Here is a 134276-nt window from a genome sequence, read left to right as displayed (position 1 = left end):
TGCCTCTTCCTCTCTGTCCCCAGAAAATCCTAATTATCCTCCCTCCCCAGCTATTGGCCATTCACCCTTTAATTACACCAATCACAGTAATATATCTTCACACAGTGTACAAAAATCCCACAGCAACCTAGCAGGAAGAATCTGGTAGAACCTTGGACCTTGGAAGTCAGGTTATATATATCTGAATGGTCCAAATCCAGGCAGCAAATTTACTATTCAAAAGAAACCTGTGCCAGGAGAGATTCAGTCCATTGGCCTAGACCAACCCATCTTGTTACCCCTGGAATACAAGCATTCTAGGGTGGCAAGTTTCCCAAACTCCAATATCCCCAGGATTTCCTTCGGTAACCTAGAAGATAAAGGTCCAGGAAACAGAAGACTGCCCCTCAGTGTTCAGGATACTTAGAAAGAATATATTGGCTCTGAAACCTTTCTCAACTGGACATAGGTCAGGACTGCTGACTGTGCCTAGACCCCAAGACCCCATATTATTTATTTATTTTGGTTTTTTCGAGACAGGGTTTCTCTGTGGCTTTGGAGGCTGTCCTGGAACTCGCTTGGTAGTCCAGGCTGGTCTCGAACTCACAGAGATCCGCCTGCCTCTGCCTCCCGAGTGCTGGGACTAAAGGCGTGGGCCACCATCGCCTGGCCACTTCTGTATATCTTACTTTCACTCTTACTCCCTGGCTGGCTGTGTGGCTAGGTGGCTGGCTCCTTCTTTTTTGATTCTTGCTCTCCCCTCCCAGATTTCTCCTATTTCCTCTCTGCCTGCCTGCCAGCCCCACCTATTCTTTCCCCTGCCTTGCTATTGGCTGTTCACCTCTTTATTAGACCAATTAGGTGTTTTAGACAGGCAAAGTAACACAGTTTCACAGAGTTAACCAAATGCAACTGCAACATAAAGGAATGTAACACATCTTTTTTTAAAAATATTTTATTTATTTATTGTGTACACAGTCTTCTGCCTGCCAGGAGAGGGCACCAGATCTCATTCAAGGTGGTTGTGAGCCACCATGTGATTGCCGGGAATTGAACTCAGAACCTCTGGAAGAGCAGTCAGTGCTCTTAACTGATGAGCCATCTCTCCAGCCCCAATGTAACACATCTTTGCATCATTAAACAGATGTTCCACAGCATAAACAAATGTAGCACATCTTAAAAAAATATTCTATAACATGGTGGTACAAGCCTTTAATCACAACACTCTGACATACTCCTGCCCATGTCAAGTGTTGGGATTATAGGTGTTGGCCATCAAGCTTGGCTAATAGCAATTTCTTTTATCATGAGTAAGTTCCTTCCTTCCTTCTTTCCTTCCTTCTTCCCTTCCTCCCTTCCTTCCTTCCTTCCTTCTTACTGTGTAGCCCTAACTAGCGTGGAACTTGTTTTGTAGATCAGGTTGGCCTCCAATCCTTAGGCATCTGCTTGGCTCAATTACAGCCCTGAACACATGTGCTTATTAGGATGTAGTATAATAATCACAGTTACTGTTGATATTGATAACATGCACACTATAAATTTTCATAATATTAATTCATATTTAATCATCAGAATCTCCATGACAATACAGATTCTATTAGTTACTATTGTTATTATTGTTAGCCACAGGAAACAGGCAGAGAGATAACTTGTCTAAAGTCACAAATGTAGTAAATAGAATTAGGGCATGCGTATTCATTATACCACTATTCTATGTTGTTTTTCTTCTGGCAGAGTGAAGACTATCAGCTTTAAAGATGAGTATAATAGGGGCTGAAGAGATGGCTCAGTGGTTAAGAGCATATGTGGCTCTTGCAGAGGACATGGGTTCAATTCCAAGCACCTCCATGGGGCTTCACAACCACATGAAAACTCCAGTTCCTTGGTATCTGATGCTGCTTCTGACTGCTGAGGGTACCAAGCCAAGCATGCACATACTGCATGTAAGCACATGCAGGCAAAACACATAAAATAAAATGAGTCCATCTGATTAAAATAAAGCCCAATTTATGCTTTTTAAAAAAGGATGGACAGATCAAAATTTGTACAAGACAGGATTCTCTAGAGGAACTGAAATGAGTATATATATATAGATCAGGTTGACCTCAAACTCTTGGGCATCTGCTTGGCTCAATTACAGCCCTGAACTCATGTGCTTATTAGGATATATATATATATATATATATATATATATATACTCACACATATATATATATATCCTAATTTGGGGGGGTTGTTCGATTGGCTTACAAGATTCAATCAGCTAATTCAGAAATGGGAAGCTGAATAGCTGAATGTCATGACAATCCCAATCTGGCAATATGGCCTGGAGGATTCCTGCAGACCTTCTAGTCTTCAGTACATATTGGAATCGTCAAACAGTTCTATTTTTGAAGGAATGGTGCAACAATAGAATAGATGAATTTTATTTTTATTTTTGGTTTTACAGGTAGGATTCCTCTGTACCTTGGAAACTGTCCTGGAATTTGCTTTGTAAAGAAACCAGGCTGCCTCAAACTTACAGAGATCCCCCTGCCTCTGCCTCCTCCCAAGTGCTGGGATTAAAGGTGTGTGCTACCACCTCCCAGCCAGTATAGATGGAATTTATTGTCTGGGCTACAAAACAAGAACCTGTTTGTAGGGGCTGGAGAGATGGCTTAGTGGTGCAGAACACCCTAGTTCAGTTACCAACATCTACATGGTGGTTCACAACCATAAAAAACTCCAGTTTGAATCCCAGCACTCGAGGCAGAGACAGGCGGATCTCTGTGAGTTCGAGGCCAGGCTGGACCGACAGCCTCCAAAACAATACAGAGAAACCCTGTTTATTAAAACAAAAACAAAAAAAAAAACACACACACACACTCCAGTTTGAGGCAGACCTGTGGTGGTACACACCCTTACTCTTAGCACTCAGAAGGCAGAGCCCAGCCTATTCTACAGAGCTAGTTCCAGGATAGCTAGGGCTGTTAGAGAGAAACCCTGTCTTGAAAAACCAAAAAAGAATCACAAAGTCCAGTTTGAGAGGTTCTATTGCCCTATTGTGATTTCCCAGGGCAGCAGGCACATATATGGAACACATACAAAAATATGGGGAAAGCACTCTTCGGAAGGATGGGGTGGGGCATAGGCGACGTGAGAGTCAGCAGGGAGAGAAGGAGCAGATGGACACAGTTTGAGGGTGGTCAGGATGGCTACCCAGCAGCGTTTAATTGAAAAAAGACTAAACAATTTATAAACAACACTTGCATGTAGGATTAAACTGGAGACGAGGGGAATGTTAGCTGGGGTGTGGCTTGAGATCAGGAGTTGAGGAATCTAGTGAGAGTACCAGGGAGCCAGACCAGAGCTAGACCAGAGCCATGACTGTTTGATAGCCCCTGCGAAGGACCTGACCTTAGTTTCAGTTTACTGGAGGTGACTGGAGCTGAGCAAACAGTTTTTGAGGAAAACCACAAGTCAGGGATAACCAATCAACAGACGCCGCCTCAGTCTTCTGCTAACTCAGCAGATGGCCACAGCTTTCTGATAACTACGGATAGATTTCCCTACCCTAACCACCTAACCACCAGACCAGTCTCTCCTCTCTGAAATTCCCCTAAACAGGGTTAAAAAGGTGCCTTTGAGCCTCTTGGATAATTGTCATGTGCAACCCCAACATGTTGGAATATTAATAAAGTACTCTTGTTGATTGCATATGTGGCTGGTGGATATATTTAGTTTTTCAAGACAAGATTTCTCTGTATAACAGTCCTGGCTGTCCTGGAACTCACTGTGTAAACCAGGCTGGCCTTGAACTCACACAGACCTGCCTGTCTCTTTCTCCCAAGTGCCACCACTGCCCAGCTAGCAGGGAATTTTTTTCCCAAAGAATTATTTAGTTTAGAGATGATACCATTGCACACATTTTTAAAAGCCTAGCTGGGTGTTGGTGGGGGCACATCCTTAGTCCCAGCACTTGGGAAGCAGAGACAAGTGAGTTCAAGGCTAGCGTGGTCTACAGAATGAGTTCCAGGACAGCCTCCAAAACAATACAGAGAAACCCTGTCTCAAAAAACCAAAATAATAAAAAAATAAAATAAAAAGCCTGGAACAGTTTTTTAAAAATTATTTATTATAGTTACAGTGTCCTGCTTGCATGTATGCATGCCCCACCAGGAGAGGGCACCAGATCTCATCATGAATGATTGGGAGCTACCATGTGGTTGCTGGCAATTAAATCAGGACTTCTGGAAGAGCAGCCCCTGCTCTTCACCTCTGAGCCCCATTGTACACATTTCTATCCTTTACCAAAGTCCACACAAAATTTTCCAAAGGGAAACGCATTAATATTAATAATCATTAAAAATGAAAGTTAAAATTAAAATTAATAAAAGTTAAAAAACCTGGGCCCTAAATCTATACAGAGAAAGGAAACTTCTAATGGAAAAGGAAACTCTTTAAATCAGGAGTGCCATGGCTGGTGCCTGAGCCCTGCTCTCAGAGGAGGGAGGTAACATCCACCACTCCTGCTAACATTCCTTGCTAATTGTTGGCTATAAAGATCCCCTGCCAGCTGTAAAGATCCCTGGCCCAGGGCATAGCTGACAGATCCTGTGACCCTGTAATCCTGCAAGCCCATACCCTGTCTTATCTTACTCAAATGTATCATGCTTAAAATATATAGTTACTGCTTTGCTCTGTACTTTGTATGACCTTAAGTAACCATGGAAACTGAAATTTGTGGCCTTCATTCAGCCTTATGGTCTGCCCCTTCAAAAGCTTCTGTTTTTGGCTGGTGGGCATCTCATTTCCTCCACCATGGAGAGAGATCCGGCTGGCCAGCTGAACAATACATGGAACCTTTTGCTTTTGCATCAGAGTGTCGACTCCTTGGGTTAGTTGGGATTCCGCACACCTGGCACCACAAAGGTGCTAGAGAAGTGTGATCTGCAATGTTGAAATGCTAGAACTTTGTCAAGCAGCAATGGTCACCGTGTGATCCATGCCAACACTCATACACATAAAGTAAATGCATCTAAAAAAAATGAGCCTGGAGAGAACCTTGGGTTCAACTCCCAGCACTCACACGGCAGCTCACAACTGTCTGTAAATCCAGTTCTAGATGATATGGCATCTTCACACCGACATATATGAAGGCAAAAAAAAAAAATTAATGTACCTGTCAAGCCAGACAGTGGAGGCGCACACCTTCAATCCCAGCACTCAGGAGGCAGAGGCAGGCGGATCCCTGTGAGTTCGAGACCAGCCTGGTCTACAAGAGCTAGTTCCAGGACAGGCTCCAAAGCTACACAGAGAAACCTTGCCTAAAAAAAAGAAACCCAAAAAAGCAAAATAAAAAAAAATCCCTTTGGCAATAGGATGGAGAGTGGCTAGATGGCCTCCAGAGGTGTGAGTAGGTCCAAGAGTATGTATAATCCATGGCTCCTAATAAACACGGCTAGACAAGTTCACCACTGGGCTACATGCCCAGATTTCATAAGTTGTTTTGGGAAAGCGCATAGATGGGAGATTGGTTCTTTTGGGTTTTTTTTGTTTGTTTGTTTTTGTTTTTGTTTTTTTCGAGACAGGGTTTCTCTGTATTGTTTTGGAGGCTGTTCTGGAACTCGCTGGACCAGGCTGGCCTCGAACTCACATTGATTACATACATTAATTTATTCATTGTTTATCATGAATGCGTGTGTCTAGGTCAGAGGACAACTAACGGAAATCTTTTTTCTCCTGCCTCCACCACGTGGGTCCTGGGAATCGAACTAATATAACCAATGTTGGCGGCAGATGCTTTTACCCGGTGAGGCACCTCTCCGGCCCACTTTTCCGTTTCTGAAGCTCTGCACGCTGCGTCAGCGCTTTAGCGCTTCAGGGTGGGTGAGTCTCCGGGTCAACTTCGGTTGGCAGATGTCCCCGCCCACCAGGCCGAACTGTTGTGGCCCTCCCGGCACCCGTCCACCCCTCTCCCCCACGTGACCCAAACAGACGGGACACTTCCGCTTCCCCTCTGCTCGCCTCCGTCAGTGTCCCCCACCCCCGCCCCGGGTCCCCAACCCGGTGAGTTAGCGAGCGCCGGGAGGGCGGCGTCGCGGGCGGAGTCGCCCGGGCTGACCCTTGCCGCCTTCCTTCTGGTTCCCGCAGGTCCCCGCGGAAGCGGCGGCGGGCGCCATGGCGGAGCTGACGGCTCTGGAGAGCCTCATCGAGATGGGCTTTCCCAGGGGACGCGCGTAAGGGAGCCTCCCCCCAGCCCGTGGTGGGGGGCCGCGGGCCTGGCCCGGCCTGACTGTCACCATGGCTGGTGGGCGCTACTCTCCGTGTTTCTGCCCCCAGGGAGAAGGCTCTGGCCCTCACAGGGAACCAGGGCATCGAGGCTGCGATGGACTGGTGAGCGACCGGCCCGGGGGCGGAGGTTTGGGGGCTGCTGGGAAGCGCGGCCTCAAGGCTAACCCCTGCCGACTTTCCCTGCCCAGGCTTATGGAGCACGAAGACGACCCCGATGTGGACGAGCCTCTAGAGACTCCCCTCGGCCATATCCTGGGACGGGAACCCACGTCCTCAGAGCAAGTTGGCCCTGAAGGTCCTGACCGGGAGACATCTTGGGATTCTAGACCTCTTGTGAGGGCCTGAGGAAACAATGATTTTATTACAAGTAATAATACTGATTGCTTGTTTGTAGGATCTGGGTCTGCTGCTGAAGAAAGCAAACCCATTTTAACTGAGGAGGAAAGACAAGAACAGACTAAGAGGTAACCGGCAATTTAACTTTGTGTGTATGTTTTGTTTGGAGTCAGCCTCTCTTGCCCAGGCGGAACTGATTCATTGCTGGGATTAAAGGCTTTCACGCCCAGGCCCTGCATTGTTTTTTGAGATAGGGTCTAATAATGTACTTCAGGCTGGCCTGGAACCCATTATTTATCCCAGCCTATGTTCAAAGCCGCGTTCTTCTGAGTGCTGGAGTGCAGGCATGGGCCATCATATCTAGCCCATAGACTCCCTTCCAAAGGGTCGTGGGGCCCCTTCCTTTCCAATGCAAACACAAATCTGGTCAGACAACCCCACCTTCCCAGTTTCGGGAAAGCAAAACAGAACAAACCAAAAACAGCCACCAGGAAACATAAACAGTCTGATGTAGCTCAGGCTGGGCTCAAACTCCCTGTGACTTCAGATTACCTTGAAACCCTGAGTGTCTTGCCTCTGCCTTGAAGTGCTGGGATTATAGGTGTGGGGACTATGTCTAGCTCTTGTCTCCCCCTTCCTTTTTAACTACAAGGCACCGTATGTGCTTTACCATTGAGCTAAACTCCTAGTACCCTCTTTTTATTACTATTTTTGTTTTGTTTCCTTTCATCTGTCTTGAGACACACGTTCCCTTTTATTCACATTTCTTCGATTTAAACTCAACTTCCCACTCCATGTCCAACTTGAGCTCTTTCTTCTCTGTAAAACAGAATGTTGGAGCTTGTGGCCCAGAAGCAACGGGAACGTGAAGAAAGGGAGGAGCGAGAAGCTTTGGAACGAGAAAAGCAGCGGAGGAGACAAGGGCAAGAGCTGTCAGCCGCAAGACAGAAACTCCAGGAAGACGAAATGCGCCGTGCTGCTGAGGAGCGCAGGAGAGAAAAGGCTGAAGAATTAGCTGCCAGGTCTGCATGATGGTCGTTGTTGCTAGTTGAGAAGGAAATCTTTGTTTCCCTTGTCTGTCTCTGACCTCGTTTCTTCCTGTCTGCTTTTTAGACAAAGGGTCCGAGAAAAAATTGAAAGGGACAAAGCAGAAAGAGCCAAGAAGGTGGGTGACTAGAAAGCCTGTGTGTGTAATGGAGTAGGCAAGTTCATTTCCTCTTCCATTCTCAAGAGAAAGCATGTGCTTACATGATTTGTGTGTTTGATTGGTCTCAGCCTTGTGGTTGTTTTCCTGCCTCAGCCTTCCAAGTGCTAGAATTAAAAGGTGTGAGCTACCGAACCTGGGTGGGTTTGTTTTGTTTTGTCTGTGTGCTGAAGGTTGAATCTATATATGCCAGATTAGTTTACTTCCACTGAGCTAGTGTTTTGTCTTCCAGTATGGTGGTAGTGTGGGTTCTCAGTCATCCCCACCAGCAACAGATCCAGGTCCTGTTCCTTCTTCTCCCAGCCAGGAGCCCCCTACCAAGCGGGAGTATGACCAGTGTCGCATACAGGTATGTTTTCTGGGGACTGTCTTCCTCCTGGAACCTAGTGTTGGCCTCTACGATGCCCAGTCCCATTTGCCAAATCTCTCCCTTCTTTGTACATGACTTTTGAAATCCTATCTCCTCTACTCTTAGGAGTGATCGAATTTCACCTGCCTGTCTTATTTAAATCCATACGTCATTCTTACTCAGCAGTTACCCTTTACTTTATAATGTTTTCGTTAGACTCATTACACAGCTGTTTTCATGTTACGGCACTTACTCTGGTTTTTTAAAATAATGCCATCTTTTCTGAGTGTGAGGCTGCTGGGAATCCTTTTCATCATCTATTGAAGCAGAGCATAAGTGGTTGTTCTTCAGGCCCCTTAGATAGTATTTGTGCTGGTTCAGACACAGGCCCGCCAAGGAGAGCAGGGCCAGCTTTAGTCCTACCTTCCCTTTCTTGGTTACTTCAGTTTGTTTCTTTTGAGACAGGATCTCCATATGTAGATGAGGCTGGTCTTGAACTTTGAGATCCCTGCTTCTGCCTGAGTGCTGGAATTACTGGCATATGCCACCATTCCAGACTTTCTTTTATTTTTGGGACTGAGTCTTGCTATACAGCCCTACTGACCTGGAGTTCACTATGAAGATGAAGCTGACCTCAAACTTAATGGAGGTCCTCCTTCCAATTTCTTCTGTGTGCTATAGGTATTGCCATTACTTGGCCTCACCCTATTTATTTATTTAGTTTTTTTGGAGAAAGGTTTTTTTAAAAAAATATTTTATTTATTATGTATACAGTCTTCTGCCTGCATGCCAGCAGAGGGCATCAGAGCTCATTCAAGGTGGTTATGAGCCACCATGTGGTTGCTGGGAATTGAACTCAGGACCTTTGAAAGAACACTCAGTGCTCTTAACCGCTGAGCCATTCCAGCCCTGAGAAAGGTTTTTCTTTTGTTGTTGTTGTTTTTGTTTTTTGAGACAGGGTTTCTCTTTATTGGTTTGGAGGCTATCCTGGAACTCGCTCTGTAGACCAGGCTGGCCTCGAACTCACAGAGATTTGCCTGCCGCCTGCCTCTGCCTCCCGAGTGCTGGGACTAAAGTCGTGTACCGCCACACCCTACTCTTTTTTTTTTTTTTTTTTTTTTTGAGACAGGGTTCTCTACCTGATGCTGGCCTTGAACTTCTTTCTACTTCCAGGCCTGGAACTTTATGTAAACCAGGCTGGTCTTGAAGGTTCAAGGATTTGTCTGCACCCCTATGTACTATAGGCATGAGCCACCCCAAACCTAGTCCGCACTCAGTTTCAGTGCTCATAGTGTTTTGCCTTCTAGGTTAGGCTGCCTGATGGGACTTCCCTGACTCAAACGTTCCGGGCCCGGGAACAATTGGCAGCTGTGAGGCTCTACGTGGAGCTTCACCGTGGGGAAGAACCTGGACAAGACCAGGACCCTGTGCAGTTGCTCAGTGGCTTCCCCAGAAGGGCTTTCTCAGAAGCTGACATGGAGCGGCCTCTGCAGGAACTGGGTATGTTATGTGAGACCAGGAAGCAGGACCTAAAGGAATGAGGGGTAGTAGGGATAGGTAATGAGAAGGTGCTTAGTGGACATGGTGTGTGTCCAGGAATTTTAAGCCTAAATGTAAGTGTCCTTGTAATTCAAACTCTTTCTTCCTTAGGACTCGTGCCTTCTGCTGTCCTCATTGTGGCCAAGAAGTGTCCCAGTTGAGGGTCCTCCATCCCACCATCCCTGTTTGACCTCTTCATCTTTGATAAAGCACTGACATTTCCTTCCTAATAAATAGACCTTTTGAGTTCTGTATATGCCTGGCTCCTTCCTGAATGCCTGGACAGGGCAATATGAGAAGATGAAGGGAGTGTTTGGAGTAGGACCTCTTTCTCATCCTCAGTTTGCAATACAGTTTTCTAGCACTGATTAGCTGCTTGGGGTGGGTGTGTTCGAGCATGACATGGCACCTTTTGTTCATGAGCATAAAGTGGTACACAAGGATTTTTTTGTTTGTTTTGAGACAGAGACTGTGTAGCCCTGGCTATCCCAGAACTATATAGACCTGGCTGGGCCTCCTGTCTCTGTTTCCCAAGTGCTGGAATTAAAGGTGTGTGACTGGATGTTGGGCTGAGGTTTAAATCCTTACTGAACCAGGCACTGGTAGTGCAATCCTAGTCTCAGCCCTTGGGGAGGAAGAGGCAGGCAGATCTCTGAGTTCGGGCCAGCCTGGTTTACAAATCAAGTTCCAGGACAGCCAAAGCTACACAGAGAAACCTTGTCTCGAAAAATAAAAAACAAACAAAAAGTGTCCATACTGTTATGTGCCTTAAGTTCTTGAAGCTACTCATTAATATGATAGGCTAATATTACCTATTTTCGCCGGTCGTTGGTGGCGCACGCCTTCAATCCCAGCACTCGGGAGGCAGAGGCAGGCGGATCTCTGTGAGTTCAAGACCAGCCTGGACTACCAAGCGAGTTCCAGGACAGCCTCCAAAGCCACAGAGAAACCCTGTCTCGAAAAACCAAAAAAAAAAAATATTACCTATTTTCTGTAATATGAGACACCTACATGTCTTAGAATAGTGTCTGGCATAGTAGATCCCCTGTAAGCACTGGCTGTATATAAAGTAATGGGTTTGCGGTGGTGGTTTTGGTTTGGGATGCTGTGAAATGACCTTACACTACCATAGAGGACATCTCCATTGTGGAGGGAAACTTTTTTTTTTTTTTTTTTTTTTTTGGTTTTTACGAGACAGGGTTTCTCTATATTGTTTCGGAGGCTATCGGTCCAGCCCCGCCTCGAACTCACAGAGATCCGCCTGCCTCTGCCTCCCAAGTGCTGGGATTAAAGGCGTGCGCCACCACCGCCCGGCAAAACTTTTCTTTTTAAACTTGTCCACAAACATTGAATGGAATTGTGTAATGACCTTCATAGAGAAACCCTGTCTCAAGCCCACAAAATGACCTTCACAGAAAATGGAATGATATGTGTTGCACTCTTAAGACCAATAATGGGCTGGAGGGATGGCTCAGTGGTTAAGTGCACTAGCTGCTCTCCCAGAGAAAAAAACTTAAAAAAAAAATACCAAATCATCACTGAGTGTAGTGATCTTAACACTTAGGGAACAGTAGGACTGAGGTAAATTCAGGCAAGCATAGGATGACATAGCAAGACTAAACAGTAAAAACTAAGTGATAGCCATGCCATGGTGCTTTCCTGACATTATTAAAATGTGTTGAATGCATGGTGTTGGAGAAGTAGCTGAATAGGATAAGAACATTTGCTACACTTGCACAGAACCAGAGTTTGGTTCCTAGCACTCACCTCAGGCAGCTCACAGTTGATCTCTCTTGTGGCCTCTGGGTACCAGGTACACCCATAGCGAACATAAATGAGCACTCACGCAGACTCGTAAGTGTTTTGAGGGACTAGAGAGATTGGCTCAGTGGTTAAGTGCACTTAAGTGATTGTTAAGTGATTGTTCTTGCAGAGGACCTCAGTTGTATTCTACCCTCTACCCACAGTGATGGCTCTTAACCATTTGTAACACTACTTCCAAGGGAGCTCACTGCCATGGGCACATGGTATACATACATTCATGCAGGCAAAACATTCAAACATACTTTTTCTTGGGGGGTCGGGGGTGGTTTCCAGACGCGGTTTCTCTGTGTAACACTCCTGGCTATCCTGAAACTCTGTAGACCAGGCTGGCCTTGAATTTACTGAGATCTGCCTGGCCTGTCTCTTAAGTGCTGGGATTAAAGGAGTGTACCACCACTGCCCAGCCAAATAAGTACATCTTTTTTGTTTGTTTGCTTTTCGAGACAGGGTTTCTCTGTATTGTTTTAGAGGCTGTCCTGAAACTCGCTCTGTAGACCAGGCTAGTCTCTAACTCAGAGATCTGCCTACCTCTGCCTCCCGAGTGCTTGGATTAAAGCGTGTGCCACCAATGCCCGGCATAAGTACATCTTCAAGAAAAAGGCTGTATTGAAAGCTAGGCAGTGGTGGCACACACCTTAAATCCCAGCACTCAGGAGACAGAAGCAAGTGGATCTCCAAGCTGAGCCCAGCCTGGTCTACAGAGTTCCAAGACAGCCAGGCAACGCAAACCCTGTGTCAAAACACATGAAGTGATTTGAGTGCCACATATAGACCACACTGTTTTCCTGTGTTGGGGAATGAGCCCAGGGCTTTATGCCTGTTGTCCAAACTGACTTTGATAGCAAATATATAATCCTGTACACCCACTTGGGAAGTCTAGTTTGAGGTAGTTTTGTTGAGAAAGGGCCTCTCTTTTCTAGCCCTACCTAGCTGTCTTAGAATTCAAATCTACCTGCCTCCTCTAGAGAGCTAGAATTAAAGGTGTGTCCATACCCTGCTTGGCTGGGGACTTCCTGAGCTACTTAACTCTTTGCCCTATTGTCTTGTCAAGTCCCTGCTGACTTGTTCCTCTTGTTCCTGGGCATAGAGAAGAGGCCACAATTCAGTCATAAGAATACTCATCATGTGGTATATTGGTGCACAACTTTAACCCTAACATACAAGAGACAGAGGCAGGTAGATCTCTGAGTTCCAGGACAACCAAAGTTACACAGAGACCCTGCCTTAAACACATCACAGAGTAAGTATGAGCGGACCACATTCAGCAGCTGGAACAAACATCAGTACTCACCTCTGGGCTTGCACTACATAAACTACCATAATAACTTTCTGAGACAAACTTAAGTATCCCAAACTGACTTTTGACCTGTTATGCAGCTATATACCATGTTGAACTTCTGATCTGTCTATTTATTGGTTCTTCAAGACAGAGTCTTAATGTGTAACCTTGGTTGTCCTGGAACTTCCTATGTAGACCAGGCACCTGCCTCCCAAATGCTAGGATTAAAGGTGTGTGGTGATGCTGGGCCCTACTTGTGTGGTGTTCTGCTACTACTTCCCCAGTGCTGAGATTACCAGCATACCATTTGTATGTTCTGGGGCATCAGACCTACAATTTTCTTCATGTTGAGCATTCAATCAAGTGAGTTTTATTTCTAGCTCCAAAACATTTTTTCAGTTGCAATTGTCTGAAAATAGAAAAATGAGGCTGGGGGCTGGAGAGATGGCTCAGAGGTTAAGAGCACTGGCTGCTCTTACACAGGTCCTGAGTTCAATTCCCAGCAACCACATGGTAGCTCACAACCATCTGTAATGAGATCTGGTGCCCTTTTCTAGTCTGCAAGGATACATGCAGACAGAACACTGTATACATAATAAATAAATAAATCTTTAAAGTATAACTTAAAAAAGAAAGAAAAAGAAAGCTGGGAGTAGTGACACAAGCCTGTAATCCTAGTATTTGAGAGGCTGAGATGCATGACAAGGTACCTCAAATTTAAAGTCAGTCTGGGTTATAAAGACACACACACACACACACACACACACACACAGTATTATAAACATAAATAGAGCCAGGCGTTGGTGGCACACACCTTTAATCCCAGCACTTAGGAGGCAGAGGCAGGTGGATCTCTGTGAGTTTGAAGCCAGTCTGGTTTACAGAGTGAGTTCCAGGACAGCCTCCAAGACCATACAGAGAAACCCTGTCTCGAAAAACAAACCAACAAACAAAAACCATACATGGACACACCTATACGTGTATATGTGTATGGGCTGGAGTGGAGCTCAGTGATAGGTAATGTTTATCATCATGTCCAGGGTGCTGGGGCTTAACCCTCAGTGCCACCAAAAAAGAATTGTGGTCAGGTTAATCTCTATAGTTCCAACCCCAGGGCTTTTTTGTTTGCTTGGGTTTTGTGTACCACCAGACCTGCTTCCATGACTCATGCTCTCAGTGACAAGAAACACTATAACTGGACTCAGAGACTGAAAGTACCATAGTGAAAACCTTGGGGGTGAAGACTCATCATACTTGTGTATGGGTGTGCCTGTGGAGGCACACATGCAGAGGCCATAAGAGACCAGGAGCTAGTTTTTTCCACTCACCATGAGACAAACTCTGTCTTTAACCAAAGGTAAATAGTAACTAGAGGAGAGCATGGGGCAGTCAAGGGACTCTTCAATTTTGCTGAAAGGACACGAGTTCTCTATGGTATTCACTGCAAAGCAGAAGATGCTCTGAGTTGAAGAATATGACTTGGAGCTGAGCATGGAGTCTCATCCTGCCATCAACACTTGGGAGTGGAATACATACCCGATTCCAGACTAGCCTAGGATATATGAGAATGTCTCAAAAAAAAGTCAGGGTGAAAACACTTGGCCAACAAGCCGGACACCATGTGGAAATAGAGAACTCTTTTTTCACTTTCATTTTTCAGGCACATAACAAGACACAAAAAAACAGACTTTAGGATGTCTTTTACAGCCAGTTTCCGAAGCCAACTTAGATCACGTGATCTGTTGTTCACACTCTTCGGGAAAACCTATTGGACTTAGAACTCTCCAGGGGGAGTGGCAGTCGGTTACTCCTGTCTTCTGCGCCCACCGTGCGGACCCGCACAACTCTCTAGGCCTTAGATATCCAGCTGCCGAGTCTACTTAACGTATGACGTGGATTTATTAGTTCCTTTGGTTCCACACGTCCGGCCGTCTCGGCCCTGTCACGCGATGCGCACGTTAAAAGCATTCGCCGACCGCCGCTCCCTGTGCCTGGTAGAGTCGTGTGTTATCCTGAATCCGGCGCGCAAACAGCCTCGCAGGTCCCGGCGTCCACCGGCAAGCCCTGATGTCACGCTGACCTGCTGCCTCCGCTAACTTCGGAAAACCAGTTCTTCCTCCAGGTCACGTTCTCCTCCGTGGACACCGCTTTCTTCAGAGTGGCCATCACTACTTCCTTGGTTCTGACAGCTTCGTCCCTGCGCCGCGGGTCCCGTTCCGGAATCTCCTAAGGGCAAGAAGGTTGTGTGCAGCCCGGGCCGGAAGACACGGCCTCTCCCCCAACGCACGCCCACCCCGGGAAACCCGGATGTTTCTACCTGCAGCATTGCCTGCTTCTGTACTTCTCCTGGGACCACAAGAGCAAACAGAGTGCAGCCCACGCCAGCACCAGCGCCTAAAACTGCAACCGCGACCAGTGCTTTATGAAGCGTACCCATGGCCGACTACCAGCGAGGCGCCCTCCGCGTCCTCCCGCAGCCTAGAAGAGAGCCACGACGTCTCACCGCTCCCTAGGCGGGCTAGAGCGACTTGGGTACGGGGCGGAGCCGAAAAGCCATAGAGCAATTGCCGGGCTAGAGAGGTTCTGGTTCCTAGAAACGTTTAGACGCCTCAAGTCTTGAGAGCATTGATTTTTAAAAAACAACGAAAGCCGGCAAGTGGTGGCGCAGGCCTTTAATCCCAGCACTCCGGAGGCAGAGACAGACCAGATCTTTTGAGTTTGAGACCTACCTTGTCTATAGAGTGAGATCCAGGACAGCCAGGGATGCACAGAGAATCCTTGTTTCGAGAAAGGAGGAGAAAAAAAAAAAAAAAAAAAAAACAACCCTGCACTCCTAGCCGACTAGGAACTTCCTGTGTAGAAACTCGTTATGTAGACCTCTGGCCTCGAACTTACAAGGAAGCTGCCTGCTGCTACCGCCTCACCCAACATGAGATCCTGGAGCTTAATAACTGACGAAGGGACTTTGAGCATGTTAAGAAATGCTAGAGCTGGATGGAGCGATGGCTCTGCCGACCTGGGTTCAATACCCCGCACTCTCATAGAGGCTCACAACTCCAGTTCCACGGGGGCATCTGACACCCTCTACTGACCCCCGTGGGCATCAGACAGGCACTGTGGTGCACAGACACATGCAGGCAAAACATTCATACACATAAAATAGTGAAGAAAAAAAAAGTTAGAACTAAAGTTCATTGAGTGCACTGCACAGTAGCTGTGGACTTTTCAATTGCCAGTTTTTGCTGGGTGGTGATAGCACAGGACTTTAATTCCAGGGTGGATCTCTGAGTGCGAGGCCAGTCTGGTTTAAACAAGGCAACCTTGTCTCAAAAACCAAAATAGATGATAGATAAAGTAAAAAAAATTAATTAAAATAAAAAACCATTGCCAGTTTTCAACCCCTGAAGTTTCTGATCAATAGAGGACCATTCTTAGCGTTCTTAGTTTTTTTTTTTTTTTTTTTTTTTTTTGGTTTTCGAGACAGGGTTTCTCTGTATTGTTTTAGAGGCTGTCTTGGAACTCACTCTGTAGACCAGGCTGACCTCGAACTCACAGAGATCTGCCTGCCTCTGCCTCCCGAGTGCTGGGATTAAAGGCGTGGGCCACCAACGCCCAGCCCCGGTCTTAGTATTTTAAGTATATAATATAATGGCTGACACCTGAAATCTTCTTAGTACTGAAGGAACGTGAATCTGGAAGAGTCTGAGTTGGGAGCCAGTCAAAGCTTCGTTGGAAGACCTTACTTCAAAACAAAGTACAAAGAGGTTAGGACAAACAAAAATTGGAAGCCTCCAGGTGGTAGTGTACACCTTTAATCCCAGAATTTGGGTGGCAGAGACAGGTAGATCTCTGTAAATTTGAGGCCAGCCTGCTCAACTGAGTGAGTTCCAGGACAACCAGTGTTGTCTTTTTTTTTTTTTTTTTTTTTTTTTTAAAGAAATGGCTTCTAGGACTGACAAGATGTCTTAGTGGTTAAGAACACTAACTGCACAGCGCCCGGATAGCTCAGTCGGTAGAGCATCAGACTTTTAATCTGAGGGTCCAGGGTTCAAGTCCCTGTTCGGGCAGCTGGAAATTTTGCATGACTAGTCACAATTAAATGCTTGAGCCGGGCGTTGGTGGCGCATGCCTTTAATCCCTTTAATCCCAGCACTCGGGAGGCAGAGGCAGGCCGATCTCTGTGAGTTCGAGGCCAGCCTGGTCTACAGAGCGAGTTCCAGGACAGCCTCCCAAACAATACAGAGAAAAACCCTGTCTTGAAAAACCAAAAAAACGCCGGGCGTTGGTGGCGCACGCCTTTAATCCCAGCACTCGGGAGGCAGAGGCAGGCGGATCTCTGTGAGTTCGAGGCCAGCCTGGTCTACAAAGTGAGTTGCAGAACAGCATCCAAAGCCACAGAGAAACCCTGTCTCGAAAAACCAAAAAAAAAAAAAAAAAAAAAAGAAAAACCAAAAAAACAAAAACAAACAAACAAACAAAAACACAAAACTGTCTCGAGAACAGACCAAAAAAAAAAGAACACTGACACTGACTGCGTTTCTATAGGATCCTGATTCAATTCCCAGTATCCATATGGCAGCTCCCAACTATACAGTTCCAGGGCATCCAACACCTTCATGCAGACATGAATCTGGACAAAACACAAATGCACATAAAAATTTTTAAAAAGGGCTTCTAGGATTTCACTTTCTAGTCCTGATTGGCCTGGAACTTGCTGTGTAGATCATTCTAGCCTTGAGGTTTTACCTGCCTGTGCTTCTTTTTTTTTTTTTTCTGGTTTTACGAGACAGGGTTTTCTGTATTGTTTTGGAGGCTGTCGGTCCAGCCTGGCCTCAAACTCACAGAGATCCGCCTGCCTCTGCCTCCCGAGTGCTGGGGTTAAAGGCATGCACCACCACTGCTCAGGGTTCTTGGCAAGTTAGGAGAGATGGCTCAGTAGTTTAGAGCACTGACTGTTTTGATTTGATCCCCAGCCCCCGCATGGTGCCCCACAACATTCTATAACTCCTGTCTCAAAAGAGATTCAATACTCTCTTCAGGCCTCCATAGCAGAAGACATTCCTGCAGGCAAAACAGCCATACCTATAAAATACATACATTTAAGGTAAATAAATAAAAGGGTTCCTGAGAAGTAGCAAAGACCACATAACATTCATTAAATAATATACAAATAAGCCCACTTGAGAAAAACAGGAAATCCACTATCACAGCTTTTTATTTATAGGGCTTTAATCCAGTTGCCCTTGTCTCCTACCTTAACTGCCATCCCCAGTGTCTCAGGGAATAAACAGAATAAAGCTCCTGTCTCTCCTCTTTGGCTTCTCCCCTCCCTTGGAAGGTCCATAATCTCCCAGCTTGTCAGCGTTCTTTCCCCAGCAGTGATTAAGGGGCCCTCTCCAAAGAAGATTAAAGCCTAGTCTGTGTGGGACACTGTGCAGGGTACTTGACCTGGAATTCAGCCACTCTGCACTCTTATAGTCCCTATCATGGCTCTTGTGCCAGGGAATAGCAAGGATGGACCTTGGTCTGGAGATAGCCCAGACTCTTCATGGCATCCAGAAAGTCCTGGTTTCATGAATCCTCTCTCAAAGAGCAGACAAGAGATTGGCAGAAGTGAAGGTCATCAGGATGCTCGAGTGAGTACGACTGGTGTTGGGCCTGGCTCATTCTCAAATTGGGCCCAACATCCCTGCTGTACTTACATTTATGCAGGTGTCTCAAAAGCCCCACCTGCCCTCTATTGCGGCAGAGGCCTCAGAGGGGAATGACGAAGACCAGGAGGATAACCAGTGGCCACATGAGGAGTTGTTGCTACTCACTGATGGTGAAGAAGAGGAAGCAGAAGCCTTCTTCCAGGACCAAAATGAAGAGCCAGGTGAGGGTGATGGCTTATTCATTCATTGCCATCTAGACATTCTAGACCTACAGTAGGTGTCCTGGAATGTTAGAAATAGGTGTGGTATGGTGCAGTTTAGGGCTAAAGTGCATAATAGCAGGCACAGGACTCTGGGTTGCATACACACACACACCATGGTGTGGATTTTGTTTTTTTGTTTGTTTTTGTTTTTCGAGACAGGGTTTCTCTGTATTGCTTTGGAGGCTGTCCTGGAACTCACTCTGTAGACCAGGCTGGCCTCGAACTCACAGAGATCCACCTGCCTCTGCCTCCCGAGTGCTGGGATTAAAGGCGTGCGCCACCAATGCCTGGCGGAGCTCCACCCTTTCTATTTGCTTGACTTTTGCTTTCTTTTGCTCATACTGTTGAGATAGAACCCAGGGCCTTAAAGCATCTTCTAAAAATGTGTGTGTGTAGCTGGGTGGCACATTTCTTTAATTCCACCACTTTAAATGCAAAGGCAGAGCCGGGCGTTGGTGGAGCACGCCTTTAATCCCAGCACTCGGGAGGCAGAGGCAGGCAGATCTCTGTGAGTTCGGGGCCAGCCTGGTCTACAAGAGCGAGTTCCAGGACAGCCTCCAAAGCCACAGAGAAACCCTGTCTCGAAAAACCGAAAAAAAAAAAAAAAAAAAAGGCAAAGGCAGGTAGATCTCTCAGGCCAGCCTCTTCCACAGAGTTCCAGAACAGTCAGAACTACATATTGAGACCCTGTCTCACCAGGTGGTGATTGTGCAAGCCTTTAATTCCAGCATCCAGGAAGCAGAGGCAGGCTGATCTCAGTGATTTTGAGACTAGTCTATAGAAACAGTTCCTGAACAGCCAGTCTACACCAAGAAACCCAGTCTCAAAAACAAAACAAAATAAATAAGTACAGTGAAGGTGTATTTCAGATAGGGCATGCATATGTTCCTTCCACACTTGTGGAGGGTACCAGACAACCATGTGGGTCTTAGAGATTAAACTGTCACACTTGGCCTGCTTAGCCTTTTGCAGGCTAAGCCATCTCACCAGATCTCAAAACCAAGGTCTTTGCATGTTAAATAATTGATCTATCACTGAGCTCCACCCACAGCCATAATTTGTACTTTGTTTTGTTCTTTTGCTTTCTGGAGACAGGATTCATTGTTCAACTTGTTTGGCATGGGTCTTGCTATATTGTCTATTGGTAATCTGGACTTTTAATATTTTAAGATACTTATATGGTTAATTACTGGGGAGGGGAAGATGATATGATTACCCCATATCAAGCTATCTAGAGGTAATGAACATTTTTCAGATGGATGGCTGTATATTGTTATAACATTTCAGATGCTTTGTTTTTTGAGCATTACCCACCAGTCAGTGAGCTAAATATTTTTACCTTATGATTTTTCAGAACAACTCAATAGGGAGATAACTTCACTTTGTAAATGAGGAAACTAGGCTGGAGAGTTGGCTCAGTGGGTGGAGAATGCTTGCTCTGCAGTCATGAGAACTTGAATTCAGATTCCCACTATTCGTACAAATGCCAGCTGGGTATAGCAGTCCATCTGTAATCACAGTGCACTCTGAGGCTGAGAGCTCTGGAGCAAGCTGACTAGGCAAACAGGAAAGGTACCCTGACAATAAGGTGAAGAGCAATTGAGGAAGGTAACTGATGTTCATCGCTGGCCTCCAAACCTGCATTCACTCTTGAATACAGATACAGACAGGCCTGGATCTAATAGAAATCTGACCACTTCCAAGGCCCCAGTACTGGGATTAAAGGTAAAGTTCTGATCTCATACACAGAAAAATCAAGCTGGAGAATTGGCTGGGCAGTTCTTTTAAGAACTCCCTACTTTTTAGCACCCATGTGGTAGTTCCCAACCATATATAACTCTAGTTCTAGGGGATTGGATTTCCTCTTCTGACCTCATGCATATGCAAAATATCCATACACCCTAGAATAACAAATCTTTTAAAATATTTATCAGAGCTGACAATGGTAGCCAGACTGACTTGTTACATAGTTCCAGGCCAGTCAGGTCTACATCTAGAGGCCTTGTCTCAAAATTAACTGTTCTTTGAAAATATCATAGGCTAACTCTTCTCCCAGGTTGGGCTTGGATCCCACAGGACCCCACATCTCCTTTAAAAACATTTAACCCTGGACCTGACTGGGGGAATGAACAAGAGGATGACTCCTGGATTCCTGAGGACACAGAGGGCCAAGAAATTCCCAACCCCAGTTCTCTTTGGGACCCAACAAGGTCCTGCATTTATAGAACCCGATTTGTGGAATATTCCCATTTCCCACCTCCCAGTACCTTTGGGGGTAAGTATTGTTTTTTTCTCCACTTTTTGTTGTCATTTTCAAAGCCCTTTTGCCTGCCATTGCCCGTAGGACACAATTATACAGAGAAACCTTGTCTAGACTCTCTCATTCCCCAACCCCTCCCCCCAGAAAAAGTGAAGGCAGGAGGCAGGATTTTTGGCCATGGCCTCCTTGATAAAGCTGTTCCTGTCAGTCCCAACACAGCAACCCTAGGGGAGGCTTGAGACCTAACTGCTCACACCCAATACCCTCAGTGTAGTCTGAAGTTGGCCCTGGATTTTCCCGCAGGGAAACAGAAGGTGGGATCACTGCCCATTCATTGCTGGGAGTGAAGTCGATTTCAGAGTGTTACCCCACCCCAGGTTAGCTTTAGGATGGGCCTTTTACCATTGGGTTAAATACAGGTTCAAGATTCCCATGCCCAGGCAGTAGTGGCTCACGCCTCTAATCCCATCACTCGGAAGGCAGATCTCTGTGAATTCGAGACCAGCCTGGTCTATAAGAGCAAGACATAGGGCAGCCTCAAAAGCCAAAGACAAACCCTGTCTTGAAAAACAACAAAAAACAAAGATTCCCACGTCTTCAGGATCGCACCTTCTATGTCGATAAAGGCTTGGTGCACGCCCTCCACCATTGAGTCGACGATGAGTCGACATCTTGAAAGGCTGCCACCCTATGTCCCCACAAGATGACTAGAGGATTTTTAGCGAACTGTCGCGCAGACCCCCAGCTTGCGCTTTAAGTTCCGTGTCGCGGAAAAAAGGAAGCACACATGCAGAGCTTACAGTTCAGTCGACTTTATTGATTAAACAACAAAAGGTTAAGGAAACCACGTTACCTAAGACTCCCGAGGCTTTGTCCGCATACCTGGAATGAAAATAAAAAAGTTTGAGTGACGCACAGAGGGGACTGGTGCATCTGGTACAACTCTGCGCGGAGAGCGGTGTCCCGGCGTTTGAGGATAGAACCGGCGAACGGAAGGCCGCAGGCACCGAAGACATGACGCCGAGTGGGCCGGAGCCCTTTCCTTCTGCCTCCGTACATAACGGGGAGCGGGACCGCACGCCCGGTCCCCGCCAAGAAAAGGAGGGTCTACAAAGTCAGGCCCCAAAACCCCAAAAGCAGGAAGACCCCCCGCAAAGACAAGGAAGACAATGCCAACTCACGTGAAAATCACCTTCGAAAGACCACTAGGAGCGCGGACCTCCTTTATATAGGCCTGGAGCCTGCCCCCGAGCTGCGATTGGTCCGCGGGTACAAGGGGGCGGAACCCTTTGCGCATGGCGGAACCTGCGAGTCGAGCGGAAGTGCGACTCCGTGTCTGAGCCTCTTTGTGCAGCTATGGCACCACCGGGAGGAAAGATCAATCGTCCCCGGACGGTGACTGTGGGAGCTGTGTCTTTGCTTCTCAGAGCGTTTCCCTCTCCATAGACAGGATCAGTGGTGTCTGGGGTAGCCGGCTGCAGGGATCCCGGGTGGGCGGGCACGACCTTACTCTGATGCGCGTCTTTTTCTTCCTCAGGAGCTGAAGAAGAAGTTGTTCAAGCGCCGGAGAGTGCTGAGCAGGGATCGGCGACGGAAGCGCCAGGTGGTCGGGGCCGTTATAGACGAAGGGCTGACGACGAAACACCACCTCAAGAAGCGGGCGTGAGTACGGTACTGGCTCCCTCCGAGTGGTCATTTCTATCTCCTTCCTCCCCAGCTTCAGAGCAGTCCGATCTTTTCCCATTTTCTTGTTCTCTCTTCTCTCATGGTTAAAGTTGTCAGTTATGTTAGTTCCCAAACCACCAGCCTCTCACAATACCGTTGCTCACAGGGTTTTTTAAGTTTGGATTCTACTAAGGTAGACTGTCTGTTCTTCCACCCTTCAAAGGTTTTATATATATATATATATATATATATACATATATATATATTTTTTTTTCCTGAGTGCTGGAACTAAAGGCGTGCGCCACCACCACCCGGCTAAAGGTTACCCATATTAACTTAGATTTTTTTAAAATAAAAGTGCACACATAAATGAGACAATTAGTCTGATTTTCTCCAAAGTACACGTAGAATTTTGGATACAAATTCGAGTTCTGTGATAACTTCTGTGGCTTGGGTTGGTTCAGAATAACGTGGATATCTTTCTTCCTCTCTGTTCCTTTAGATCCAGTGCACGTGCCAACATCACGCTATCCGGGAAGAAGCGCAGGAAACTCCTGCAGCAGATCCGCTTTGCCCAGAAAGAAAAAGCATCCATGGAAGGTTTGTCTGAGGTTCCACAAGAGGGAGTCTGGATTTTACCTGGGTTCTTATAATGCTCCCTCTTTTCTTTCCCTTTGTTAAGTGGAAGCCTCTTCCAAGCAAACCAGGACTAGTGAGTCACAGCCCAAACGACAAAAGAAGATAAAAGCTCCCCAGGACGTAGATATGGAGGATCTTGGAGATGAGAGCTAAAGTCCCTCCCTCTTAGAAGATTCTCAAGGGCAGCCAGAAGGACTTGGAGGACTTTGGAGAAAATGCAACCACATTTCACTGTCCCAGACACCCATGACCATTGACCTCCCCTGGAGTTCCATATTGGGAGGAAAGAGGACACAGAAAAGGACCGCGGCGGGCCCTCTCTAGCAGTCAGCTCTTTGTAATAAAGTCCTAGATCTCTGACTAACGTGTCTCTAAGTGCAAGAATGGGAATGGGTCATAGAAACAGCCATTGAGAGAAGAATGGGAATGGGTCATAGAAACAGCCATTGAGAGAGATCCCAGACGCAGGATGCACAGTTTGCTTGAGCAAAGCAGTAAGAAACTAGGTCGTGCAGGGCATGGTGGCCCAGTCTTTAATCCCAGCACTTTGGAGGCAGAGACGGGCGGATCTCTGTTCTAGGCCATCTTGGTCTACATATGAGTTCCAGGGTTGCACAGTAAAGCCCTATGTCAAAAAGAAACTGGGTGGCTTCTTCAGTGGTCTCCCTCTTTCTAGATAAGAACACAACTTTCCATTTCTGAAAGATGGTTATTGTGTGGTAGGTGGGGAGGTAAGGATCTTGATAGTAGGTCTGATTCTGTACCTGTGTGGTCTGGGATTATAGTGAGGAACAATTTTTCTTGTTTATTGCTGGTGACGGTAGTGGTTCTGGGAGTCCAGCTCAGGGCCTCATTCATTCTAGACAACCATTGTGCTGTGTACAACCTGAGTGCCTGTATTTCTCTATCCGCACTCATGCTATAGGGAGTCAGTTCTGAGGACTTGGGGTTTTAAAGACAGGTTCTTCCTTGTATGATCCAGGCTTGTTTTCTTGTTTTAAATATGTGATCCTTCTGCTTCTGCCTTCACAGTGTTGGAACTGTGAGTGTGAAACATGCCCAGCCCCAGTTCCTAACTTACTTTTACCATTGAAAACACTAAGTAGGAAGAGAGAGGCTGATGTTAAGAGTGCTTGATACTAAGCCCAACAACCCGAGTTCCATCCCTGTTACCCTAACAGTGGAAGGAGAGCCAACTCTCCAAAGTTGTTCTCTGGCTTCCATGTTTGTGCATCGTGGAATGTCTCCCCATACACACAGTAAATTAACAACAAAGCAAAACCAAAAACTTGAAGCATTCCTCTAATTTTCCATTCCTTCTCAACGAAATATCAGTAACAGATTTATGTGTTTGCATCTTCTGCTTGTATGAATGTGTGTATAGCATGTACACTGTGAGTGCCTGGTATCTGCAAAGGCCAGAGAGGCTGTTGGATCCACTAGAACTGGAGTTACAAAATAGTTGTGAGCTGCCACATAAGTGCTTGGAACTGAACCTGAGTTTCTGAAACAGCAAGTGTTTTTTTTTTTTTTTTTTGGTTTTTCGAGACAGGGTTTCTCTGTGGCTTTGGAGGCTGTCCTGGAACTCGCTCTGTAGACCAGGCTGGCCTCGAACTCACAGAGATCCGCCTGCCTCTGCCTCCCGAGTGCTGGGATTAAAGGAGTGCTGGGATTAAAGGAGTTTGCCACTATCGCCCGGCTCCGGCTCAAGCATTTAATTGTGACTAGTCATGCAAAATTTCTAGCCGCCCAAACAGGGACTTGAACCCTGGACCCTCAGATTAAAAGTCTGATGCTCTACCGACTGAGCTATCCGGGCGCTCTGCAGTCAGTGTTCTTAACCACTGAGACATCTTGTCAGTCCTAGAAGCCATTTCTTTAAAACAAAAAAAGAAAGAGCCGGGCGTTGGTGGCACATGCCTTTAATCCCAGCACTGGAGAGGCAGAGGCAGGCGGATCTCTGAGTTCGAGGCCAGCCTGGTCTACAAGAACTAGTTCCAGGACAGCCTCCAAAGCCACAGAGAAACCCTGTCTCGAAAAACAAACAAATAAATAAATAAAAAGAAAGAAAGGAATGGATATATGATGATACCAAGCTTGCCTGACACTCTGATTTCAACCCTCAAACCCTAAGAGAAATAAAAATAAATCTCTTCTCTCTCCTGTCTACTTGGCTTTGAATTGATTTTTGTTTTTGTTTTTTCAAGACACAGTTTCTCTGTGTAACAACACTGGTTGTCCTGGAACTCACTCAGTTGAGCAGGCTGGCCTCAAATTTACAGAGATCTACCTGTCTCTGCCACCCAAGTTCTGGGATTAAAGGTGTACACCACCACCTGGAGGCTTCCAATTTTTGTTTGTCCTAACCAGTTTGTACTTTGTTTTGAAGTAAGGTCTTCCAATGAAGCTTTGACTGGCTCCCAACTCAGACTCTTCCAGATTCACGTTCCTTCAGTACTAAGAAGACTTCAGGTGTCAGCCATTATATTATATACTTAAAATACTAAGAACGGGGCTGGGCGTTGGTGGCCCACGCCTTTAATCCCAGCACTCGGGAGGCAGAGGCAGGCAGACCTCTGTGAGTTCGAGGACAGCCTCTAAAACAATACAGAGAAACCCTGTCTCGGAAAAACCAATAATAATAATAATAATAATAATAATAATAAGATTTATTTCATGGGTATGAATATTTTGCCTGCATGGATGTATGTGCACCATGTGCCCAAGGAGGCCAGAAGTGGGCATAAACTCTGAAACTGGAATTACAATAGGGAAATGCCATGCTGGGAATTGAACCCTAGTTCTTAACCACTGAGCCAACTCTCTACTCCCAAACAACTTGGATGGTGGTGGCACAACATGCCTTTAATCCCTCTACTGGGGAGGCAGAGGCAGGCCAGGCTGTTCTACAGAGCTACACAGAAATCCTGCCCCTCATAAAAAAAGTGAATGAATGGATAGATAAATATGTGTCATGCATCTCCCAACCACCTGTAACTCCAACTTCAGGGTGTCTGATGCTATTGTTTTGTTTTCCAAAGACTGTATAACAGCCTTTGCTGTCCTGGAATTCATTTTTTAGACCAGGTTGGCCTGGAACTCACAGAGATCCTCCTGCCTCTGCCTTCCAAGTGCTGGGTTTAAAGGTGTGTGCCACCAATGCCTGGCTGATCATCTTGTTTTTGTTTTGTTTTTTTGGTTTTTTCGAGACAGGGTTTCTCTGTATTGTTTTGGAGGCTATCCTGGAACTCACTCTGTAGACCAGGCTGGCCTCGAACTCAGAGATCAGCCTGCCTCTGCCTCCCGAGTACTGGGATTAAAGGCGTGCGCCACCAACGCCCGGCTGACCATCTTATTTTTATTACTTTTAAATTATATGTAAATAGCCAGGTGGTGGTGGTGCATGTCTTTAATTCCAGCACTGGGAGGCAGAGGCAGGAGGATCTCTGAGTTTGAGGCCAGCCTGGTCTACAGAGTGAGTTCCAGGACAAGCTCCAAAACTACACAGAGGAACTGTCTCAAAAAAACAATAATAATGACTCCATGTAAGTCTGAAGTCCAGCTTGGTGAGTCAATGTACTTGTTTTTTGTCCTGACTAACGTGTGTCCCTCTCTTCACTATACCAGACAGGGTTTCTTTGTAGTCCTGGCTGTCCTGGAAATGTCTCTGTAGACCAGGCTGGCCTTGAAGTCACAGGGATCTGCCTGCTTCTGCCTCCGGAGTGTTGGAATTAAAGGTGTGCACCACCTCCATGCTGTATTTATTGTTTTTGTGTAACAGGAGTGTAACTCTTGGGCAGTTACATCGCTAAAAAGCTGCACCCTGGCACTAGTGGCAATTCAAGAAAGCTGCACCATTCCAGTTAACTCTAGTCAGCTTTCACCTACACATCCCAGAACATCTCAAGACTACATGTAGCTGGGACTGTTAGGGTTGGGGTGTAGTGGGAATGGTGTCCAGGCTCTCAGGTGAGGGGCTGATTATCAGCACACATCTCCTGCAGGGGAGTATTGATAGGCTCTCCTGTGGGAAACCGTTCTGACTCATGACAGCAATTATACCAGTTCCACCACAATGTACCTACGTGACATGTGAGGAAACAGATCTATGAAAACTTTTGTTTTTTGAGATAGGGTTTCTCTGTAGCTTTTTTGTTTTGTTTTTGTTTTTGTTTTTGAGACAGGGTTTCTCTGTAGCTTTGGAGGCTTTCCTGGAACTCACTTTGTAGACCAGGCTGGCCTGGAATTCACAGAGATCCGCCTGCCTCTGCCTCCCGAGTGCTGGCATTAGAGGCGTGCACCACCAATGCCTGGCTAGAAAAACTTTTTAAAAAATGTTTTTTCTGGCCCGGGCGTTGGTGGCGCACGCCTTTAATCCCAGCACTCGGGAGGCAGAGGCAGGCGGATCTCTATGAGTTCGAGACCATCCTGGACTACCAAGCGAGTTCCAGGACAGCCTCCAAAGCCACAGAGAAACCCTGTCTCAAAAAACCAAAAAAAAAAAATGTTTTTTCTTTTTTAATATGTATAGGTGTTTTGACTACATGTATATATGTGCACTACTTTTGTGCCTGATGCTTCAGAGGTCAGAAGAGGGCAACCTGTAAGGGTTCGAGGCCAGCCTGGTCTACAAGAGCTAGTTCCAGGACAGCCTCCAAAACAATACAGAAAAACCGTGTCTCAAACCTCCCCCCCAAAAAAGAACTGTCTATAACTCCAACATCTCACACCCTCACAAGACATACATGCAGGCAAAACACCAATGCACTTAAAAAAGAACGGAAGAAAAAGAAAGAAAGAAAGAAAAGGAGAGGAAAGACAGGGGCTGGAGAGATGGCTCATTGATTAAGAGCAGTGGCTGTTCTTCCAGAGGATCCAGGTTTAGCACTTCATGGCAGCTCACAACTGTCTGCACCCCCACTTCAAGGGGGATCTGACACCTTCACACCAATGCACATAAAATAAAGTTAAATAGATTAAAAAAAAAGCTGGGCTTTGGTGGCACACGCCTTCAATCCCAACACTGGGAAAGCAGAGGCAGGCTGATCTCTGTGAGTTGGCCAGCCTGGTCTACATTACGAGTTCCAGGACAGCCTCCAAAACAATAATACAGAGAAACCCTGTCTCAAAAAACCAAAAAAAAAAAAAAAGCATTTTAGTTTGTGTGTTGTGGCACCCAACCTTTTTTTTTTTTTTTTTGGTTTTTCTTTTTCTTTTTCTTTTTTTGCTTTTACAAGACAGGGTTTCTCTGTATTGTTTTGGAGGTTGTTGGTCCAGCCTCGCCTCGAACTCACAGAGATCCACCTGCCTCTGCCTCCCGAGTGCTGGGATTAAAGGTGTGTGCCACCGACGCTTGGGTGTGGCACCCATCCTTAATCCTAGCACTCAGAAGGCAGGTGGATCTGAGTTTGAGGTCAGCCTGATCTACAAAATGAATTCCCTGACAGCCAGGGTCACACAGGGAAACCCTGTCTTGCAAAACATGAAAAAAAAAAAAAAAAAAGAAACAACAAAACAACTTTCCATGTCATTTCAAGTGACTTTTCAAGTGACTTATCATACTATGTAAGGCAGAGAAGTCATGCTCGTACAGTTGAGCAAGGAGGCTCCAGGCAGCTGGGCCACTTGTTTAGGGTTATATTGCCAACAATGGCAGATAAATCCAAACCCAAATGGACTCCTTTAGATGGTAAAATCTTCAAGGGCGAGAAGACGCATAATAAGCTAGGGTAGTGGTAAGCGTCTAGTCTCATATACTTTAGAGGCCGAGGAAGAAAGAGCAAAAAATTACAGAGCAGACTGGGCAGTTTTGCTCTAAAACAAAAGCCAAAGCTAGGTGTGGTGTAATGCCTGTAATCCTAGCACCTGGGAGAAATAGGCAGGAGGATCCGGCGTTTAAGTTCATGAGATCCTATCTTTACAAACTAACAAAAACAAGCAGAAAACAAAAAGAGAAACATGCTATATTATTAAATTATTTTGAAAAAAAATCTGAGAGACTGTCCTATCATGTAGTCCTGGCTGGTTTAGGTCTTGATTTGTAGACCAGGTTGGCCTCCAGCGCAGGGATTGCAGGGATTGTGTCAGAACGGTTTTCTAAAAGTTCATGAGTTGCACGTCTGCACTATTGCTGTTAGGAAAAATAATAAGGTTGCGCTTGAATGAAAGGTCCCTGGTGGCTTTCACGTGTCGAAGAAGCCCTTCGGCGGTGGGGGTAGGGTGGGGGAGAGGGTTGCGAGCCTGTGACGATGTGAGGCGGAACCAAAGTACTAGGGCTTCGGTCTTGGCCGGACTGATTTTCCTGAGAGGCGGGGTCGCTGGTTTCTGTAGCGTTTCCAGTCAGCGCGCATGCGTCGCCTGTGCTTCGCCGCTCCCGCCTCAGGCTCCGGGTAGGGCTCCGGGATGTCCGCGTTGTGCGACCCTCCCGGGGCCCCAGGGCCACCCGGGCCTGCCCCCGCCACCCACGGTCCCGCGCCTCTCAGGTAGTCAGAGCCCCTGGTATACCCCCCTCGTCGCGCGACCCCGCGCCGATGCCCAGCCTTCTCCACAGAAAGCCGGATCCTACCTTGAGAACTCGCGTCAGGGTTCTCAGAGATTCTGGTCGCGTCCTCCCGGAACTCAGGGACCGCCTCACTAAAAACTCTGGGCTGCAGTGCCGGTCCTGGCTTGCCCTTCCCTTGATTCTGCCTCTCCCGAGACCTCGATGGCTTCTTGCGCCGGCCTTGCTCTGCCAGCACTTGGGGACATCAAGACTCTTGAGAATCCAGCCTCCCTGCCCCTTTCGCCCCGAGGCGGCTCAGACTACATGGAGAGTGTCTTGGGAATCAAGTCTCGGAGCCTCAGTATTCGTGCTAGCCTTTCCTTCGCACACGTCCCCCATTTTGAGGTGCCTTTTTGTTTTGGAACCGGAGGGATGGCACAGAACCCTATTAGCACAGGGAATGCTGTTGTCTTTGACAGAAGAGACAGTAAGGGGGAAGGGGTTTTGCTCCCTCCCTCAGCTTAGCTTTCTGAACCTCTAAGACAGAGCTTGTCTATGTGGGGAGGGAAAGGATGGAAAGGCTTGCTCATCGGTCCCCTGTGGCACCCCCCCTTGATTCTTGGCACATTGAAGGTGGTTAATTGTTTGTCCGTGGTTGCGACTCTCTCATTTTTTGAGACAGGGTCTCTCCATGGAGAGATCTAGTTGTCCTGGAACTCATTATGTAGACTAGGTTGGCCTTGAACTCACAGAGATTTGTGTACCACCAAGTCTGGCCTAATTCTTGTACACTATGAGAAGGCACACAACTGGGAGGGAGAGCTTTTAGTAAAGGGTTTACAGTTTTCTAGCCAAAAAGAGACTTCAGGGTGCTTGTGCTATGAAGGTGGCTGGAAGATGTTAAAGCAGATATAGGACTCCAGAATATGTTTACTTTAGTCATCAAATCTTCATTGAGCAACTTCTGTATACCAGCGCCTCGAGAGAACAGGATTCCGTGGGCTTCGTTTTTTCATTGTTTTATTTATTTGTTTGTTTGTTTATTTATTTTTGAGGCAAGGTCTCACTTTGTAGCTCTGGCTGGTCTGGAACTTACTATGTAGACCAGGCTGGCCTCGAACTCACTTAGACCCACCTGCTTCTGCCTCTCAAGTGCTAGGATTAAAGGCATTTGCTACTTCTCTGGCAGGAATTCTGTGTTTTAAGAGCATAGAAGTGGTTTCTGGCCCTTTGGAACATCCAACCTGATTTCTTCCATTTCTTTACCTGTAAAATGGGATCATAATAGTCTAACTATATTGTAACCATATTGGTAAAGTACTTAAGAGTGGGGCTGGGGGTGTAGCTCTAGCCTGGAATGCCTAAAGTCCTGGGTTTGATACCTAGCACTGAAAAAGAAAACAAATCTGAATATTTGAAGGGTAATGTGCTATTGATACAGTTGTTGTTGCTGAAAGAAAAATAGCATTTATAGAATGACTAAGGTGGACCAGGAGTGAGTATGCTTTATAAATTCATATGAGGTACGTATTGCCCTAATATACATAAGACAAACCAAAGTTCTTGGAATGTGACTTTCCTAACATTTCCCAATGTTCTGAGTCGATTCTTTTGCTTCCTTATAGTGCCCAGGAGCTGTCCCAAGAAATCAAGGCTTTTCTGACAGGTGTAGACCCCATTCTGGGACACCAGCTCTCAGCTCGTGAGCATGCTCGATGTGGTCTTCTCCTGCTCCGTTCTTTGCCACCTGCTCGGGCTGCTGTACTGGACCACTTGAGAGGTGTTTTCGATGAGAGTGTCCGGGCCCACCTCGCTGCCCTAGAGGAAAGTCCTGTGGCTGGTCCACCTCACCTCCGTCCACCTCCACCCTCCCATGTCCCTGCTGGTGGACCTGGCTTAGAGGACGTGGTGCATGAAGTACAGCAGGTGCTGTGTGAGTTTATCCGGGCCAACCCAAAGGCCTGGGCACCTGTGATTAGTGCGTGGTCCATTGACCTCATGGGACAACTGAGTAGTACGTATTCAGGTCAGCATCAGCGTGTTCCCCATGCCACTGGCTCTCTCAATGAACTGTTGCAGCTGTGGATGGGCTGTAGGGCCACCCGCACATTAATGGACATCTATGTGCAGTGCCTCTCAGCTCTCATTGGTAGCTGCCCAGATGCCTGTGTGGATGCCTTGCTGGATACTTCTGTCCAGCATTCTCCACACTTTGATTGGGTGGTGGCCCATATTGGCTCTTCTTTTCCTGGCACCATCATCTCCCGAGTCCTCTCCTGTGGCCTTAAGGACTTCTGTGTCCATAGTGGGGCTGGAGGAGGAGCTGGTGCTTGTGGTGGAGGCTCTTCTCAAACCCAGTCTACAGACCCCTTCCCTGGATCTCCTGTCATCCCTGGGGAAAAACGGGTACCCAAGATAGCCTCAGTTGTAGGCATCCTAGGGCATCTGGCCTCTCGCCACGGAGACAGCATCCGACGGGAACTCCTGCGTATGTTTCATGATAGCTTGGCAGGGAGTACTGGGAGCCGCAATGGGGAACCCTCCCTTCAGGCCACAGTTCCCTTCCTACTGCAGCTGGCAGTCATGTCACCAGCTTTGCTAGGCACAGTCTCTGGAGAACTTGTAGACTGCCTCAAGCCCCCAGCAGTGCTAAGCCAGCTGCAGCAGCACCTGCAGGGGTTCCCCAGGGAGGAGCTGGACAACATGCTAAACCTGGCTGTGCATCTGGTGAGCCAGGCCTCTGGGGCTGGTGCCTACCGCCTGCTGCAGTTCCTAGTGGACACAGCTATGCCTGCTTCCGTCATCACCACCCAGGGCCTGGCTGTGCCAGATACTGTCAGAGAGGCCTGTGATCGGCTAATCCAGCTGCTATTGCTACATCTACAAAAACTGGTTCATCATCGGGGAGGGTCTCCTGGAGAAGGACTGCTGGGCCCACCCCCACCTCCTCGTCCAGTGCCCTTTCTTGATGCGTTAAGAAACCATGTTGGAGAGTTGTGTGGAGAGACATTACGGCTGGAACGGAAGCGCTTCCTCTGGCAGCACCAGCTCCTGGGCTTACTGTCTGTCTATACTCGACCTAGCTGTGGACCTGAGGCATTAGGTCATCTTCTGAGCAGAGCTCGAAGCCCTGAAGAGTTGAGTTTGGCAACCCAGCTGTACGCAGGGCTAGTGGTTAGTCTGTCTGGCCTCCTCCCCCTGGCCTTCCGAAGCTGCCTGGCTCGAGTGCATGCAGGGACTTTGCAGCCTCCCTTCACAGCACGGTTTCTGCGCAATTTGGCCTTGCTAGTGGGGTGGGAACAGCAGGGTGGTGAGGGCCCTTCAGTCTTGGGGGCCAGGTTTGGGGAGTCAGCCTCAGCCCATCTGTCGGATCTGACTCCTCTTCTGCTACATCCAGAGGAGGAAGTAGCCGAAGCTGCTGCCTCCCTCCTGGCAATATGTCCTTTTCCTTCAGAATCCCTGTCCCCTTCCCAACTTTTGGGATTAGTGAGAGCTGGGGTACACCGCTTCTTTGCTTCTCTAAGGCTCCATGGCCCTCCTGGCGTGGCCTCAGCCTCCCAGCTTCTTACCCGCCTTTCTCAGACTTCCCCAGCTGGGCTCAAGGCTGTCCTGCAGCTGCTAGTTGAGGGAGCCTTACATCGGGGCAACACAGAACTGTTTGGAGGGGAAATGGATGGGGACAATGAGACTCTCTCAGCTGTCTCAACCCCCTTGGCTTCTGCCTCTTTGTTGGACATTAACCGGAGGCATACTGCAGCTGTGCCAGGTCCTGGAGGGATCTGGTCGGTTTTCCATGCTGGAGTCATCGGCCGTGGCTTAAAGCCACCTAAGCTTGTTCAATCTCGAAACCATCAGGAAGTGATCTACAACACCCAGAGCCTCCTTAGTCTTCTAGTGCACTGCTGCAGTGCACCTGGGGGCAGCGAGGGTGAGGGCTGCTGGGGGGCTCCCACCCTGAGCCCAGAGGCAGCCAAAGCAGTTGCAGTGACCTTAGTGGAGAGCGTGTGTCCTGACGCAGCTGGTGCTGAGCTGGCCTGGCCCCCTGAGGATCATGCACGGGCCACTGTGGAGCGGGATCTCCGCATTGGTCGGCGCTTCCGGGAACAGCCCCTTCTGTTTGAGCTTTTGAAGCTGGTAGCAGCTGCTCCCCCAGCACTGTGCTACTGCTCCGTGCTGCTGCGGGGTCTGCTGGCTGCCCTCTTGAGCCACTGGGAAGCCTCGCGACACCCTGATACAGCTCACTCCCCCTGGCACCTGGAGGCATCCTGCACCCTGGTGGCTGTCATGGCTGAGGGAAGCCTCTTGCCACCAGCCCTGGGTAATATGCACGAGGTATTTAGCCAACTGGCACCTTTTGAAGTGCGTCTGTTGCTGCTTAGTGTCTGGGGTTTTCTACGGGAGCATGGGCCCTTGCCCCAGAAGTTCATCTTCCAGTCTGAGCGTGGCCGCTTCTTCCGGGACTTTTCCAGGGAGGGTGGAGGTGAAGGAGGATCCCATTTGGCTGTGCTGCACAGTGTCCTCCATCGCAACATTGATCGCCTGGGGCTCTTCTCTGGGCGTTTTCAGGCACCTTCACCGTCCACTCTGCTTCAGCAGGGGACTTGACCTTTTTTTCTGCTCCAGAAACCGAGGGAGGTTGAACAGTGAAAGAAGAGACTAAGGTGCTGCAGAAGGGTGAAGGTTTCTTAGTCCGTACTTAATGAGCGGTGTCACTTTTTTCAAACCCCACCATTTTTTCTAAATAAAATTTGCCGAGTTGAGACAAACAGTACAGTGTTTCTATATGCCTCGGAAAGCTAAGAACGCAGAGACCGGGATGTCGAGCCACGCCCCATCCATAATTTAGAACGCGCTGGGCCAATGACATGGACATCCGGCCGCGCTCTGGCCGGGCCAATCAGAAGGCCGGAAGGGGCGGGGACTAAGATACGTGGCTCAACGTGCTCAGGGGCGGGTAGGTTCGGGTCAAGGAGCAAACCCGGTACAAGATGGCGGCGGTAGCGGCAGTGTCGGCGCGTAGGAGGCGGTGAGGAGCCCGGGATCCGGGGGCGCGCCCGGACGCCCTTCGATCCCCCGAGCCCCATTTGCTCTTTTCTCTATGCCTTTCAGTCACCCTGCTACTCCTGGCCTCACGGGGCCTCTTTGTCCCCGTGGTGGCAGCCTCAGACTTGAGCCTTCAGCGGCCGATTCGCAAGTCTCTGTGGCCCTTGTCTGTGGAGCTCCTGGATCTCGCCGGGTGACTTAGAAAGGCTGAAGTTGCCGGGCGATGGTGGCGCTCGCCTTTAATCTCACTCGGGAGGCAGAGGCAGGTGAATCTCTGTGAGTTCGATGCCAGCCTGGTCTACAGAGAGAGTTCCAGGACAGCCAGGACTACACAGAGAAACACTGTCTCGAAAATACCAAAAGAAAAGGAAAAAAAGTGCTCTCTTCTGGGTGCTCTCTAACGCCTTGGCCGCTCCCAGCCGCCCCCTCTCCTTTGGTGACTCGCGGTGGTCAATGCTTCCACCTCCCTGCAGGGCTCAGGGCCGTCGAGGCATGTACAGGGACGAAGTGCATCCCAGCCTGTGATAAAGCAGCCTCTTGCCACACTGCTCCTGTTAGGCTGGAAGCATTGTGGTGGCCAGATCGTCCTGTATTACCTTCTTGCCCTCCTCACCAGCCCTGACCAGTTTCGTTAATGCTGGTTTGGTGGGCATGGCTGGGGCAGGAATACGTTTACAGTCTGCATGGATAATGTTGCTCAAACACAACATGTAATCGAATGGTTTGGTCTGCTCTCTGGAGTTCTTTTAGAACCGAAAAAAAGGTTGGAAACATACCAGCGCGGCAAAGAACGGTACACCTCACGGGTATAATGGGTGGGGAAGAGACTTGTGCTGTCAGCAGCAATGTAAAAAGGGTGAATCAATCATAAACTTAGTTCTCCAATAAACAGGTGGACTTACCCTTAAGCTCATTCTTGACTTTTAGTTTGTGGAACACCTCTTGTTTGGGGTGCTTAAGGCGTCCCTGAGTTCCTAGAGTTAACAAGTCATAGCTGGAAATAACCTTTAGAAATCATATCCTTATGGACATCTTCCCTAACCTATTTTATAGACTTGAAGATAGGGCTCCAGGGAGTACTTAATTGCTAAACTGCTCACTACTGCTATTTGGGGCAGGTGGGCACAGGGACAGTCACCCAGTTTCCTGTAGCAGGCACTCCTCAGGACCAGGCCAGTATACATGCCTTGTGGTTAGGTTTTCAGTGGCATTTCTTCTGTTTGTCTTACTGGAACTTACTCCTGCTCAGCCTACTTCACCAGTTCCTAGTGTTCCCTCACTTTTCTGGCTGGCTTTTTTCACTACTGGCGGCTGCAACCAGCTTTCCAAAATGTCCTTGCTTCTAGAGAGCTTCTTTTGTTAACTGATCCTTTTCAAAATTTTATTTTGGTGGCTCTGGGGGGTCAAACAGAGCTTGGTGAACATTGGCCTCACTGTGGTACTTTTCTTCCAAGTAGATAGGAAGCTGGACAGCTGAGTATGATAAGCCCTGTGTTGGTTTCATGGCTTAGAAGAACTGTGTCTCCTCTGCTGCCCTGCCCCTACCTCCTTTTTATGCATTGACTTTTTGTATTGCCTGTCTACCCTTGGCTGGTCTGTAACTCACTGTGCAGACCAGGCTGGCCTTGAATTCAGAAGAGATTTGCCCGTCTCTGCCTTCCAAGTGCTGGGCTTAAAGATATGCACCACTATGCTTTGCTTTCCCCCTTTTTAAAATAAGTTGGTTTTTTTTTTACATTTATTTTGCCTGTGTGTGCTTGTGTACACGTATGTGCATTTACCTCTGCACATGTATGTAATGAGTTGGTTCTTTCCTTCCACCATGTGGGTCTTGGATAATCAAGCTTAGGTCATTACACTTGCCAGCAAGTGCCCTTATCTGCTAAGCCATCTTGTGAGTCCACTCTACCCTTCCCATAGAATACTTCTAAGTGTATTCCTGTGTTACTTACATCATAGTCACTGACAGAACTTGTTTGAAAGGCTGATGTTAGAGGCTGAATGTTTGCTGGCATGAGTGAGACCCTGGGTTCAATCTTTAACACTTAACAAAAAGTAAATAAATCTCTGGTCCAAGGTTTGGTAGTGTTTGTCTAATAAGCGTAGCAAATGTTTCTTGTCTTATTTTCAAGACAGGGTTTTGCATAGCCCCGTCTAGTCCTCAGACTTTCTATGTAACTGAGGGTGACTTTGAACTCATGTCTCCCTGCTTCTACCTACTGGGGTTACTGGCTTATATCACTATACTTAGCTAATTATTTTTGTTGTTTCTTAATTTTTTCAGGGAAAGGGTTTCTCTGTGTAACCCTGGCAATCCTGCAACTTGCTTTGAAGACCAGGCTGGCCTTGAGCGCAGAGATCCTCCTGCCTCAGTCTTTCAAGTGCTGGAATTAAAGGAATGCACCACCACTGCTTGACTTACATATTAACAGACACTAAAATCCGAGAGTCCTTATATAGGATTTACTTAGTTGGTGAATATTTTCTTCAAGCTAACTTAAATTTTATTACTGTTTTTGTGTGTTTTTTTTTTTTTTTTTTGCCTGTGCACATGTCTGTGCCCCAATGTGTGTGCCTGATGCCACAAGAGGGTATTGGGTCTCCTAAAATAAATTACCCCAGCTGTCATGTGAGTGCTGGGAATGAAACCCCGGTCCTTTAGAAGGGCAACTCGTGCTCTTAACCATTGAGCTGTCTCTCTAGTCCCAAGCTAACTTATTTAAACTAAGCTATTAGTCCAGAATCATTTCATTTGATAGCACATTTTGGGAGTGACAGCCTTGTTGTGAGGCTTTTCATTGTAGCAGGCCTGATCTGTTTGCTGATGATTAGTGTGCTGTTTGTCTTGTAGGAATCATGGCCTTAGAATCGTGTAGGACTGGGGCTGGAAAGATGGCTCAGCGGTTAAGAGCACTGATTGCTCTTCCAGAGGACCCGGGTTCAATTCCCAGCACCCACATGGCAGCTCACAACTGTCTGTAACCCCAAGATCTGACACCCTCACATGGACATACACACAGGCAAAACACCAGTGCAAATAAAATATAAACAAATAAATTAAAAAAAAAAAAGAATCGTGTAGGACTGAGCTCAAGCCCATTTTTACCCCTTAGTAGCTGTTCAAAGATCATAGATGATGGACCCTTGTATACCTTAATTTTCCTGTATGGAAAAAACAAACAAACCAAACCTAACATTGACTTAGAAAAACAGTGAAAGAAATGGGGAAAGTAAATGCATGTAAAGAAGTGGTTTTCCTCCCTCCCTCCCTCCCTCCCTCCCTCCCTCCCTCCCTCCCTCCCTCCCTCCCTCCCTCTCTTCCTTCCTTCTTTCTTTTTTCTTTTTCTTTTTGGCTTGTTTTTTTGAGACAGTGTTTCTCTGTGTAGCTTTGGAGCCTGTCTTGGGAACTCACTTTGTAGACCAAGCTGGCCTTGAACTCACTGAGATCCACCTGTCTCTGCTCTTGAGTGTTGATACTAAAGGCGTGTGCCACCGCCTAGCTAAAGTAGTTTTGAGCCCTGGTTACTCATTAGAGTTAGAGGATATTTATCTGTGCATGATGATTATGATGATTTTTTTTTTCAGTTTTTTGTTTTTTTTTTCGAGACAGGGTTTCTCTGTACCAGCTTTGGCTCTCCTGGAACTTGCTTTGTAGACCAGGCTGATCTTGAACTCACAGAAGTCAGCCTTTCTCTGTCTCCTAGTGCTGGGATTAAAGTATGTCATTATTGCCCATCAGATTAGGATTTTGAGATAGGTTCTCTGTTGCTCAGATTAGTCTTCTATGCGCAAATGATTCCTAACCCTGCCCTAGCCTCCCAGGGAGCTGTGGGCTACAAGCATACACCATGCCATAGAGAGCTTAAACAGACCCTGTTTTAGGCCGATTAAATCAGTCTCTGAAGGTGATACTGGGGTTTCAGTCATTTGAAAGCTAGGAATATGTCAGTTAGCGAGGCCCTTTGGGTTCATTAGGGCTTGGGAGTTTTCAAGCTGTTACTCTTTTAGCCTTAGGTAGTCATGGTTATTTGTTTTGAAGATGTAGACTTGTACATCAAAGGAGCTGGGTTCCTAGTGTCCCAGGGAAGCCAGGACCTGAGGAGTTGTGACCAGCAGAGGGGTATATAGCTCTTGATGTAGCCCTGGCTCTATCTGATGCCTTGCTTTTGAAAGATATAGTTTGCTTTGTTGTTCTGATGTACGCATATGGTGTGACCATTTCCTCTGGGATTGACTCTTACTGCTTCTTCCCTCTGAGAGGCTGATGTAACTGCCTCTGAAGGCCAGAGATGCTTTGTCTACTTTCTTTGCCTTTTGAAGGGATAGTGTGAATGAGCTATCCTTCAGGGCTATTCTTCCCTGCTCTCCCCTCCTCCTGCATCCCTCCCCCTCCCCCTCCCCTTCCCCTTCCCCTGCTTTCCCATCCCCCCTGCCCTTCCCCTCCACCCCTTTCTTTCCCTCCCTCCTTCCCTTCCTCCCTCCCTCCCTCCTTCCTTCCCACCTGCCTTCCTTCCTTAACCCCTTCCCCTCCTTCCATCCTTTCCTATCCCTCCCTCCCTCTCTCCCTTCCTCTCTCTTTTTTTTTCTTCTGTGTATCCCTGACTGTCCTGGAACTCCCTCTATAGATCAGGTTGCCTCGAACTCATAGATTCACCTGCTTCTGCCTCTTGAGTCCTAGAGTTAAAGGCATGTGCCACCATTGCCTGGTGACTTCTTTTTCTTAAAAAATTTTTATTTTTTTCTTCTGAGATAGGATCTCATTTTGTAGTCCTAGCTGGCTTGGGATTTGCTATGTAGACCATGCTGACCTTGAACTCAGAAATCTACACTCCTCTGCCTTCTGAGGGCTAGTATTAAAGACATGTGCCACCATGCTGGACTCAGGACTGACTTTGTCCTTTGTCTACTCTTGCTTTTTTCCCTATTTAGTGTGGTTTCCTTTCATGATCTATCTTTTAGGGTTATGGCAAAAAGGTGAGGCCCTTCCTGACTGAAGTGTTAACTGTTCTCTCCTTGTCCTTTTTTCCCATAGGTCTTGGTTAAGTTTGGTACTGGCATGTTTAGGGGTTTGTCTGGGGATTACCCTTGCTGTGGATAGAAGCAACTTTAAGACCTGTGATGAGAGTTCCTTTTGCAAGTACGTTTTTGGAAGAGGTGAATAAAAAGTGGGTATGTGGGAACTATGTGGCAGGTGGGTAGTGTAAGAAAGGAATGGTGAGTAGAGGCGCCTGAGGACATTGCGATGCCCTCTAATCTTACTTTCCAACTGTTGCACTTGGCAGACGGCAGCGAAGCATTCGGCCAGGCCTTTCTCCTTACCGCGCCTTGCTGGACACACTTGAGCTTGGTCCCGATGCTCTCACGGTCCATCTCATCCATGAAGTCACCAAGGTCAGGCAAGACAAGAAAGTGTGATAGGGATGGGGAAATGGGTGGGAACTTGGGAAAGAGTAATTTGTAACCAATGTCTTGTGTCAGGCTGATCTTGAGACTTTTTAATTTTTCTCTCTGTGTAAGTATTAGTGTTTTGCCTTCATGTATGTCTGTGTACAATGTGTGTGCAGTCCCCATGGAGGCCAGAAGAGTGTGTTGGATCCACAGGGACTGGAGTAATTGACCATTGTGTGCCTGCATGTGGGCACTGAGATCAAACCCAGGTCCTTTGGAAGAGCAGCTAGATCTCTTTAACAGTTGAGCCATATTTCTGGCCCCGAGATTTGAATTTGAAGAAATCTGATTTCAGATTCCTCAGGACCAAGGCTTCATAAACTTTTTCCATTTACAGGAAATTTTATAGTGGAGAGAGAAAGGAGAGGGAGGAGGAGTGTTGTAAGTGGTGTGTGTGCACAAGCCAAATATTTAAACCATAAATTCCCTCCCTCCCTCCCTCCCTCCCTCCCTTCTTTCCTTCCTCCCTCCCTCCCGTGCTAGTATGTGTGGGGGTGTTTCTAGATAGTGTTTGTCTGTGTAGCCATAGTTGACCTGGAACTCACTGTGTAGACCAGGCTGGCCTTAAACTCACAGAGATGTATCTGCCTCTGCCCCTGGAGTGCTGGGATTAACGCTGTGTACCACCACCTCCTGGCCAATTTTATAGTTTCTTAAAGAAGAAAGCAAAGTTGTATTCTAATGTGATGATGTGCTTACTTGTCTTTATATGAAGACTTAAATCTCATCTGAAATACGTGGTGCTGAGGTATTTAGAGCATCTTCAGCGCTTTTCAGAGCTGAGAATTTTACTTCATAAAAATACTACCTAGTACAAAGCGGAAGATGTATGGCTAGAGTCATACTTCAGAATTTGTTGGAATTGTCTTAATCCCAAGTCAAAATTCATTATTTTTTTTCCGAGATAGGGTTTCAATATGTAGCCCTGGGCTATCCTGGACATTACTTTTTCTTTTAATGATTTATTTATTTATTTTATGTATAAGAGTGCTCTGTCAACTTTATGCTAGAAGAGGGCATCAGATCCCACTATTGATGGTTATGAGCCACTATGTGGTTGCTGGGAATTGAACTCAGAACCTTTGGAACAGCAGCTAGTACTTTTCTTTTGGTTTTTGGAGACAGGATTTCTCTGTATTGTTTTGGAGGCTGTCCTGGAATTCGCTTTGTAGACCAGGCTGGCCTTGAACCCACAGAGATCCACCTGCTTCTGCCTCCGAAATGCTGGGATTAAAGGTGTCTGTCACCAATGCCAGAGCAGCCAGTACTTTTAGCCACTGAGCCATCTCTCCAGCCCCAGATATCACATTTTTTATGAAACTAAAAACTCAAACCAGCAATCCATATAGCAATCATTCATTTGTTTGTTTGTTTGTTCTGGGACAGGGTCTCATTAATAGAGCCCTAACTGGCCTTGAACTCAGGGTGATCTTGCTGCTTCTACCTCCCAAGTGTTGGAATTAAAGGATTGTGCCACCATGCCTGGTAATTTTTTTTTTTTTTTGGTTTTTCGAGACAGGGTTTCTCTGTGGCTTTGGAGGATGTCCTGGAACTCACATGGTAGTCCAGGCTGGTCTCGAACTCACAGAGATCCGCCTGCCTCTGCCTCCCGAGTGCTGGGATTAAAGGCGTGCGCCACCAACGCCCGGCCATGCCTGGTAATTTTTAAAATGTAAGCTGTCATATTTTTGTAAGAGCAGAAAGCTTTGTATGCATAGTAAAAATACCACAATTGGTAACACGCAATATCTTACATGTGAGCCAAAGTGTTTTAGGCAGTGTTCATTGACGTATTGTGCCATGATGGCATGAAAGTAAAAAGTGCGTGTTGTGTGTTGAGAACCAAGGCTTGCGTGTTGAAGTTAGGTGATGGAATGTGGGTAACCATGACTAGGAAAAAAACATTCATTATGAGTTTGGCTTTTTATTTATTTAGTTTTCTTTTCTTTTCTTTTTTTTTTTTTGAGACTGAGTTTCTCTGTATGACAGTCCTGGATGTCCTGGAACTCAGTCTGTAGACCAAGCTTGCCTTGAGCAGGAGTTGAAGGACAGCACCAATTTGTTGCATAGTAAGCGCTCAAAACCAGCATGAGTTACATGAGATCCTGCTTCAAAAAACCAAAAGCTAGCAGGCATGGTAGTGTACACTTAATCCCAAGAGGCAGAGGCATGAATTCCAGGACAACTTGGGCTGCATAGTGTGATCTGCTCTCAAAACCAAATAATGAGAACTGGAGTGAGGACTGAGCAGTTTAGAGCACCTGTTGCTTTTTATTTTATTTTATTTTTTCTTTTTTAAAAGATTTATTTGTTGGGGCTGGAGAGATGGCTCAGAGGTTAAGAGCACTGACTGCTCTTCCAGAGGTCCTGGGTTCAATTCCCAGCAACCACTTGGTGGCTCACAACCATCTGTAATGAGATCTGGCGCCCTCTTCTGGTATGTGCAGACATACATGGAGGCAGGATGTTGTATTCATAACAAATAAATAAATCTTTAAAAAAAAAGATTTATTTGTTTACTATGTATACAGTGTTGTGTCTGCATGTATTCCTGCAGGTCAGAAGAGGGCACCAGATCTCATTGTAGATGACTGTGAGCCACGATGTGGTTGCTGGGAATTGAACTCAGGAACTCTGCAAGAGCAGCCTGTGCTCTTAACCTCTGAGCCATCTCTCTAGTCCCCTGTTGCTTATTTTGTTTGTTTGGTTTTTGGGCCTGGGTTTCTCTGTGTAGCCCTGGCTGTCCTGAAACTCTGTAGACCATACTGGTCTCAAAGTCAAAGATCCTCCTGGCTCTGCCTCCCGAATACTAGGATTAAAAATGTGTGCCACTGCACTTGGGTTTCATCTGCTCCTCTTAAAAAGGACCCCAATTTGAATTTCAGCACCCAATTGGTGGCTCACAAAATATCTACAACTCCAGTTCCACGTATCATTGCCTTCTTCTGACCCATGGACACCAGGCACGCACATGGTATGCATACACTCAGGCAAAACACTCATACACATAAAAACAAAGAAACCTAAAAATATGTACTTTTTAGTTTTAAATCAGAGCAGTAGGCAAAAATCTGAGAAGAGACATCTCAGAGAGAAATGGGTCAGAGGGTTTTCGTGCCATGGTCTGTTTTGTTTCTCCAGAGTCAGTTTTCTATTTCTGCAGGTGTTACTTGTGCTGGAGCTCCAGGGCCTTCAGAAGAATATGACTCGGATCAGGATTGATGAGCTAGAGCCCAGGCGGCCCCGATACCGAGTGCAAGATATTTTGGTGACTGATCCCCCCACATCTCGGTAAATTTTTCCTGAGAAGGATGTGTGTCTGAGTGCCCCTTTGCCTTCCTAATGAGTCTTTGGTAACTTTCTTACATCAGAGAAATAGTTAACTAGTACCTGGCATCCTCTAGTCTTTCTAGCTTCTCTCCCTTCTGTTTCAGTTTCTTCCACTCAGCAAACACGTGGTGTTTTGTCTTCCTGTCAGACCTAGGTTTTAAAGGGAAATAAGCAGGCAAGCCATGGGTCACACATCTTCCCTTCCCTCTTTTTTCTCAGTTGTTTAGAATACAATTGCTCAAATATTTTATAATTATTCTTATGTTTAGATTGCATGTCTCTACTGCATCTGTCCTTCCCCCCTCCCGACACAGGATCTCATTCTGTGACTCAGGTTTACCTGGAATGCAGTATGTACATTACACTTGCCTTCCCTTAGTCCTGCTAGTGGCTTCAGTCCCTCGAGGACTGATACTCTAAGACATGAGCTCCCACACAATACCCTGCTCGTTCCCAGTTTATTAATGAGGTGGACATCCATGTACTTGTTTGCTTTTCTTTTATGTGCGTGTGTGTGCAAGTGGATAAATACAGGGGTGTGGGCTAGAGAAACCTCTGCAACAGGATTTCTCTCATTGGCCTGAAACGTAGAAATGACGCTAGGCTGGCTGAAACTGATCCCCAGGCATCCCCCTGTCTCTGCTTCTCTAGTATTGGGATTAGACTCTGAAGCCGCCACACTGCATGTATAGGTCGCTTCTGGGGATTACACTCTGCTCTTCATGATTGTGTGAGGCAAGCACTTCGCCAAAGGAGCTCTTACCCCAGTCCCTGCTTTTGTGTTGTGTTTGGGTTTACTATTCTGTGAGGTAATAGTTAACAATTTATCCCGGTTCATCTCTTTTGTGGTTATCCTTACTGGTTTAGAGAATTTGCTATCTTGAGTCTTTACCATTTATATGTTGTGGGTACCTTTTTCCAGCTGGAGAGATGGCTCAGAGGTTAAGAGGTCCTGAGTTCAATTCCCAGCAACCACATGTTGACTCACAACCATCTACAATGAGATTTGGTGCCACCTTCTGGCATGGAGGATTACATGGATATTGTATCCATAATAAATAAATCTTTGGAAAAAAAAAAAACAACTCAACATTAAGGATATAACTAAATCATAGAGTACTTTGTTAGGACCTGTGCCTAAGTTATTCCAGAAAAGCAAGTCAAAATACTTGGGCTGAGGAGCTTTTAGCTCTGTGGTAGAACCCTTGTTTAACATGTGCAAGGCCAGTATCAACATTTAGGTATCCATTACATACACTTTGTAATTTGGAGTCTTTTTAGATTTATAGGAAAGTTGAAAGAATGACTTTCTTTGTATCCTACACACAGTTTATGTGCTTGCTAACATTACTGTAATTTGTTTGTCTTCCTGAGTGAATTGGCAGCACTGTACTATTAACCACAGTTCATGTTTATTTAGATTTCTTTAGGTTTTGCCTAGTATTCTTTTTCTGCTCTCAAACCAAGATGCCATACAGCGTTCAGTTGTCATATCTATAGATTCCTCTGGACTGAGACAACTTTTGAGATTTTGAATGTTCTTGATGACCCTGAAGGGAGGTGTGTGTGTGTGTGTGTGTGTGTGTCAGTCTGTCTGTCTGTCCATCTGTCCGTCTGTCCCCTGGTCTGGAACTCACAGAGATCCATCTGCCTTCCAAATGCTGGGATTAAAGGCATGTACGCCACTGCCCAGCATCCTTTCTTATAAATTAAACAAACAAAGACATAAACATGAATCAAGAAGGAAAAAAAATTTGTTTACCTCTTAAATATTTTTTTCTTCTAAGGTTGTTTTTCTTTTTTTTGTTTGTTTGTTTGTTTGCAGGGTATCGGTGTGTAGCTCTGGCTGTCCTAGAATTCACTACATGGATCAGGCTAACTTCAAGCTCAGAGATCTGTCTGACTGGGTCCCTTGAATTAATTACATGATTAACTAATTACATTAATTAAATAAATAATTCATTCTGCTGAAATTAAAGACGTGCACCAGTACTCCTGACAAGAATGCATATGTCAGCCAGGCGTTGGTGGTGCATGCCTTTAATCCCAGTACTCGGGAGGCAGAGGCAGGTGGATCTCTGTGAGTTCGAGGCCAGCCTGGTCTACAAGAGCTAGTTCCAGGACAGCCTCCAAGACAATACAGAGAAACCCTGTCTCGAAAAAAACCAAAAAAAAAAAAAAAAAAAAAAAAGAATGCATATGTCTATGTGGAAATGTCATAATGGAGTCCCTTTCTACTAGTAATATGTGCTTTTATTTATTTATTTTTTTTCAAGACAGTGTTTCTCTGTGTAGCTTTGGAGCCTGTCTTGGAACTCGTGCTGTATACCAGGCTGGTCTTGAACTCACTGAGATCCTTCTGCCTCTGCCTCCTGGGTGCTGCTACTAAAGGTGTGTGTCACTGATCATTGCACTGGCTGTCTCTTCATTCTTTTTTTTTAAAGATTTACTTATTAAGCCGAGTGGTAGTGGCACATGCCTTTAGTCTGCAAGAACTAGTTCCAGGACAACCTTCACAAGCCAAAGAGAAACCCTGTCTCAAAACCAAACAAACAAACAAAAAGATTTATTTAATGTCCTTTGGGCCAGGCGGTGGTGGTGCACGCCTTTAATCCCAGCACTCGGGAGGCAGAGGCAGGCGGATCTCTGTGAGTTCGAGGCCAGGCTGGACCGATAGCCTCCAAAACAATACAGAGAAACCCTGTCTCGTAAAGCCAAAATAAATAAATAAATAAAATGTCCTTTGGGGTTCTGCCTACATGTTTGTCTGTATGAGGGTATCAGATCTGCTGGAACTGGAGTTAGAGTTGTGAGCTGCAAGGTGGGTGTGGCGAATTGAATCCGGGTCCTTTGGAAGAACAGCCAGAGCTGTTAACTGCTGGACCATCTTTGCAGCCCCCCCAGCCTTTACATTTTCTTTGGGAGAGGATCTTACTGTGCTCTGGCTGGCATGGAACGTGCTATAGACCCTGGTGGCTTTAGAATTGAGGGAGTCCTGTCTCTGTCTACCAAGTGCTGGGTTACAAATGTGTGCCACCATACTCTGTCTCAAGATGTATTTATTTTGGGGCAAGTGGGATAGCTCAGTAAGTAGGGAAAGGCACTGCTGGCCAATCCTAAGAACCTAAGTTGAATCTTCTCTACTCAACATGAGAAAAGGAGAGAACAGACTCCCAAAAGTCTTACTCTGGCCTCTACATGTTCAGTGTGGTACATGCTACCCTGTCCCCTCAAAATAAGGGAAACATAAGAAAAAAAAGAAATTTTATGATTGTGTGTGTGTGTGTGTGTGTGTGTGTGTGTGTGTGTGTGTGTGTGTATGTATATGTATACCTGCAAGTGTGTGTGGATGGGTATATACTATACCATGCACGTCAAGGTCAGGACAATTTGGGGGATTGGTTCTCTTCTTCCACAGTGTAGGTCTTTGGTACTTGAACTCAGGTCATCAGGCTTTGCATGCTGAGTCGTTCAAAGAGAAAAGGCTCTAATGAGTTTGTTTCTTTCTCCCTGAACCTGAGCCGGCAGCAGGTCTCTTGGCCTTTTTCCTCGTCATATATCCCTTTTGATCTTTTCCAGGCTTTCAGTCTCTGGCCGTGATGACAACAGTGTAGAGCTAACAGTGGCTGAGGGACCCTACAAAATCATTTTGACAGCACGGCCATTCCGTCTTGACCTACTAGAGGATCGCAGCCTTCTGCTGAGTGTCAATGCCCGAGGACTAATGGCTTTTGAGCACCAGAGGGCCCCCAGGGTCCCGTGAGTACAGGGTGGGGACTTCAGGGAACTCATTGTGGCAGTGCCTAGAAATGTTGCAGGATTTGGGCAGGAGGGTGGGAGACACCATCCGTCAGAGAGGGTTGCAGTTTTCTGTTTCTTGTTCATATCAGGAGCAGTCATTTTTTGTCTCTGAGCTGTACCCTGGGCACCTCCTTGGGGAGGTCTGCCCGGACCTGCTCTTTCCTTCCCTTCTCACGTCATCACGGTCCCCAGTTTACTTCCTTCCTGTTTATTTATTTATCCATTTATTTACTATTTATTTTGTTTCATTTCCCCCACCTCCAGAAGTTTGTCTACTGAAACTCACTTTTATGTTTCTGTTTTTGTGTTGGTTTTGTGCCTCCTTCCCCTTCCCTCCTCATCTCCTCCTGCCCCAGTTTCTCGGATAAAGTTAGTCTCACGCTCGGTAGCATGTGGGATAAGATCAAGAGCCTATTCTCTAGGTAAATCCATGGCCACTGGTACTGTATCTGTTCCTCTTCCTTACCCACCCCTCACTCTGGCCCTCTGGGGAAGTTGCCTCAGACCTTTCCGTCCCCTTCCCTTTGCCATTGGTTCTTCCCACACTCTTGGTATTTGGGTCCTTGTTTGCTGTTTCCCCTGGCTGGGAGTTCTCTGGGAGGAAGATGAGTGCTGGAAGTCCTTAAGGATTGTGGGAAATTTATTGCTTTACCAAGGGGTAGAGGGTTTTTCTGTTTTAGTGGGGTTCCTGGTTCTAAGTTGAAATACATTTGAGATCTTGGAGAGAACTGTTTTCCAGCTGCTCTTGAAAAGCATTCTTTTTTGTTGTTGTTGTTGTTTTTTTATTTGAGACAGGGTTTCTCTCTGTAGCCCTGGCTGTCCTGGAATTCACTCTGTAGACCAGGCTGGCCTCAAACTTAGAAATTTACTTGCCTTTGTCTCCTGAGTGCTGGGATTAAATAGGTGCACCACCTTGAAAAGCATTCTTTGGTAAAACCTTTTGGAGTCCCAGAGTGTACCTGGAGAGGCTTTTTATGGTCTGACCAACTTGCCTTTGCGGAAAGCCTGATCAGGAAAGGTCAGGTTTTTCTCTATGAAGGCATCAGAACCAGGGCTGGCATTTAGAACCTAGGCTACTCAACCACCCTGCCTGTCTCTTTTAGATAACAGCAGAGGCTGCTGATTTGGATCTGTGTATAAAAGGCACTTCCTGCTAGCATTTACTCCTCATTTTCCTGTCCGTTCTTTCCCGCCCTGCTCACTGGGGTCCCTTCCCGAGCTTTAATGTTCAGTCCCTCCCTCCAGTGCTTTCATTCCTTTGGACCCTTGGCTCTCTATTCCCTCACCCCTCCTTCCATTAGCCCCTCATCCCTGCCCGCTCTGGATTGGAGCAGACAGCTCTCCTACCTTCCAGGCAAGAATCAAAAGACCCAGCTGAAGGCAATGGAGCCCAGCCTGAGGCAACGCTTGGGGATGTTGACAAGGCAAGTTGAAGTGGTGGGTACTTGGAATGGCATATAGGGCTGACTGGGAGGCTGGTGAGTAAAGGCCCATAAGAAAATTGAGCCTTGGATCTGGAGAGATGGCTCAGCGGTTAAGAGCACTGACTGTTCTTCCAGAGGTCCTGAGTTCAATTCCTGGCAACCACATGGTGGCTCACAACCACCTTGAATGAAATCTGGTACCCTCTGCTGGCCTGCAGGCAGAAGGCTGTATACACAATAAATAAAATAGCAAAAAAGAAAGAAAGAAAGAAAATTGAGCCTTGTCTCATTCTGAAGGATGAGATTTAGAACATGAGGATGGGAAAAGACAACTAGTGCATGAGTGGGAATCAGTCTTGGTTTCTTTTTTTTTCTTTTTCTTCTTAAAAAAAAAAAAAAAAAAAAAAAAAACAGCCAGAGGAGACCCAGGAGAAGGCTGAGAAAGATGAGCCAGGAGCCTGGGAGGAGACATTCAAAACTCATACTGACAGCAAGCCTTATGGTGAGGGGATGGGAAAGCCCTGGGTAGGGTCACGGGGACATCTTGCCAAGCAGAAGTTCTGTAAACTGCCTTTGCTTTTCTCTCAGGACCCACGTCTATAGGTTTGGACTTCTCTCTGCCAGGAATGGAACATGTGTATGGGATCCCTGAGCATGCAGACAGCCTGAGACTGAAGGTCACTGAGTGAGTTCAGTAGTAACACTAGGATGGTTGAAAAGGAGGCAGCCCGGGCGTAGGGAGTTGCTCATCCAGTTGCATGTTCTACACAAGCATTACTCCCTTCCTGGGTTACGTTTCTGGATTATAAGTTTCTGTCTATAGTGGCCAGTCATTAGCCTAAGTCTGTCTCTCTGTCTGTCTGTCTGTCTGTCACCAGGGGTGGTGAGCCGTACCGTCTGTTCAATTTGGATGTGTTCCAGTATGAGCTGTACAACCCTATGGCTCTTTATGGGTCTGTGCCTGTGCTCTTGGCACATAATCCTCATCGAGACTTGGGCATCTTTTGGCATAATGCTGCTGAGACATGGGTTGATATATCCTCCAACACTGCTGGGAAGGTGAGAGCATAGCATGGGGAGAGGTATGGTAAAAGTCTGCCGGGTCTTAAGACTGGGATGCTGGAATGTGAGTGTAAAAATGCTAGTGGCATAGCTGATGAGGCTCATGACTAGTGAAGTCATTGCCCTCTCTGGCCTGAGAAGAGTCACTGCCCATTCTGTAGGGACACTCTGGGTATAGGGGTTACATTGCTTACTGAGATCGAAAAGGTACCCAATTTCAGGGAAGACAGGTATCAATGGGTTACAAGGCAAGGACTTCAGGAAAGGTAAATGGCAACACCAAGACAGTCTATTGTGGAGGGGACGGAGCTGCCGTAGAGAGAGTGTTCCATGAAAGCCTCTTAGAGGACATGATTGTTTACTCTCAGAACACACAATAAGGTGTTAGGAGCCAGCTCTGTGAACACTCAAGAGAAAACTGCTGCTTTTGTTTCAAGTTGACAATCAAAAGTTGACTTCCATTTGTGTCTTCCATAGACCCTGTTTGGGAAGATGCTGGATTACCTGCAGGGATCTGGGGAGACTCCACAGACAGACATTCGTTGGATGTCAGAGAGTGGCATTATTGATGTTTTCCTGATGCTTGGGCCTTCAGTTTTTGACGTCTTTCGGCAGTATACTAGTCTCACAGGTAGGCGATGTTTCTACTCTGCCAATAGTCTCGTTTTTCTGTTCTTGAGAAGTTCAGTTAGTGTATTTTCAGAAATTCTCTCTCATCCTGTGTTTCTACCCCACCTTCATTTTAGTCTCCCTCTACTTTATAATCAGGGTTAACCTGACCCCCTTTGTGACTGTCCTTTTCCTTTGTGTGTATGCTTGCGTGCATTCTATGTGTATTTGTGAGCCCCTCAGAGGCCAGAAGAAGGCACCTGGAGCTGAATTACAGGTGTTTGTGAGCTGCTTGACATTGGTGCTATGAGTCCTCTGAAAGTGTGGCCAGTGCTCTTAATCTTCAAGCCATTTCTTTAGCCTGTAACCATCCTTTGGTGAACCTGCAGGGACCCAGGCATTGCCTCCTCTCTTTTCCCTCGGCTACCACCAGAGCCGCTGGAACTACCGGGATGAAGCTGATGTTTTAGAAGTGGATCAGGGTTTTGATGATCACAACATGCCCTGTGATGTCATATGGTTGGACATAGAACATGCTGATGGCAAGCGGTACTTCACTTGGGACCCCACCCGTTTTCCTCAGCCTCTTAAAATGCTTGAGCACTTGGCTTCCAAGAGAAGGAAGGTAAGGGTGACCTGCAGCTGCGTTTGGTCTTTTCACAGTAAGGTAGAGATATGATAGTCCCAACCATTTCCATTTTTGTTCTTTGCCCCTAGCTGGTGGCCATTGTGGACCCTCACATCAAGGTAGACTCTAGCTACCGAGTTCATGAAGAACTGAGAAACCTTGGGCTGTATGTTAAAACTAGAGATGGCTCTGATTATGAGGGCTGGTGCTGGCCAGGTAAGCAAGCCAAGAACTGAAGGGGAGAAACTATGGGGAGGCCAAGGAAGTAGAATTATTTTGTTATGTTTTGTTTTTGCCTCTTTGGATACTAACAGCTGCTGTTTTTGTCTCTCAGGCTCAGCTGGTTACCCTGACTTCACTAATCCAAGGATGAGGGCATGGTGGGCTAATATGTTCAGCTTTGACAATTATGAGGTAGGAAAGACTGTCCCAGTACCTTCTGTCTTTCCTACCTTTCCTTTGTGACTAAGCCTTGTGCTCAATACCATTGCTTTTGGTGGGCCTATATTTCATGGGACCTGAAGATCTTGGAGGATTCTGAAAAACACATGGTTCTGGATTTCTAGGAACTTTCTGTCTGGCAGTGTTTGTCTTCTTCCTTTCCTCTTTGTGTACATACTTGGTACCTGTTTTCTCAGGGTTCAGCTCCCAACCTTTTTGTCTGGAATGACATGAATGAACCATCTGTGTTCAATGGTCCTGAGGTCACCATGCTGAAGGATGCTGTGCATTATGGCGGCTGGGAGAACCGGGACATCCATAATATCTATGGCTTATATGTGGTAAGGGACTGAGAGAGGAAAGTTGGTAGACAAAGGGAGAACAGTGCTTAACCATGAGGACTGTCTAGTTTCCACCAGATGACAGATGCCTTTGCTCACTTTCTCTCTTGTCTTTTTACCAGCACATGGCGACTGCTGACGGGCTAATACAGCGCTCTGGTGGCATAGAACGTCCCTTTGTCCTGAGTAGGGCTTTCTTTGCAGGCTCCCAGCGCTTTGGTAAGACTTGGAGAAGAGTTGTGGCAGCTGTGCAAGAAGTGAATGCTTGTAACCCCAGCATTTAAGGATGTTGGGACAGGAGGCGCTTTAGTTGTAGGGCTACCTAGACTGTCTAGATGTCTAGACCACTTGGAGTTAACTGTGACTCTGTCCCAAGGGAAAAATAAGCAAAAAATAGAGCTGTAGCACAAAAAGGTTGAAGGCCAGATAAGAGGAGCCATGATGTATCTGGAGAGCTGTGTAAATTGAGGGGAACCAGAGAGTGAATGGGATGTCTAGTCTTCATTTAAGAGTTCTGACAGGGCTGGAGGGAGAGCACCCCCTAGCTTATGCAAGGCCTTTGCTCAATTCCTAGAACCAAAACCAGAAAAGGAATAATGTTTAACTTTAATGTCTTCAGAGTGTCTTGCTGCTGTCAAGCAAATGAAGCAGGTTAGAGGACACCTGTCTAAAGGCTGAGGGAGCCCCTTGCTCTTTGTCAAGCTGCTTCCCTCCTGACTGTTTCCTCAGGAGCTTTGTGGACAGGGGACAACACTGCAGAATGGGATCATTTGAAGATTTCTATCCCTATGTGTCTCAGCATGGCGCTGGTGGGACTTTCCTTCTGTGGTGGTAAGAGGAGAAATTGAGTGTTTTTTGTTTTTGTTTTTTTTTGAGACAGGGTTTCTCTGTGGCTTTGGAGGCTGTCCTGGAACTAGCTCTTGTAGACCAGGCTGGCCTTGGACTCAGAGATCTGCCTGCTTCTGCCTCCCAAGTGGTGGGATTAAAGGCGTGTGCCACCAACGCCCGGCAAAATTGGTTTTTTTATTGGGATAAAGTTACAGGACCTGGGCATGAGCAAAGACTAGAATATTTATGTGGATGACTCTTATTTACCATTTTGCAACTTGCTCCTTCTCCTTTCCCAGCGGATGTGGGTGGCTTCTTCAAGAACCCAGAACCAGAGCTGCTTGTGCGCTGGTACCAAATGGGTGCCTACCAGCCATTCTTTCGGGCTCATGCACACTTGGACACTGGGCGGCGAGAGCCATGGCTGTTACCGTCTCAATATCAAGATGCAATCCGAGATGCCCTGTTCCAGCGATATTCCTTGCTCCCCTTCTGGTATACCCTCTTCTATCAAGCTCACCAGGAAGGGATTCCTGTCATGAGGTAAATTATTCAGTGGGGTTTGTGTAGAGTCAGGCAAAGTGGCTGAGAGATAACAAGGTCTGGTTTGTGTGTCTGGGCATTTTTTTTCCCTTTCTAGGACCTTGTTTGTAGGATCTGATTTGAATATGAAATATGGAAGGGAAGTCTGAGGATGTAATTCATTGGTAGAGTACTTGTCTGGTATACCCAAGGCCATGGGTTCAGTCAGCCCTCAGTGCCACCCAAAAAAAAAGAAAAGGAAACAGGCTAATGAAATGGCTCAGTGGGTAAAAGCACATGCCATTAAATGTAGGGAACTGAGTTTAGTTGCACGGCATGTGACCCTCCATCCCATCAAAAATTGTAATTTAAAAAAAGGGCTGGAGAGATGGCTCAGAGCTTAAGAGTGCTAGCTGTTCTTCCAGAGATCCTGAGTTCAGTTCTCAGCAACCACATGGTGGTTCACAACCTTCCATAATGAGATCCCGTGCCTTCTTCTGGCCTGCAGGGATATACACAGGTATAATAGTATATATATAATAAATAAATACATATTTAAGAAAAAAGAAGAATAGAAAAGCATAGTCTTGTCGTATAGGAGGCTAAGGTAGGAGGAACAAGAGTTTATCCCCAGCTTGTGCTCGTAGCAAGGCCCTATCTTAAAAAGGATCAAGGGAAGACAAAGGGAAGTAAGTGGATAATGGTAGTGAACATCTGAAGAAATTTGCCAGTAGTGATGTTATTTGACAAAAGTAAGTAAAATGGGATTGGAGGATTAAAGTGGTCACAAAAGGCCTTCTTGAGGAAACAGCCATGTAAAGATGAGCCTGTTTGTTTATTTGTTTGAGACAGGGTTTCTCTGTATATAGCATAGTCTTGGCTGCCTAGAACTTGCTTTATAGACCAGGCTGAGATCTGCCTGCTTCATCCTCTGAGTGCCACCACTGCCTCCCCAGTGTGTGCTTGTTTGTTTTGTTTGTTTGTTTCAGACGGGGAGACAGGGTTTTTCTGTAGCTTTGAGGACAGTCCTGGAACTCTCTGTAAACCAGGCTTGCCAAGAATTCAGAGATCTGCCTGCCTTTGCCTCTCGAGTGCTGGGATTCAAGATGTGGGCCACCACGGCCTGGCTACCAGTGTGGTTCTTATTGCTAGCTCTTGGAGGAGTGTCTTTGACCTTTGTCTGAGAAGATAATATCTTCCTTTCCTGTCTTGCTTCCTTCCTAGGCCCCTCTGGGTGCACTATCCTCAGGATATGACTACCTTCAGTATAGAGGATCAGTTCCTGCTTGGTGAGAAATGGGAGGACGTTGGTAGTGGGTTGGTTTTAGGCTTAAGGGAAATTTTTGACTGGGTGGTGGTGGTGGTGCATGCCTTTAATCCCAGCACTTCGGAGGCAGAGGAAGGCAGACAGATTTCTGAGATTCAAGACAGCCAAACCAAGGCTGTACAGAGAAACCCTATCTTGAATCCCCCTCCCTCTAAAAAGAAGAGCTTGTGGGATATGTATGTGAAGGTCTAAGACAGTTGGAATAAAGGTGGCTGGACTTACAACAGAAAGATGCTTTAATGCTCTCTAGACTGGTTTATGCCCTAAGTTTCATGTTAATTTCTTGTATGCTTTAGGGGATGCACTCCTGATTCACCCTGTATCAGATGCTGGAGCCCATGGTGTGCAGGTCTATCTGCCTGGCCAAGGAGAGGTCAGTTATTGATTGTTGTAGGCAAAGAAGCAAACAGGATGGAACTGTGCATTAAGTGATCCAATATCTTGTCATCCGCAGGTGTGGTATGACATTCAAAGCTATCAGAAGCATCACAGTCCCCAGACCCTGTACCTGCCGGTAACTTTGAACAGTGTGAGTATGCCTGTTTAGCTGCTTTCCCTGTTTGCTTGTATATTTCCAGAAGGGGAAAAATGTGTAAATTGAGGTTGAAGTTAACCTAGGAGGCAAGAGCAGAAGATGCTGATGGCCTAAGGGAGCAGTACTAAACTCCAGTACCTTTGCTTTAGATCCCTGTGTTCCAACGTGGCAGGACAATTGTGCCTCGATGGATGCGAATGCGGCGTTCCTCAGACTGTATGAAAGATGATCCTATCACTCTGTTTGTTGCTCTGAGTCCCCAGGTGAGTCTTGAGGGAGTGAGCTACTTCAGCCATCTGCCTGTGCTCTAGAACTCAGTCCCCTGGGATGTGTCCTTTACTCCCTCTGGCTTAAGTTCTCACCTCTCTTTGTGTTCAGGGTACAGCCCAAGGAGAGCTCTTTTTAGATGATGGACACTCATTTAACTATCAGACTCGCCATGAGTTCCTGCTTCGTCAGTTCTCATTCTCCGGCAACACACTTGTCTCTAGGTAATCGGGTACCCTGCACATGTGTCTGGGCCTTAGGGGTGCTCAGGTTCACTTTGCTTTTCTCATCTTTTGACTTTGCTTTGAATAATCTTCCTGACAACTTCTCCAATTGGCATTTACTTTTATTGTCTGCAGTTCAGCAGACCCCAAAGGCCACCTTGAGACACCTGTCTGGATTGAGCGTGTGGTCATAATGGGGGCTGGAAAACCAGCAACTGTGGTGCTCCAGACCAAAGGTTAGTGATAGGTCTGGCCTTGGGGTAGGGAAAGAGAAGCAGAAGCAGGGTGACAGGGTTGGAACCTTCCATGGGGAAGTAGCCTATTGCTGACTGTGGTGCTTGTCTTCCACAGGGTCCCCTGAAAGTCGCCTGTCCTTCCAACACGATCCTGAGACCTCTGTCTTGATAGTGCGCAAACCTGGCGTCAATGTGGCATCTGACTGGAGTATTCATCTTCAATAACCCAAGGAACTTGTTCTGAGTTGGGAGGAGGGTGTGGTGGTCTTGAGTTACCTTTTCTTTTGCCTTGGAGTTTGACCCTACTTAAGAGTTCACCCTTCTGATCCCAAGACTCAGATTCTGTCAACATCTGGGCAGGATAACAGGGCTGTCCTAGGGCTCTGACTTCCTCTTGTGACCTAGTCTTTCCTTCTTTGTTTTCAAGCCCTTCTCCACATTCCCAGCATCCTGTTGCTGTAACTGGAGCACACTCATTTGTGAAGACCCGAAGGGCCTTGTCTTTCTTTCCCCTTCCTCTGGGTCCCGTCCCTGGCTTTTCCTCACACCCTGTCTATTCATGCCTCTTCTCTTGTTGCCAGTTCTTAGAAGAAGACAGGGGTAGGGGTCTTTGGGTTCCTTTTTTCTTGTCTTGTTTCCCAGCTGCATACCTTTTTCATTCCTTCTGCCCTCCTAGATCTCACCTTTCTCCATTCACTGATACACTGGGATCATCCCTTACCTGTTGAGGGGCAAGTGGATCAAGATTCAGGTTGCTGGAGAATATCCTCTTCCTTCTTATCTCAACCTTTTCTTCCCTGTTTCTTTCCAGAGCTGCTGCATTTCTCCCCTCCCTTGAGGGAGAAGCTTCCACACAGTTAAGAGGGGTGGTCATTTAAATTTTTTTGTCCCCTCTGGTCCCATAGGGACACTCAAGATAGAGAAATGAGTTGTGGTTTCACTGAATCACGGTCACCTGTATTTATTACTGGGAAGAAGGCTGAGGGTGGGGGGAGATGATCATGTGTACCCAGGGATGGCTTCAAGCCCTGGGAAGGGGAGGGGGTCGAGGGAGGACTCAGGAACCAGGAGAAATATTTGTGGGAATTCTTTTTTTACTTCCTCTGGGTTCCCAACTGTGACAGGTTTTGATAAAAGGAGAAACAATAAAAAGATAAACCATAAATAACAATTAGGTGTCTGAATTATAGTTGTAAACTGAAATACTCCAGAAGATAGTGGACTTCCATTTTAATCTTTGTAAACTGCTTCATTCTAGCAAAATGAGCAGGCATGAGACTTCCTTAGCTTGGTAGATGCCAGTGCTTTAGAGACCTCCGGCAAATACTCTTCCATCATTTGCAATGTCCTCCCATTGTTAGTTGAATTTGCTAGGAAGGAGCTTCTACTCAACTGTTCTGGAGATTGGTAGAAAGATTGCCTGAGTCAGGAGTTCAAGGCCATCCTAGACAATAGACCCTTTCAGATAGGGAAAAACTGCAGGCTGTGGCAGTTTAAGTCCTAAGACTATTATGTATGTTGGAGGCTATTCTGGGCTACATGTCTCAAAACTAAGTGGTTTTTCTTTGGGCCACCTGCTCACAAAAAATGGCATCTAGACTTATAAAAGTTTGGCCCTAGCTTAGGCTTGTTCCTAACTAGTTCTTATAACTCAAATTAACCCATATTTTAACCTGCATTCTTTTGTGTGGCGTGGTTACCTTTACTTTATACTCCCCATCCTGCTTTCTCTGACTAGCTGGTGACTGCCTTCCTTCCAGAGCAGTAAGGTGACTCTAGCTAAATGAAAGGCTTTTGAATGTTTTCGTCAGAACGAGTAGCGTTGAGGAAGTGTGTACTGATAATGAACATTAACTTTCCTTTTGTGTTTTCTTTACATACTGAAACAATATAACAAGTCAGTTTGTGTAGGAGACAGGGTTTCAGGTAGCCTAGGCTGACCCTGAATTCTTCATCCACTTAACCATGGTGTGCTGGGATTGCAGACATGCACCACTCCCATAGGTTTATAAATCCGTGCATACGAGACAAGCACTAGAAAGACTAAACGACTTCCCCCACTGGATATGTAAATTAAGTGTTAGTAAGTAACGTGACAGTTTATCAACTTGGTATCCTTTTACCTCAGAAAACATTTACGTTACAATTCGTAACAGTAGCAAAATTATGGTTACAAAATAGCAAGGAGAATAATTTTATGGCTGGGGAGTCACTACATGAACTGTTTTAAAGGGTCTAAACAGCCAGGCGGTGGTGGCGGGTGGAAACATTAGGAAGATTGAGAACCACTGGAATAGACCCAGCTAAACTGGACTGGTACCTGGCTGGCCATAGATTTCATTCATTGGTTGCACAAGTATTGAACGACAGTTTCTTTGAAAAGCCAATGCCGGGTGCCAGATGCTGAAGGATGAATGGGTGTCTAGAAGACCCAGGGAAGGGGCGGGACTTGTTCTCAATTCCGAGTTCCACATCGAGAGAGGTCCCACGTGCTCCTACCAAGGTTCTGACTGCCACTCTGAACGCTTGACGCAGCGGACGTGGCGTCATCTTCCTAGTTGGCCTACCAGGAGAAGGAACCGGAAGTTGCCTTGGGGAGGGGCGCTACTGGCCGGAAGTGGTCCCGGGTGGTGCTCCGGGTTCTCTAGAACTACTAGTGCGGGGAAGGCGGGGCTCGGGGCGGGGCCCGCGGGAGGGCCGAGGGGCTGGCGGACCCTGTCCCTGCCGGTCCCCGGCGGACCCCGCCTGCCCCGGCGGCGCGGCCATGAAGCTGAAGCTGAAGAACGTGTTTCTTGCCTACTTCCTGGTGTCGATCGCCGGCCTCCTCTACGCTCTGGTGCAGCTCGGTGAGCGGGGCGGGGCGGGATGCGGGGGCCGGCCCTAGGCGCAGGGGATGAGCCTAGCAGACGGCTGCTTCCCGCTCGGCCCTCCGGACAGCTCTCGGTGGCCCCATGCATCTCCACGGTTGCCAGCCAGGCCGCGAATGACGCCGCCGCCGCTGCCGGGCAACCCATTTCTCACCCCTCCTCTCTCTGCCTCTCAGACCCGCTTGCTGACAGATTTTTGAGAATCCTATGTTCATTCTCCCCTCAAGCTCTTGATCTGCGGTGCTTTCCTCCTCAAAGCTATCTGTTTCCCATCCTTCAGGTTTTAGGCCAGATGTCACCGTAGAGAGGACTTCCTAATCACCTTAGCTCAAGTAACCCTTCTTAGTCCCGATCCCTCCTCCCGAGACAGGGTTTTTCTGCAATATTCCTGACTGCTCTGGAACTTGCTCTGTAGACTAGGCTGGCCGAACTCAGACTTTTCTACTCCTTCTTAGTCTAGAAGGTAAAATTTCGATCATAGGTAGAAAGGATAGAAAGATTGACAGATAATCAGCCCAATATGCAAGTTAAAATAGTAGCAGGGCTGACCGTGTAGTGCAGTGGTAATAGAACACCAACAAGTTTGAGCCCCTGGGTTGGAGCCTCAGCAAAGGAAAAAAAAAAAGTGACAGATGGCATTAACAATGAAGAGTTGACCCAGACAGTGGTGGTCCATGCGTTTAACGCCAGCAGTGAGTTCCAGGACAGCCAAGGCTACACAGAGAAACCTTGTCTCAAACAACAATAACAAAAAAAAAAGTTGAGTACTGTGATCCACCATTTGGAAAACAAGCCAATGAGTTAAGGTGTGAGGCCAGCTTGGGGCTATATAGCAAGACCCTATCTTTTGTTTTTTCAAGACAAGGGTTTCTCTGTGAAACAGTCCTGATTGTCCTGGAACTCACTCTGTAGACCAAGCTGGACTCGAACTCACAGAGATCCGCCTGCCTCTGCTTCCCGAGTGCTGGGATTAAAGGTATTTGCCATCGCAGCCCAGCAGCAAGACCCTATCATAAAACAACAACAATAAAAGAAAGATAAAGAGTGCTTGCTAGTGAATTCCCTGCCACTGTGCCAAAAAAAAAAAAAAAAAAAGGAAAGAAAAGTAAAAGTAAAAAAGGGAAGTCCTGAATTGGCTAGGAGTTGACAAGATTTTGGCTCTGGGTTGTTGAACTACTTACTATCTTGTGGTTGTCTGCCCCAATACGCATGCCCTGTTGATGCTTCCTGGGACCAGGCCAGCCATGTGACTGCCTCCCTCCACTTCGAGCCGCAGCTGAGCAGCTTCGACAGAAGGACCTGAGGATTTCCCAGTTGCAAGCTGATCTCCGTCGCCCACCCCCTGCCCCAGCCCAGCCCCCTGAGCCCGAGGCTCTGCCCACTATCTATGTCATTACCCCCACCTATGCCAGGTATGGCTCTGGTACACTCAGAGGGTCTGTGTTTACCAAGAAAATTCGTTAATGATGAATTTGGGGAGGCATTGAACTAGGGGATGATCCTTAAATTAGAGTTTGCAAAATGTTATGATGAATGATCTTCCTTTACTCAGATTTGTGGGGAAATTATTTTTCTAGATAAATGGACGAAGGAAGGGATAATAGGAAGTACATTTCCTTACTGAGTTATTGGTAAGCTTTTTTATCTTCCCTGAGGCAAGCTGTCCTGGAAATTAGCTCTGTAGACCAGGCTGGCCTTTAACTCAGAGACTGGCCTGTCTCTGCCTCCTGGAGTGCTGGGTTTAAGGTGTGAACCACTGCTACCATTACCACCAACGCTGAGTTACTACTAAACTTTGATAGGATAATAAAGTTGGAAAGGAAATTTGAGCTGACAATGAATTAACTCCTCTTAGGAATTTCTTGGTTAGAAAGTTCTGACTCGGGCCAGGCAGTGGTGTCTCACGCCTTTAATCCCAGCACTCGGGAGGCAGAGGCAGGCGGATCTCTGTGAGTTCGAGGCCAGGCTGGACTGACAGCCTCCAGAACAATACAGAGAAACCCTGTCTCGTAAAACCAAAAAAAAAAAAAAAAAAAAAAAAAAACTAAGTCTTTGACTAACTCCAGGTGTGGTAGTTGACATCTGTAATCCCAGCACTTGAGAGACTGATAACTACTGGTTTGCACCCATCCTGAACTACAGAATAAGACTCTGTCTCAGAATAAATAAACCCACAAACAGAAAACACCCAACAACAAAGCAAACTCCAGAGTAAATTAAAAACCCAGGGCTAAGCAAGTTAAAGGGGACAATATTGCTTAGCATTCACTAGACCCTGACAGTGGTCCCCAGAAGTGTGTTGTGGAAAGGGACAGGGTACTCTACCAGCTTTTGGAAATGTTTTGCCAGGCGGTGGTGCCTTACACCTTTAATCTCATCACTTGGGAGGCAAAGGCAGGTGGATCTCTGAGTTCGAGGCCAGCCTGGTCTACAGAGTGAGTTTCAGGACAACTAGACCACTAGAGTTACACAGAGAAACTCTGTCTCGAAAAAACGAAAACCAGGGACTGTGCTAGATGATTGCTTTTTCTTTTTTGCCAAAATCTTGTTTAAGAAAACCAATTTAGGGGTGTAGTTTGGGACCTGAAGCCACGAAGTCTTGTTACCATGTGTACTATGGCTTCCTGGACTCAGATGACTGATCCACCTGGTCAGACAACTGTGGACACCATCACTCACATACACTTACACAAATCACCAACTCCATGAGCAGTGAACCAATGGTGAGGAAACCCAGAAGGCAAACCACATATTCCTAGTGCTTTCTTTAAAATAACTTTTTAAATTTTGAGGTAGGATCTCACATTGGCCCAACTGGCCTGTAGCTTACTATGTAGACCAGCATGGACTACACTCACAGAGATTTTCTTGCTTCTGCCTCCTGAATGCAAGGACTAAAGGCGTGTGCCCCTGTGGCCAGCCCGTCTTGTTTTTCTAAAATATATATTTGTCTGGGAAGTATAACTTGGTGGTTGAGTGCTTGCTTAGCGTGTGCAAGGCCTTGCGTTCAATCCCTAACACTGAAATAAATAAAGAATAAAAGAATAAATACTATTGTTACTAGGGATGATGACATAACTTGTAATCTCAAAGTTCAAAGGTAGTAAGGAAAATTGTTGAGTTTGAGGCTAGCCTGGGCTACATTGTGAGACAGCTCAAAAAGTCAAAATATTTATAAAACTTACAAAGTATTAATCTAGGGGCTGGAGAGATGGCTCAGCAGTTAAGAGAACTGGCTATTCTTCCAGTAGGACCCGAGTTCAATTCCCAGCACCCACATGGCAGCTCACAACTATCCGTAACTCCAGTTCCAGGGGATCTGATACCTTCACACTACCACATAAAATAAAGTTAAATAAAAAAAAAACACAAAAACAAAGTAATCATCTAATTTTATTTTATTATTTTTTGTTATTGATGATTGAACTTTATACTGGCTAGGCAAATATGTTACCACTGAGCTATATTTCTAGCCTCTATCTTATTTTTTTTGAGACAGGATCTCTCTATGTAGTCCTGGCTGTCCTGGAGCTTGATATGTAAACCAGGGTAGCCTCAAACTCCAAAGAGATAAACTTACCTTTACCTCCTAAGTGCTGGGATTAAAAGTATTCATCACTATGCCCATCTTTTTTTTTTTTTTTTTTTTGCTTTAACTTTTTTATTTTGGTTTTTCAAGACAAGGTTTCTCTGTGTAGCCTTGGCTGTCCTGGAACTCTCTCTGTAGACCAGGCTGACCTCAAACTCACAGAGATCCACCTGTCTCTGCCTCCCTAGTGCTGTGATTAAAAGTGCGTGTCATTACCACCTGACTATGCTCATCTTCTTAATCCGGTTTTATTCCTGAGTAAACTTGATGTTTAGATTAAGCCATTTCCCAAAGTATGTAATTTGATAAAACTGAATATTCAGGGTATGATAACTGAGCACTGGGAGGCAAAGATAGGAACAGGCATTCAAGACCATCCTCACCAGCATGTGGAGTTTGAGGCCAGCCTAACAACATGAGAGAGGATCCTGTATCGAAAACCAGGACAAACTACACATGCCCTGTATTCTTGCCCCAGCCTGAGTCCTCAGGTTGAAGTGAGTGATGACCTGGTCTGGAAAGTCAGGGAAGGTCAGCATCTGCATGAAATTGACACTTAAGAGGGAGGCAACTTGGCAGTCTCATGATTCTGTTTTGAATACCTGAAGCCCTGAGTTCTGGCTTAAATAACATATGCACACATCCAGAGCTTGGGCACTGGTGGAGGAAAAGCCAGGGAGATGCTAACAGTGGCCAGGAGCAGCTGTTGTCCTAAGTGCTGTGGGCCAACGTTGCCTGGCCCCTTCCTTCCTGCATCTCTTCCCCCTGCAGGCTGGTACAGAAGGCAGAGCTGGTTCGGCTGTCCCAGACCCTGAGCCTGGTGCCCCGTCTACACTGGCTGCTGGTGGAGGATGCAGAGAGCCCTACCCCGCTGGTCTCGGGGCTGTTGGCTGCCTCTGGTCTCCTCTTCACACACCTGGCTGTCCTAACCCCCAAGGCTCAGCGGCTTAGGGAAGGAGAGCCAGGGTGGGTTCGGCCCCGAGGAGTAGAACAGCGTAACAAGGCCCTGGACTGGCTTCGAGGCAGAGGGGGTGCTGTTGGCGGGGAGAAAGACCCACCACCACCAGGCACCCAGGGAGTGGTGTATTTTGCTGATGATGACAACACCTACAGCAGGGAGCTCTTTAAGGAGGTGAGCCCTGGATAAAGATGGGGAAAGAGACCACCAGGTAGCAGCAGCCTCCTTGTCTTGCTTGCCAGTGTTGATGTAGGCTGCTGGGTGAAGCTGGGGAGCAGTAGGGGTGAGGTGTGAGAGAACAAAGTGCTTCTTTCCCCTGGGCCACCACTCTTTCTTTTCTCATCTCCATTAGATGCGTTGGACTCGTGGTGTCTCAGTGTGGCCTGTGGGGCTGGTGGGCGGCCTGCGATTTGAGGGTCCTCGGGTACAGGATGGCCGGGTTGTGGGTTTCCACACAGCATGGGAACCCAACAGGCCCTTTCCCCTGGACATGGCTGGATTTGCTGTTGCCCTGCCCTTGCTGTTGGCTAAGCCCAATGCCCAGTTTGATGCAACTGCACCCCGGGGCCACCTGGAGAGTAGTCTCCTGAGTCATCTTGTGGATCCCAAGGACCTAGAGCCACGGGCTGCCAACTGTACTCAGGTAAGAGAATGGAGGAACCGGCTCTGGGATGACCAGTTAATGGGAGGAGTGGGAATGCCTCCAGATCTCTGGTCAGCTTTGACTTTATTCTGTTGAAAAGACTACTGAGAGTCAGGACAGGGCTCCTGCTACTTCATCTTACAGACTTCTTTGGACCCCTGTGTATATCAGAGGGTCAAGGGACAAAGCCCCATTTTAGAGGCAGTAAAGTTCCCCCACCCCCATACTTCATACATTATATACCAACTCTGAATGTATTGTTTGTTTGTTTGTTTTTCGAGACAGGGTTTCTCTGTATTGTTTTGGAGGCTGTTCTGGAACTCACTCTGTAGACCAGGCTGGCCTTGAACTCAGAGATCCAACTCTGAATGTAGAAGGGGGCTGGTGGAATCACTTCTAGATCACATACCCCAGGGTCCCTGGCATGGCTGGTTCTGACCCTAAATCTTCCTTCATAGGTACTTGTGTGGCACACACGGACAGAGAAACCTAAGATGAAGCAGGAGGAGCAGCTTCAACGGCAGGGCCAGGGCTCAGACCCAGCCATTGAGGTGTGATGGCAGCCTCACCCTGACTTCTACCTTATTTTAGGCACATACCTTGTGGGACTGGGCTCCAGGCCAGTCCAGGATGTGGTTTTTTTTTAAAAAGACCTGACCCCTCAGAACCAGAGGCAGCCCCTCTAACCACAGGGTGTGGCCCAGCTGCTTCCCTCCCTCCCCCAGCCTGCCATGTGGCACTGCCCACAGGCTGGGGACAAGTAGTTGTTGTATTGAGCCAGGTCCACCCCATTTGGGGTGGAGCAGGACAGATGGACTCAGGAGGGAGGGTGGCTGAGGGAACTGGGTAACTTATTGGGGACAAGCATGCACTGGGGGGGCTAGAGGAGCTGGGCTGGACCCTCCCCACCTGAGCATGCGGATCCCCTTCCTACCTCTAGAATAAAGAATCTCAACCTGGAGAGTCGTGTTTCCTGTCACTTGGCAAACCTGGCTGATCTCTAATCCCAAGAAATACAGGCAACCTGTTCCTACACAGGCTGGCTCCTTGTCTGCACAGATATCAGTCCTTCAGGCCCATCCCCATCCAAAAACTTTATTTTAGAATCTGTACACTAGAAACAGTCTCCAGTTCACCCTGATCTAGTCTCAATCTTGGTGGTTTTGATTGCTGAGGCTGGGCTCCAGGACACCTGGAGTCCTCATTCTAGTCTATCTCTGACTGCTCTAACTCCTGTAATCCCAGGTCCTCTCCTTTCCCGAGCCTGAGTAAAGTTTTCCATATTTGTCCACGCCCCCTGCTCCCCCCCCACTTCAGGTTACTAGGCCTCAGGTAGAACCTCCTTGGGAGGTTCCTCTTCTGGTGGGGCCTCTTCAGGTGCTGGCTTGTGGGCAGTCCCTCCATATAGCCATGCAGTTTTCAGTATATCTCGAAGCCCACCAGGAAAAAGATAGCCCTGGGCCTCTCCCTCCCCGTCAATGACTCCTCCAAGCCCCTCCAGCGCTGTCTGCAAATACCGCAAGCCAAGGAGCTCAAGAGCCTGTGGGGAGCAAGCGGAAGGAGTGATGGTCAGTGCATTTGGGCCCACAGGGCTGGAAGTAGAAGGGGGTGGGGCCCTTGGCTGACTGACCTGCAGCAAGAAGGTGACAGCCAGCATGCTTCCCAGTGTGCCCGACAAGCCCTGCAGATGTCCCAGCAGCACCTCATGGCATCCTTGGGCCCAGAGGTTCAGGTTGGGCTGCCGAGGGTCGAAGAGTGGATGGGCGTAGGGATCTGAGAGTCGCCTTTGCAGGCAAGGCCGGGGTGAGTGGGGGTTGCAACAGGAGAAGGGGACTCCATCAATTAGGTATAAACCTTCCACATTGCTCTGGATCCGGCTGCAAGGGCATAGGCAATATAGTTAGTTAGATGGCTGCAGACAGAGGCCCAAAGGAGCAGCTGAAGGCAGGGACAGTTGAAAAAAAAAATACTGTAAAACATCTGCTGAGTGCTTTACTATCCAAGCATGCTTAATTAATTTATCTCCACAGCTTTGTAAGATAGGAGCCTATCTGGGAGATAGAGACAGGTATAGTTATCTCCATTTTACAGGTGAACAATGTGCCCAGAGTGGTTTGGTAACGTGCCCTGGACATCACAGCAGATAAATAGAAGAGTTGTAATCGATTCTCTCAGCCATATGCTCTATTGCATGTCTGGGTGAGAATTTCAAGACCGGGAGTCTAGGGAGGAGAAGGAAAAGAGAAGCAAATGATCACTCACTCAACCACATCTTGGTCACTGGGGTCCAGGTAGCGGTTACTGACCCATTGGACGCCAAACCAATCCTTGTAGCCATGACGTCCGCAGCAGTGGTACCTCAACTGCAACTCATCCATCAGTCGTTTGGCCTGACAGTGTCCAGGCACCTCTGTGTCCTTGTAGTGAACCAAGGCAGCCTCCAGACCTTCCTCCAGTCCCTGGTGCAGACTTACAGGCAAAATCAGGGTTAGCCCCAAGGCAAGGGCCAGCAATCCCCCACCTGCAGCAGTGCCAACTGCCAGGAGCGGGCTCAGAACCCCTCGCCAGGGAGGGTAACGAGCTGCATCCAGACTCGCCCGGCTGGCTCCTGCGCCCCCTAGTCCTGTGCCTAGAGCCACCGCTCCTGCAGCCAGGGCAGTCTGAGGCAGGGCAGGGAATGAACAAGAGGGAGCCAGAAAGGTGCCGAGGTGCCACAGCTGTGCCAGGAGGTGCCCGCTACAGAGGAGGGTGAGGCCACCGGCCAGTGCCAGCAACCAGGAGAGGAGCCAGAGCGCCTGTGCCAGACGGATACGGGGTTGGAGGGGCAGCACCACGGGCAGCACCGGCGCCATCTCCCATCTCTGCCCAAGGAAGTGAAGAGCCGTCGGGGCTGGGGGTTGGCTGGGGCATTCAGGATGCTGAGTCAGCCCAGCCTGGCTTCAGCAGGACTAATGCCATCCTGACCCCAATACCCTGGACATCCTCCCACTCCAGCCTTAATAACCCTCTCTGCTAGCCCCAATTCAGGATGCCTTAGTCTTGCCCTTTAGGAAAGGCCCCTCCCCCAGGCAGAAGGCCCATTTCGTGACCCCGCCCTGGCCTTTCGCGGAAGTGAGAGTTTGGTACGCCTAGCTCCGGGTTTATAGACCCAGACCTCAGGCTCTGCGTTCCCTCCCAAGTCCTCTGGGAGCCTCGGGCCCGGAAGCCCGGCTAGAGCCTAGCGGGGTGAGGGGTCAGCCGGGTGTTCCCGCCCCCGACCAGAGCCTGGGGGGGACCGGACAAGGAAGGGTTACCTGGCGGCCCGCCCCCCCGATCCGGCCCGCCCCCCTCCCGCGCTTGCTGGCGACTCCGGGTCCCGCGCCTGTTTGTGCTGTGGCGCTGGGGCTCGGGGCTGCCCTGTCACCGCACCCGGGGGAGCTTATCCCGGGAAAGTAGCAGGCCCAGGTTCCACAGCGCCCCCTCCAACCCTTGTCTCCGCGCCCGACAGCGCCCCCCGGGGGTGGCACGGCATCCCTCCGCGCGCGCGCCGGGGGTGCTTCCTTCCCCTCTCCCCAGCCATGGCCCCCGCGGCTTAGACGCCTCCGCCGCCACCGCTCGGAGGAACGCGGGGGCCGGATGGACGGGGCTGCAGGGCCCGGTGAGTATGGGGCGGGGCGGGCGGCGTGGCCCGGATTCCGGGAGCGCCAGTCCGACGGGCGCTGCCAATGCTGGACGGCTGTCTAGTGGCGTGCCCGCGTGCTCTTGCACCCCAGGGGCTCTGAGCATCCTCTTCAGTTCTTCAGGTTGTCCGGCTCTACTTCCTAAGAATATCCTACTGTCACTTAGGACTTCCTTAGTGTCTTTCTACTCCTTGGTTCTCTTAAGATTCCCTGATCACTGTGTCACTCTGGGCCTCTTAACCAAGAATTCCGGCTCTTCGTGTTTTTGACTCCCACAGTTACATTGGGATGTACATTGTGACTGCTCTCCTGAACCGTCACCAGATCTTGTTCCTTACATCTTTACCCCTCAGTCTGACTTTCCTGTCCTGTCTACTTCCTAACTTGACTGCGTTTGCATTTGGTAGAGACTTGCACTTGCTGGTTGTTTGTGAGGATTGTAGTTCCTGACCAGTTTTGCGCTTGCATCTCTCTCCCTGTCTGGCTCCCACGTACCTCGGCAGTATTGCACTCCCCCCTCGCCCCCCGTGGTACTTTGCTGAGGCTGGGGTAGCAGCAGGAATGCCAGACTCACTGCATGCCCTGCTAGGAGGAGGCCCTTGATCTTCTAGAAATCATCCCTCTTTTCCCTTGTGGATATGCCTCCAAGCTTTGAACTGCTTGAAAGAGGTCGTCGTATTGGACGATTGGGTTGTAAAGTTGGACAGGATAGAACCCCCTTAATCTTCCAGGTAGTGGCACTTTTTTGAGTGTTGCTCCTTCTCCAGGTGAGGGCCCTGCTCATGAGACACTGCAGACCCTGAGCCAGAGGCTTCGGGTGCAGGAAGAAGAGATGGAGCTGGTAAAGGCAGCCCTGGCAGAAGCGCTTCGCCTGCTGCGACTGCATGGCCCCTGCACCTCCCTGCAGAGCTCAGGCACCCCAGCTCCGACAAGAGACAGGTATGCGTGCAGCACGCTCATTCTTCCTTCCTGGGAACTTTGAGGCATCAACTTGATTTGCTGTCTCCCTAGCAGCATTACGGCTCCCCCAGGACTGCCACCTACATGCAGCCCTTCCTTGGTGAGCCGAGGCACCCAGACAGAGGAAAAATTGGAGATGGAGCCATCTTCTGGACCCCCTGGCCTGAGCAATGGGCCTCCAGCTCTTCCGGGGGCCAGTGAAGAGCCTAGTGGGACCCAGTCTGAAGGAGGATGCAGCAGCAGCAGTGGGGCAGGCTCCCCTGGCCCCCCAGGGATCCTTAGACCTGTGCAGCCCCTTCAGCGTTCTGACACGTAGGTGTCCTATGATGGAAGCTGAGGGGTGGGAAGGCTAGGAAGCAGGACTGTTGGGCTTGATTTCACTTTTTCATTCTGCCCCACCAGGCCACGAAGAAATTCCTCCTCCTCTTCATCCCCCTCAGAGCGGCCCAGGCAGAAACTCTCTAGGAAGGCAGCTTCCTCGGCCAACCTGCTGTTGCGGTCAGGAAGCACAGAGAGGTGGGTAAGCCTTCTCTTCCCCCCTCAGTTTGCTGTACCCCAGGCTCAGTTTCTTGATTTTCTCCATTCCTGGGTGGGGTGGGTGACCTCATGAGCCAACAGGAAGAAAGAAACAAAGCATTCCTTGGAACTCTGAGTGCTGTGCTAAAACTCTCTGCCCTGTCATTTAGGCTCTGTAGCATCTTTGGTGAGTAGGTTGTCTCTTGTGCTCTCCACTGGCCAGGTGAGAGGGCAGTCAGTTGCCTGAGGTCACGCAGTCAAGCTCTGAACCCAATTTTTCCTGATTCTAAATCGGCTAACCTTTCCATATCACAAAACCCCTTTCAAAATTCTAGGATCCCTAGCATTCGGGAGGCAGAGACAGGCGGATCTCTGTGAGTTCGAGGCCAGCCTGGTCTACAGAGCGAGTTCCAGGAGAGCCTCCAAAACAATACAGAGAAACCCTGTCTCGAAAAACAAAGCAAAAATTCTAGGATCCCAAAGCTTCCATGACATTTTATTTATTTAGTTGAAACAGGTTCTCACACTGTATCCTGGGTTGGCCCAAAATTCATTTTGTTGCCCAGACTAGCTTAAAAGGCCTGGTAGATCTTGTGGCCTCTGGAGTGCTGGGAAGAGGGAGACCTGGTAGCTCTGGTGATCTTTCCCAGGTGGCTGTTCTCAGAGCGTCAGCTGATCCCCCTCTCCCTACAAAGCCCTGCTCTGCCACTCCTGTACTGCAAGGTACCGTCCCAGAGCCAGGACATGTTGTCTCGGGACCTTAAGGTCCACTCTAGCTTTGTCCTTTCGTGGCTTCTCCTTTACTCTCTGAAGAGCTATTGTCAGCTTATCATCCAGTGACAGTGGCCTCTGGAATTCACTCGTCACTTTCCTTTTGGGAGATTTTTGCCTACCTCCTAGATTCCTGAAAGCAGGGCTGGTGTACACCCTGGTTTCACTTTGACTCCACTTTACAGATATAAATGGGAATAAAAAGGTCAGAAGAGGCCTAGAGGAAAGGGCACAGGCCATGTTTCGTGGTCCTGTTCTCTCATCTTTATATTGCCTTCTCCTTCTTCCCTTTTCTCCCCTCTCACTTCTGTCCCCCTTCCTGTCTTTCTTTGTAACTGGAAGTCCCCATCTCTCTAGAGCCCTGTTGCTCTGACAGTGACCCCACCCCAGCAGGCTGAATGGGATGAACCTCCTGTCAGTATGCTACCCACCCATCCCAGGTGTTGGGACCTGATCTACGCTTTTACCTCTTCCCAATAGCCGAGGGAGCAAAGACCCCCTCTCCAGCCCTGGGGGGCCTGGATCTCGGAGGAGCAATTATAATTTGGGTATGTACAGAGAGGCAAAGGGAGGCACATGGGTGATGGAGCTACTTTGGGGATGCATCAGGTATGGTGGATATGCTGCTTCGGCCTTCTGGAAGGGAGGCTTATGTCTCTGCTTGTCTCTGTAGAAGGCATTTCAGTGAAGATGTTTCTTCGTGGCCGCCCCATCACCATGTACATTCCATCTGGCATCCGAAGTCTTGAGGAGCTGCCCAGTGGCCCACCACCGGAGACCCTCAGCCTTGACTGGGTGTATCCTACCCCCTCCAGTTCCATGGGAACCACCCCTTGCCACTATGAATCCCCCTTCTTTCTTTACAGTTTCTTTCTGTGTCTGTGGGGACAGGAAGTCCACTGAATCCTCCTACCCTTTTGTGGGTGGTAGTGCCAGGAAGGAGCTTTGCCATTTTCATGCTTCACTCTTTTCCTCCTGCCTTTGGTCTGGCCCTTTCCTTGACCATGGTCCCTAACACAGTTATGGGTACAGGGGCCGTGACTCTCGCTCTAATCTGTTTGTGTTGCGCTCTGGGGAGGTGGTCTACTTTATTGCCTGTGTAGTGGTGCTGTACCGGCCTGGGGGCGGCCCAGGGGGTCCTGGAGGTGGCGGCCAGAGACATTATCGGGGCCACACAGACTGCGTTCGATGGTGAGGGTCTTGGGGTTTGGGATTGGTGGGCTTGACAGGAAGAGGGTCTGGCTGGGGGTGGAAGGCGGAAAAGACAGTTGCCTTGCTGCTTCTTAAGCAAGGACAAGGTGTCTTGGGTGGTCTTGAGAGACCCCCTTTCCTAGAGTTCTCGTCCCTCTGCTTAGCCTTGCTGTTCACCCTGATGGTGTTCGTGTAGCTTCAGGACAGACAGCTGGAGTAGACAAGGATGGGAAGGTAAGGTCAAGTCAGAATATCAGACAGCCAGGATGAACTTTAAGGGCAGCTTTTCTTCATAGTTCTGATCTCTTCTTTTCCGTTAGCCCTTACAGCCTGTGGTTCACATCTGGGACTCAGAGACGCTCCTAAAGCTGCAGGAGATTGGACTGGGCGCCTTTGAACGCGGTGTGGGGGCCTTGGCTTTTTCAGCAGTGGTGAGCTGGGCACAAAGCTTCTAGACCCCTATTTGTTTGTTTTCTTGAGGCAGGGTCTCATGTGCCTTAGGCTGACTTCTAACTCAATATGTGGGGTGAGGGTGTCTTTGAACTCTTGATCCTTCTGCCTCTAGCCTCTATACACCAAGTATTATAGGCATATGCTACCATGTCTTGCTAGATCCTTCTTCTTGCTTAGGACACTCTTTCATTTTACCAGGAAGCCTGGGGAAAGTTTTGGTGCCCTGGGCTCACCACAATACTCCAACCAATTCTCCTGACAGAGACACCTGTCGACTTCTTTTGCCCTCCCAACCTGTGATAGAACCTCTGTCTAATGTTGGGAATGTCCAGACCTCTCAAGCTCATGGTGTTGTGTCCCCATCCTCAGGACCAGGGTGCTTTTCTTTGTGTGGTGGATGATTCCAATGAGCACATGCTGTCAGTGTGGGACTGTAGCCGGGGAGCGAAACTGGCTGAGATCAAGGTGAGAAGCCTCGGTGGCTTAATGGTTTCCGAATCAGGAGTAGGGCAGGGATGGTGGGATGCAGACAGTCCCAGATGTGCGTACACATACACTTCCTTTCTGACTAGGGCAAAATGCTCAAAACGCTCAGTTCTGTAAGCTTTTGTTTCTTAATCTATGAATTGGGAGCTACAGAAGTTTTAATGGGGAATATAGATTTTAGGGGATTGGTTTTTTTTTCTTTGCAGTGTTGAGGGCCAAACCAGGGCCTTGATTATTCCAGGCAAGCATTCTACCACTGTCCTACACCTCCAGCCTTCTACCAGAGCTTTGAAGGAAGAATTATCCTGGGGCCTTAGGACTTTTGTAGACCAGCTGTCAGGATGCAGATTGAGTTAAAGAGTAGACTTTAGTGGTGACACAAGCCTGTGATATCAGCCGCTCTGAAGACAGCAGGAGGAAGAAGGCTGGGGATAGAGCCCAATAGTAGAGTGTTTACCTAGCATACATAAGGCCCTAAGTCCAGGCTATCCAGTGCTGCAATACAAATACAAATACATCAAAGAGTCAAGAGTTGGATGTAGTGGCTCATGCCTGTAATTCCAGCACTTGAAAAGCTCAAGTAGGATCACTGAGAGTTCTAGGCCAGCTTGTAAGAAGTTGTCTCAACAAACTACAAATCAAAAAAAAAAAAAAAGCCATTCAGAGTTCATCCTCAGCTGGCTACATTGGCAGTTCCAGGACAACCAGAGGCACATGAGACTCTGTCATAAGAAGCAAAAAACAGCTGGGCAGTGGTGGAGCATGCCTTTAATCCCAGCACTCGGGAGGCAGAGGCAGGTGGATCTCTGTGAGTTTGAGGCCAGCCTGGTCTATAAGAGCTAGTTCCAGGACAGCCTCCAAAGCCACAGAGAAACCTTGTCTCAAGAAAAACCAAAAAGAAAAAAAAAAGAAAAAGAAAAAAGAAACAAAAAACAAACAAAAATGCTGGGCAGGTGTGGTGGTTCACACCTTTAACCTCAATACTTGGGAGGGAGGCAGAGGTAGGCAGATCTCTGAGTTTGAGGCCCACTTGGTGGTCTACAAAGTGAGTTCCAAGATGGCCAGGGTTACACTGAGAAAAAGAAAACAAACAAACATAAGCATCAAAGACGGTAAGGGTGCTCAGGGTTAGGGTGGCTGAATCAAGTGTCTTCCTTTCTTCAGAGTACAAATGACTCAGTCCTAGCTGTTGGCTTCAGCCCTCGTGACAGCAGCTGTATTGTTACCAGTGGAAAATCTCATGTTCACTTTTGGAACTGGAGTGGTGGAGCAGGGGTTCCTGGGAATGGGACCCTCACCCGGAAACAGGGTGTTTTTGGGGTGAGATGTGGATGGGTGAGGTGGTGGGGAGGGAGGAGGGACTGGGTACTGTAGACTCTAATGTGCCCAGCACCCCAACTGTCCTGTGACATATGTCTTTGCCTTCCACTTTGACCTCTGATCTCTGTCCCCTCCAGAAATACAAGAAACCCAAGTTTATCCCTTGCTTTGTGTTCCTCCCTGATGGGGACATTCTCACTGGAGACTCTGAGGGGAACATTCTCACTTGGGGGCGGAGTGTCTCTGATTCCAAGACCCCAGGCAGGGGTGGGACCAAAGGTATGTGGTTGGGGATAGCATCTACTAGGATGCTTATATCTCAGAAACTCTGTGGAAACAGAGCAGAAAGTTTCCAACATTTTTATTGTGACAACTGATGAACTCTCTGGGCGGCTGGTCTAGAAGGGTGGAGAGCCATATGGTAAAGGAGAGAAGGCTAGGGACTTGGGTTTGTCAGAGCTCAGGTTCCAAGCTGAGTTTTGCCACTATTGCTGTGAGCTGAATTGGCAGTCGCTAAACTTAGAGAGTCTTCTGTAGGTGCTCAGTAGCTGGGAGTTATCCTGTGTGTGATGGTCTAAGCTGCCCCTTTTCCCTACTTCCCCAAACTCTAAGAGCATCACTTACCTAGGGCTTTACCAACAGAGACCTACACAATCGTGGCCCAGGCCCATGCTCATGAAGGGTCCATCTTTGCCCTGTGTCTCCGACGGGATGGGACAGTGCTTAGTGGTGGTGGGCGGGACCGACGGCTGGTACAGTGGGGGCCTGGGTTGGTGGCCCTCCAGGAGGCTGAGGTGAGAGATGGGCTGGGATCAAGGAAGGGAGGGGGGAGAGGGAATGGTCAGTGGGCTTTTGACATTGTGTTATTACTCTGTAGATTCCAGAACACTTTGGAGCTGTGAGGGCCATTGCTGAAGGGCTTGGCTCTGAGCTTCTGGTGGGAACCACGAAGAACGCATTACTGAGGGGAGATCTGGCTCAGGGCTTCTCTCCAGTCATTCAGGTTGGGGAGCCAAAAGCCCTGGGAAGAAGTAGGGAAGGGAGTTGGAAGAGCAGTGGTGACAAGCTGTTCTGCTGCAGGGGCACACCGATGAACTATGGGGGCTGTGTACACACCCCTCCCAGAACCGCTTCCTCACCTGTGGCCATGATCGGCAGCTCTGCCTGTGGGATGGGGAAGGCCATGCGCTGGCTTGGAGCATGGACTTAAAGGTAGAGTCAGCTGCCTTTGGTCCATCATTCGACATCTGTTCTTACTCCCTAACAGTGCCCTTCTGTCTATATCTGGAACAATCAGTTGTGTTATAGCTACAGGCTATTCAAATCCGAATTCTGTACAGAACGGTAAAAGTGATGCCTTGTGCTACCTGGGTGTAGCTGTTGCCTCATCTTGGTTCATCAGCTAAATAGCTCATCTGTAGCACAGCTAAATAGTTTCAGTGTCTTTGCCGTACTAGGGTCCCAGAGATCTGTCTATCCCAGGTCTCCATGCCCCCTCGTCTCTGGTTGCCTTGGGAAGAATCCTTTGAAGTTACTAAGATAACAAGGTGTCCATCTAACTTCCCTTACTAGAAAGCCATCTTTTTCTATTAAACTTTATTTATTTATTTATTTAGGTTTTTCGAGACAGGGTTTCTCTGTATTGTTTTGGAGGTTGTCCTGGAACTCACTCTGTAGACCAGGCTGGCCTCGAACTCACAGAGATCCGCCTGCCTCTGCCTCCCGAGTGCTGGGATTAAAGGCGTGCACCACCAATGCCTGGCTTAAAATTTATTTTAATTAGCATTTATATACGCACTTAGTGTGGCTCAGGCTCTTTTCTCCCCTATCCTCTGCATCTTCATGCCCCTGTACTCCCTTATACTTTCATGTGTGTTTACTATCCGCTCCATCCCTGCCCCTTGAAGCCTCTCCCTTTGTCTCATGGGTCTCTTACAAAGGTATTTTCCTGAATTCGCTTTCTCTTTTCCTAGGAGACGGGTCTGTGTGCCGACTTCCATCCAAGTGGGGCAGTTGTGGTTGTAGGACTGAACACAGGGAGGTGAGAGACACCAGGTCTCCTATGAAGAAAAGCAGGGAGTTCTGGGAAGGGTTCCTGGTAACAAGGGAAAGGACAAGAGGTGACCAAGGCTGACTTAAGCGTTGAACTACACCTTTTTGTGTTTGGGTGCTCTTCTGTTACCCAGGCCTCCTCTTTCCTGCTGTCAGCAAGCCTTCTTCAGCTATATTCTTGAGTCTGGAGCAGACTGGGGTAATCAGGCCAGGATGGGGAAGCAGTGGGACTGGGTGGGGTGGGTGTGGGTGGGCAAACAGGGAAGTGGCAGGCTTACTGACTGCAGAGTTTTTGTGGTAGGCCTGGTCTGTAGTTTCTGATTATTTTCCAGGAGGCATCAGAAGCCCTCCCTGAGCTTCTATTTGCCTTAGCCTCTTCCCAATCCCTAGCCTAAGAGTGCAATGGTGGCCTCTCTCCAGACATCATAGCCTTTCTGAGGTTCTTCATCTCATCAGTACCCTAACTCCCTGCCCAGGGTCTCCCTGGGGGTGAGCTTACATCCTGCCCTCTTACTTCCCTCCCTTTTCCCCTTCCAGGTGGTTGGTTTTGGACACAGAGACCAGAGAGATTGTGTCCGATGTCACTGATGGCAACGAACAGCTCTCAGTTGTCCGGTACAGCCCAGGTGGGAGCCACCCCCACCCTGGACTTGGATCCTGCTCTGGCTCTTCTGTGTCTGAATAACTCTCTTTGTAGATGGGTTGTACCTGGCTATTGGTTCCCATGACAACATGATCTACATCTATAGTGTTTCCAGTTGTGGTACTAAGTCCAGCCGCTTTGGCAGATGTATGGTAAGGATGCTGGGGTGGAAGGTGGGGTTTGTTAATTGTATACATTCACAGGGGTCTGATATATTTAAGTCTAGTCTAGGGATGGGAAATGGTAGCTATCTTGTCCAATTCTTGACTCTTGTTCCCCAGGGACACTCCAGTTTTATCACTCACCTTGACTGGTCCAAGGATGGGAATTTCATCATGTCCAATTCTGGGGACTATGAGATTCTTTACTGTGAGTGGCAGGGTGATGGGGATAATTGAAATGTGTGTTTTTGTTTTTGTTTTGTTTGTTTTTTGTCTTGCATTAGGCTGGCCTGGAATTCTCTATGTGTCTGTTTATATTTGTCATCTTCCTAGTTATGTCTCCTGAGTGATTATGGATGTAGATGCTGATAGGAGGCTTCCTGTCAGGAGGGATGAGGGTGTTGAGGTGCATCAAGCAGAGGGGCTGATATGGAGGTGGAATTGTATACATAGGAGAGACTGATTAGGTAAAATACAGTTTCAGACCATGTCTTCTTTCCACAAGAACTCCAGGGAGTTGAAAAATGGGCCGGGTATGGTAGTGCACACCTTTAATTCCTGAACTTGGGAGACAGAGGCAGGCAGGTGGATCTCTATGATCTACATAGTGAGTTCCAGGCAAGTCAAGGCAATTTAGCAAGACCCTGTCTCAAAAAACAAAACAAAGCCGGGCGTTGGTGGTGCATGCCTTTAATCCCAGCACTCAGGAGGCAGAGGCAGGAAGATCTTTGTGAGTTTGAGGCCAGCCTGGTCTACAGAACAAGTTCCAGGACAGCCTCTAAAGCAATACAGAGAAACTCTGTCTCAAAAAACCAAAAACCAAAACTAAACAAACAAAAAACACAAAAAGCCCAGCAGTGGGGGCACACACCTTTAATTCCAGCATTTAGCAGGCAGATCTCTGAGTTTGAGGCCAGCCTGGTGTACAGTGCAAGTTCCAGGACAGCCAGGGCTGCAAAGAGAAACCCTGACTCAAAAAACCAAAAAACAACCCCCACAAAAACCAAGGGAGAGGAATGATGCAGTAAGAAAAGGTTGTCTTGGTACAGTTTCTCAGGGCAAGTGGGAGGGGCTGACTTATTTAGGAAGGAAAAACTGATGGGAAACTGTTACAACTTTATCCAGAGGTTGAGGCAGGAAGGTGGGGAGTTCCAGGCATGACTAGTCTAGGCTCTTTCTCTTCAAGACAGGATTTCCTCAACATTGCCCTGGTTGTCCTGGAACTCCATTTGTAGACCAGGGTGGCCCCAAACTCAGAAATCTGTCTGCCTCTTGAGTGCTGAGATTAAAGGCATACACCACCATGCTGGGTGTGAGCTTAGACTATCTTTCTCTTTCTTTCTTTCTTTCTTTCTTTCTTTCTTTCTTTCTTTCTTTCTTTCTTTCTTTCTTTCTTTTCCTTTTTTGGTTTTGAGACAGGGTTTTTTTTTTTTTTGTGTAGCCTTGGCCCTGGGCTATCCTAGAACTAGGCTTGTAGACCAAGCTGGCCTTGAAGTCACAGAGCCTCTGTCTCCAGAGTGCTGGGACTAAAGGTGTGCAACACCCTTCCTGGCTGGGCTTCGACTATCTTAAAGTCAAACGAAATCAAACTTCAGTGAGAACTCCGGAAGCACATATCGAGGTTCATAATGGATCAGGTCACCTTCCCAACTGAGCTAGTTCGGGTAATTTCTACCTAGGGGATGTGGCTGGAGGCTGCAAACTTCTAAGGAATCGCTATGAGAGCAGAGATCGGGAGTGGGCTACCTACACCTGTGTGCTGGGCTTCCACGTCTATGGTAAGCAGTGAAGTCAGCATGCAGAACCCTTTAGCAGGGCTGAGAAAACAAGGTGAACCCATTCTGGGATCAGACTGCTGGGTATGTGTCATGTGTCACAGGGTGGGCACCAGAGGGGCAAATCCAGGCCAACAGGATTTGGGAATGGGGAGGATTGTCTGGAGTGCAGTGGCAGTCTGGAAACCCTAAACACTGCAGTGCAGCTCTAGGTTGTGGAAAGTGCCCTGGCTGAGGCTACTTGTTGCCTTAGGTGTGTGGCCTGATGGCTCTGACGGGACAGACATCAACTCCCTTTGCCGCTCCCACAATGAACGTGTGGTGGCTGTAGCGGACGACTTCTGCAAAGTACACCTTTTTCAGTACCCGTGCGCTCGAGCCAAGGTGAGGCCTTTGAGGACCATTGGGCCCAGGTGGGTAGTCACGGGGCTCTCCCACTGCTGCAACTGTACATTTTTTTCTGGTCCAGGCGCCAAGTCGTATGTACTCAGGCCACGGCAGTCACGTGACTAGCGTCCGGTTCACGCATGACGACTCATACCTCGTCTCCCTAGGTGGCAAGGATGCCAGCATCTTTCAGTGGCGAGTGTTGGGCGCTGGGGGCTCTGGGCCCTCTCCTGTCCCGCCTTCTAGAACTCCATCTCTGTCCCCTGCCTCCTCCCTGGAGGTGTGATGAATGCTGGATGGTTTTGTTCCTCTGGTACTGTGGCCTTGCCCCGCCCTGGCCAAAACCCTTAGGACCAAGGGCAGCCCTTTTCCTGGGCTGGGTTTTTCTTTGATTTCAGTACATTCCCAGTTGCGCATTTTCCTGGAGGGGCGAACCGGCGAACGGCCCCCTGGAACACACAGTATCGATTTGCCGGCTGAGCCAGGCAATCCCAGCTCTGACTCCCTTTGCCTGGTGAGGGGAAATAAAAAGAAAGAAAGTCACCGCTTGGTGCTTTTATGGAGTGCGGCGAGTGCCTCAGGGGCCCAGTGGGGTTGGGATGAAAGAAAAAAGTGCAGGGCGGGAAGGGAAAAAAGGAGCTCTGACCAAATATGCAAATAACAGGCAAAGCGGCTTGCAAATAACCTCAAGAAGCGCGAGGGTGCGCGCCCCTTCGAGGCCACTGTCGGAGCTGCAGGGATCCAAAGAGTAAAGAGTTAAATCCGGCTCCCTGCCGCCCTCGGGGGCGGGGTCGAGTTGCAACGGAAATAACCGAGCGCGGGGCCGTGGCTGAGCGAAAAGAGCCGAGTTCCTTCCGGAAGTGGCCGATCGGCGGGGTCTTGCTCTCCGACCTGAGCCGAGCCCTGGGCCTTGTTCTCCGTATCGGCCGAAGGTGTTCCGGAAGGAGGCGAACCACCCGGACGCCGGCAGGGCAAATCTTCCCAGCGGTTGGGACCACACGTCTGCTGTGACTCCGTGAAGACGCTAGGAGCCGGAATCTGACTACGGTCAGGCAGGAACCGAGCTCGTTCCGGAAGAAGCCGAGCAGACCGGCGCCAGCCTCCGTGTCCCGGGCGTGAGGCTATAGCAGCGTCCTCGTCGTGCGAGCAGTGATGAACCGCGACGGCTGAGCGAGCAGAGGTGCCGGCTGCGCGGGCCCCATCGACACTTCCGCGAAGCGTCAGCCCCACGCTGGGGGCATCGTCTGGAGCTAATCTTTACCCCCGCGAGTCTCCCGGACCTCTTTGTGCGGCCGGAGGCGGCGGCGGGAACGGCCATGGCGGCTAACATGTACCGGGTGGGAGGTGAGTACCCCGAGCGGAAGAGGTTGAGGCCGGGATCAGGGAGACTCGGTGTCCGCAGGCGCGGGGAAGCCACATCTGGGGTCGTACGGGCCGCAGCGCCGACCGGAACTGGAACCGAGACCTATGGTTCCGCGGCGGCGACGCTACCGGGAACCGAGTCGCCCGCAGAGGCTTGCCCACAACGAACGGTGCTCCGAGCCTGCGACTGGATCCCGGGGCGGGCTTGGAAGAGGCCTGAGTGACTGCGGGACCAGCTGCGGGGGAGCCAGTTTCTCAGGGGTTTTCTTTTCTTTGGCGTCTTGTTCCTTCGAGAAGGTGAGGGAGGTGGAGTGAACAATTTACTCAGTTCTCCCACACTGGGGTGCAACTCCAATGCAGAGTTGTGTGGACTCCAGGGAAATCCTTGTTCTCATCCTCCCCCTCCCCCCTCTTTGGTTTTTCGACTCCTCTCTCTCTCTCTCTCTCTCTCTCTCTCTCTCTCTCTCTCTCTCTCTCTCTCTCTCTCTCTCTCTCTCTCTCTCTCTCCTCTCTCCTCTCTCCTCTCTCCTCTCTCTCTCCTCTCCCCTCTCCCCTCTCCCCTCTCTCCTCACCCCTCTCCTCTCCCTTCCTCTCTCCCCCCTCTCCCCTCTCTCTCGGTTTTTCGAAACGGTTTCTCTGAAGCTCTGGCAGTCCTGGAACTCGCTCTGTAGACCAGGCTGGTGTCGAACTCAGAGATCCTCCTGCCTCTGCTTCCTGGGTGCTGGGATCAAAGGGGTTCGCCACCCCGCCCCGACCGTTTAACTTTTGTGAGGATCTGATTTTAGAGCTAAGTGTTGCAAGGGTATGGAGTAAAAACTTGTTTACACTCTCTGTGTAGCCTTGGCTGTCTTGGAACTCAGGAAATAGACCAGGTTGGCACCGAACTCAGAGATCCACCTGACTCTGCCCCCCTCTGCTGGGATTAAAGGCGTGAGCAACTTCTGCCTGGCTAATTCCTTTGTTTCTTTTCTTGTTTTTTTTTTTTTTTTTTTTTTTTTTTTTGTCTTTTGTTTTACGAGACAGGGTTTCTCTGTATTGTTTTGGAGGCTGTCGGTTCAGCCCGGCCTCGAACTCACAGCCTCCCGAGTGCTGGGATTAAAGACTTGCGCAACCACCGCCCGGTTTCTTTTGATTTTCGAGATGGTTGATACTTATTTTCCTCTGTCTTCTGGAGGCAGGGTTTCTACGTCTATCCTTGACAGTCCTGGAACTTGCTGTGTAGACCAGGCTGTCCTCAACTCCTTCCCTCTGCCTCCTGAGTGCTATTGGCCACCACTGCCCAGCTAATACTTTTCTTTTTTGGGGGATTTCGAGACAGGGTTTCTCTCTATTGCTTTGGAGGCTGCCCTGGAGCTCCCTCTGTAGATCAGGCTGGCCTCGAACTCATTTTTGTTTGTTTGCTTGTTTTTGTTTTTCGAGACAGAGTTCCTCTGTTGCTTTGGAGGTTGTCCCCGAGTGCTGGGATTAAAGGCATGTGCCACCAACGCCCGGCCTCACTTACTTCTTAAGTCTTTCTTCTTGCTCATGTCCACATCATCTTTACCTAGCATTTGTCTTTTTTTGGTCACACAAATCCACTTTCTCTTCTGGGTGCTCTGGTTTTCTTCTCTGATCTCGTTTCTCCCTACCCCTTCTGCAGATTACGTCTATTTTGAGAACTCTTCTAGCAATCCTTACCTGGTTAGACGGATTGAGGAGCTAAACAAGGTGAGTGGAGCGGCAGTGAAGCAGATGCTTTCTTCTGGGTCCTTTAATAACTACAAGTGGAAGGGAAAGCCTGACCTAGGCTTAGAGCCTATCCAGGTGAAAGTGCACTCGATGTATAGAGGAAGGCTGCTGAGAGCCAAGCCAACGTTTTTCACTTCTGGGGGTAAAGGAATTCTGTCTCTTTGTATTTTTTTTTTTTAAGTATATAGTGTCTTATGCAGCCTTGGCTGCCTGGAACTTGCTGTGACCAGGCTAGCAAACTCATGGAGACCCATCTCATTGGTCCTGGAATTATCTTTGAATATTAAGTCTTCACTGCTGAGTGTTTGGCCTCTTTACTTAGGTCCTTAGAGGGTTAATGCCTTTGTTACTGTACATCCACTTTCAAATGGCTAGTTTTCATTGCCCTGCTTTTCTTCCTCTAGACTGCCAATGGCAATGTGGAAGCAAAGGTTGTCTGTCTCTTCCGGCGAAGGGATATTTCCAGTAGCCTCAACAGCCTGGCTGACAGTAATGCTAGTGAGTGTTTTCATTCCTTCCCCTTCTCCCCCTCCCCAGGATCTGAGGACTAGACTTGTTCCTGCAGGTGCTTCCCCTGGTATCGTGCCCAAGGCAGGGTGTGAGTTTGGGGGTGGGAAGTGCCTGGTCTGCCGAGCAAGGCCTTTTGTTACTTGTTGGGGCTGGGACTGGGAGCAGGGTGGGGAGACCATGATAAGAAAAGCCAGAATGTGGCTTGTGTGTGTGAAAGGAGAGAGATTTAGATAGGGAATGAAAAGAGCTTTAGAGAAACAAGGCACATGGGGACATTTTGGGGACTTTGGGATAGTGGTTACTGAGTGATGGTCAAGGTGAAGAGGAAGATACTGTTTTGAGAAGCCTGCATAATAATGGGGGAGGCTTATCTTGTAGTCTGGAGGTGAAGCCAAAACATTTTTGGAGCTGATGGGAATCTAGAAGGCAGGAAAGCTCTTGAACTTTCCTAGTTCCCTCTCTATTCCAATTATCATCTACCTTACTTCATCTTCAAATTTTTTCCATTTAACTACTTTCCCCCCTTTTTCCTAAATTTTTGTTTTTTCAGGCCATAGCCATCAAAGGGTTAATGAACTGGGCCTACCAAGTTTCCTGGCCCTTTGGGGTTTCCAGCCCCATCTGGCAGGGGCTGACCTTGGCTTTGTCCAATCAGGATGGGTAGGGGGTGTGGTGTTCCTTGCCCTATCCCTGGATTTCCTAGAGCACAGTAGGGAGAGGTGGAGCCCACTCCACAGACACAGGGTCCCCCACCCCCACTTGCTGTGGTACACCCAGTTCTTCAGGGGAACAGTGCACCAATGAACAAGTGCTTACGTTTTTATCCCACCCACTTTGTTTGGCACTTAGCCAGGTTAACTGTTTCCACCAAGAGTTCAGTGCAATCTGCTGCCTCTTGAGGAAGGTGCTGGCACTGGTTGGAGAGGTGCTTTTCTTGAAAGCCCCACAGACTGTTGTTAACCAAGTAGAAAGAGAAGTCAGTTGCATGTGATATTTCAGGTACAGCACAGAGTCCTGAAGCATGAAAAGGAGCTGAAAAGTGAATCCTGTGTGCTGTTCTTCTAGATCACCAGGCTGGTTCAGCAAGAAAGAACTAAATGTGACATGCAGTATTATGGCAATATTTGTGTTTTAGGAGGGGTGTCAGCATTGGCAGCTAGGTTTGGGGTGCATTTCTATGGCATCCTTATACAGGATTTAAAGGACTGAACTCCACAGTGAGGCCAACAGGGAAGGCTGGGAGGGGAAGGGTAGGATGCCTGAGGGAAGTGAGGCACAGCAGCTGAGGTAGGATGTCCTTTACCTGGACTAGCTAGCTAGCCATTCCAAAGTACCTTGTTTCTGAACTAGTTTCTGACTTTGTTTCTTCCTCTAGGGGAGTTTGAGGAGGAATCAAAGCAGCCAGGGGTTTCAGAGCAGCAGAGACATCAGCTGAAACACCGAGAGCTTTTTCTTTCTCGGCAGTTTGAATCATTACCAGCCACTCACATAAGGTATAGGAGGACCTGGACCCCTGTGTCCTCTGTATGCCCTTATTTAGAAGATGGAGAGAAGCAGGTGCTGTGTTGGGGATGGTAGATGGAGGGTATGTGTTGCTCATTCAGTCCTTTTTGGCCTGTCTTAGGGGGAAGTGCAGTGTAACTCTCTTAAATGAGACAGATATCTTGAACCAGTATCTGGAAAAGGAGGTAAGGAGATATTGTGAGAAGATGTTGCCCCCCTCCCCCAGGACTTAGGGCAAGTGAGGAGGTAATGGTTGATGAGCCTGGATGTACCCCACTGCCCATGTGGATTCCTGCCCATTAACAACCTCTCTCTTCATTTTTAGGACTGTTTTTTTTATTCATTGGTGTTTGACCCTGTGCAGAAGACACTTCTAGCTGATCAAGGGGAGATCAGAGTTGGTTGCAAATTCCAAGCTGAGATTCCAGATCGCTTGGCAGAGGGTAAGCATCAGAGTAGTAAGTTTCTGTGACTCTTATGACTTGGGTTTGCTAGGTTTTCTGTTGTAACCTTGCCAGAATGGGACTTAGGACCCTGAAAGAGACTGAATGGGCACAGCTGGGAGGGGAGTTCTGAGGCTGATAGAAGCAAGTGGATCTCTGATTTTGAGGGCAGCCTGGTCTGTGGTAAGTTCCAGAACAGCCAAGGCTACACAGAGAAACCATGTCATGGGGAAAAAAAAAAACAACAACAAAAAAAAGAAGAATCCAAGCAGAAAAGAGGAGGAAGTTATTGTGAGTGACTAAGAGATCAGTTATTTTCCTCTCTCCCTCACTGGTGATGCTGTTGCTTGGTTCCTCAGGTGAATCAGATAATCGAAACCAACAGAAGATGGAGATGAAAGTCTGGGACCCAGACAACCCTCTCACAGACCGGCAGATTGATCAGTTTCTCGTGGTGGCCCGGTGAGGGTGGGTGGATCAGGAAGATGGGTTGGGGAGTGAACCCGGTTCTGGGGCCCATCCATTTTTCTTCTTAGATCTGAGCCTGCTTGAAGTTTTTTCTTCCCTTCTTGACTTCTCAATCTTCCCTTAGAGCTGTGGGAACCTTTGCAAGAGCCCTAGACTGCAGCAGCTCCATTCGGCAGCCAAGCTTGCACATGAGTGCAGCCGCTGCGTCCCGAGATATCACCCTGGTAAGCACAAGTTGGTGGGTATTTGGGCAGGAAAAGAGGGAGTCATGGAGACAGCAGTGCACTCAAAAGGGCAGCAAGTCATCAGTCTTGTTCTCTGTTTGGTAGTTCCATGCCATGGACACATTGCAAAAAAATAGCTATGACTTGGCCAAGGCCATGTCAACCCTGGTGCCACAGGGGGGCCCAGTGCTGTGTCGCGATGAGATGGAGGAGTGGTCTGCTTCTGAAGCCATGCTGTTTGAGGAGGCTCTAGAGAAGTACGGGAAGGATTTCAATGATATCCGCCAGGACTTTGTAAGTGAATAGGACTAGAAGAGGTGAGAACAGGGAGTTAGAACCTAGGGCCAGATGCCATCTCATCCTCTGTTTGCTGTTCTTAGCTACCCTGGAAGTCACTTGCAAGCATAGTCCAGTTTTATTACATGTGGAAAACCACAGATCGGTATATTCAACAGGTATGGTTTATGGCTGGGAGGTTGGACGGAGGCCGCCTTGCTTACCTCTCTGCCTTTTGGTTTGTTTGATTTCATCTGTACTGAGATGGTCTGAGTTTCTATTTTTCCTTCTAACAGAAAAGATTGAAAGCCGCTGAAGCAGACAGCAAACTGAAACAGGTCTACATCCCCACCTAGTAAGTGTGGCAGGAAGGGAGGGTACTTTCCTTCCTCTCCCAGTTTGTTTCTTCCTTTGTGATTGGGGGTGAGCCGCAGGCAGAAGCAAATTGTAGACGCTGTAGTTCAGTGATAAGTGTGGGCCCACTATTGGCAAGGGCCTAGGTTCAATCCCCAGCGTTCCAGAGAGAGTGATGAGGTAGGGTGCGGTGGGATAGTAGGAAAGAGAGGGACAGATAGAAGTGAGTTATTTCTTTGACTAGTTTATATGTTTTCTTGTTTCCTTCATTAGTACTAAGCCAAACCCTAACCAGATCATTTCTGTGGGTTCAAAACCCGGCATGAATGGGGCTGGATTCCAGAAGGGCCTGACTTGCGAGAGCTGCCACAGTGAGTTTCAAGGAGGGACAGGGATGCTGGGGGTGGGTGGCCTGTTTCTCTGGCCTAGGAGTTTGAGGAGCTCAAGTGGCATGTTTTCTGCTAGCATATTTCTTCTCTGTTCCTGTAGCCACACAGTCTGCCCAGTGGTATGCCTGGGGCCCACCTAACATGCAGTGTCGTCTTTGTGCTTCCTGCTGGATTTACTGGAAGAAGTATGGGGGACTGAAGACCCCAACCCAGCTTGAAGGGGCAGCTCGGGGCACCACAGTAAGAATCACTGGGTGGGAGTTGGGTATGGTGGCTGGGGCAGATGGGTCTCTATGAGTTTGAGTTTGAGGCCAGCCTGGTATTTATAGTTAGCTCCAGGTCAGCCAGGGCTACATAGAAAAGAATCACTGCAAGAAGAGGTAGGGGACGGGGAGAGTGGTAGGCAGGCATATAGACAGATGTGAGCTTTAGGCAAAGGTCAGAAACCTGACTCCTTAATATGGAGACAGTCGTGAGCAGAGGCACCTGCTAAGCGTTGAGAAGCCAGGGAGGTTGGGTAGAGGGCTAGTAAAGAGTTGGGGGAAATGGAGGAAAGAAGTGTGATGTTGACTTGCCATTTCCCTTCTTCATATGTCATTCCTCCAGGAGCCACACTCAAGAGGTCATTTATCCAGACCTGAAGCTCAGAGTCTCTCACCTTATACAACCAGTGCTAATCGGGCCAAGTTGCTGGCTAAGAACAGACAGACTTTCTTGCTCCAGACCACAAAGCTGACTCGTCTTGCCAGACGGATGTGCAGAGACCTGTTACAGCCAAGGAGGGCTGCCCGAAGACCCTATGCACCTATCAATGCCAATGCCATCAAGGCAGAGTGTAAGCACTAGAGTGGTGGTAGTGATAAGTTCAGAGTTGCTCTGGCCAGAGACCGTTGTTTAATGAAAATAGGGAGAGTAGGCCACAGAGGGTCTTTCGTAGATAAGGGTTAACTTTTGGCGCTAGAAGCTCCTTCAGAAATTTTGATCTGCAATGTCCGGTGATGCATGCCTTGGAGGCTGAGACAGGATATAAACTACTTCCTATCAGACTGATCTGTGTAATGAGCTCCATATCAGCCTGGATTACATAGTAGGACCCTGACTCAAGTAGGGTAGGCATTGTGATACATGCTCATAGCCCAAGTACTGGAGGATGAGGGCAGTTCTAGGCCGGCCAGGGCTATACAGCAAGACCATTTCAAAAAGCCAGAGCAAAATTGCAGAATGTCTAGAGGCTTTCATCTTTCTCCAGGCTCTATCCGACTTCCTAAGGCTGCCAAGACGCCACTGAAAATTCACCCTCTGGTGCGGCTGCCCTTGGCAACTATCGTCAAAGATCTGGGTATGGGATGGAAACACTTGATCCAGGGTGGGTAGAAGGTGGAGAAACAGTTTGGGTGGTGTTAAGCTGCCAGCCGGTTTTTTCTCCGAGTTTTTCTTTCCCACTGAGTCCAAACTATGTGTGTATGCTTTTTTTTTTTTCTTTCCCTTTTTGGTGGTGGTGCTTTCGGTCAAAACCCAGAACTCGTGTATTCTGGGCAAGTGTTTTACTATTGAGCCCCATTTTTGACACAGTAGTGCCTTTTCATAAGTATTTTGTGATCTGGAAGCATACTTAGATGTCATTTTTGAAATATGTGTAAGTGGTTTGTAGTCCTTTTCCTCTATTACTACTACTCTGGTGACCAAGGGAAAGTCGCTGGGCCAGGGTAAAGAGGAAGAAAAACTGGTAAGGAAAATTGTGCAGGCAAGAGAAGGTATGAACATTTTCTACTCTCCCCCCCCCCCATTTCACTGTTAGTGGCCCAGGCACCTCTGAAACCAAAAACACCTCGGGGCACCAAGACACCAATCAACAGGAACCAGCTGACCCAGAACCGAGGCCTGGGGGGGCATTATGGTGAAACGTTCTTATGAAACTGTGAGTTGACCAAATGGGTTGGGAAAGCTGAATGGGGTGGGCTTTTGTTTCTGATAGGAAGCTGAGGGAGGCGGCACTTTCATTATGTTGCCCTGTCCTTTTCCAGATGGCAGGGGCCGGGGTCCCCTTCTCTGCCAATGGAAGGCCTCTAGCCTCAGGGATTCGTTCAAGCTCACAGCCAGCAGCCAAGCGTCAGAAACTAAACCCTGCTGATGCTCCCAATCCTGTGGTATTTGTGGCCACAAAAGAGACCAGGTAGGGAGGGTTCCACCGTGGGAGGGGCTGAGAGACTGACAGTCCAAGTTGGGGGCATTGGAAGTAGGGGTATCTGAGAAAGATAAGTACAGAAAAGAATGTAGGTGTTGCCGGGCGTTGGTGGCGCACGCCTTTAATCCCAGCACTAGGGAGGCAGAGGGACGAGGATCTCTGTGAGTTCAAGGCCAGCCTGGTCTACAGAGTGAGTTCCAGGACAGCCTCCAATACAGAAAAACCCTGTCTTAACCCCCCCCCAAAAAAAGTGGGTGTCAGAATTGTAGAGTGCATTGTAGAGTCTTAGGTGTGTAGGTGCTCATTGAGCTCCTCCCCGTTTCTCTCTTGCTCTTTTTGACCAGGGCTTTAAGGAAGGCTCTAACTCACCTGGAAATGCGTCGAGCTGCCCGAAGGCCCAACCTACCCTTGAAGGTGAAGCCAGCACTGATAGCAATTCGGCCCCCAGTTCCTGTGCCAGCGCCCTCACATCCTGCCAGCACCAATGAGCCCATTGTTCTGGAGGATTGAGCATCTTAGTAAGGGGAGGAGATGGGATGAGAGGAAGAGGCTTGGGTGCCCAGGGCACACAAACCTCAAGGAGCAAGGGAGGGTTGAGACTGGTGCGTGTGTCCTTGGAGGACGTGGATACCCTTGGGGTGACTGCCAGTAGCTCCCCCTTTTTGGGCTTCTCTATGCCTGTGATGGCAGGCAGCCTACAGGAACTTGCCTGTGTGTGTGTACCTACCCAATTTGGGGCTTGGGACCCACAGTTGCTTTGGACAGTTGGGTGGGGGGGGAGGGTTTTTTAAATTTTTTAAAAATTTTACCTCCCTTTGTAAAAGGGATGGAAGAGGGGAAGAGTAAGATTCAGGTGGTGGTACCTGGCGGGGGAGGGAGAGTGCACTGCCATGTCTTTGTTTTCTTTATTTTCTAAGGGGGTTTCTCTTACTGTCCGGTGTCCGGACTTGGCTAATTAGTTTGAGGGCCCTAAGGTGGCATCAACCCCAGCTCATGCCCGCTCTTTCTTCCCTCCCCTTTCCTCCTCTGCCTTTTATATGCCAATTCTCAGAAATAAAGATCTTTTGTCCGTTTTTTAACCTTGGATTCTGTAATTGGTTCTTATAGTGAAGAATAAAAAGCTGTTTTCTTCAGCTCCTCAGGCTCAGCTGTTCTCTGCTGCTACTGTGTGTGTGTGTGTGTGTTTGGTGTCTTTGAGAAAATAGAGGACAAAGGACAATGAAAGCGGTACAGATGGTGCTTGTTCTAGGGACAGCTTTATGAGACATGCTGCCCGACTGTGAGCTAGTCTGTGCCAACTTTCCTTGTGGGACTCAGGCCTCTCCCATTGGGGGGCTAGAGTACAAGCAGCATCTTGGTCTCGATTCATTCAAGCTCTTTAATGGCTTTGAGTCTCCACAGATGGGTGTTAGAATGTCTTCCTGTTATCCGCTTTTACTCCCCCCTCCCTTTTCGTGCTGAGGATTGATCCCAGGGCCTGTATTGCCATCACCTGCATCCTCAGCCTTTCCTTCACTTTCATTTAAGCCTCCCATCATTCAGTGTCAAATGCATCTCACTAGGTGGGGGTGTTGACACACGCCTCTAATCTCAGCACTTGGGAGGCAGAGGCAAGTTCAAGGCCAACTTGGTGTACAGGAGTTCCAGAGATAGCCAGGGCTACACAAAGAAACCCCATCTTGAAAACAAAGATGCATTTCACCTTAGTGTTTGTGGGTGTGGTGCTGCTCAGTGGTGTAATATATACAGACTGCTGGATTTGTACCCTATTGTCAGTTAGCACCTGCCCCCACTGCTGAGTGTGCACTAGTACTATTTTAATTTCGCCTGCCTTTTTTGTCTGGTGTAAAGATCAGATACCTGAGCAGGGTCCAACAGGAGGGACACCTTAGAATAGTTCAACCAATTCTCCTTAAGCACTTTAGAGATAGAAGAGCCTCATTATGACTCAGTCAAGGCCACAGACTGGTTTTCTGATAATCAGCTGCTGAGCCCACCCCATAGCCTTTCCATTTCATTATGGTCCCTGTGATCAGTTCTCATATCTTGTTCCTGAACCTTCAGGGTTGAGCCCTGTGCCTGACTGGGATCTGCTGCACTTCCCGTCCCACCTCCTTGAATAAATGTGTAGTCTGTTCTTCATTGCACTGCCTTGAAATAGACCTCGTTAATATACTTCATTAAGGCTACAACTACCGAAGACACTTTGACTGGGATAGTAGCCATCTGCCGTTGGCCTCATTGAGTCCAAGTGAAAGGGAGTAGGGGGGACTGGGTCGGACCGCGCTGAGAACTCCGGTTTTGCAGAAGGATCCAGCTGTAGAGAAAGGAACTGACCCGAGGATGTGGGAGTCCCTGAGCTCCATAAGCCAAAAGGTTGGAAACACTCACCCGCTGCTTCTATTCGCAGGGTGAAATAAAAGACTGAGGTTCAGGTCTAGGGTGAATTGAAGGCACAGATCGCACGCCACCATTTGGCAAAGAAAGGGCTGTGCTGTCAAGCCCCAAGTCAGCCTTTGTGGCTGTGGCTGCTTAATGAATATTCACAATTCTTCAGGCCAATCAACGCTGGATGGAACGGAGCCTGCCAACTAGTTAGTAGACCAATAAGCGTCGTCGGTGGGCGGCCTTTCCTGAAACTGACTTAATAGGAACCCTTAACCCTAAGAACACGGTTTCTTGAAGACTATGCTGGCGCCGTACACAAGCGTCACTTCCTGCAGCACTGCCGGAAGTGACTTCCTCGCGCCTTGCGATTTTTAGCTGTGAGTTCTGGTGGCTGGTGGCGGAAGAGGTTGTAGGCGGTCCATGCCGGAGAGTCGCTATGGAGGCGGAGGATTCGGATGTCGTATCGCTGCCTCGTGGTCGCTTTCGCTGCTGTCTCTGCGACATTACTACAGCCAACCGTAAGCTGAGGCTAGTGAGGGAAGGGAGAGTTACAGTCTTTCACATTTAAGTGCTAGTGAAAGTTATCTAGGTTATAGTTTTTGCTGGCACTAGGGTCATCCACCTGTTTTCATTCATCACGCCCCAGGGCATCGGAGAGTGAGGAAGTCTCACCCGTTCTTCGCACTATGCAAAAGCTCCATAGTGAAAAGTTTCATTATTCCTTTTAAAACATCACCTACTGGACTTCTCAGCCCTGTGCTTGGTACTTTACTGGTCTCGAGCCGGGAAGGGATTCAGGAACTCATTGTCTGGACTGAGACAGTTCAGTACACCATGGGTATGTTTACAGAGCTGAGCCATCACAGAGAAGGCATTCAATTGGAGATTCCCAATGGGGAGAATACTGTCTCCAGAGGCGAGGCTGAGTGAAACAAGGTGGCCTGAGTGAATGCAGAAGATACCAGTGAGGAATAGGGCTTGGAAAGACGGATTGAGTAATTTTGTGACACCAAAAGGGACTTAGTGACATCTCAGATCCCATTTTTTTTCCCGAGACAGGTTTCTCTGTATTGTTTTGGAGGCCCCCCCCGGTCCATTAGGGCAAGCCAGGAATTTAGGAAATTGCGTTGTCCAGGAACTTTCATGGCGCCAAGCAGCTGATTGATGATAAAATAATACTAATAGTTAATTTCCCACATATCAGATAGCCCTGGAAAATGTTAATTCCTCTACCGTGGGCAGATGTTGCTCTACTTAACACATATCATTGGCTTAAGAACTGTCTGCACTGGGGCTGGAGAGATGGCTCAGTGGTCAAGAGCACTGACTGCTATTCCAGAGGACCCAGGTTCAATTCCCAACACTCACATGACAGCCCACAACTGTCTATAACTCCACTTCTAGTGGATCTGATACCTTCATACCAATGCACATAAAATAAAGTTAACTAAGTTATTTGAAAAAAAGAAAAGAACTGCCTGCACTGCAGCCCTTTCTCTTGGAAATCTCTTAGCGAATGCACTGTGGAAAAAAAGGAGAAGAATACCAAATGTGGAAGGAGCCACAACTCCGTCCAAATGTCACTCTTTGTCTCTGAAGGAACAGGATTTCTCTGTGTCGAGAACAGAAGGGATGCTTTCTTTACATGCTGTGTCTCACACTTGCCTCTCTCTGCAGGACCCAGCCTCGATGCCCACTTGAAAGGCCGGAAGCACCGGGATCTAGTACAATTACGAGCTACCAGAAAGGCCCAGGGGCTTCGAAGCGTCTTTGTCAGTGGCTTTCCCAGGGATGTGGGTTCTGCTCAGCTCTCTGAGTATTTCCAGACATTTGGCCCTGTGGCCAATGTTGTCATGGACAAGGACAAGGTAGAATGAATGTCTCTGGGATTCATGTGTCAGATGGCTTTGCCTTATATGAAGCTGTTTTGGCAGCTTCCAAATGTGGCTCATCCTTGGTAGACATTTCAGAACTCAGAATAGCTTAGTTTTGGGAGCTTCTGCCACCTTGGATTTTTGAGACAGGATCTCATCATGTAATTTTGAGTTTTACCATGTAACTCTGGCTGCCTAGGAGCTTGTTATGTAGACCAGGCTGGCCTTGAACTCACAGAGAGCCACCTGCCTCTGCTTCCCTGGTGCTGGAATTAATGGCTTGACCAAGGCTCTTGCCCTATTGCCACCCCTCCCTCCTTTTTTCCCCCTTCAGTTCTAGGGATTGAACATGGAACTTTTGAATGCTAGGAAAGTGGCCTCCTCCAAACCATCCTCATATCCTTTATCAGTCACTTCCTGTGATTCATACCTGTGTACTGGTGAGACATCTGCAGTTTTGTGTGTATGATATGAGGGTCCAACTTTTTTTGCTTATGACTGTCCAATTGTTCTAGCGTCATTTATCTATAAAGCCCAGGAACTCACTCTGTAGACCAGGCTGGCCTCGAACTCACAGAGATCCGCCTGCCTCTGCCTCCCAAGTGCTGGGATCAAAGGCGTGCGCCACCAACGCCCGGCCCTTCCCCACTGATCTTACATGCTGAAAAGTAGCTGACTATATGTACAGTGTTATTCTGTCTGCATGTATGCCTGCAGACCAGAAAAAGGCACCAGATCTCATTACACATGGGAATTGAACTCATGACCTCTGGAAGAGCAGGCAGTGCTCTTAACCACTGAACCATCTCTCCAGCCTGGCCTTACATTCTTTATTACTATATAGAATTCCTCTTTATAGGAACAGATGATATAAAAGGACATGCACTTTTACCCATAAGCATTCATGTTTGCCTTGCTCGTGCTAATGTTTTACCTTAAAATATATATATATATATATCAATATTCAGCTCTGAGGCTAGAGGTGGTGGCACACGCCTTTAATCTCAGCACTCAGGAGGCAAAGGCATGGTCTACAAAGCTACACAGAGGAACCCTGTCTCAAAAAAAAAGTAATATTCAGCTCTGTTCAGTTCATCCAGTTCATAGCAGCCCAGCTGTCATATTGTAGCTAATCCTAGATGGTAAGAGTTTTCTATGTTTATGTGTTTATATTAGCAGTAGCAGGGTTGTTTAAAAATTTGTTATGATTTGGTGCTAAGGCTTGAATCTAAGACTTCATACACACTAGACAACTTCTCTACCGGTGAGCTGCATTCTGAGCCCAACATGGGCTCTCTTAAAAGATTTTATTACATGTGCACACGCATGGTCCATGGTGCACATGTGGGGGTTGGGACTGAACTCAGGTGGTCAGGGTTGGTGGCAAGCACTTTACCCCAGCATGGATCTTTTTTAAGGTTGTCTGTATGGTTATGTGTATATGATTATATTTTAATTTTTTAAAAGACTTATTATGTGGGCCGGGCAGTGGTGGCACACGCCTTTAATCCCAGCACTCGGGAGGCAGAGACAGGTGGATCTCTGTGAGTTCGAGGCCGGGCTGGACCGACAGCCTCCAAAATAATACAGAGAAACCCTGTCTCGTAAAACCAAAAAAAAAAAAAAAAAAAAAAAAAGACTTATGAGTATCGTCTCCATGTTTGTTGGTGCCTGGTGCCCTTGGAGGTCAGAGGAAGGCATTGTGTTCCCTAGAACTGGAGTAACTGATGGTTGGGACCTGCTGTGGAGGGGCTCGGAGCAAATTTTGGTCCTTTGAAAAAGCAATAAGTGCTCTGAATCTCTGAGCCATCACTTCAACCCCTTAATTACATTTTTGTTTGTTTGTTTTTTGAGACAGGGTTTCTCTGTATTGTTTTGGAGGCTGTCCTGGAACTGGTTCTGTAGACCAGGCTGGCCTTGAACTCACAGAGATCCTGCCTCCCTGGGATTCAAAGCGTGCACCACTAACGCCTGGCTATTTATTTAGTGTGCCTGTGAGGTAGGGGAGCAGGGGGACATGCTTGGCACAGATGTGGGAGTCAAACAACTTTCAATAGTCAGTTCTCTTCTCCCATCATGTGGGAGTCAGGGGGCTCAAATTCAGATCATAAGGTCAGGTGGCAAGTACCTTTATCACCGAGCCAATTTCCTAAGCTCTAATCCTGAGTCTGGGATTACAGACATGCAACACCAAGTATGGGTAGGTGGGTCTTATTTTGACCATTTTGACCTGTGAAATCAAGTCACTGTGAAATATAGGAGACAGCAGATGAGTTTTTAACTGACAGCCAGGAATAAAAATGTATAGGATAAGAGTGAAAATTACTCATCTAACTAAATATATTCCCTTTTACAAAAACAGCAAGTAAATACTTCCAGTGTATTGGTTGTTTCCCATTTCAGAGATTCTCTTCTATTGTCAAAACTTAAAACTGTTGATTACCAAACCATGATCCTTGCTCTTGTATGGTTTGCCAGGGGGTGTTTGCCATCGTGGAGATGGGCGATATAAGTGCTCGGGAGGCTGTCTTATCACAGCCCAAGCACAGGCTGGGGGAACATGGACTGCGGGTCCGGCCCAGGGAGCAGAAGGCGTTCCAGAGCCCAGCCTCCAAGTCTCCCAAAGGAGTGGACTCAAATAACCACCAGCTGGCCCAAGCCCTGGCCAAAGCCACAGGCGTGGAGGCACAGATGGCAAAGCTGGTAGAGCTGAGGGAGCTGTCTGAGGCCGAGCGGCAGCTTCGGAAACTTGTCGTGGCCCTGATGCAGGAGGTCTTCACAGAGTTCTTCCCTGGTGAGCGAGCTCTCCCTAACTCTTGTTGCTCTGCCTGCCCGTGTTGGAACCCTCAGTCTTCTCTTGGCTGTTTCATCCATCTTTGTACCCCAGTATGTTCACTCTCCATCCTTCTGCTCCATCGTTTTCTCCCCTCTTTATTATGTGTATGCACAAGTGACACACGTACTTGTGGAGGTCAAAGAGTAACTTTCAGGAGTCGGTTCTCTTCCTCCACCACATGGGTCCTGGGGATTGAACTCAGGTCAGCAGACTTGGTGGCAAGTGCCTTTACCTTCTGAGCCATCTTGCTGGCCCCCTACTGTCTTTTGACCTGTATCCTCTGGTACCTAGGCTGTGTGGTCCATCCTTTTGGCTCTTCTATAAACAGCTTTGATGTTCATGGCTGTGATCTGGACCTCTTCTTGGATCTGGATGATACAGAAGAGACCCAGGTGAGTGAGCAGGGGAGCATGCAGTCATGTGACTTTGGGCAAATGCTTTACCTAAACTCTCATGGTTTTTAGTTTCAAGATTTTAATACAGGCATAATAGTTCTTAGCCAGAGGTGTTACTGTAATTGTGGAAATGTGTATATGGATGTGCATTAGATAGAATGAAAGTGAGTTGGCCTGGGATAGAGAACACTGGTGATAGGAAGATAAAACATTTCAAAATGCTGTTATTGGATTTTGTTTATTGTGGGGTTTTTTTTTTTTTGAGACAGGGTCTCACTATGTAGCTCTGGCTGGCTTGGAACTTGCTATGTAAACCAGGCTGGCCTCTCTGCCTCCCGAGTGCTGGGATCAGAGACATGCAGTACCATTGCCTGGCTTCAAAGCACTGTTGGGGATGGATTATGTGAAGCTGTAACCACGTACGCAGAGGACAGAGGAGGGGGCACTCACTCCCTTTCTTCTCCACCTACAGCCAGCCCCACAGGCCCCAGAGATTCCAGAGGCTCCATCTGTGGACTCAGCACTTGCTTTTTCCCTGGATCCTCAAGCGCTGGCCTGTACCCCAGCCTCTCCTCTAGACTCACCGTCTCCAACTTCTCTCCACGATTCTGAGGCCCTGGATCTTGAAACCACGTCTTCTCTGGCACCACAGACCCCAGATTCCGCTTTGGGCTCTGACACTGTCACTTCTCCCCAGTCCCTGCCTCCGGTTTCACCGCTGCAAGAGGACAGGGGAGAGGGGAAACTGGGCAAAGCTTCAAAGGACGAGAAGGAGGAGGCGGCGGCAGTGCTAGAGCTCGTGGGCTCTATCCTGCGGGGCTGTGTCCCTGGAGTGTACAGAGTCCAAACTGTGCCTTCCGCCCGGCGCCCGGTCGTCAAGTTTTGTCATCGGCCTTCAGGTCTTCATGGGGACATCTCCCTCAGTAACCGGTACTTTCATGCTGGGGTTGAGGAAGGCTGGCTCTTAAGTTCTGGGATGTAGGAGGAGGGAGTCCTGACTTGGAAGTCTTATGCCCACGGAATTGAGCTTTTTCTTCTTTGGTTCAATCCTCCTTTCTCCCAGTGATGTCACCTCCTACCTAGCTTCCATTTTAGTGTTTGTTTTTGTTGGGATACTCTGTACTCCTGAGTCAGGGTCTTGCTGTGTGGTCTGTACTGGCCTCTAGCCCTTGATTCTCCTGCCTTAGCCTCCTGAATCCTGGGATTACAGGAATGTGCTATTATGCCCGGCTTTGCATTGCTGCTTTTTGTTTTTTGTTTTTCTTTTTTTCTTCAAGACAGGGTTTCTTTGTAGCTTTGGAGGCTGTCCTGGCACTTGCTCTGTAGACCAGGCTGGTCTCAAACTCACAGAGATCAGTTGGCCTCTGCCTCCTGAATGCTGGGATTAAAGGTATGCACCACCACTGCCCGGTTTCAAAAAAAGTTTTAAATGACATGTTTGTTTGTGATATCTCATCTCTGTAGTCAGAACAACTTGTGGGAGTCAGCGCTCTCCTTGTAACACGTGAGTGCTAGGGACTGAACTGAGGTGTCAGTCTTGGTGGCAGACTCTTCCCGTCTCACTGGTCCTGTATCTTTTGAGACAAGGTTTCCATATTCCTTATTCAACCTCCTGAGTGCTGGGATTATAGGTATATGCTTACCACACCTAGCTATTGAGCAGTTCTATATAAACAGCATGGTTTATGAATGGTAACTACAGGATGAGCATATGGAATGTAGTGTTGTCTAAGGTTCCACTGATACATACTTCCCCCACCCCATGGCTCAGGCTCTAGGCAAATATCCCACCATTTAACCACATTCCCTAGATTTATTTAATGTTCTTTTGTGTACCCCTTCAATATGACCAGTGTTTTGGCAAAACTCTTTGGATCTTATTTTAGCTGGTCCTAAGTCTATAATGAAAGACAGGGGGATATTAGGTCTCAAGAATTCCTACACCATAACAACTTTGTTTCTCCATTGTCCCAGGCTGGCTTTGTATAACTCCCGTTTCCTGAATCTCTGCTCTGAGATGGATGGCCGAGTCCGGCCCCTGGTGTACACCCTACGCTGCTGGGCTCAACATAATGGGCTGTCAGGTAAGAATCAGGACAGACTTGGCCTGAGCTGGTGTTAGGTAAAGGGAGGGATTTAGGGGGGAAAGTGAACACAGGAACCAGGGCTTATAGCTACTTCTTCCTAACTGGAATTCTTGGTTATTATTCAGGGGGCGGCCCCCTTCTCAATAACTACGCCTTGACGTTGCTAGTGATCTACTTCCTTCAGACCAGAGACCCTCCAGTGCTTCCTCCTGTGGCCGAGCTCACCCAGAGATCAGGTACTGCTACTTCAGCCTCTTCTCAGCTGTCACCCCATTTTCTACCAGTTCTTCCCCAATTTTCCTACTTCCAGCCTGACCCTCTCTTCTTACTGTCACAGGTGAAGGGGAGCAGGTAGAAGTTGATGGCTGGGACTGTAGTTTCCCCAAGGATGCCTCCCGACTGGAGCCCAGCACCAACGTAGAGCCTCTCAGTGAGTCTGGGGAACCTAGGAGAGAACCGATAGTAATATTAAGTTCTTTCTTATGCAAGGCACAGTCTTCACAGTAGTTCCATTGTTGTTGGTTGGTTTGTTTTGTTTTTTTGGCTTTATTATTCTGCCTCTATGTATCCCTGCACGCCAGAAGAGGGCACCAGATCTCATTACAGATGTTTGTGAGCCACCATGTGGTTGCCGGGAATTGAACTCATGACCTCTGGAAGTGCAGGCAGTGCTCTTAACCTCTGAGCCATCTCTCCAGCCCTCATGGCTGCTGTTTTAAGGGTGACAAAATCATATCTTGGGCAGCTAAGTAAGAGGTGTATTCCCCAGTTACACTGCTCTCTAGGACAAGCAGCGGCCTCTGGGTGGGATGTGGCTGAGGAGCTGGATTTCTTAGGACACTTTTGAAGCCCTAAGAAGGGAAGAAAGTCCTACTGAAGTAGCTGCAGGGATGTCCCAGTTATGGCTTCTTAGTGACCCCCTTTTCCTAATCTGCCTCTTCCAGGTTCTCTGCTGGCTCAGTTCTTCTCCTGTGTTTCCTGCTGGGATCTTTCGGGCTCCCTGCTGTCCCTGAGGGAAGGTCGGGCATTGCTGGTGGCAGGGGGCCTGCCTTCTGATCTTTGGGAGGGGCTGCGCCTTGGCCCTATGAATCTCCAGGATCCCTTTGACCTGAGTCACAATGTTGCAGCTAATGTAACCAGTCGGGTGGCTAGACGTCTGCAGAACTGTTGTGGTGCAGCAGCTAGTTACTGCCGCAGCCTCCAGTACCAGCAACGCTCCTCCCGGGGCCGGGACTGGGGATTACTCCCACTTCTGCAGCCCAGCTCCCCTAGCTCCCTGCTGTCTGCCAAGCTCATCCCCTTACCGCCTGCCCCCCTTCCTCAGATCATTATGGCTCTGGTGCGTATATTAAAGGAAGCGCTTGGATGCCATATAGAACAGGGAACCAAGAGACCACGGTCAGAAGGTCCCAGAACCAAAGCCTCTTCCCTGGGAGGGACAAACAAAAGGCAGAGACTAGATGGGCAAGAACAGAGCTGTGAGGAGGGTAATGAGGAGTCAGGGGGATGTGCCGGGGACCACAGTGAAAACGGAGTAGAAGAAATGGTAATGGAGTTGCAAGAGACACCTCAGGACAGGGCGTCGTTGAGCTCTGGACCATCAGGTGAGTTGCCCCTGATGACTTCGAAGTGTCTAGACAAGCTGGCTGAGCAGAAGCCCGTGGAACCTGAAGTAGCTGGAGAAGAGTCTGCGGGTGAGACAGGGAAGGAAGCCTCACACCTGTCACCAGTGAGCTGGCGCTGCGCTTTGTGGCACCAAGTGTGGCAGGGGAGGCGGCGTGCCCGGAGACGGCTACAGCAGCAAACCAAAGAAGGCGGAGGAGGCGCCAGCACTGGCACAGAGTGGCTGGCAACGGAGGCTCGTGTGACCCAGGAACTGCTGAAAGGACGGGACAGTGAACCGCAGAGGCCGCAGGGGGAGCCTCTCCTCACCTTTGTGGCATCTGTCTCCCAAGCTGACCAGGCACTCACTGTGGTACCAGTCCAAGATGCCCAAGGCCTGTTCCCCGGACTTCATCATTTCCTACAGGTTTTTCTCCCTCAAGCACTTAGAAATCTCCTTAAGTGAGGAGCCAGACCTCAAAGACAAATAAAGCTGCTAGTTTATTTAATACAGACAATGGACAACTGTGATTCTACCTGGTGACACCTTTCTCTCTGCCCAGCTTGGCCTGACTATCCTAAAACAGTCATTATGTCCACTTCGGAGATCTCCTTCCCTCCTCATACCGCATTCATAGGGAGGTCTCCTTCCCTCCTCATACCGCATTCATAGGGAGGTCTCCTTCCCACCTCATACCGCATTCATAGGGATGCCACACCACGAGGCAAAGCACGGATTGCTGCTGCCCAGTTCATGGGAACCACCACAAATTGGGGTTTATTTAGGGTTTGTCTTTTCTATCCTTTAACACTAGAGTGAGTTCGAATTTACCTTAGGTCGGATACGAGATTTTGAAATTTGGGTATGTGTAAATTATTGTATCAGAACTGGTCTACCTTACCTGACCCTCTGAAGCACAGCCCAGCTTGAGAGGTGCAGGTGGCGTGCAAGTTGGTCTGGTCCCCTTTGTTGTAGAAGTTAACATGAAGGTGGTTTAATCTTTGCAGTCCTAATTTCAGATGTGTTCGGCCATCCTTTAATAGGAAACTCCGAGCAGGAACAAAAGGAATTTAGTAAGTTGTCACTCCTAGCTTGTAGCCCACGTACTTCCTAGTAGGCAAGAGCTACCAGCGGTTGAGGGGCGGTGCATCCGCCGGGTTCTCACACTCTCCCCGCCCGCGGTGAGCTCCGGCTCCTATCAGGCTTCCGATTGGTCGGCCATGCGGGCGGGGCAGGCTGCCCAGAGCCATACTACGCAGGCGCCAGCTCTTTGCGCTTCAAGCTGTGGGCCCCACCCCTTGCTTTTTCCAACTCAGCGCGGCTGGGGACGGAACTGTCGTGCGTATGCCTTTTGTGCCGTCCTCGCTTTCCGGCCGCTGTTTCCGCACGGCTGTCCCCTTACCCCCTCCCTTGTCTCCCTGGCGGCTTACTTTGCGGCAGCACCGACAGCCCCACCCCCTTTCTCTGCGGAATCACCATGGCGGCTGGGGTAAGTTTGCCGGCTCTGGTGATCTAGGTCACCCCATCCACCGCCATCCTTTGACTGAGTCGGGTCAGTCGGCGCCAGGAGAGTTCCAGACCCAAACGGAGAGCCGATCTGGGGTTCACAGGCCGTACCGCCGGAGAGCAGGGTTCCTAGGGCCTGGAGGGGAACTGAGGCTGGGGCTGGGAGGCCAGAGGTGGAATGTTCTGGGCTTGAGGACAGAAGAGATGCTAGGTCTTCACTCTCTGGGTGTTTAAGAAGTGTCTCAGCTGCACTGCCATTTTGGGATGAGGCGTCTGGGTAGGTTGGGGGAACTTTTGCGACCGTTTTGTGGGTCACCGACGGGGACAGTGAAAAAGGAGAGGGTCTCTGGGCATAAGCGACTGGCACAGTCAAGAGTTGTCTCCTGGGGAGGTTTGGGAGCCAGGGGAATCAAGGGACAGTGAAGGCAAACCATTTGTACCCCACTAGTCAGGTTTTGATAGGAAGACAATTGGAACACACCGAAGGCCAGGACCAGAGGGATGTTAGTGCTCGACGAGGCTTTTTAGGAAGAGAAGTTGATGAGCAGAGCGTGCCATTAGACGTCAACGTGGCTATTCTGAGGGGAACTTTGAAATCTGTTGGTCGGTGTGTGTGCTTTTGAAGAGCTACCAGCTTGGCTGTAGTCATACGCTGGGCCACCACGAATGAATGAAGCAAGGCCTCTGGGAGGCGTGAGTGTGTGTGTGTGTGTTTGGGCAGTTGGAAGGCCGGTGGGACCACGAAGTTTTGAAGGGAAGAATGCTGCTGGAGATGTCCTTACGGGAGGTCACGTCTGCCGGCGAGCTTTATTTAGCAGCTGGTGCACAGTTCTGTTCTCGGTGTTTGAGAGGGCTCTGATTACATAGCGTATACTCAGTTAATTTGGTTTACCGGGAGTGGAAGTGAATGAACACTTTGGAAGTGTGGGGAGTCGCTCTCAGGATTCTTTTCCATTCCGCTCTCCGTCTTTGCTCTCACAGACCCTGTACACATACCCTGAAAACTGGAGAGCCTTCAAGGCCCTCATCGCTGCTCAGTACAGTGGGGCTCAGGTCCGCGTACTCTCCGCGCCACCCCACTTCCACTTCGGCCAAACCAACCGCACCCCTGAGTTTCTCAGAAAATTTCCTGCTGGCAAGGTGAGTAGGGAAGCAGGGACCCCCAAAGAGCCCTAAAATTCTGTTATTCTGGACATGGCCTTCACTGAAGCTAACTTTTTTAAAGATTTCATGGGGCTGGGTGTGAAAGGCCCTGAGTTTGACTGGCCAAGCACCTAGAAGGAAAAATCATTTCAAAGCCTTCTGGAGACTGAGGCAGGAGGATTGTGTGAGGTCAGCTTATATAATCTAATAAGAGGCTGTCTAAAGGGAAATTCAGAGATGTTCGGTGGTTCTCAGAGCTACAGATCTGCTTCATGTTTGTGGGATGAAATGTATTTGGGCCAATACATACGTGCTAGGTCTTGCAAGTGATTCTTATCCCAAAGGGCTTGAGCAGAGTGAAATATCCAATGCTGGGTATTGAGGAGGGCAAATGCTGCCTGTGGGTTGCACCTAATGCCTTGGGTAGTGGGTTGCAGGTGGAGGACATAGCAAGGGTCGTCTCTTAACATTCTTACTCAAAACAGTTCAACCCCAAGAATTGTATCTTACTTTTGTCTCTTCACTCCTTCGTCCCCAGGTTCCAGCATTTGAGGGTGATGACGGATTCTGTGTGTTTGAGAGCAATGCCATCGCCTATTACGGTACTTGTGGGGACACAGGATTGAGAGGTTCTGGGGATAAGTCTGTAAAATGGCTGAGAGTGACTGCCCTCGGCAGAGTGGAATCACAGAGACCTGGGTTGGTTTGGACATGACCTTCAGGTTCTAAGCTTTCTGTTCTGCCTTTGCAGTAAGCAATGAGGACCTGCGGGGAAGTACTCCAGAGGCGGCAGCTCAGGTGGTGCAGTGGGTGAGCTTTGCCGACAGTGACATCGTCCCCCCAGCCAGCACCTGGGTGTTCCCCACCCTGGGCATCATGCACCACAACAAACAGGTGTGCTTTGGAACTTGAGCAGAGATGGGGTCAGCTCCTGTGTTTTGGAATAGGAAATAGATGAAGGAAAAGATGCCTGGATGTATGGCAGTGCAAAGAAAGTAGTGAATGATTACCATCAGTGTAGAGGGAAATGAAGTCATGTTGACCATGAAGAAATTTAATGTGAACGTTTTAGTCCTGATACATTTTCAAGTGAGCCCAGATTCTAGTGTTAGAGGCTAGGGTTGAGACAATGCTGATTAAGTGGTTCTTTAGTTCTGTTAGTGGGTAGGGACACAAGGAAAAGGACTTGGTTCCCACTAAAATGGAGTATTCAAAACTACAGGCCACTGAAAATGCAAAAGAGGAGGTGAGGCGAATCCTGGGGCTGCTGGACACTCACTTGAAGACAAGGACTTTTTTGGTGGGTGAGCGAGTGACGCTGGCTGACATCACAGTTGTCTGCACCCTTCTGTGGCTCTACAAACAGGTGAGGTTTGTAAAGAGCCCATTAGACAGGCTGACTGGTACCGGGTTACCCTGGGTTCTGCTTAGGACTCTTCAGTTAATGACTGTAGGAATCCCAGGATTGAGTACTGTGGCTATTTTCTTTCTTTTTTGGTTTTTCGAGACAGGGTTTCTCTGTATTGTCTTGGAGCCTTTCCTGGAACTCCCTTAGTAGACCAGGCTGGCCTTGAACTCGAGATCCGCCTGCCTCTGCCTCCCAAGTGCTGGGATTAAAGGCGTGTGCCCTAGTGCTGGGATTAAAGGCGTGTGCCCTAGTGCTGGGATTAAAGGCGTGCGCCACCAACGCTCGGCTTGGCTATTTTCATTTTAGGTGATGTTGCTTAGTTTCTTGAAAATAGGGGTTTAATTAAAGATGGGTAATGCTGGGTGTGGTGGCTTACACTTGTAATCTCACCACTTAAGGTACTGAGGTAGGAGGATCACTCTGGTATGAGGCTAAACTGGGCTATATAGTGAGATCAAAAATTTAAAAAAAGTTAAAGACAGATAAGGCAAGGATGGTCACTGTAGCATCAAGGGCTTTTGGAGGCAGATTCAAGTCCCCATCCTGACTTCATTATTTATTGGTGCAGATAGAGGGCTCTCAGAATTCTCGAAATTCTTTTCTTTTGGGCGGAGGTTGGTTTTCCGAGACAGGGTTTCTCTGTGGCTTTGGAGACTGTCCTGGAACTAGCTCTTGTAGACCAGGCTGGTCTTGAACTCACAGAGATCTGCCTGACTCTGCCTCCCGAGTGCTGGGATTAAAGGTGTGCACCACCAAGGCCCTGCTGAATTCTCACAATTCTTTGTGTTATTTTACTTTATCTGTGGTAAATTCAAGGTGGTAGTAATCACCATGTAGTTACTATGTTTTTTTTAAAACATTTAAATTTTGGCCGGGCGTTGGTGGCACACGCCTTTAATTCCAGCGCTCGCGAGGCAGAGGCAGGCAGATCTCTGTGAGTTGGAGGCCAGCCTGATCTACAAAGTGAGTTCCAGGACAGCCTCCAAAGCCACAGAGAAACCCTGTCTCGAAAAACCAAAAAAAATTTTTTTTAAATTTTTTCACCGGGCGGTGGTGGTGCAAGCCTTTAATCCCAGCACTCAGGAGGCAGAGGCAGGCGGATCTCCGTGAGTTCGAGACCAGGCTGGACCGGCAGCCTCCAAAACAGTACAGAGAAAGCCTGTCTCGTAAAAACCAAAAAAAAAAAATAAAATTTTTTCATTTATGTGTATTAGCATGTATGTACAAATGTGTGCAGATCCTAAGGAGTTTTGAGCTACCAAGTTGAGTGCTGGGAATTGAATCAGGGCCATCTGTGTGTATATGCATTGGTGTTTTGCCTGCATGTGTGTCTGTGTGAGGGTGTCAGATCCCCTGGAACTGGAGTTACAGACAGTTGTGAGCTACCATGAACCTGGGACCTCAGGAAGAACAGAGCCATCTCTCCAGTCCCTCAGGATACTGGTTTTGCTTGTTTTTAAAGAATGTTGTATTGATTTCCAAGCAACAGCTCTTGACCCATTCTGGTCCAGAATTATATATAGTACAGTAGGAACAAAGAAAAAAAAAACTTCTGTGTGCCGGACAGTATACCTCATTGTAATGCTTCTATGCCCATAGCATACAGGAAGTTGGGAACTTCAAGTTCTACTGTGATCTGTTTCCGTGATATGGTTTAGCTCTCACCCCTCCTATTCTGGCAAACTTGGAAATGACAGGGGCACTTGCAGAGGACTCCCAGCACTCCTGTGGTGCCATTACAACTGCATCTCCCTTTCTAGGAGATGTGATGCCCTATTCTGGCTTCTGTGAGCACCAGAATGATTGTAATGCACAGTTATGTGTGCAGGCAAAGCACCATATACATGAAAATGAAAGGTAAATTAAGAATTTCTTAAGGTAGTGTGTGACTGAAGAGATGGCTCAGCACTTAAGAGCACTTTTTGCAAAGGATTCAGGTTCGATTCTCAGTACACACATGTAGTTTGTAACTGTCTTAACTCCAGCTCAAGGGAAATCCAATACCTTCTGGTCTCAGTGGGCACTAGGCACGCAACGGTGCACAAATATACATGGAAACAAAACACTCATGCCAAAAATGAAATAAATGTTACACATTTTTTAAAGAGGTTAATGCGATTTTCTGTGAAGGAGTTAGAAGAACTGTTTTGATCATGCTGGGTTTATGCTGTGCTGCTGAGCGACATTCTTATTTAGTCTCGGGTTTGGTTGTGTCATCATTGTGTAGGTTGTAGCTGTAGTGTGGGCCTAGAATGCAGCCTAGTGACATAGTTTATCTAGCGTGCCCTGGGTTCCATTCCCAGCTCCACACAGAAAATGTCTTTTTTGGGGGTTGGCTTATATAGCAAATTAAGGCTAGTAGCCACCCCCGCTTCACTGCCTTTGAATGCTAGGTTGGAGCCCAGTGCCTTGTCCATACTGATTATATTCTGCTACTGAGCTAAGCCCCTAGCCCTTGTACTCTTACGTAGGGTCTGTTACAGACTTTCGTTAAATGTAACTTAAAATTCTGTTGGCATGAAATTTAAAAGATTAAGAATAATAGACAAGATATGTTGTGTAAAAGAGCAAGGCAACAATACAGAATAGTAGTATATGAAGGAATAGCAACAACCATCCTTTTAGATTGAACTGGAAATGTAGAAGAGAAAGAAGCCCCTGTAATCCCAGCTCTCCAGCATGAGGCAGGAGGGTTATGTTGTGGAAGCCCACTTTGGCTATGCAGTAAAACTGACTAAAAAACAAAGGAGACTGGGTAAGGACACTGGCTGCTCTTCCAGAAGACTAGGGTTCAGTTCCCAGCACCCATCATGACAATCAACTGTAACTCCAGTTCCAGGGGATCTGTGCACATATGTGGTACATGGATACATGTAGGCAAATAAAGTGCACCTGCCTGGTGGTGGCGCACGCCTCTAATCCTTCACTTCGGAGGCAGAGGCAGACAGATCTCTGTGAGTTCGAGGCTAGCCTGGTCTACAGAGTTCCAGGACAGCCATGGCTACACAGAGAAACCCTGTCTTAAGTAGTCCTGGAGATGTAGTGATTTAAGGCTCTGCTGTCTGGGGATGGAGAGGAATGTGGAGCCAAGACAAGGGTCTTGTGCTCTTGTTGGACATTGTTCACAGCCTTTCCAGTGTTGACTTTGTTTCTGTCCTTCCATCCTGGCAGGTTTTAGAGCCTTCTTTTCGCCAGGCCTTCCCCAATACCAACCGATGGTTCCTTACCTGCATTAACCAGCCCCAGTTCAGGGCAGTCTTGGGGGAGGTGAAGCTGTGTGAGAAGATGGCCCAATTTGATGGTAAGTGTGAAGAGACAGCATGTGATCCTGGTTCAGTTTGTTCCTGTCAACCCCGTGATCTGTATAGCCTTTGACTCTTGGTGGCCCCAGACGCGTTGGACTGCAGGGTGTGATCCGGTGTGTGTGCTGCTTGAGGCTTGTTCGGCTGTCCTCGCCATCACTTTCCCTTTTCTGCCTGGTTTGGAGGAAGAAGGAAAGAGGTATTTACTTTCCTCTCTCCTTTACCAGCTAAGAAGTTTGCAGAAAGCCAGCCTAAAAAAGATACTCCAAGGAAAGAAAAGGGTGCCCGAGAAGAGAAACAGAAGCCCCAGGCTGAGCGGAAGGAAGAAAAAAAGGCAGTTGCCCCAGCTCCTGAGGAAGAGATGGATGAGTGTGAGCAGGCACTGGCTGCTGAGCCCAAGGCCAAGGACCCCTTTGCTCACCTGCCCAAGAGGTAAACATGTTTGTTGGAAGGCGTTTAAAACCTGCTCTTAGCCTTAGTTCCTCTCACATACATCTAGAGCTGCAATTTGAGATGGTTTCTCTAAATACTGATGGGTGTAAGTATAGTCCAGGTCTCATTGTAGTCCAGGCTGGCTTGTGAGGCTGTGTGGCAGAGGATGCCCTTCAATTTCTGACTGATCTTCCTGCCTCCGCCTGGGATGTCCAATATGGGAGTCCTGTTGTTTTTGTTTGTTTTTTGTTTTTTTAAGATAGTTTCTCTGCAGCTCTGGCTGTCCTGGAATTTTGTCTGTAGACCAGGCTGGCCTTGGACTAGGAGATCCACCTGTCTCTGCTTCTCCAGTGCTGAATTAAAGTTGACTGAAGGATACCCATCCTGGTTCGGTTTTGACCTACCTGCATTTTGTGATGTTTTGGTTTTTACGAGACAGGGTTTCTCTGTATTGTTTTGGAGGCTGTCAGTCCAGCCTGGCCTCGAACTCAGAGATCCGCTTGCCTCTGCCTCCTGAGTGCTTGTGATGTTTTAATGTGATTATTCTGTAGAAGCACTCCTGTGATGGCTGGAGATTTGTAAACTGGAGGGAGGCATGGACGTTAAACGGCAGGGATTTCCAGCTGAGAGCCTTAATTTCTAGTCTTTGTTTTGGTATGAGACCAAGAAAACTTCAGCTCTAATAGCTGCTTCTTTAGGTAGGCAGGTAGGTGGGTGGGTGGGTAGGTAGGTAGGTAGAGGGTGTGTGTGTCTGGAAGGGGCTGGAACTCCCGGTTCGTTTAAGACAACTGCTCTGTCTGAGTATATCTGCAACCCTGTTCTCAGAATGCAATGGGTTCTGAATCAAGTGTTTAACCTGAGACATGCACCAGCATAGATCTAACGAGCAAAATGTTGTTGTATGTATTGTTGTAATACAGACACTACTACATAATAAAAGGGTAGATCCTTAGTTTATTTTGTGTGTGAGTGTGGGCCTGCTCTTGCCTGCCATAGAGCAATGCATTGGTGTGTATGGAATTCAGGACAGTTTAGATGGAGTCAATTCTCTTTCTACCATGTTGGTCTTGGGAATCAAAACAGGTCACCAGGCAAACATCTTTACCTGCTGACCCTTCCTGCTGGCCCTTAAGTGGATGTTAATTTAATAATGCCTATTTGTTGTATTACCATGGTGCTCTTCTGGGATGCCAAATGCATTTTCTTTCAGTACTGTTTTATTTACTGTTGGTTAGTGGGTGGTTCTGATTTTTAGACAGATTCTTTTGTATCGCAGGCTGGTCTCAGACTGTAGCTAAGAGTGATCTTAGCTCCTGGTCCTTGTTTGTCTCAGTCCCAAGTGCTGGATTGCTGACATGAGCCATTCACACCTCACATCCCTTACTTAGGACAGCTGTGGCTGTCATCGGACTCACAGAGATCCACCTGCTTCTGTGTCCTGCGTGCTGGGACCATGGAGGCTGGAGAGATGGCTCAGCGGTTCTTCCAGAGGTCCAGAGTTCCAATTCCTAGCAACCACATGATGGCTCACAACCATCCACAGTGAGATCTGGTGCCCTCTTCTGTCCTCTAGGCATACATGCAGACACAATACTGCATACATAATAAATAAATAAATCTTTTTTAAAAAATGTGCCACCATCGCTGAGCCCCCTTACTCTTAGGCTTTTTAATCTCATAAAATTGAAGGCAGTGACTTAACTATCAATTGTTTGAGTTTTCATTCTGGTCCCTTTAAGATCTCCAGCTAGATGAGTTTTAGGAGCTTATGTTTATTGTTTTGTGGATATGTATATGAGATTACAGATGCAGACCATACCTGATGAGTGTTATTTGGAGAAAAAAACGGCGTGTGAAAAAGTCTCCAGTCCTACCTTTTGGTTGAATGGGAGACGTTTTGAGGTTTTCAGGCCCTAAAAAGAGTTGTCTGTCAAAACAATACAGAGAAACCCTGTCTCGAAAAACCAAAAAAAAAAAAGTTGTCTGGAGCCGGGTGTTGGTGGCCCACGCCTTTAATCCCAGCACTCGGGAGGCAGAGGCAGGTGGATCTCTGAGTTCGAGGCCAGCCTGGTCTACAGAGCGAGTTCCTGGACAGCCTCCAAAACAATACAGAGACCCCCCCCCCCAAAAAAAAAAAGAGTTGCCTTGTAGACATTTGGAGACCTGCCTGGGACTTTTGGTTAAATGGCAGTTTTCTGGTTTTGCTACACACAGTGTCACCTTGGACCAGGCTCAACATTTAACTTCATCTGTAAAATGAGAGAAACTTAGTCTGTTGCTTTAGAGTTAGGACCTTGGAGCTTGCTGTGTCTGAGATGATCTTGGACTCCCTGATTCTCCTGCTTCTGCCTCCCATTCTCCCTGAGAGTGGTGCAGTCGTCATTCCTAACTTGAAGCAATATTTATGCCTTTGGCAGGGGGTGTTTGAAACAGGGTTACTCGTTGTAGCCCTGGCTCTGCTGGAACTCAGTATGTAGATCAGGCTGGACTCAAAATCACAGATCCACTTGTCTCTGCTGGGATTAAAGGTGTATGCCATCACTGCCTGGCCATTTTAACGTTTCTATAGATTTATTTTTATTTTATGTGCAGGAGTGTATGTATACCATATGCATGCCTAATGCCGGAGGAGTTCAAAGAGGGTGTCAGATTCCATGGCACTAAGGTGGTTGAGAAATATAATTGAAAAAAAAAAAATAGAACCTGAGCCATGGGGGAAGTAATACCTCCTGTGCTTATGATAGCTTTCTTGGCATCTGGGTATCTGACCCTGAGTGTCAGGTTACTTTGGTACTCTTTTCTTTGATAAGCTTTTCAGTATGTAAACTTGTTGGGCCAAGAGGAACTAGAGGACCTGGCATAAAGATTTGAGGTAGCTGTCTTCTGCTTGCTTGCGGTTTGGTTCCAGCCTGTAACCTGAGAATTCCATGTGGTGGCTGAGTTTGACTTGAGCACTGACTGGTTCCTGGGGAATGTCCAGGAGGGGCTAGAGAGGGAAAAACAGACTACCTTGCTTTTAGCCACCACCTGGGGGCAGCCACTAGCTGTGTCCTCCTTGCTGGCTTCCTCATGCATGTCTAGCACTCTTAGGCCCAGAAATGTCTTAGCTCTTGTTCATGCCCCTCTAGCTGTCTTTGCTCCTAATGCTATTAGTGTCTGTCATTGCATCACAGGGACCACTTCCTTCAGACCAGTGTATTTTAAGTGAAAATGCCCTTGGCCTAGAGATACTTTGTAGTTGCAGCACAACTTCCTCCTTATTGGCCTCCTTGTGTTTTCTCTTCAGTACCTTTGTGTTGGATGAGTTTAAGCGAAAGTACTCCAATGAGGACACGCTGTCTGTGGCGCTGCCGTATTTTTGGGAGCACTTTGATAAGGATGGCTGGTCCCTGTGGTATGCTGAGTACCGCTTCCCTGAAGAGCTCACCCAGACCTTCATGAGTTGCAACCTCATCACTGGTGAGAAGAGGAGTGGGTCTGGCGGAGGGAGATCAAGGTGGGGGGGGCTTGATTCCAGAGGCTTAAGAGTCTCCCTCTTCTTTCAGGAATGTTCCAGCGATTGGACAAACTGAGGAAGAATGCCTTTGCTAGTGTCATCCTCTTTGGAACCAACAACAGTAGCTCCATTTCTGGCGTTTGGGTCTTCCGAGGCCAAGAGCTTGCTTTTCCGGTGAGGAAGGTGCTGGGGGTGGTCTCTTCAAGTGGGCAAGAGTATAGGAAACTGGGAATCTTGAGCCTGGGCCAGTGGGTGTGAGGGAAGGGTTCTAGATTATACATAGGAAGTGTGTTCATATCATTGTGAGTCCTGGTGTCTGAGCTAGAGATTGCAGGGATATCTAATCACATGCCTCTCTGTACTGTTTTTTTTTTTTAATCCCCAGCTGAGTCCAGATTGGCAGGTGGACTACGAGTCGTATACATGGCGGAAACTGGATCCTGGTAGCGCGGAGACCCAGACCCTGGTTCGAGAGTACTTTTCCTGGGAGGGGGCCTTCCAGCATGTGGGCAAAGCCGTCAATCAAGGCAAGATCTTCAAGTGAACATGTCTTGCCATCGCCTAGCTGCCTGCACCTACCCTGCAAGGGAGATGGGGGTCATTAAAGGAAACTGAACATTGAATCCTTTCCTGTCTTGTGCCTCCTTTGTGAGTGGTGGCTTCTTCAAATTTGTTGACTGTGCCAGACGCATCGCATCGCTGTGGCAGGCACAAGTGTTCAGAAGAGAAGTAGAGAGAGACCTGGCCTCAGTTTTGCCTCTCCTGCCTTGCTTCCCACAGTGATGCTCTTCTAGCTGGGGAAGACGAGATTGGATGGTGGCATGGGCTTACTACCAAATTCTTAGGAATTGTATTCCCAGACCTTAACATTAAGGAGCATCTGCTAATAAGCCATGAGTAGCTCACAGTATGCAGAGGTGTTTTTTGTCACAGCTGTTGTCCTCTGTATCTGTAGGGAGTGGGTTCCTGGAGTCACTTCATGTCCCAAAGTCCTTATGCTCGGATACCTTTTGTAAATGGTGCAGATGTCTTCATATGACCTATGTGTGTCTAGTGCAGTTAAGTGCTCTACAAAAAAATTGTTACTCTCTAGTTGAGGAAATAATGGTGAGAAAACATCTGCTCAGTGTGGTACAGATGGTTTTCTTGGATGTGGGTGTGTACGTGCATTGTTCCCAAGTGTGGGGAAGGCTTACTTCCTCACAGGTGCCCTATGGGGTGGGTATGTGGCACTCTCCAGGCCTGCAGCTTAAATGCTACAAGCGTTCTAGAAGGCTAGCTACTTGGGATAGACACTGACTGTCGGTCTTTGCCTGGCTACAGATCAGCTCTGGTCATATCCTTTGTTTTAAAGGTGTGTGTTTGTGTGTACAGCTTATTTCATGAAGTGCAGGTTCCCCAGGAGGCCAGAAGAGGGCGTTAGGGCCCCCCAAGAGCTGGAGTTGCAGGCCATTGTGAGCTGCCCAGTGTAGGTTCTGAGAACTAAACTCAGGTCATCTATCTGGAAGAGTAAGTGCTCTTAACTGCTGCGCCTTCTTTTAGCCTCCAGTTTGTTTCTGAAACAATTCTTGTCGTAATCTAGGTTGGCTTCAAACTTAAGACCCTTACTCAGCCTCCCAGGTTTTAGAATTATAGGTGTGGATGCTACCACCCTGGGCTTGTTATCCCTGCTTTCTTTTTTTTTTTCTTTTGTTTTGTTTTGTTTTTTCAAGACAGGGTTTCTCTGTGGCTTTGGAGGCTGTCCTGGAACTAGCTCTTGTACACCAGGCTGGCCTCGAACTCAGAGATCCACCTGCCTCTGCCTCCCAAGTGCTGGGATTAAAGGCGTGCACCACCAACGCCCAGCTTATCCCTGCTTTCTAACAGGGAAGTTTGGGAAGGGTTCACAGTAACTCCAAATAAACACATCTGAGGTGGAAGTTGGCTGCTAAATCCAGTAGGTGTCACCCTGTAGCTTAGAGTAAATGCCACCACATCATTGTGATTGTTACCTAATGTTTTGCTGAGGCCAACAGTTACAAATAACTTTGCTTTTTTTTTTTTTTTTTAAGATTTCTCCATTTAGGGGTTGGAGAGATGGCTCAGAGGTTAGGAACACTGCCTGGTCTTCCAGAGGACCCAGGTTCAATTATGTACATAGTGTTTTGCCTGGATGTATTCCTGCATACCAGAAGAGGTTGTAGGTGGTTGTAAACCATGTGGTTGCTAGGAATTGAACTCAGGACCTCTGGAAGAGCAGCCAGTGCTCTTAACCTCTGAGCCATCTCTCCAGCCCTTAACCTCTCACTTTAAACTTGATTTTAATGCATTTTCAGAATTTTGGCGCTTTTGTTTTTTACCCCCCCCCCCCAAGACACCTCTTTGTCAAACAGTCCTAGCTGTACTGGAACTTACTTTGTGGCCTTGAACTCTCAGATTCGCCTGCCTCAGCATCCTGCGTGCTGGGATTAAATGCAGACGCCACCACTGCCTGGCTGTTGTTTGTTTTTTAAGATGGTCTCACTGTGTCCCTAGGCTAGCAGTGATCCTTTTTGTTGCAGCTTGAGTTACAGGAAGAAGCCACCATTATCCAGGTGATTCCCTAAGTTTTAATAGCTCACCTTAGAAATTAGAAACTAGGCTGGATTCAAACCTCAGTGTGTTAGGAGAGTGCTTGCCCTAGGCCAGTCCTGCATAAGTCGGGATGTAGTGGCTAATGCCTGTAATCTCAGTAACCAGAAGGCAGAGGCAAGACTGCCTCGAGTTTTAGGCCATCCTGAGTGTGTCCAGATGACTCTGTTGCAAAGTGCAGATTTGGTGTCACCTACCCTTCAGAAGTAGAGGAAGGACAGCCTGGGCTACCTGAGGACCTATGCCAAAAGCAAAGGCACTAGAGACTAATGGGTGCAGAAAGTCCTCTTCGTTCATCTCTGGTACAGGATTTTGTGCTTGTTTTCTCATCCTATCCTTGGTCCAAGCATAGAGGAAGGATCTTGGAGGAAGGGGGATATCCTTACTAGGGATAGGACTGTTCGGGTCTGGGTGTTTGAACCTGTGGCTGGGGTTCTGTAAAAGAGTGGGTGGTTAGTGAGAGAGCTCTAGTTTGGAATCTACGTGGCTGAGGATGGGTTGGTTCTTGCTCCAAAGCTGCTCCCAGGCAGCTCATCTTGAGTTGGATCCAAACTTGTCTCCTGTGCAGTTTGGCCTCCGATATTCTCACAGTACTAGATGCTGGTGTGGGGTGTGTCCATATCTCTGTTGCTAGTGCCTCACTGAACCTGTCAGACTCCTGAATTCCGTTTCCCACCCCACCCTCTGCTTGTGCAATCTTCACTGCCTTCTTGATGTCCTCTTCATCTTCCTGATAGCAGAAGTCAGAGGCGAAAGGCACATCGTGTGTCTCTTTAGGGCAGGCCGTGGCCTAGGAGGGAGGCCTGATTAAAGGGTAGGGTTCTTTGGGATGGGTCAGTGTTTGGTCAGCAGCCTGCAGGGCAGTCTTCTTGGTCTGGACTGGAGGTGTGGCATGGACCCTCTCTCCCTCTCTGAACCTCTTTCTCTGCAGGAAGGGTGACTCATCCGCACATCCTGCTTTATGCTTCTGATCCTGGTGGTTTGTACAGGGCGAAGGGTGGCCAGGTTGTTAGGTAAAACCTGTACCTGGGGGACCAGTACACAGGTTATAGAGAGCTGGGCAAGGGTATGCCAGGCTGCTGGGATGGGTCCCTAGGGAAGAGTTAACAGGAGTTTCTAGTTGGGGGTGGGGTGTACTAGGGAAAGCACATCTGGGGTTAGTTCTGTCCCGCCCTGCCCTGGGGAGGCCTGAGTCACCACACTGCCAGCCTGGCCTTCCCCCATCTCAGCTTGGGCTGGAGGCCTAACCCGCCTCTGCCATCAGCCACCAATACAAGCATGAGCCTGTGAATGTCTCTGGGTGCCAGGTAGTTTTTCCTGTGTGCCAGAGAGGCTCTGTGCCACCAGCCACTGTCAGAGTTGGCAGCACTACCCATCCAAGCTGGCAAAGTTAGGGGTCAAGGGCAGAAGGGGAGGGGGTGTTGGGAATGGGTCATGCTGAGAACACAGCAGGATATTGGAAAACTAGGGAAGGAGGCCATTGTATCCACTCTCAGCTCAGGGAGGCTAAAGGGGGCTGGGCCTAGAGTTGCAGAAGTTTCTGGAGTATGAATGGGAAGGCAGAGAGCCGTGGTTTCGTTTGTAGGTAAGCCCGAAGACACTGGTCATAAGCAGCTCTCTTAGCTTTGCTGGCAATTCTGCATAAAAAATTAAAGTTCATTGAAGTTCTTCCAAGATAGATTTTTTTAAAATTCATATCCTGCTTTGAGCCAGATCTGGACAGCTGCTTCTCTCCCTGGTTTGGACCCATCCCACCAGCTGCCCACATGCCCCAAATGTGCCACTTCCCCCTTTGAGAGATGGGGTTGCACACTCTCGTGTTGAAGAGGAATGAAGTGCCCCACCCAGGCATTTCTGAAGTTATTAAGTTTCCATGACAACCAGCACTCCTCAGAACGTCCCTCCATACATGACAGATGGGCTGTGGTAGGTGGCCATAGCTTGCCCAGACTCTCATGTGGGAGAGCAGTGGTATACTCCTAACGTCCCAGTTTGTTCTGGTCCTCTCTGATATAGTTAAGGGTACCCACCCTGTTAGCTTCCCCAATGCTGTGCAGCTGAAATACTGACGGTCTTTAAGGTTAGATAGAGACGCTACTACCTGCTCCTGTCTGGGTGCTTCAGTCAGGCTGGCATGACCTCCACAGTAGGCTGTATCCCAGTGCAGTGCTTGGTGGTTCTGTGCTCCAGTGCCTAGGGCTTGGGTAGGGGCCTTTCCCCAGGGGGTGGTACTGTTCACTTTAATCATAAAAGGAAGACTGCCTTGGGGGACGTAGTGGTGATTCATTTGGATGTCTCAGTTTCTGGGTCCCCTTCCCTCTTCCGAGTCTCCCTTTTATTTCCCTGATAACCACAAGGGAGCCCATTGATCCATTTTTGTTTTTTGGAAAGAGGGTCTTCAGTATCTGAGGCTAGCCTTGAACTCATTGTACAGCAGGGAATGACCTTGGGTTCTGCTTCCCTTCACCTTTCTGCTGGGTGTGGGATCCTGTGACTGGCTTATGTAATGCTGGGGAACCCAGGGCTTCGCGCATGTTCAGCGAGCTCTCCACTACTTGAGCTAGGTCCCCATCCCTGACTGTACAGATCAGAAGCTAGGTGGCGAGCCTGTGGCACTGTTTCCTGATAGGATCTCCCGTGGAATGTGCCTCTTTCCAGCTGTCTCATCCCCTTGCTGCTGCAGCAGCAGCTGTCGTGTGAGGGCCTGGAGCTGGCTCAGCCCTTTTGCAGCTATCTGGCTGGCTCTGCCAGGACTGGGGGCTGATGGTGAGTGTGGGTGGGCAGAGCTGGTGGTAGGTAGTTGGGAGCGTGGCAGGGCATGAGGGAACTGGTGGAGCTAAGGACTGGCTTTGAGGGCTGAGGAAGGGTTGTCTAGGTCAAGTAGGAGGAGGAGAAAGCAGCTGAACAGGAAAGGGAGGAAGAAAGGCTTCCCTCACAGGAAGTGGAGCTTGAGATGGACCCACAGCTTTGTAGATGGAAGGGAGAGTGTTATAGCGGGACCCTAGCCAGTCATCAGGGAGATCCTGGATCCCCTGACTCACAGGCTGCAGAGCTATAACACTTTACAGCCAGCCTTCACCATGTGGTACTTGAGTCACCCAGCTGCCCAGGGTGTTGGCTGCCTTATTGTGGCAATGCCTCTGCCTGGCCCTACCCTGTCCCACCCATTCCCATTCATTTCTACTGTTAGGACAGGGGTTAGTAAACATGCCCCTTTATTCCACTCTCTTCAAATAGTAGCTATCCATTTCTTTGACTCAGCCTTACAGAATGTACCTCACTCAGGACTGTCAGAAAGACCATCTCAAGCCATCCTTTATTTCACATGTGAATGATTTGGAGCCCAGAGAGGGGAAGTGACTTATCACACATACTTGCAAGTCTCAGTTCTTACAGCCACAGACTGAGTCACCTTTGCTCCTGACTAGGAGAGTACTTCCCTCCGAAGCTGATGGTAATTTCAGTGGACACAATGTAACTTTTGGAGTGCACAGAGTAGGTGGCTTCCAAAGGTTCCAGGCAGCTCCAAGCTCTGTGCTAAGGAGCCTAGAAGTGAAGCAAGCCCCAGGGCAGGGTCAGCACAGCAGTCCAAGTCCTGTAGTGAGCAGAGGGAGGGTGCAGCAGAGGCAGGACGAGTGACAGGAGCCTCAACTATGTGGTGACTCAGGCTCTGGGCAGCCTAGGCCCTTCCTTCCCTCCTCAGCCTGATCTCAAGTTGGGCTTGGGGAAGTGTGAGAGTCAGGGAAACACAAGCTGGCATTCCTTTTCCAGGAAGGCAGAGGAAGCTGAGTCCGTGGAAGAGTCGAGGCTGGCATTCCCCAGTGTCTCTGTCCCTTTCGGGAGGGAAAGCAGGCTGCGACTGTTGTATTCAGCCAGCTCCCTCCTCCTGCTCTTATTTACAACACTGCCTGCCTGTTCGGATCACTTCTGTCTCTTGCCTTCCTAACCCTCTTAAGCAGATTTGCTTTTCCCTAATCTCCCACAACATCCCATGCCTGAAGTCTGTCCATTGCCGGCGTGGGTACCCACCCTCCCCTCTGCTCAGCTCCTCCCTTTTCTCTGGGATAGCCTTTCTAAGACTCCCTTCCAGGATTCTGTCTTTCCAGTCAGCCCCATCATTCTCGTTCCTAACCAGCTTCAACTTGGACTCCACTTGGCCCTTAAGATTTCATTAGGACCCAGTGCCATGAAGGCTTTCCTGTATTTGAGAAATTCAGGAAGTTCTTATTTGAAGTTTGAGGTTAGTTACAGGCTGAGATTTGCACTGAACAGGGGAAGATCGATCTTATTTGGTTAAGAGGGGAGAGTTCAGAGTTTGAGAATCGCTTAGGAAATGTTTAGATTCCAGAACCCAATTGGTTGGCTGGGAATGACTTTAGGAAGAGCTAGGAGTGAATGGAGAAGGGCCTGTTTAACAGGGTCCACTCGTCCTGGGGCTTGGTGGGTGGAGGTGGGCTCTGGGAGAACCCCATAGCCCTCAGAAGGGTTGGCAGTCATTTTTTTGGTTCTAACTATGCCATCCAAAAGAACCTTCAATGAAGGGGTGGGGGTATGTTTCTAAAGAAACTACAAACAGCAAACTTCTGTTTCCTTTCTGGGACCACGCTTGAAAAGCTGTTGGCTTTTTTTTTTTTTCTTTAATGTACTGATTTTAGAAAAAGGGACTGTAGCAAAAGGAAGGGGAATCCCCTGGCAGAGGGCCCATCTACAGAGCGCCACTTTGTGGTTACTATGGAAACAGGCATAATAGGAACAAAACATAAGCATGTTGCTTGGCAACCTTGGAGCCTAAGGTTCATCACACACACACACTCATAACTCCTTCATTTCAGGGAACCCCCAGGGTAGGAGCGTCATTGCTGGAAGCTGGGTTATCCCGGTGACGAGTCCTAGAGCTCGTGCGGCTTTGCCTGTTGAGTCTGGAGGACTGAGGTGTGTGGCACCTCTGATGGGTCAGCTGATCTGAGCCCTGGCTGGTGTTGACAGGAGTCTGAAACCTTGATGAAAACATGGGTTTCCTTTACAGTGTTAGAACAGGGGGGCTCTTAAGTGAGTCAGTGCATGTGTGGGGGGTGAGAAAAGGGAGAGGGGAGAGAAAAGATGAACATTTGGTGTTGGGTGTGGAATAGGAGAATAAAAGGATAGAAAATTCAGCTTCCAGCTTTTTGAAAACACAACTGGCAGGGAACTGAAGACAAGGTTGGGAGCCATTCCTTCTGTAGTATGTGCTGTCGGGGAGGGACATCCCTGTTGCCTACTCCACTGACACAAGCCCTTGGCCCAGTGTTGTTGGGTGGACAAAAATGTTTGTGCAGCTGCTGCAAAAAAGATCTACAAGTAGGGGAATTGCTCCATGGGGGTTGACAGTCTGGAGAAGATGTGCGAGAGAGGCAAGACACTTGTGCAAAGAACAAGGATTTTGGAGCCAGTTATCTGGAGAGCACTCATTACCATGGCACGGAGGGCTGGGGATATAACTTAGTGTTGGCCTAGCATTGATGAGACCTTGAGTTTGATCACTGGCATCCCAGTAAATAACTCTGTTTCTGAGTGTCTGCCAGTGTCTCCCATACAGAACACAGGAAGAGGGAAAATCCCTGTCTTTTGGGAAAATAAGTGTGAGTGGGAGCTTTAATTTTTCTTTTGCTAGCTGTGTGACTGTAGGTAAATCAGTAACCTCTCTGAGACTATTTCCTTATCAAGTACCTCCTTAGATTATGCGAGGATTAAGTGACTGATATGTAAAAAGAGTCACATACGATGGCTGTTATGGTGGGCTGGGGGGAGGGGACAGGATTTCCACTGAAAACTTTGTGTGTGATTCTTGGAGACAGTGTCTCACTCTGTAACCCAGGCTGTCTTGGAACTATATAGTCCACACTGGCCTGGAGCTCATTGATTCTCCTGCCTCAGCTTCCTGAGCATTTAGATTACAGCTATGGAACGGTCATCACACTGTTTCAAAAACTAGAAACTCCTCCTCTGTAGTAATTAGGAAATCCCAGGTCTGGTTCCAATCGCACGATCATGATCTTTAAGGAGCTGGGTCCAGATTATCCTATCTCTGTTCTTTTAGTCTGGAATGGGACAGGAGCCAGTTCTCAGAACTCAGCCCTAACCAAGTAATCTTGGCATGTTTAACTCTGAATGAAGTGTCTGGACAGTGACCCCTGCTCTGCTAACTGCTCCAAAAGCCAGCCTTGCCCTCCTGCCTTCTTCCCTGTTGACCGAAAGGGTGGCCAGAGCAAACAGTGGGGCAGTATAATTGGCTCAGAGCCCAGGAAGCGTTCCCTCCTGAGAGACGGATGCAGAGTGCAGCAGAGTTGAGGTGACTGATGCTCACATCCCTCCCTTTTCTTCTTTCCTGGGCCCACCGCCACCCCATCTGGAGTGCTGCTGCAGATGCCCAGTGCTTTTGGGCTCACGTCACACCATTGCCACCTTCCTGAAAGCCCAGGGATGAACATGCATCAGAAAACGCGTTCTTTCAGGGAGTCAAATGAAAATTTATTTCAAAGTTAAGAATTGGCTGGTAAATGATTAACTGGTGACTTTTGGGGAGAGTGTCTGGATAGAGAAAAAGGGAGAAATTTCCTTTTGGTTTTTTTGAGACAAGGTATTATGTAGCCCAGGCTGACTTTGAGCACTTTATGTAGCCAAGGTCACACAGGACCCTGACTCCCAGTCTCAGAGGGTACCACCACACTATGCATAAGTTTATTTTCATTGTTCTGCCTCTCTATGTTGCCTACATTTCAAGGACTATGCAGCTCAGTTGTACAGTGTTCATTTTATCATGTAAGAGGCCTTAGGTGTGAGTCTTAACACACACCAGAAACCCCAAAACAAAAACAAGACCCCCAAAAATAACAACAAAGACCTACTTAATACCCCTCATTGTTATGGAGGCATCGATTCCCCCACATTCCCTCCTCCCCCCAGACAGCTGTGTAACAGCCCTGGTTGTCCTCGAACTCACTCTGTAGACCAGGCTGGCCTCGAACTCATAGATTCACCTGTCTCTGCCTCCCAAGTGCTGGGATTAATGCTGTGTGCCACCACTGCCTGGTGGCATTGCTTTTTAAAAAATGTCAGTGGGGATTACCTGGTTTAGGATTACAGAGTACTTTATCTTATTCTTGGTCTATGTTTAAGAGATGAAATAAATGCTATTTATATATAGATAGGGTCTCACTATTTAGCCCAGGTTGGCCTGAAACTCACAGAGATGGCCAATGATTGCTTCTTGAGTGCTGGGATTAGATGTATATGTTACCATACCTAGCTCACTAAATGTGTGAATATGAGTTTAAAATAAATAAAATGACTTGTTGTGGTGAACATTTGAGAGGCTAAGGCAGAATTGCTGTTCACACGAGGACAACCATTGTGAATTCCAGGCCAGCTAGGGCTATATTACAAGACCCTGTGTCAATAAATCACATTTGAGGGCTAGCCTAGGAGATGACTCAGCCTGTTAAGTCACTTGCCACCAAGCCTGACGACCTGTTTGATCCCAGTACCCGTGTGGTCGAAGGAGAGAACCAACTCCCACAAGTTGTCCTCTGACCTCCACATGTTCATACACAGCAAATAAATTAAGAATGACTGGCTCTTGAGTTTTGTTTTTTGAGTTGTGTTTGACCCGATCCTTACTGTGTATCTTTGGGGGCCTGGAACTAACTCTGTAGCTCCTAGTGAGTAGATTTTTCTGTTTTTTTTTTTTTTTTTTTCCCCCGGAAAAGTTGAACTTAGGACAGACAGTATGCTGGCGATGATGTGTTTGGGTGTTTGGTGGGATTGAGTCACACACACACACACACACACACACACACACACACACACACACACACAGAGAGAGAGAGAGAGAGAGAGGTGAGTGGCCAATTCTCTGCTTAGTCTGTCTTTGCATGTCCATGCCTGTCTGAATTTCTAACTACATTTCTCCACCTTGGCGTGTCCATTATATATATGTCTGTTGTCCATCACTCCCTGTTTCCCTCCCCCCACTGCCTGTACCCTGTGTGGTAACTGGACCTGGACACAGCCCCCAGGGCTGGCAGGAGACTTGGCTGATATTTTTAGCCTGTAAACATGTTTGCCATTTCAGAGGACAGGGCAGGGCTGGCCTCAGCACCAGCCCACTCAGGATCTTGGAGCGAAGGCGCTCCTACCTCAGGCCAAGGTCTCAGTTCTCCAGCCTGAGGTCTCTTGGGGCACTGGAAAGGAAGGGAAACCGGAGTGGGCAGTTGGGTACCCACTTGTCAGGGAGGGTAGAACTCATGGGGAAGAAGAAAAGGGAGATGTGTGGGGAGGATGTAGCCAGAAGGTCCCTGCAACCCCATCATTAAGCATTTAATAAAATCCACATCTAGTTAGAAGTGGCTGTGGGAAATGGCTGTAAATTGGGGAGCCGAAGAACTTGCAAATGGGAATGTGGGGGAGGGGATGAGGGGGCGGGAGAAAGATTGGGGAGGCAAAGAAAAAGCTGAATCTTGGTTTCCTCAAGGTTAGTGGGGCGTGATGATTAATCCCAGGGAGATAGAGGTCGGCGAATCTGTGAGGCTACCCGAGTCTAGCCAGTTCCAGGACAACCAGGGACTACATAGACTGCTGCCTTCCAAACAACACAACTCCCCCAAATGGCAGTGTCTACAGAAGAGGGTGAGCAGCCTCATGGCTCGTCCAAGGACTGCAGGCTTGACTCTGGTGTCGCTGCAGCTGCTGAGCTGCACCGTGGTATGGTGCATAGGTGATTCCATTCCTAGGGTTGGGGTCTGAGTCTTAGAGTACAGCATGTGTTGTAGGAGCTGAGAGAGCCTCCAGAAAGTCTGAAGGCCAGAAATGGGCGCGGCTGCAAGAAACTTGGGAACCAAGACAGGAGGCCGGGGCCTGGGACTAAAGTGTGCAAGCTTGAGAGAAAGCTCAAAGGTCTGTGTTGAGGCTGGAGGTCGAGGCTGAATCATCTTCTTGGCTCTTCCTGCAGAATGGGTTGGCACTGGGTTCCAACTGTGAGGATGAGCCTCTGCTCCTTCGTGCTTCCAGGAATTTCTTGCCGGTGGAGACACACTGCTCAAACTGGGGTGGGAAGATCCAGACACTGGGACAGGAGTAGTAGATGGGATAGGAGAAGGGAAAAGACGACGCCTCCTTGTCCCCTCGCCCCCTCTCCAGTCTCTCCTCACCGGCCCACTCCCGGGTGGCTTAAGCATTGGTCTTGCTCTCGGGTCCCAGCCCTGCTCCGGCCCCGCCCGGCCCCGCCCTCTCCCCACAGCTCGGGGCAGACCCGCCCGAGTTACAAGAGCCGCCTCCGCGCGCAGGGGCCCGGCCACTTGGAGCAGCTCTGCCGCGGGGACTGCACTGTCTGCCCTGCCAGACCCGCCCCGACTGGGGCTCGCCGTCGCCAGCAGTCTGCACTGCGACCTCGGGCCCTACGCCGGCTATGGCTGCGTCCTGGGACTAAGCCCGCAGGTAGGGGAGCGAAGCGCAGGGTGGTGCGCACTGGGGCTAGGGCCAGGGGAGGGAGGGACTCGAGCGAGGTGCATTTGTGGTGGTGTCACTGCGAGGGTTCCAAAAGTTCAGGGCAAACTTGGCCGTCTGTGGCTGCCGGGACAGGCGACGCGTCGCGCTGTGGGAGTGGAGCTCTCTCCCCGGAGTTGGGGCACAAGTTGGGCTAAGTTAGAAAATCGCTTGGATATGTGCTTTGCTGCGCTTTATGTTTTTCCGGCGGGCGGACTCTCGTCCCAACTGCATTGCAGGGTGCTGCGTTCCTGGCCTGGTGGCCCCTGTCCCACCCCTTCACTTTGGGGCGGTGGCTCAGAGCGCTGGTAGGTTCTTATTCCATGTTTACTGGAGAAGTTTTCCAAGATCCCCGTCGCAGTTCTCCCGCCCCTACGGCGGCCCTACACCGCGTGCCCCCTCTGCTGTCCTTCGCGGCTCTCCACACCTCTGCCCCAAAATTCGCGTCTGGAGTCCCCTCTGCCCCACCCTGCTCTGTACCACCAGCCTCTCCCTTTCTGGCTCCTAGCGGCGCCTTCAGCAGCTCCCCTCAGCTGCCCCGCCCTAGTTTAGCCCCTCCGTGTTCCCAGATCCAGAAGACTCCCTTCTCCCTCCCGGGCGTCGGAGCCTGGAAGTTTGCAGCGCGCCTCCCTGCGGGATGGGTGGGAGTGGAGGTGGGGGGACATAATTAGGGAGATTCCTGCGCTGGGGTGGGCGGGGAGGGGGGCTGTGTAAGCGACGCAGTCCCCAGAACCTCCCTTGCTCCTTAGAGGCGGTACTTTCTCCCCACCCCACCCCACTCCCAAACTCGTCCGGGCGGGATGGCCCCCGCCCCAGCGCCTGGCTGGACGCCAGCAGCCTGAGGAATGTAGTGGTTGGAGTCGGTGACTAATTCAAACCAGAATTCGGGGGGGGCAGGAGTGGTGAGGGGCAAAGGGGAGGCGGAAAGGGGCAGTGAGTAGGTGGTGGGGGCCGGAGCGCTGGGCGTAGGTGAAGGACTTCACTGCTCTCTCTGGAACCCTCCACTTTTGCTGTGTGAGCCAGCAAAGGGGGGGAGGGAGGGATCCTGCTGTGGGGTTGGAAAGGCAGCGTGCTTAGGGTGTGTGCGCAGAGAGCTGTGTTATGTAAGGCTTTCCCATGCAGGGAGGGGATGTGCAGTGTGCAAGGGCCTGGGCCTCCTCTGGCCAGGAGCCCCTTGCAGTGTCAGGGAGGGTTTGGGGAGCTGCAGAACCTTGGTGGTGCTGGGCTGACAGCAGGGCTAGCTGTACTTGGCAGTAAGCATTGGAAGACTCTTAGGAGGGAACCGGGGATATCCCACAACTCAAGCTGAGCCCGGACTTAGATTATTTCCTGTGTGTGTGTGTGTGTGTGTGTTGTGTGCGTGCTTGCACACTCTGTCACTTCTGCACAGGTGAGCACAGAAGACTGTGTGAATGGTGCCTGTGTTGGCACCCTGGTTTGACAGGGTGTGGTCCTGGACTGTCTCTGAGGCCATGAGGTGTTTGTGTTTTCGGGGTGCTTGTATTGTCAGTGTACCTGTCCTGGGGAGGGGATTTGTAGGATAGCTTTCTGAGGTAGTTGGGGTCCTTGGAAAATGACCTGAAATTCCCAGGAGAAAAAGGACCCAGAGGTCTACAGTATCCCATTAAAATTTAACCTCAGTGGCAGGGACCATCTCCACTGCACCCCTTTTCCAGCTGCCTAACAAAGGATAGGTGTTGGGCTGAGTTCATAGGACCCAGTGATTCAGCTGGGTGCTGAGTGAGAGTGTGTGTGTGTTTGTGTGTATGTGGCGTTTAAGGGTCTCTACCCATACTGAGAGTAGTTTATGTGAGTAGAACTGCTTTGGTTGTGCCCCATGAAGGAAGTCCCTGGGGTAGGGTGTGCCTCTTTTTCCTTTCCCAAGCTGATGAACCATTGGCTTCCTTCTCTCACACCGAAAACCTACAGGACTAGGCCTGCATCTGGACTATAGAGTGTGCTGATTGTGAGGTAGAAGGGAACCCTCGCTTAAGGGCATATCCTTGATCTGAGCTGAGATATGGGGAAGGGAGGGAGTGTGGGGAAGATCTGGGAGAGTAGGGCTGAGCTAGTAGGCAGGGCTCGGCCCCCGGTCCTGATAGGGATGGCATCTGGAAGATGTCTGAACCCCTTTCTAAAGCTCTTGTCCCTAAGAGGTTATACAAAGGGACCTTGCTAAGAGAACCAGAACATTCAGGGAGACAAGTGAGTCATTCAAAGCTTACTTCTGAGAGATACTATGGAGGTCAGTAGCAATACAGAGGGTCTTTGCCCAGCTCCCACAGACATGGTTCAAGGATGAGGATCCAGGTCCAGGAAAGGACACCAGCGAGAGCAAACCAAGGAGCTCTGTGGAAGAAGAGCGGCGTTAGTCAAGGGCAGAGAAGGAACTATGGGGTCCTGGGTCGCCTCAGACCCAGGGAGGCTCTGCTTTGAGGTTCAGAGCACGGCCACGCCTGGCTCTTCTGCTCCACTTGGAACTGCCCGTTGGGCTCTGGCAGAGTACGCCACTCTGAGCCTGGGGAGCTGGTTTGAGAGGCTGGGGTAAGGCTGTGGGGGTGGAGGAGTGTGTGGAGCACTGGGGTGTGGTCACCACCTTTTTCAGAGCTTGGGAACTGCCTGGAGACAGACAAGAGACGCAGACCGGGAGAGCTAGTCTGACTTCTGAAGGGATCTTTGCCTGGGTGTCCCCAAGTTTCTCTCCTTGGGGCTGGGCTGACCACGTGCTGATATTCACATAGGTTAGAGGAAGGGGGTGGCTATCAGTTTAGAATGTGCATTGCACTTGGACTGCGGCAGTGGTGAGTGTCTAGGACTTTCTGCTCTCTTTGCCCCTTCGGATTTCTACCAGGCTCTCAGGAACTTGCAATTCCCTGGATTTGACCACAGGCTGCTTTCTGAAGCCTTCCTAATGATAGCATCACTCATACCTGAGTTTGTCCAAGAAGTGTCGTCATGGGGGGTGGGGGGTGACACAGACTGTTTCTGCAGAAATGCTGGTATATGCTTTGATGAAGCTCCCCTTTCTCTCTCTGAGCCCCAGTTCCCATTGAGGCTAAGGCTCGAATAATTGGTCTTGGGTTTGTCACTGTTTGCATCACAACAGGGGTTGTTCCACTGTGGTCTTGAGCCTCTGTGTCTTTGAGTGAAGTTTCTGTTACTGCCTGTGAGAGGATGTCCTGTTGGCTGTTCATGGGGTGCTCAGACTGTGCTAAGCCTCCTGGGACTCGGAGGGCAGAGGCAGTTACTGACTGCTCTAGGTAGAAGTTCCATATCAGTGTACAGACTGCAGTTAAGCCATGAAGTAAGCTCCTTTGTCCCGTATGGGTCCAGGCCTTGACGTTTGTGTCCAGAGGCCTTCAAGGAGGATAGGGCAGCCTTGGGTGTATCATCTCCACAGATGGGGGCTGAGCAGCAAAGCATTGCACATAGCCTGTCAGGGAGCGGCATCCTGCCTGGTCCCTGGGGGCTGGGGCGGAGGTTCTGGGGGAAGGGGAAATGCCTGGAGCTGATCCTGGCTACGTGTCCTGGCTAGGCTCTGTGTGTGTGTGTGAGTGTGTGAGTGAGTGCGCGCGCGTGTGTTTACTGTGTGTGTGTGCACTCGCACGCGGGCGTGTGTGAGTGTATGAGTGTGTGTGCGAGTGTGTGCGCGTGTGTGTTTACTGTGTGTGTTTACTGTGTGTGTGTGAGAGAGAGAGAGAGAGAGTGTGTGTGTGTGTGTGTGTGTGTGTGTGGCCACTGCCTTTTGAAGACCTGGCCCTGAGTCTTTTCACTACATGGCCTGACCACTGGGGGGCGAACATGCAGCACCTACTAGGGAACTGGGTGGGGCCAGGGTATAAACTAGACTAATCTACCCCCCAGACAACTCAGATACTTCTCCCCTTGGCTTCTCAACCATGGGGCACTGCCCTCATAGTTAGTGTCTTAATCCCAGCCATCCTGTCTAAACTCAAATCTTCTTTGATGCTGTAGCCAGATAAGGAACTTCCCACTGGATAATATAATGCTGTCCTCAGGATGACACCAGGAGAGGTGGAGAGTCCCTCCTGGTCACCTAGATAGGGGAAGGAGAGGGACTCTCCCTGCTGGAAGTGAGATAGAGCTTCAGGCCTTGGCCCTGCTGCTTGTTCTAAGCATTGGTGGGGGGATGTATGCGGCAGAGCAGAGAGAAGTGCAGGAGGAGATCAAGACGCAGTCGTGGGGCCTGGGCATGGGGTGCACATCCACCATTAATCTCAGGACTAGCACAGCAGAAGTAGGCAGATCTCTGTGAGTTCGAGGTCTGCAAAGCGAGTTCCAGGACAGCTAGAATCAGTGCGCAGAGAAGCCTTGGCTCGAAAAACAAGCTAGCAAACAAACGGAAAAGAAGTAGGCAGCATCAGGGCTGAAGAGATAGCTCAGCGGTTAAGAACATTGACTGTTCTTCCAGAGGTCCTGAGTTCAATTCCCGGCAATCACATGGTGGCTCACAACCACCTTGAGTGAGATCTTGTGCCCTCTGCTGGCATGCAGGCAGAAGACTGTATACACAATAAATAAAATATTAAAAACAAAAATAAAATAAAAAACAAAAAAAAAGAGCACTGGCTGCTCTTTAAAGAAAAAGAAAAGAAAAAAAAAGCAGCAGCATATGGGACTGGTTATGGCTGCTTTAGGGTCCATGAGCAAAAAAGCCCGCATGAGGAGGAGGAGAGTGAGCCGGTAGGAGCTGCGGGCTGGGTAGCATGGCCTAACCCTGGCAGGTGCACACCCAGAAAGGAAGGTGCACACCGAGGGACCCGGGTATTGGAACAGGTGACAGACAGGTGTCTACTGAGAGCCAATAAAGCTCAGCACCGAGGACTGCGTTAGCTGGGAAGGATGGGAGATGAGGCTGACGAGGATCTTCTACGAGTGTGTGTGTGTGTGTGTGTGTGTGTGTGTGTGTCTCCCCTAAGGTGTTTCTCTGAACATCCCACCATCTGGGTCTTGTTGGTGTATTTCACTTTGATTGTTCCCTCCCGAAAGTTGAGGGTGCCCCCGACCACGTGTAGCCTCATTTGACTAAACTTGAGATATTCCTGTCTTAGCCTCCTGAAGATTACAGGTGGCATGGAGCATATGATCCATCCATGTAAAGTTTCTAGTGTTTGTTTGTCTTGACAGGATCTCATTATGTAGGCAAGGCTATCCTTGAACTCACTAGGTAGCCCAGGATGGGCTGGGACTTGCAGTGATCCTCCTGGCTCAGCCTCTTCGGTGCTGAGATTACAAGGGTGCACCATTATGCTTGTCTCTGCTAAACATTTGTTTTTCTTGTTTTGTTACAAATGTGTGTTTTTGTGTACTTGTGTGTGTGCCCTCATGCTGTGGCACATGTGTAAATGTCTGAGGACAACTTGCAGGAGTCTTCTCTCCTCTTACCATGTGGGTTCTGTCAATCAAGCCCAGGTTGAGTGCCAGAAAGGAAATCTCCACATGTCTTCCACCTATTAGTCCAAGAGAAATTCAGAACTAGGTTCTGGGAAGTTCTGGCTTCTGAGGAGCTTGGGACTTCTAAATCCTGGGGACACAGCCTCAAAGACTCCAAGTCAAAGGTTCCTTAAGTGCTGGGCCCCGGGTGCCTGCAACTCTGCCTGGGTGGGGCCATCATGAGGCTGGTGGGGCACACGAGGGAGGCTTTTTTCCATTTCCTGGTGGGTGCCTTGCTCTCTCTGCGTGGGTGAAGACTGTTGGCTTGGGGCCTGTCTCTCCATATCTCTAAGGTTATTAATACTTTCCCTCTAGCATTGTTCGTACATGAGATGGGGCCCTAAGCACGGGATGTTCGCAACACAGTACCTGGCATGTAGTGCTCTGCAGAATTCTTTCTCTTAACTAGCGATGGCGGGTTTTCCTTTAGCATGCAGCTTTCTCTTCCTCTTTGGGGAGTGTTTATGTCAGTGTATCATCTTTCTGGATGTGTCTCCCTTCTATGACTCTCCAACCTCTTGCTTGGTTTTGAGCGGCAGGGCTTTCGCTCTGGTGGAGGTCTCTAATCCTAGCTGTGAGTCATTGTGTTCTTGGGGTGGAAACTGCTTGTCCCTGGCCTTATGTGTATAGCGGGTTAGTGAGGGCATGTGGGTTCTGCAGCGCGGGCAGGCTCCATCACGGAGGTCCTCTCTGATGCAGGTGGAGTTCTTCTGAGTATGCCCTTCTGTGTGCAGATTGTGCTAGGCACGTCCACTGCCATGTGAAACTCTAGTGTAGGTCTTGTCTTCAGATTTGGCCCATTTAACCATAGAGGCCCTAGGGCTTCTCTGTCTCTGTCTCTGTCTCTCTCTCTCTCTCTGTGTATGTGTGTGTGTATGTGTGTATGTGTGTGTGTGTATGTGTTAGTTCCTGTCACCTTGGCACAGACAGCGGCTATCTGTAGCTTCAGCAGCAATTATCCTGAGCTCTCATCTATGGAGAGGAAAGAAAAGGCCTAGTCCCTGATGACAGAAGGGAGAGAATGTGCTTCTGGAGGTTACCCTTGCCAGGAACATTCTGCTTTTGGACATCTTCTAGATATGCCTAGGATGGCCCCTGTGGGAGCAGGCACATTGCTGCTGCATGGGTTTTTGTGGTGTTGAGTTGCAGGATGGGGCATTCTGATGTGCATTTGATCTGAGCTGTGCTCTATCCCTGAGTCCTTTCTGTTTTTGCCTAGAGCATCCTTACTGCCTCACCCCTTTTCTGTCATCCAAGCAGCCTTCTACATTAGGGGTTCTCCCCTCCAGCCCTGCTTCTCATCACAAAGGATACCAAGTCCATCTATTGGGCTGCAGAAATGGGGTTAGCAAAGCTGAATTCTAGGGCTTTGACTCTCCCGTTCTAGCCTCTATGCACCTTCCTTTCCCCATTTGTGAGTGGCAGCTAGTGCTTCCTCCAGAATGCCACTGTAGGGGAAGTTTTGAACATCCTTGCTGTCTATGGCAGTGATAGCCACACATGGCTGCCAGGCACCAGCAATGTGGCTAGTGGAACTACATTTTTAACTTCAGGCTGGGTGTGGCAGTACACTTTTGTAATCTCAGAACTCAGAAGGTGGAGGCAGGAGGATCAGGAGGTTTGAGGTCATTCTTTGCTACACAGCAAGTTTGAGGTTAGCTTGGCCAATATGAGACACTATCTCAAAAGACGAAAAACATGACAAAACAAACAAACAGGACCCACAGGGCTGGAGCGATGGCTTGGTGGTTAAGAGTGAGTATTATTTCACTCCCCTAGTACTAATGTTGGGCCACTCACAACCACCTGTGATTCCAGGTCCAGGGGAATTTGACGCCTCTGACCTCATGAGCACTTGCAGTCAAGTACATACACATGCACATACTTATGAACATAAACAATTAAAAATAATTTAAAATTAGGAGCAGCCTGGCATAGTGGTGTAGGCCTTTAATCTCAGCACTCCAGCACTCTGGAGGCAGAGACAGCCTGATCTACAGAGTGAGTTCCAGGACAGCCAGGGTTACACAGAGAAACCCTGTCTCAAAAACAACAACAACAAGAAGAAATTTAATTTTATTTATGCATACACATGTGGGCCTGTGTATGCCACATATGTGGAGGTATACATGGAGACTAGGGGCATAGGATCCCTGGAGCTGGAGTTATAGGTGGTAGTGAGCCACCCGACATGAACTCAGTCAGGTTCAGGGAACTGAACTCAGTTCTTCGGAAGAGCAGCAAGCATTCTGAACTCACCCTGAGTCACCTCTCATCTTTTTTTCCTCTAGGGGGAAATACCACAATGATTTAATTACCTGCCTAAAATTATTTTATTTTTGGCTTTTGGAGACAGCTTCTCATGTAGCTCGGCCATCCTTAAACTCTAGATCTTCCTGCTTGCCCACTTGAGTGCTGGGATTATAGGTGTGTGCCACCATGGCAGTCTAATCCCTGTAAATTTAAATAGCCACTATGGCTACCATGTTAGTAGCTTACATTTGATTCTCTTCAAGCCCCAAAGGCTTGTGATGGGTGACTGAATTGTAAAGAATTCCCCCAACCCCCAAAGACCTTCTTTTGGATTTTCCTGGAGGCCTACTTGACCTAAAGGTATGGAGGAGAGGGAAGAACATCTGGGTTTGCTACGGGCTCCATTGGTGGAAGACAGATCAAGAGCTGGGGCCAGATGCAGAAAACAAGGCCATTGCCACCGTGGCCTCACACTTCTCATAAGCATCCCATGCCTTGAAGGCCCAGATTTGATGAGCAGGGAGCCCTTCCTGACTGTGTCAGGATAACAGAGCTGAGCATGAATCCAGCGGCTCCTGTTCTCAGTGGTTGAGAACTTTTCGGAATTACTTCTCTCAGCAACCTACTGAGTGAAGCATATAACATGTCCCAGTTAGTCCTCAATACTTTTTGCATCTAAAGACCCCTCTCAATCTAGAGAAGAGAAACTGTGGGAAGTCTTAGCCGCTTTGGTGCTTGGCCGAGGCGGCATTGCATTGAGTAGGCTTTAGGCGTGACCCTGTGCATGTCTGGAGCTGTTGCTTCAGACTGCACTGACTCACCGTGGAAGGGGGGAGGGTGGGGCCACCATGTGGGTGAGTGAGCTGGCTCTCCTTCTCCTCTGCTGGCTCAGCACCAGGATGTTTGGCTGAGCAAGGGGCCCTGCACAAGGAGGAAGACAGGGATACTGGGGAAACCTGACGGGGTGGCTTCAGTTCTTAGAGGTTCAAGCTAGAGCCTTTTTTTTTAAACCTTCCCTGCTTCTGCCTGCCAGGCTGGCATCTCAGTGTTGGTCTGGGGCAGGGGCAGAAGGTGCCAGTTTTGAGTTGGGAAGAGTCAGGATGGCTTTCCTCTAAAGTGGCCTCTTGCGCCTGCTGGAAGGGAGGAGGTGTTTCCCTAGCTCGGGCCTGTGCCGGGGGCCTCTCTCCTGTTCTTGTTCACACTCTACACAGCACCTGTGTTGTTGAGGCTTATGATAAATACTGCATTTGTGAGTTTGTGTAGTTTGATAACAGGTGTGGCCATCTGGGGTTTATCTTTGTGTTTATATTTTTGTCCATGTTGGTATCTGGGCCTGCTAAGTGCCATGGATTTCTAAGAGCCACAGTCCCGTCCTAGAGGCCAATTCCAGTATCTTGGATACCCCATTTATAATCTCATTGCCCTGAGAAGACTCTTAAGACTTCTGGTACATTGTGGAGCCCAGTTGGTCACACCCACAGTCCTCTGCTTACCATTTGTGCCGAGACAGGATTCTATGTCTTTTAAATTTCTGTATCTGGCACAGAGAGTGCATTCAGTAAATGTAGAGGATGGATGAGTGCATTCAGTAAATGTAGAGGATGGATGAGTGATGGGAGGTAATAATCTGATGCAGTGTGAAACTAAGTGCTGGGCTGGCTTGTGTTTGCCCCTGGATGGTATTCTTTACAGTCTATAGTACAGACTTGGGACATCTAGGAGGTGACCAATATGCATATTTTTATTGATTGGTTGACTAATCTCTGGATGTAAACAGTTTCAGGGTGGGGCTTTGGGTGAGGCTCACCACAATCCATAGAGTCCTCAGTTTCTCAGGTATGCTTTAGATGGCTGCCATTTTGTGTGGGTGGTTATAGTTCATCACTATACCTACCATCCTTCTGGGTGCCTTCCCAGGGTTCCTCTGCAGCTGACAGCTCATCTGGTGGCAAGGAGCAATGCCTTTACCTGTGGGGTCTGGCTCAGGGCCCGGTGTGGGCGGCCACGTGGGCCTTGGCTCACCACAGGTCTGAGCTGGGCTCTGCTTTCCTTCAGCCTCTTGGCTTGGGGAGCCTGGTGGGGATGGGATTCTCTTTGTTTAGGCCAGCAGGAAAGGGCTCCTTTTGGTCCTGAGGGTCAGGCTAGATGGTAAGCTGAGTTGCTGTCAGTGGGGTAGGGGACAGCACCATCTGTGCTTACAGAACAGTCTCACAGGAGTGACAAGGTGAGACTAAATGTGGCATGGGGGAAGACCCACAGAAACAGGCTAGGGCCTGGAGTCAGCACCATCTCTCTCTGTGTGCACTCTGGACAAACTGGTCTTTCAGAGTCTCAATCTCTTTGCTTGTAAAGTGGGACCAGCTGTTTTAGAGAATGACGAACATGACTGTGTTGCGGAACCTCTGTGGACCAGCTGCTCTCTTCATTCAATCTGTATGGAACTCTTACCATTTCCATGTTCACAGCCAAGGAAACAGATTCAGAGAGGCCAAGTGTCCTTGGCAAGAGTCCTATAGCTAGGAGGATCCGGCCAGCAGTGGAGACCTGGTGTAGTTTCCTTTAACTTCATTTTCTGTGGCAATGGGCCTCAGAGTCATGTAGTGACTGTAGTGGGGCCCTGACTGTAGTGTTGGCGTGGCCTGGGGAACAGCATCTCTCTGTCATTTGGGTGGCATCTCACTGAGGTTTTGAAAAGCCAAATATGAGCATCACGATGAAATTTTTCCTAGGCTGTGTGACCGAGATTCCCAAAGAGAGAGAGACTGATAGAAGAAGAGAAGAAGGAGGGGCGGGCTCCTGGCAAGGCATTCACTCCCGAATAGAGTCCTGCAAAGGTTGGTAGGTGGGATGGTGCAGAGGGATGGAGGTTAGGATGGGGGGTGCTGGGTACTTGATGAAGCATTTGGAAACGGCCCCTGGGTGGGTTAAAGGGTCGGTTACCCCCTCTATATTCTCTATTGTGCATCGGGAGAACTTCCAATACAGATCGCTCTCCTCCCCGAGGAACCTCTCCCTTGGCAGGTGAGCCAGGGCTGAGGGAGCAGGTGCATGGTGCTTGGGTTTTGTTCCCGGGGTGTGCACATCACCAAAGATTTCTGGCTCCTCGTGCCTTTCTGCCTTCCATGTCCCCGGCGATCAGAGCTTGTTTCTTTACCTCATCCCAGATGGAGAAGGAGGAGGAGACAACCCGGGAGCTGCTGCTGCCCAACTGGCAGGGCAGTGGCTCCCACGGGCTGACCATTGCCCAGAGGGACGACGGAGTCTTCGTACAGGAAGTGATGCAGAACTCCCCTGCGGCCCGCACTGGGGTGGTCAAGGAGGGTGAGTCTCCCCAAGATAGTGACTGGGCACTGGGGTAAGAGAGGCTGCTAAAGGGAAGGATGGAGGCAGGGGGCAGGCAGAAATGACCAAATGGCTGTGGAAGGCTTAGTCCAACAACATGAGGATGGTCAGTACCCAAGCCTTGCTCTTCTTCGCCTACTCTGTGTCTTGATGGTGAATGAGGGGAAGGCAGCTGTGTGGACTCTTGGAGACCTTGTCTTCAGATCTGATCTGCTCCTCTTACCAACTCTGCAGCTTTGTGTAAAATAGTTGGCCTTTCAGGCCACAGCCTGTTCATCTGCACATTGAGTGGGCAATGCCGTGCCTGCATGATATCTATGATGCTCGAGGAAAGTCAGCTTTAGTGTCTGTTATGTGCTGTCTTCTTGAGATCTGCGGGTCTCTACCTGATTGCTGCACTTCCTTACTTAGGGGACCAGATTGTGGGTGCCACCATCTACTTTGACAACCTGCAGTCTGGTGAGGTGACCCAGCTGCTGAACACCATGGGGCATCACACTGTTGGCTTGAAGTTGCACCGTAAGGGAGACCGTTCTCCTGAACCTGGACAGACCTGGACCCACGAAGTCTTCAGCTCCCGTAGCTCTGAGGTGGTTCTGGTAAGTTCCTGGTGACCCACCTTAGCTCTGAGCTCCCCATGATCCTGGTGGCCTCCTGGCCTCACTTCCTGAGCCTTCTGTTTGTCTCCTGGACCTCTGCTAATTCATCCCTACTTGTTTCATCCCTCTGCCTTCTCTCATAGCTTCTCTCTGCTGCCTTCTTCCTGTTTGCATTGTGGTGTATGTCTGATTCTGCTCTTACAAGCGTAGTGTTCCTTCAGTCTCTGAGACTGTGCCATGCTATGCCATGGCATGGAAACCCACTCAAGCAGTGGGGGCTTAGGTGCCAAGAGGAAGCTTGACTGCTTTGCTAGAGCCTTTGCAAGGATTTTACTGGTGTTCAGC

The 134276-nt window shown here is 48.6% G+C and overlaps 12 protein-coding genes, 1 long non-coding RNA gene and 3 other non-coding genes across 34 annotated transcripts in view; 11 read left to right on the top strand and 5 right to left on the bottom strand.

Moving 5' to 3' along the window:
• The first annotated feature begins 5936 nt into the window (after positions 1–5936).
• On the top strand, positions 5937–9934 carry Ubxn1 (UBX domain protein 1). Its single transcript, XM_013117848.3, has 10 exons — positions 5937–6027; positions 6112–6197; positions 6301–6354; positions 6441–6547; positions 6647–6716; positions 7419–7610; positions 7702–7753; positions 8025–8141; positions 9449–9641; positions 9792–9934. The coding sequence occupies exons 2-10, from the start codon at positions 6139–6141 to the stop codon at positions 9839–9841; spliced, it is 894 nt and encodes a 297-aa protein (XP_012973302.1). The 5' UTR covers positions 5937–6027; positions 6112–6138; the 3' UTR covers positions 9842–9934.
• Positions 9935–14405: 4471 nt separating this feature from the next.
• On the bottom strand, positions 14406–15310 carry LOC121141172 (ubiquinol-cytochrome-c reductase complex assembly factor 3). Its single transcript, XM_040748019.1, has 2 exons — positions 15101–15310; positions 14406–15009 (listed from the first exon to the last, which is right to left on the bottom strand). The coding sequence occupies exons 1-2, from the start codon at positions 15218–15220 to the stop codon at positions 14854–14856; spliced, it is 276 nt and encodes a 91-aa protein (XP_040603953.1). The 5' UTR covers positions 15221–15310; the 3' UTR covers positions 14406–14853.
• Positions 15311–16777: 1467 nt separating this feature from the next.
• Positions 16778–16850, top strand: Trnak-uuu. The gene has a single exon. It is a non-coding gene; the product is annotated as a tRNA-Lys (tRNA).
• A 903-nt stretch (positions 16851–17753) lies between these two features.
• Positions 17754–23624, top strand: Lbhd1 (LBH domain containing 1). 2 transcript variants are annotated; one of them, XM_040748014.1, is made up of 6 exons: positions 17754–18419; positions 18496–18658; positions 20757–20975; positions 22498–22631; positions 23128–23225; positions 23308–23624. In XM_040748014.1, exons 1-6 carry the CDS (start codon positions 18270–18272, stop codon positions 23336–23338), a joined length of 795 nt encoding a protein of 264 aa, XP_040603948.1. In that variant the 5' UTR covers positions 17754–18269; the 3' UTR covers positions 23339–23624. The 2 variants fall into 2 exon arrangements, with proteins under 2 accessions (XP_040603948.1, XP_040603950.1); XM_040748016.1 differs by having other exon boundaries at positions 18255–18419; positions 22498–22622.
• On the bottom strand, positions 21917–22065 carry LOC121135616. The gene has a single exon (XR_005872720.1). It is a non-coding gene; the product is annotated as a small nucleolar RNA SNORA57 (small nucleolar RNA).
• Positions 23625–25010: 1386 nt separating the features above from the next.
• Trnak-uuu lies at positions 25011–25083 on the bottom strand. Its single transcript has one exon. It is a non-coding gene; the product is annotated as a tRNA-Lys (tRNA).
• A 4506-nt stretch (positions 25084–29589) lies between these two features.
• Positions 29590–34513, top strand: Ints5 (integrator complex subunit 5). Of its 2 annotated transcripts, none has more exons than XM_005063863.4 (2): positions 29590–29746; positions 31371–34513. In XM_005063863.4, exons 1-2 carry the CDS (start codon positions 29667–29669, stop codon positions 34348–34350), a joined length of 3060 nt encoding a protein of 1019 aa, XP_005063920.1. In that variant the 5' UTR covers positions 29590–29666; the 3' UTR covers positions 34351–34513. The 2 variants fall into 2 exon arrangements, with proteins under 2 accessions (XP_005063920.1, XP_021081750.1); XM_021226091.2 differs by lacking the exon at positions 29590–29746 and adding an exon at positions 30833–31268.
• Positions 34514–34666: 153 nt separating this feature from the next.
• Positions 34667–56982, top strand: Ganab (glucosidase II alpha subunit). 3 transcript variants are annotated; one of them, XM_005063858.4, is made up of 25 exons: positions 34667–34771; positions 39821–39925; positions 40071–40179; positions 43400–43527; positions 47146–47325; positions 47724–47789; positions 48722–48791; positions 49206–49293; positions 49380–49476; positions 49670–49850; positions 50331–50484; positions 50852–51087; positions 51180–51306; positions 51425–51504; positions 51729–51872; positions 51995–52091; positions 52602–52703; positions 53000–53243; positions 54447–54511; positions 54846–54922; positions 55004–55078; positions 55234–55347; positions 55463–55575; positions 55711–55811; positions 55927–56982. In XM_005063858.4, the coding sequence occupies exons 1-25, from the start codon at positions 34734–34736 to the stop codon at positions 56034–56036; spliced, it is 2901 nt and encodes a 966-aa protein (XP_005063915.2). In that variant the 5' UTR covers positions 34667–34733; the 3' UTR covers positions 56037–56982. The 3 variants fall into 3 exon arrangements, with proteins under 3 accessions (XP_005063915.2, XP_005063916.2, XP_021081736.2); XM_005063859.4 differs by lacking the exon at positions 47724–47789; XM_021226077.2 differs by lacking the exon at positions 34667–34771 and having other exon boundaries at positions 39821–39942.
• A 1476-nt stretch (positions 56983–58458) lies between these two features.
• B3gat3 (beta-1,3-glucuronyltransferase 3) lies at positions 58459–64829 on the top strand. Its single transcript, XM_040748008.1, has 5 exons — positions 58459–58657; positions 59916–60090; positions 63039–63399; positions 63578–63868; positions 64327–64829. Exons 1-5 carry the CDS (start codon positions 58576–58578, stop codon positions 64423–64425), a joined length of 1008 nt encoding a protein of 335 aa, XP_040603942.1. The 5' UTR covers positions 58459–58575; the 3' UTR covers positions 64426–64829.
• A 118-nt stretch (positions 64830–64947) lies between these two features.
• Positions 64948–66992, bottom strand: Rom1 (retinal outer segment membrane protein 1). The gene is made up of 3 exons (XM_040748001.1): positions 66131–66992; positions 65499–65745; positions 64948–65408 (listed from the first exon to the last, which is right to left on the bottom strand). The coding sequence occupies exons 1-3, from the start codon at positions 66718–66720 to the stop codon at positions 65190–65192; spliced, it is 1056 nt and encodes a 351-aa protein (XP_040603935.1). The 5' UTR covers positions 66721–66992; the 3' UTR covers positions 64948–65189.
• A 22-nt stretch (positions 66993–67014) lies between these two features.
• Eml3 (EMAP like 3) lies at positions 67015–78785 on the top strand. Of its 3 annotated transcripts, none has more exons than XM_040747987.1 (22): positions 67015–67505; positions 68295–68466; positions 68542–68799; positions 68890–69003; positions 70255–70322; positions 70448–70571; positions 70795–70965; positions 71130–71199; positions 71286–71396; positions 71788–71883; positions 73069–73224; positions 73362–73503; positions 73867–74018; positions 74102–74227; positions 74305–74436; positions 75198–75265; positions 75814–75902; positions 75974–76071; positions 76201–76288; positions 77760–77858; positions 78109–78239; positions 78325–78785. In XM_040747987.1, exons 1-22 carry the CDS (start codon positions 67484–67486, stop codon positions 78526–78528), a joined length of 2691 nt encoding a protein of 896 aa, XP_040603921.1. In that variant the 5' UTR covers positions 67015–67483; the 3' UTR covers positions 78529–78785. The 3 variants fall into 3 exon arrangements, with proteins under 3 accessions (XP_040603921.1, XP_040603917.1, XP_040603923.1); XM_040747983.1 differs by having other exon boundaries at positions 68539–68799; XM_040747989.1 differs by lacking the exon at positions 67015–67505 and adding an exon at positions 67526–67650 and having other exon boundaries at positions 68539–68799.
• A 147-nt stretch (positions 78786–78932) lies between these two features.
• On the top strand, positions 78933–88763 carry Mta2 (metastasis associated 1 family member 2). The gene is given in 19 exon segments (XM_040747997.1): positions 78933–79586; positions 81244–81311; positions 81737–81830; positions 83218–83335; positions 83467–83530; positions 83671–83788; positions 84148–84250; positions 84381–84480; positions 84586–84774; positions 84861–84935; positions 85053–85111; positions 85384–85481; positions 85600–85739; positions 86106–86334; positions 86749–86838; positions 87298–87383; positions 87385–87417; positions 87524–87672; positions 88029–88763. Coding segments are annotated over 19 exon segments (2007 nt in total). The 5' UTR covers positions 78933–79558; the 3' UTR covers positions 88195–88763.
• Positions 88764–90416: 1653 nt separating this feature from the next.
• Tut1 (terminal uridylyl transferase 1, U6 snRNA-specific) lies at positions 90417–99379 on the top strand. The gene is made up of 9 exons (XM_040747994.1): positions 90417–90590; positions 91750–91940; positions 94425–94740; positions 95074–95174; positions 95650–96107; positions 97152–97261; positions 97390–97500; positions 97602–97694; positions 98209–99379. Exons 1-9 carry the CDS (start codon positions 90509–90511, stop codon positions 99330–99332), a joined length of 2586 nt encoding a protein of 861 aa, XP_040603928.1. The 5' UTR covers positions 90417–90508; the 3' UTR covers positions 99333–99379.
• Positions 94142–100112, bottom strand: LOC110340556. The gene is made up of 3 exons (XR_005878058.1): positions 99769–100112; positions 95762–97709; positions 94142–95150 (listed from the first exon to the last, which is right to left on the bottom strand). It is a non-coding gene; the product is annotated as an uncharacterized LOC110340556 (long non-coding RNA).
• Positions 100113–100201: 89 nt separating this feature from the next.
• On the top strand, positions 100202–110777 carry Eef1g (eukaryotic translation elongation factor 1 gamma). The gene is made up of 10 exons (XM_040748000.1): positions 100202–100356; positions 101355–101513; positions 102055–102118; positions 102268–102410; positions 102739–102882; positions 106096–106225; positions 106454–106658; positions 109945–110117; positions 110204–110328; positions 110540–110777. The coding sequence occupies exons 1-10, from the start codon at positions 100345–100347 to the stop codon at positions 110696–110698; spliced, it is 1314 nt and encodes a 437-aa protein (XP_040603934.1). The 5' UTR covers positions 100202–100344; the 3' UTR covers positions 110699–110777.
• An 11265-nt stretch (positions 110778–122042) lies between these two features.
• The window catches only part of Ahnak (AHNAK nucleoprotein), an 88671-nt gene continuing 76437 nt past the window's right edge, over positions 122043–134276 (top strand). For 8 of the 13 annotated variants that reach the window (XM_040747945.1, XM_040747958.1, XM_040747929.1 and 5 more), the window contains exons 1-4: positions 122065–122235; positions 132720–132824; positions 133155–133311; positions 133744–133931. In XM_040747945.1, coding sequence (XP_040603879.1) covers positions 133155–133311; positions 133744–133931 — 345 coding nt within the window. In that variant the 5' untranslated portion in view covers positions 122065–122235; positions 132720–132824. Of the gene's footprint in view, positions 122236–132719; positions 132825–133154; positions 133312–133743; positions 133932–134276 lie in introns of all 13 variants that reach the window. The other 5 variants (XM_040747962.1, XM_040747961.1, XM_040747955.1 and 2 more) reach the window with 3 other exon arrangements.

Source organism: Mesocricetus auratus, unplaced genomic scaffold (assembly GCF_017639785.1).
Source record: "Mesocricetus auratus isolate SY011 unplaced genomic scaffold, BCM_Maur_2.0 Super-Scaffold_4256, whole genome shotgun sequence".
Lineage (NCBI taxonomy): Eukaryota > Metazoa > Chordata > Mammalia > Rodentia > Cricetidae > Mesocricetus > Mesocricetus auratus.
This window is presented reverse-complemented; position numbering and strand designations above follow the sequence as displayed.

Excerpts from the sequence above, each read along its gene's own strand:
- Tut1 (XM_040747994.1), top strand. The coding sequence starts at position 90,509 with ATGGAGGCGGAGGATTCGGATGTCGTATCGCTGCCTCGTGGTCGCTTT. Across the intron at positions 90,591-91,749 it reads CGACATTACTACAGCCAACC|GACCCAGCCTCGATGCCCAC; the intron begins GTAAGCTGAGGC and ends CTCTCTCTGCAG. Across the intron at positions 97,262-97,389 it reads TCAACATAATGGGCTGTCAG|GGGGCGGCCCCCTTCTCAAT; the intron begins GTAAGAATCAGG and ends GTTATTATTCAG.
- Rom1 (XM_040748001.1), bottom strand. The coding sequence starts at position 66,720 with ATGGCGCCGGTGCTGCCCGTGGTGCTGCCCCTCCAACCCCGTATCCGT. Across the intron at positions 65,746-66,130 it reads AGTGACCAAGATGTGGTTGA|CCGGATCCAGAGCAATGTGG; the intron begins GTGAGTGATCAT and ends ATGCCCTTGCAG. Across the intron at positions 65,409-65,498 it reads CTGTCACCTTCTTGCTGCAG|GCTCTTGAGCTCCTTGGCTT; the intron begins GTCAGTCAGCCA and ends TGCTCCCCACAG.
- Lbhd1 (XM_040748014.1), top strand. The coding sequence starts at position 18,270 with ATGGCTCTTGTGCCAGGGAATAGCAAGGATGGACCTTGGTCTGGAGAT. Across the intron at positions 18,659-20,756 it reads GGACCAAAATGAAGAGCCAG|GTTGGGCTTGGATCCCACAG; the intron begins GTGAGGGTGATG and ends CTCTTCTCCCAG. Across the intron at positions 23,226-23,307 it reads AGAAAAAGCATCCATGGAAG|TGGAAGCCTCTTCCAAGCAA; the intron begins GTTTGTCTGAGG and ends CCCTTTGTTAAG.
- Ganab (XM_005063858.4), top strand. The coding sequence starts at position 34,734 with ATGGCGGCGGTAGCGGCAGTGTCGGCGCGTAGGAGGCG. Across the intron at positions 47,790-48,721 it reads ATCAAGAGCCTATTCTCTAG|GCAAGAATCAAAAGACCCAG; the intron begins GTAAATCCATGG and ends CCTACCTTCCAG. Across the intron at positions 48,792-49,205 it reads CGCTTGGGGATGTTGACAAG|CCAGAGGAGACCCAGGAGAA; the intron begins GCAAGTTGAAGT and ends AAAAAAAAACAG.
- Ubxn1 (XM_013117848.3), top strand. The coding sequence starts at position 6,139 with ATGGCGGAGCTGACGGCTCTGGAGAGCCTCATCGAGATGGGCTTTCCC. Across the intron at positions 6,717-7,418 it reads AGACAAGAACAGACTAAGAG|AATGTTGGAGCTTGTGGCCC; the intron begins GTAACCGGCAAT and ends TCTGTAAAACAG. Across the intron at positions 8,142-9,448 it reads ATGACCAGTGTCGCATACAG|GTTAGGCTGCCTGATGGGAC; the intron begins GTATGTTTTCTG and ends TTTGCCTTCTAG.
- B3gat3 (XM_040748008.1), top strand. The coding sequence starts at position 58,576 with ATGAAGCTGAAGCTGAAGAACGTGTTTCTTGCCTACTTCCTGGTGTCG. Across the intron at positions 58,658-59,915 it reads CTACGCTCTGGTGCAGCTCG|GCCAGCCATGTGACTGCCTC; the intron begins GTGAGCGGGGCG and ends TCCTGGGACCAG. Across the intron at positions 60,091-63,038 it reads ATTACCCCCACCTATGCCAG|GCTGGTACAGAAGGCAGAGC; the intron begins GTATGGCTCTGG and ends TTCCCCCTGCAG.
- LOC121141172 (XM_040748019.1), bottom strand. The coding sequence starts at position 15,220 with ATGGGTACGCTTCATAAAGCACTGGTCGCGGTTGCAGTTTTAGGCGCT. Across the intron at positions 15,010-15,100 it reads AGAAGCAGGCAATGCTGCAG|GAGATTCCGGAACGGGACCC; the intron begins GTAGAAACATCC and ends TCTTGCCCTTAG.
- Eml3 (XM_040747983.1), top strand. The coding sequence starts at position 67,484 with ATGGACGGGGCTGCAGGGCCCG. Across the intron at positions 70,572-70,794 it reads ACCCTCAGCCTTGACTGGGT|TTATGGGTACAGGGGCCGTG; the intron begins GTATCCTACCCC and ends TCCCTAACACAG. Across the intron at positions 77,859-78,108 it reads GCTGGGCTTCCACGTCTATG|GTGTGTGGCCTGATGGCTCT; the intron begins GTAAGCAGTGAA and ends TTGTTGCCTTAG.
- Ints5 (XM_005063863.4), top strand. The coding sequence starts at position 29,667 with ATGTCCGCGTTGTGCGACCCTCCCGGGGCCCCAGGGCCACCCGGGCCT. Across the intron at positions 29,747-31,370 it reads CACGGTCCCGCGCCTCTCAG|TGCCCAGGAGCTGTCCCAAG; the intron begins GTAGTCAGAGCC and ends GCTTCCTTATAG.
- Eef1g (XM_040748000.1), top strand. Across the intron at positions 102,411-102,738 it reads TCATGCACCACAACAAACAG|GCCACTGAAAATGCAAAAGA; the intron begins GTGTGCTTTGGA and ends TCAAAACTACAG. Across the intron at positions 102,883-106,095 it reads TTCTGTGGCTCTACAAACAG|GTTTTAGAGCCTTCTTTTCG; the intron begins GTGAGGTTTGTA and ends CCATCCTGGCAG.